The sequence below is a fragment of the Barbus barbus genome (assembly GCF_936440315.1).
Source record: "Barbus barbus genome assembly, chromosome: 34".
NCBI classification, from domain to species: domain Eukaryota; kingdom Metazoa; phylum Chordata; class Actinopteri; order Cypriniformes; family Cyprinidae; genus Barbus; species Barbus barbus.
In genome coordinates, this window is record NC_136762.1 from 25,644,956 (window position 1) to 25,766,227 (window position 121,272).

At 37.8% G+C, this 121,272-nt stretch overlaps 4 protein-coding genes and 1 pseudogene across 7 annotated transcripts; 4 read left to right on the plus strand and 1 right to left on the minus strand.

Moving 5' to 3' along the window:
• The first annotated feature begins 9,542 nt into the window (after positions 1–9,542).
• LOC306853760 (P2Y purinoceptor 14-like) lies at positions 9,543–15,988 on the plus strand. Its single transcript, XM_079391406.1, has 3 exons — positions 9,543–9,722; positions 12,749–13,174; positions 15,224–15,988. Exons 1-3 carry the CDS (start codon positions 9,622–9,624, stop codon positions 15,828–15,830), a joined length of 1,134 nt encoding a protein of 377 aa, XP_079247532.1. The 5' UTR covers positions 9,543–9,621; the 3' UTR covers positions 15,831–15,988.
• Positions 15,989–16,663: 675 nt separating this feature from the next.
• Positions 16,664–20,301, plus strand: LOC306853761 (G-protein coupled receptor 171-like). Its single transcript, XM_079391407.1, has 2 exons — positions 16,664–16,833; positions 18,468–20,301. Exon 2 carries the CDS (start codon positions 18,761–18,763, stop codon positions 19,709–19,711), a length of 951 nt encoding a protein of 316 aa, XP_079247533.1. The 5' UTR covers positions 16,664–16,833; positions 18,468–18,760; the 3' UTR covers positions 19,712–20,301.
• A 1,150-nt stretch (positions 20,302–21,451) lies between these two features.
• LOC306853762 (clarin-1-like) lies at positions 21,452–28,130 on the plus strand. 2 transcript variants are annotated; one of them, XM_079391409.1, is made up of 4 exons: positions 21,535–21,988; positions 24,011–24,190; positions 26,946–27,063; positions 27,149–28,129. In XM_079391409.1, the coding sequence occupies exons 1-4, from the start codon at positions 21,736–21,738 to the stop codon at positions 27,180–27,182; spliced, it is 585 nt and encodes a 194-aa protein (XP_079247535.1). In that variant the 5' UTR covers positions 21,535–21,735; the 3' UTR covers positions 27,183–28,129. The 2 variants fall into 2 exon arrangements, with proteins under 2 accessions (XP_079247534.1, XP_079247535.1); XM_079391408.1 differs by having other exon boundaries at positions 21,452–21,988; positions 26,946–28,130.
• A 4,967-nt stretch (positions 28,131–33,097) lies between these two features.
• Positions 33,098–38,796, plus strand: LOC306854144 (inactive ubiquitin carboxyl-terminal hydrolase MINDY-4B-like; annotated as a pseudogene). The gene is made up of 11 exons: positions 33,098–33,121; positions 33,224–33,393; positions 33,456–33,619; positions 34,018–34,137; positions 35,144–35,238; positions 35,328–35,493; positions 35,577–35,642; positions 36,255–36,413; positions 36,498–36,674; positions 38,368–38,548; positions 38,654–38,796. The product of its transcript is annotated as an inactive ubiquitin carboxyl-terminal hydrolase MINDY-4B-like (transcript).
• Positions 38,797–40,052: 1,256 nt separating this feature from the next.
• LOC306854613 (mastermind-like protein 2) lies at positions 40,053–112,697 on the minus strand. 2 transcript variants are annotated; one of them, XM_079392776.1, is made up of 6 exons: positions 112,449–112,697; positions 110,840–111,268; positions 54,910–56,169; positions 43,308–43,475; positions 42,787–42,895; positions 40,053–41,700 (listed from the first exon to the last, which is right to left on the minus strand). In XM_079392776.1, exons 2-6 carry the CDS (start codon positions 111,239–111,241, stop codon positions 40,874–40,876), a joined length of 2,766 nt encoding a protein of 921 aa, XP_079248902.1. In that variant the 5' UTR covers positions 111,242–111,268; positions 112,449–112,697; the 3' UTR covers positions 40,053–40,873. The 2 variants fall into 2 exon arrangements, with proteins under 2 accessions (XP_079248902.1, XP_079248903.1); XM_079392777.1 differs by having other exon boundaries at positions 112,391–112,662.
• Between the last annotated feature and the right edge of the window lie 8,575 nt (positions 112,698–121,272).

The window sequence follows — 121,272 nt, forward strand, 5'->3', positions numbered from 1 at the left end:
GAAAGTGATTGATTCTAAGGGCCAACGGTTCCGTTGCAGTCTTTTAATAAAAAGGATTTTCCAGACAGTTTGTCCACATAAAAAGTTTTAATCTATGACAAAAATTCGACTCACACAGACATTAAGAATCAGCTTATGAACCTCAACCATGGTGACCATTTAAAAATAGAAATACAATAATAATCATGTTGCAATGCATGCTGGGTACTAGCATAGGACAAAACTCATCAGTGGCTTTTTTTAATGGTCACCATTGTTGAGGTTCATAAGCTGACTCTTGATGTCTGTGTGAGTCCATCGATTAAAACTTTTTTGTGGATAAACTGTTTGGAAAGTTCTCTATATTAATTGAATGTCACAGAATCACTTTCACTATAATCAATACAACATCCATTTAAGCAGAGATTAGACACACAATGAGTCTATGTTCACTCTCAATGAGATCAGTTCACTAACAGATGATTATCATTATAAATATATAACAACCAATAACTGATCATTTTCTCTGGACTTTTAAGTTGCAACAAATATGTTCAAGGAACACATGCTTACAACAGCCAGAGAAAAAGGAAAAAAAAAAACCTTAAGGGTCAAGAGCCCAACTAAAGCAGACACTGATCTCAAACATGGTTACTTCAAATGAAACAATAAATCAACATCTAAACCTTAGTTAAAGCTCAATAAGATCTTCTGTAGATGTCTCAGTCTGGTTATTAATAAGTGGAGCTGGTGATGTGGTTTATGGGGTTGTTTAATCAGATTTTGAGAGATTTAATGTATTTTCTTTCAGTCTATTCAGTTTATTTAGTTCATCTAAGGCCATGGTGTTTCTCTTTTCTTCAGTGATTCTGTTTGTTAACAGCAGGTGTTCATCACTAATGCTCAATCAGCACTTAATTAATCACTTAATTACTTAACTGCAAGTTTTAACACTTACATGGTTTAAACTAAAGGGAATTTGTTCACTCAAACAGTTTGAGTCACCCTAACTTGTTGGGTTTTACAGTGTAGCTTTTCTTGAAAAACTAACTAGCTTTCTTTTTTTCTATTCTACTTGTTTCTTAAAAAAAAAAAAAAAAACTAGGTTTCTTTTTTCTATATTCTTTCTTCTCGTTTCCTTTAAAAAAAAATAATAATAAAAAAAAAAACCTTGCTACGTGTACTGCATTAGGCTAACTGAGAGCACGTGCATGTTGTTGGGCAGTCGTGGCTTAGTGGATAGAGAGTTCTCGTGGGTTCGAGTCTCAGGTCCAGCCAACACTCTCTCCACCCTCAATACCACGACTGAGGTGAGACCCTTGAGCAAGGCACCGAACCCCCAACTGTTGCTCCCTGCGTTCTGCAGCAATGGCTGTGCACTGCTCCGGGTGTATGTTCAATGACTAAATGTAAATTTACATAAATGTAATATAATTAGAAATGTACTACATGTATATTAGCTGTGTACTGGTGGGTTAAATCAAACTAAGGTGCAGCTGGATATATACGGTGTACAGTATAGATACACATGAAGTACACTTAAGTACAATCTTGATACACTTTATTTTAAGTAGCTTATGTCTGTGTACTTACATTTAAAATTATGCTGTATAAAGTCTGCAAGTCTGCAACACATACAGTATGTAAAAATCTTTGGTTACATAAGTATCTGTGTAACAGACTCGGTCTGATACATATATGTAACAGTAGCTGCCTATTACATATAATTAAACTGTAAGTGCAGGCTGTTCCATAACTTAGTTACATGGTAAGTTCATTTTGTTTCATGTAAGTACAACAGCTACTACTAAGTACTTAACTAGGTAATTACTCTGTATTATGGACACCTTAAAATAAAGTGTTACCAGAAATTCATACAGATATTTTGAAGAAAGTTTGTAACCAGGCTGTTTTGGGGCACCATTGACTTCAATAGTAGGAGGAAAAAATACTATGGAAGTAAATGGTGCCCCAGAACTGCTCTGTTTCCCACATGCTTCAGAATATCTTCCTTTGTGTTCAGCAGAACAAAGACATTCATACAGGTTTGGATCTACTTGAAAGTGAGTAAATGATAACAGAATTGTAATTTTTGGGTGAACTATCCCTTTAAGAGAGTTCACAAAAGATGGAGGTCACATTTTTAGGTCACAATTGTCATTTCCTGGATGACAAAACTAAGATATAACTGACTGAGTTTACATCAGAGTAGTCAACGTAAACCTGGCACCAAAAAAAAGAGTTGCCAACTACCAGTGTTGGGGGTAATGCATTACAAGTAACGCAAGTTTTTCAAAAAGTAACTCTAGTTACTTTGTTCCCCATGTATTGACTGACAGCTCTCATGTGCATTGTGGCATTGTGCGTGCTGTGTGAACATGATGCTTACTAGTTCTAGACTGAATATGTATTTACTCATCTCACCTGCAGATAAGTAGATTCAGTATTCCTCAAAATGAATAAAAACAGTAAAATGCTAACTCAGAATATTATACAAACCTGCAATAATTAAAGATGTTAAATAAAACAAATATAATGTAAGGTTATTACATATAATATTAATATTAATATAGTTTAATTTAGCTCAAAGGGAATCATTTATGATTTTATAGGGATTTGAACAGAATCAGTGTTACGGCGATTCACTGAACGAGCCGTATGACAAACTCTGTACTGGATATTAAAATCCAAAATATAGTGAAAACACTATTAAATAGCACAGTAACGAAATCGACAGATTAAGGCATTAACTTGTGAGCAGAAAACACAAGATACTTCTCTTTTCAATATAAATCAGATTTTATTTATATAAACCTAAGACATAAACTAATCTAACACATGAACACAAGCATTCACGGCATTCACACGTTGCAGAAAGAGAGAAAGTGAGGAAAGGATGAGTTTAAGAGAATGGAAATGTGAAATCCCAAGTCCACAGCAATATGTGCTATTGCATAGACCTGAACAACCATCAATCACTTATTTAACCCTCGCTTTGAGTTTCTCAATGAGGCTAAAATTATATTAAATACACCAATTAGAACCTGTTAGAATCTGGAGGTGTGTTGCTTGTTTTGCCTGTGTAACGGGGTTGTGTCCTCGTTGCAGACAGGGGGTTCCCCGAAGTGTCTGATTGGCTGGAAGTTCAGTAGTCTTTGAAGTGATGTCTCTTGGGCGTTGTCTGAGGATGCGGAGTTCTTTCTGGTTGAAGTTTGAAGTTCGGAGCTGGACTTACAAACTTACATTAACACACGAAACTCCACGGAAAGAAAAGAAACTAAAGTAAAATAATACAAATAAAATGATGTAACGAGACTAAGTTGTTTTCCTTCTCATTATGGCACATGAGGCCAGAGCATGCTCAAAGGGCAGCACGCGGTGAGAGGGACGAGAGTCAGAGAGAGCGTAAAAAGTAAGAGAGAAGAGAGGGAGGAGAAAGCGGACAAGAGTTTTAAACTCGCTTCTGGACACATCCCATCTGGAGGTCTTGACCAATCAGAAACCGTCCTTGCTTAGCTAGGGTGTGTTCTTCACATCATAAATCAGCTTGTTATCAGTCACATGGTCCAAACTCTACAGGCCTTGGCAAAGCATACCTTTCTGAACATGATTTCATAATAAGACTATGATGCCTTTGACAAAGAATTGATTGGAAGAAACATTCACAGCATGCATTTTCGAGCTCATACATACTAAATATGCAATATTTATCTTTAAGGCTCGAGCTATTCAATAATGATTAAAAGCAAGACATACACAATGAGTGATTAAAACAAGGATATTAAAATCATATGTGGGGTTCTGCATAAAAATGTCCTTTTAGGATGATTTTATGTGCATATGAAAAATAAAGTCTTTGTATAGTTCTAAGGAGAACGAAGGAATGTTGGTTTGGACTGTCTTCTATGTGGAGACACGCCCGAAAGAGTCTGTAGCTAATGATTTTCTATCACAGGTTTACGTGTGAACATCAGTCTTGATTACTTGCAACAAATTTGACAGTCTCCTTCTTGAATTGGAATTATCAATAAGTGTTTCTTTTTCTTCAGTGTTGCAAGTTGTTTGGTGACAGAGGCTTGCTAGTTGGGATTTGCTTGCTTCCAACTAGATTTATGACGTCCTGTTCCTTAAGGCCTCTCTGCATTCCAGCTCCTCAGGTTTCAGTGTTATGCTGCATCTTAAAATTGTCTGATTCAGTCTCTGATATCCTACAATAATGTATGTATTTAATCCCATTTTATTAACCAATGTCTTTGCAACTGACCTTTGGTGATCCAATTCAAACATGCTAAGCAAAAATGACACATTTGTGTTTCATATTTGTCATTGCTGAATAGTGCTTAACTTTCTTTTCCTGTGCCATATTCTTTATGCAAATTGTTGCATAAAGATTAGAGATGTTGGAGATGGAGATTAGGATGTTGACAAGCTTTAACGTGAGTTTACAGCTTGAATTGCCTGTGTGACTATCTCTGCCCCCAGTGCTTCATAGCAGCTAGAACCTCCATCCCGGGCAACGTCCTCTTAACTCACAGTGGCCAGAAGAGTCCTGCCTTGAAAATGCATCCACATTTTTTTTACTCCTGCCCAATCGATGCTGGGCAGCCCATCGCTGCTCAGTGACCCTGCTTGAGGATTATTGTCCTTAAGGACAACACATTTGTACCCCAACAGTAACTAATTTTCTCAGTCATGAACCACTTGAGCACTAAGAACTCCAACTTCATGGAGATATAGGCCCTGTCCCAAATGGAACACTTAATGTGCACTTGCAGTCTTACAGACGTATAATGGCCGCTGCGTGCGCGTGTCCGTTAAATCCATGGGTGTCTCATTCATAATTTTAACGTTCAGAAGGGTGCTCGCGAGCTTTGTGGCTGTTATGCGCCCTCGATCCACACTTCTGCCGAGCTCCGCAGCAGACTTACATGACGAAAGTGCAGACTCAGAGGAAGACCACACGGTTTTAGGGTGCCATTTGGGACAGGGTCATAGTTGCGCTTAGCAGGCCAAAGACTGCGACTATCAAAAGCAATGGGCTGGGCCTTACTTCCTTGTTCCTGGGAAAAGACTGCTCATCCACCTCCAGGATAAAAGGCAGGGAGAAGATGAGTACCACTGATACAACAGCTGATACAAAGGCAAAACAGTATACATTTATATATTTATGAGTAGAGACCTGCAATGCTGGTTTACAAACAACTGTTCCATTAAATGCTAGAGATAGTCAGTGTTTGACGATATAGATGTTCGCGGCGTGAATTCCTCATCTCGACCACGCTATCCTCCGCGGGAGAGAAGCAGAGTGAATGCATGGCGACCCCATACAGAGAGCCGCAATGGTTGGAGCAGAACAAGTTGTCTTCGCTGTAAGGAAATAGAGTGAAAGACAGAAAAGAAGCAGACGACGGAACGCGGATTAAGAGGGGAGAGGAATCGCAAGAGCTGATGAACAGAGAAACATAAAGAGAGGAGTGAGTAAAACAAAATGGCTGGATTAATCGGTAGTATTGGATCATTTGACGAATCAATTGAACAGTGGAGTGCCTATACTGAACGTTTTGACTACTTCGTGCTGGCAAACGAAATCAAAGATGAAGCTATAGTGCCAACCATTCTGAGTGTCATGGGTGTGAAGACGTTTAATCTGCTTCGGAGTTTAACACAGCCAGACAAACCAGGTGAAAAGTCCTATCAGGAAATAGTGACTTTACTCAAAGAGCACTATTCGCCTAAACCACTGATTATCGCTGAGAGATTCCGATTCCACAAAAGAAATCAGCAAGATGGCAAATCTATTTCTTAATTTGTGGCAGTGTTGAAACGATTATCTGAACATTGTTTCAGTTTTTTTTTCAGTTTGGCCAGCCACTGAGTGACACCATACGTGACAGGCTTGTCTGTGGTCTCCGAAGTGAGGCTATACAAAACGACTGCTGACTGAAAGTAACTTAACATTACAGAAGGCCATGGAGATCCGCACGTCGATGGAAATGGCCACAAAAGAGGCACAACAACTAAGTGCATCTGCCCAAGTGCACAAGATTTATTCAGATGCAAGGAACAAGTCAAACTCAGAAAAGGCATGTTATCGATGCGGAAAAGTGGGTCATCAGCCTGGAGATTGTTGGTGCAAGGACATGAACTGTAGAAATTGCGGCAAGAAAGGCCACATTGAGCGTGCCTGCAAAAACAAAAAGACACAATCAAGTAAAAACACGGAACCTACAAAGAAATATCATCAAAAATTCAAACAAAAGCATGTGAATCAAATGGAAAACACCCAGCAAACGCAGAGTGATTCGGAACCAGAGGACGATAATGCTTTATGTGTTTTATCTGTTTCAGGAGACGGACGAGGTTACTGGGTGACTCCTCTTCTGGACGGAAAACCAGTACGTATGCAGGTGGACACAGGAGCTGCGGTTTCATTCGTGTCAGAGACAACATTAAAAGAAATGCTGCCACATCGCACCCCTCAGCCCTCCTACGTCACACTGAAGACCTACACTGGTGAGATAGTTCCTGTTAAAGGGGTAATTGAGGTGACAGTTGAACTCAATATGCAAAAAAGGAAACTACCACTGTATGTTATTGAGGGCAATCACCCAGCCTTGCTTGGAAGGACTTGGCTGGAAAAGATTAAACTGAATTGGCAAGAGGTCCATCTGGTTAGCGGGAGCGCAAAACACCAAGGTATAATAAACAAGTACTCGGATGTGTTCAGTGATGGACTCAGAAGTATGAAGGACATTGTAGTGAAATTGACGGTGAAGCCAGGTAGTCAACCAAAGTGTTTGAAAGCCAGACCTGTAGCATAAGCACTTAGACCCAAGGTTGAAGCAGAATTGGAGAGACTGGTAAAGGCTGGAGTTCTGCGACCAGTACACAGTCGGGAAGTCGTGGCCTAATGGTTAGAGAGTCGGACTCGTAATCGAAAGGCTGCGGGTTCGAGTCTCTGGCTGGCAGGAATTGTAGGTGGGGGGAGTGAATGTCCAGCGCTCTCTCCACCCTCAATACCACGACTGAGGTGCCCTTGAGCAAGGCACCGAACCCACAACTGCTCCCCGGGCGCCGCAGCATTGGCTGCCCACTGCTCCGGGTGTGTGTTCACGGTGTGTGTGTGTGTGTGGATTTGTTCACTACTCACTGCTGTGTGTGTGCACTTGGATGGGTTAAACGCAGAGCACCAATTTCGAGTATGGGTCACCATACTTGACAATACGTCACGACTTTACTTTACTTTACTTTACATGAGCGACTGGGCTACTCCCATTGTGCCAGTCATAAAGAATGATGGGTCCCTTTGGTTATGCAGAGATTTCAAGGTGACCGTAAATCCGATAATCTGTTCTGATCCCAGAACAGTACCCCCTCCCGCTTATAGAGGATCTCTTTTCTGGTCTTGCTGGAGGCCAACGGTTCAGCAAAATAGATTTGTGCCAGGCATACTTGCAGATGCATGTGGACACAAGCTCTCAAGATCTCCTTACCATCGTGACACATAAAGGAATGTATAAATATCAGAGACTTCCGTTTGGAATTACTTAAGTGCCGGCACTGTTCCAAAGAGCAATGGACCGTATTCTCAGTGGGCTGACTGGGGTGCAGTGTTACCTTGATGATTTTCTGATCACTGGAAAGGATGAGCAATATCATTTGATTAACCTGGAAGCCACCTTGCAGAGACTGCAGATTTTTGGACTGAAAGTCAGAAAAGACAAGTGGGAGTTTTTCTGCCCTGCTGTTGAGTATTTGGGCAACGTGATTGATGGTTCGGGGCTACATAAGGCACCCTCGAAGGTGAAGGCGATCCTGGATGCACCAGTTCCACAAAATGTGAGTCAGCTCCGGTCTTTTTTGGGGCTGTTGACTTATTATGCAAAATTCGTGCCAAATCTAGCTAACAGGCTGAAACCACTGCACAACCTACTGAATAAATCCAAAAAGTGGGAATGGACTAAACAATGTGAGGAATTTTTTATTGAGGTGAAAACAGCCTTAGCCCAGTCTGAAGCCCTCACTCATTTCAATCCCGCTCTGCCAGTGCAGCTGGCATGTGACGCATATCACCCTATGGCGTGGGGGCGGTGGTGTTACACATTATGCCATCGGGGGAGGAAAAACCCATCGCTTTCGCATCACGAACTTTGAGTAAGGCATAATGCTACTTCACTCAAATTGAACGTGAGACACTTGCTATTGTGTTTGGGGTGAAGAAATTTCATAAATTCTTGTTTGGAAGGCGATTTACGCTCCTAACAGATCGCTCACCTCCATCTTTGGCCCACATTCGGGCATTCCTTCACTTGCAGCTGCAAGAATGCAGCGTTGGGCCCTTCTTCTATCTGCGCATCAGTATGATTTCCAGTACAGACGATCAGAACATCATGCTAATGCTGACGGGCTCTCGCGACTGCCATTGCCCACTACCCATCCAGAATCAGCAAAGGTGGAGATTTTCTATTTTAAAGAGGTGGACAATTCCCCTGTAATGGCAATTCAGGTAAAAAAGAAAGCACACACGTACTGACCCAGTGATGTCCAAAGTTTTGGATCGCGTGCTCAGAGGGGAAGTAGGAGAAATGTCACCCTTCCTAAGGCCTTATGTGAGTAGGAGGAATGAGCTAACAGTTGAATCCGGTTGTCTACTGTGGGGCTCAAGGGTCATTATTCCACCACCATTGAGACAACGAGTTCTGGAGGAGCTCCATTCTGGACACTGAGAAGTAGTTTGGATGAAGGAAATCGCCCATAGCTACCTTTGGTGGCCAACTGTGGACTCTGAGATTGAGGAGAAAGCCTAATAGAGTTAGTCTACCCTCATTCCCTAGTTACGTTTAAAAAAAAAACAAAGGGGGGTTGTCGTATTGTTATCTTTTGGAAATGTATGTTTGCATATCCATTTGAGATAAAAGTTTTACTGTTGAAGTAATGTTTATTTTCTCTAGTGCTTAGATTAGGAGAGAGGAAATATGTTGTGTATTTGAGAAATGGAAATTGTCCCTTCTATGTTCCTATACACTTTCCTATCTTACGTTATGACTACGAACATGCCGTAGTTATTGGAGTAGTGTCTTAAATAAACGGCAAGCATTAGTTGAACGCTCACTCTCGTCTCACATGTATTTCTTAGAAAACAGTAATACAGAAAAACAGAAAAAAGTAATACATAACATCTGGGTTCGGACCATATTCCGGGCTCAGAGCCCTCCCCCAGGACAAAATGCCAAAATATGCTTACTATTTGCTATCAAGATTAGATGTAAGGGTGAACTCATGAAATAATATCCTCATAGCTTTAAGGTGAATATAATATTTTAGTCACATCAACATTAGTTAGTGTTAATTATCAAAGTGTAATTGGTCATTTAAATGAATGTTTTTAAAAGGAAAACGTATTGTTATTGGTAAAGGTTATACTGGCCCTGTATTTACTTGTATCGGATCAATACCAAAATTTGCAGTATTGTCCACCCCTATCCAATGGAATCCAATGAATGGCAGTGAAGTCATAGGTAGGTCACGTGATAACAACATGAGGAATGTAGTACATCCAGTTTACATTCATACTACACAGTAATTTAAAAGAAGAACCAACACTGAGAGTATCAGAAGCAGCCTCAGAAAAAGCTTTTATTTATGTCCAGCTGGCTTTTGTTATTTGTCCCGATAGCACCAATGGTCTCAGTGTTTTTTACTAACACCTACTGGCGAGGATTCGCAGCTGGCACTTCAGAGAGGTAATACATAAATCTCTTGGTTTGCAATGAAAGCAGCATAAGCTGGTTTTCATTTTCATTCATTTATGTGTAAAACATTTTTAATTAGCAAAAAAATTGTGGGTGCAAATTTTGGATACGGTTAAGGTGGTAGGTGCTTGTTTTGTTATTGTATGGTTTACTGCTGGCTGTGAAACAAAGTGCCCCATGGGGATAATAAAGTTGACCTTGACCTTGAGGTCGAAGCTACTTAAAATGACCATTTTAAGGGGATACGTTAATCCTAGGTTAATTTTAATGATAGATAGTAGTCACAAGTAACTCCAGCCTGTTGTAATGCAGTTGAAAGAATGTCAATAGAGACACTAGATGGCAGCAAATCTGCAAAACTATATCAGCAGTTATGCAGCTATATGCAGCTTCACTGATACTAATCTCACAAGTGAGTAGTCTCGGGTTGCAAAGAGCTTGGACGTGACAGGAACTTTGCGGGTTCTTACCATTTTACTGAACATTATTCAGTGAAAGATTCTTTGTTAGGCTGAGATATTGACACTAGCTAATTATTCAAGATGGCCCACAGCTACAGCAAGGTATTTGCATGATCAGAACATAGTGTTTCAGAGGCATCAACTAAACTGATGACTCAAAAAGCAAATTTTTATTTCGCTTTGGAAATAAAACTCACAACAGAATAACATAAACCAATGTTTTCTCAAAAAACAATCCCCTCCAACAGTTTTGGTTTTTAAAATATTTTTAAAGTACAACACACAGCCTGAATTTTGCTTCATCTCTGAGAAAGCAAAATGGGAAGTAAACAATTTTGACTTGCAAATGACTAAAAAATTTAAAAATAAAAATATTATTGCAGCTCATAGTGTAGTCCTGCAACTGCAAATTTTCACATTTTGATCTTGTACATTTTTTGGCTTCATCTCTCAAAATATTTGAAGTGTTTTGCTGATTAACAGTCCATGCAGCAGCTGTCATAAACAGGCAAATGGGGTCAGGTTAGGCCTAATCATCCCTGACTGAATAGGGAATATCTTTCTTGAGGTTTGAATGAGGATGTGCGCTGTGACATTCTGTTGCTTTCTGTGAGAATTTTACACATAAATAAACAGTAACGGAAATCACAACATATTAAAGGTGTGATGATTTTGTCAGATTATAAAAAAAGTATTTTAAATGAAAAATTGGTACATTTGTCTGTATTAAAGTGCAATATGTGAGCACAGAAAGTAGGAGAGAAGCAAACAGATGTAAAGAGCGTTTTCAATTGTCAAATTAAACCACTCCATGCTAAGTTTGACTTCCTTGCACAGGATACATTGCATGTTCTGTTTTTAAAATAGTTGGCAGCTGTCTTTAGCTGTTCTGTTGCACAGTGATAAGATAGTATCAAGATAAAAGAAGCCCAGTGCACCTCAAGAATCTGGTGTTCAGTTTAATTCTGTTACGTTCTATTCAGCTCTGAAGAACACATACTGTATGACTAGAGCTTTTTAGTTTTTAGCATATGCTTCCCTTTTGAGAACCATCCTAACATTGTAGGAATTGCTTCCATTTTTGTAACCATAAACTAACATTGTCAGAACGTTACAAGGAGGTTTTTGCACAACGATCTGATAAGAACCTAGACAGAATCGCATACTTCACTTCTACCGTATATAACAGATGAAAAACAGAATGTGAAAAGAGTAGTATGCCCAATTCACAGTATTCATAAAACAGTAGGCGAAAAGTTCACCTACTATCACCTACTACTTTTCTGGGCTGCGTAAAAGCATCGTAAGCCTAAGCTGTTCGTAGCTCCATTGATGACAAACTTTTTAAGGGGTCATCGATGCGACATGCACTTTTACAAGTTGTTTGAACTGAAATGTGTGTTGGCAGTGTGTGTACACAACCACCCTTTAATGATATAGATCCACCCCGGTGTGTGTTTTTTTTTTTTTAATCTCATTAAATCCTTTCCCCTTTCTCATATCAAGCCATTCTCAGATGCCTGTCTGTGTGACGTCACATTGTCGAGTGTCGATTGACACTAGCGTTTTACCTTAGACTCGCCCTGAGTGAGCCGTAGACAGTCTGACATTGTTTCGATACCGGAGCAGATATAGACAAAAATGGCTCCTTAGCGATTGAGATGTTCTGTTGTTGGATGTAATAATGAAAATAGCAGTCGTCAATTACTCCTGACATCTGAGCTGCTGAAGACACAATGGATTACCTTTGTTTTTGAAGGGAAGGCATCCTCCGGTCTACCTAAATGTGTTTATGTTCGCACAAATCATTCGTGATCCAGCTTCATCTACAGAAGAAGTGACTATAAGGTTATTTTATGAATCTTTGCAAAACGACCGTTCCTAATAATGTGCAAGTTAGCAAGTTCCGTGGCTAAAGTAAACAGTCTCATGAGAATGGGTCATCACCCCACGTAAGAGAGGGGCGGGGTCAGCAGAGCTATTAGCATTTAAAGGAACATGCACTAAAACGGGTTGCTGAAAACAGAGCTGATTTTGACAGGGTAAAAAGGGTGTTTTTTTACACTACCATTGAGAAATGTTAACCAAAGTATGTTACAGACTTTTCATTAAGACCCTAAAGAATAATATCAACTTGTGGAAAATGGGCATCCGATGACCCCTTTAAAAGAAGTACCTGCCCAGAGAGTATGTGATTTCAGACACAGACACCGTTCTCTAAGGGTTATTTTTAGGTTTAATTTGTATAGCAAGGTTTAATGAGAAAGTATACAGAACATTGCCTGAATTCAACCATAAACTTAAAAATATTGCACTGAAGTATGATTAATGGTTTAATATGTTTAATGTTTTAGAATCATTAGTCGTCATTAGCAAGATATTCAATAGTAAAACTTTACACACACTTTATAGTCATGATCTTACACATAGTCTATACAGATTCTACCATCTATGAATGGAGTTACACCATATTTGACTTTTTGAGCTTTGAGGATCAAGAAAATCTATAAAACCTATGGTGACTTTAACTACCCTGTCTCTCTTGTGCATTAATAGATGGAGTTCACAGATTCTTCGAACTGCAGCCCCACTAACCAGCTTCACCTCTGCCCTTGATGACATCACAGAAACAAATACGACTGTCACAGAAACAAATGCTTCCTGTGAAAATTCAAAGATCCCCTCTCACCCTGCTTTCATATTTGCATACTCACTAGTGTTTCTTGTCAGTCTGGTGCTTAATTGCATCACGATGCGGGTTTATTTATTTTCCAATCAGCGTGTCCAGTCCAGTGTCACAGTCTACATGAAGAACCTGGCTGCTGCTGACTTCTTCCTTTGCCTTTGCTTGCCTTTGCGCATTGCTAACTACTCCAATAGTTCAGATATCATGCACAACATTTACTGCAGCTTTGGAGCATCAGCATTCTATCTAAACATGTATGCAAGCATTCTCTTTATGGACTTTATTGCTGAAAACAGGTATGCAACTCATTCCAGCACCTACTTAAGTTCACCTGCTTTACAAGCAATGTTTTTTGTTTTTTTCATGGTTGTTACTGCAAAATAAACCTTGACAACTCTATCAGGACCCAAACACAAAGCCGACTTATTACACAGCTACTTGCCATTTAAGAAAATAATTAGACACAAAATTTTGATTTGGGTTTAATTATTGTATTAGGTCATTAAAAACAAAGCTTCCAACAAGAAAAACAAGTTACTTATTACCACTGATCTGTATAATGACTGGATTGCTCTTTGTATTCTAAACTACCACCGGACGTGTTTGAGCGGCCATATTGCTATTCCCTACTGGCAGAGGACATCACTGACTAACAGCCAAACCCTTGACCTAAAATCAGCTAATTTGCAGTGTTTTAGTCACACATGATTAGTTTTTAGGATATATGTATGCAACTAAATGTTACTTCAGATGTTATCTGAAAAGTTATTGGTCTTTTCAGGCAGAATAAGCAATATAGTGAGATCATAAAATTAAATAAAATGCAGGACATATTAAACACGAACATATATCTGGGATTAGTAGCAGAAATGAATCAGAATATACAAATGTTTGCTATTGTGATGAATACGAACATAACTTTTTAATAAGCAGGGGAAATTCACAACTTCAAAGAAATAGCCATTTACATGCTTAGGACTTTTGCATCATAAAAATGTGCAGGGAGACAAAAATGGTTACATATTACATAATGTACGATTTCCACAACAGAATATTAGTTCATTAGAATGTATGGGAATACTAGAGAATAACAATATGGCGGCGTGGTAGCGTCACCTTTTATAACATGGGCAATCCATTATAGATCATTATAGATTACACTTTTTGCCACAAAAATACTAAATTGAAAAGAAACCATTTAAAAATCTGGTTACACTTTATTTCGATAGTCCACTTTAGACATTCTACTAACTATAAGTAACTTTGTAACTACGTGTCAACGACATGTCAACTAATTCTCATTAATTTGCAACTACATGTCTACTAACTCTCAGTAGGGTAGGTTTAGGGTTAGTAGAGTAAGTTGACATATACTTGCAAAGTTTCTTATAGTCAGTATGTTGTATGTTGTGAACCAATCAAAATAAAGTGTTAGCAGATATTAAGCAGACAGTCTACTAATACTCTAATGACTGCTAGTTGACATGTAGTTGCAAAGTTACTTACTGTTAGTAGAATGTCTAAAGTGGACTATCGAAATAAAGTGTTACCAAAAATCTTACCTGGTTATGATTTTATATTCACTTACAGTGTATAAAACAAATATTCTATAAACAAAATGAGTATTTCAACAATATGACCTTGGGTGTGCTGCAGCCGTGACGTTGAAAGACTAAATTGTCATGGGTTCTTTTGAGGTTTTCCTATGGGTTTGTATAATGAGGGTTTTCAACTCATGAGTAATACAAGGTCTGTAATAAATGTAAACTGATGATTTGCTCTACAACATAAATTACACGCACCCATAGGCTACTGAAAAAAGTTGTTTCAGAATATCTGTATGTAATACCTGTAAGAAGCTTCATAAGAACGTTTGGGTTGTGAGTGTGTGCCGTTTATGTTGTACTATAAAATGTTTTGTCAAGTTATGTTTTCCACAGACCTTATAATGAAGTGAAGACAAAATTATACATTATGAAAACCCATAGAAAAATCTCTAGAGAACCCATGGCGAATCAGTCTTCTGGGTTTTGGCCAAGATTGCCGCAGCTTGAAACAAGACAGAGCGAGTCTGTGGTTTTGTATGAGAGACATGAGAGAAGCTCTGACCTAAAATACCCAGATGAGCAGCCATTATACAGCACAGCAGTCATTATTGAGGAATAATCTCAGATTGTCAAGAATGTCAAATCAAAATCAAGCATTTTAGAGAGCTGTGTTAAACCCATTCTCATTTCCAAGGCATGACATTACAGCTTTATTCAGAAATAAACATATCATTTCAAGCATGGAACGTTGTTCTTTTTTATTAAGTAATTTATATTAATCTTTTACTCTTTCCTCAGGTACCTGAAGATTGTCCGGCCATTGGAGACTCATGCTCTGCAGACGGTTTGTACCGCTCGACACATTTCCATAGGAACGTGGCTTTCCCTGTTAGCCATGTCTTCCGTCTACTTGATCCTCTTTCTCCTGACCTCTTGGGGTCACGTTCACAAGCCTGAGAAAAGCGGCTGCGAGGCCTTACACAGTCCCCAGCTCAGTCTGGTCTACAAAATCACTCACAGTGTGTCTATGGTGCTCTTCACGTTTGTGCTGGTGTCTCTGATTGCTTTGTACTGGGGGACTTTGCAAAAGATCAGACAAGCTCAGTTGTCCACACAGACCACACCCAGAAGCCAAAAATTCAGGAAATCGAAGCGTAATATGCTGGTGCTCGTGGTGGTTTTTTGTGTGTGCTTTGTGCCCTACCATTTGGTAAGGCTGCCTTACGCATTCATCAAACCTCAGACGAAACTTTGCACGGCGCAGGCGTTCTACGTCCTGAAGGAGCTGACTGTCCTGCTATCGGTGCTCAATGCTTGTCTGGATCCACTTATATACTTTATCTTCTGCAAGGCCTTCAGATGTACAGTATGTTTTATGTACTTCTTAATATTACTGATCATATGATTGCAAAAAAAATAAATGAATAAAAAAATTATATATATATACACATAGTGATATGAAAGAATGATGATTTTGGACATGTTTTTACCTCTCTGTGAAAAATAATACAGCATTTAAAATTTAAAATGGCCAAATAAAATATTAAAGTTTTCTTTTTAGCTTAAAAATATGTTTTATTGTTGTTTAATTTAATGATTTATTGCTATTTTATTCTGAAAAGGAGTCATGCATTAATTTTGTAAACAATGAAGCATTGCTGGTTATAATTGTGTAAAAACACTTTGTTATTTAAATGTCTTGCCCTTTTAAATGGAAGTATTGAATTTTGAGATATTTTATCTTAAAATGGTACGCCTTATTTAAAATGATTTGATATAACTTATGGTAGAATTATGTTGACAATATATCTGCAGGCCAAAGGGTTTGCCTGGTAATACTGTGCCAAACTGCAGCTGCAAAACATTAATATTACTGGATTCCTTGTTTGGTGGATATGCACTGATTTGTTTTTTAATGATTTTACTGGGTTCCAGAAACTTGATTCGATGATGTGCCTGAAAGCACAGACGCTGTTAACTGACACTAACAGTGCAATTTATGTTTGACACATCGAGTTGAAAGTCAAAACCAACCTGTTGTCTTTCAAACCAGGAACTTAAAGCACAGAGAGCGCATGCAAATGAGAGCCATAGACTAGTGGTTTGTGGTTGTCTATAGACACAGAATCTGGAACGTTCACGTTTCCGCTGCGTCATTTCACTTCATTGTAGGTGTGGTAAATGCTTTCCTTCATTGGCTGATATACTTGAGACCAAGCCCCAAGTAAAACTGAAACTGGATTTGTAATGTAGTTGAGCCAATGAAGAAACTCTCCGAACAAGTATCTCTACTGAGTAGATCTGTATGTATAGATCATTCAACAAGAACAATATACAGCTAGAGAGCAAGATCACATTACTCCAGCGTCTGATCTGATATCTGCTGGAGAAGCCAGTCTGGTCATGTGGTAAGTTATTAAAATCTATTTCTGATACGAGTCACCATGCGTCTGTTTCTTCATGAGATTTTTGCATCTGATAATTAATCTCTTAAGTTTCTAAACTGATTCAGACTGACCTGATGTCCTCGATGTGTATTTACTTCCTGGAGAGAGAGGTGTGGGAAATGACAAACAATTTGCATTATATTAATGAGCGATAAAGGATAGTTGAATGTATTAAAAAGTGGAATAGAACTATTTAAATGAAAAATAAATAGACATTAATATAAATGAGTTTCCTTTTTCAGCACATTAGATGGCCACAATCTGACTCACTTCCCTAAAGCGCATATTCAATGTTTTCCTCATCACCATTTGCAGAATATGCTAACAAATACCTATTTTTGGTCAAAACAGTACATAAAATTGTATGCCCTTCGTAATCCAGTATAAATTCAAGATTAAATGATGAGTATTAAGCAAAAAACCTGGAATCCACTGCTCCGCAAGATCCAAACAGATTGTATTGCATTTGTGGATGACTTTGAGAAAGATACAAAGTTATGCTTTTAATTTACATTTTAAATCGATAAGTGACACTAAGAAGAAGACAAACTAAGCACTTTGACTATCAGCAATGGGCTTTTAGGTATTTGAGGCATACATTATTGGCTCTTGAGGGGTCTCTTTGTTAGTGAATCAGGTGTTGAAAAATGCATAACAAATTCAAATAAACTGTAGCTGATATTTATGCCATATTTATATCAAATTAAAAGCATAAAATTAAGGCTTTATTACCACAAAACCCTGCTAAACTATTAAAAAATATACACTTTAAGAACTCTCACTTACTGTCTGCATTATTAGTGTGAAAGCAGACATGACAAGAGCATAATTTCATTTGCTACTGTTTTATTTGATACTAGAAAAGTTAATGTACCGTAACATACCTGCTTGCAAATTTGAATATTTGTAAGATATCTTTTGTGAAGTCACAGTTGCACTAAACAGCTGTCAGGTGGTCTAAACGTATTGGTAACACTTTACAATAAGGTCTCATTAGTTAATGCATTTACTAACATTAGTTAATAATTTGTAATACATTAGTTAGGCCTACATTCATTAAACTTTACTTATTCATTAAACTTCAGTTAATGAAAATGCACCTATTCATTGTCAGTTCGTGTAAGCTCAAGGCCATTAAATAACTAACATATATAACTTTTGATTTTAATAATGAATTTGTAAATAATAATAATAATGCATTTAATCAAAATTAAGATTTTTAGAATGTTTAGTTCTATGTCATTTGTAATTACTATGTCATTCTATGTAATTACTAATGTTAATAATTATAACCTTACTAGCTGATCTATCATGAAAGAAACTGTCTTTAGAATTAAAGGACAACGTCTCTCCAAGTAAACATTAATAGTACAACGATCCAGAGAAAATATCAAGAAACTGATTTAATGTAATTGAATTGATGCTTTGCTTGCAGTTGCCTCAATGCACATTGTTATCATCATCTAAACCAGCTTCAGCATATGCATACATTCAACAGTATACATAAATATACAGTTCATATATCATTGTGAAACATAACTAAAACAGGAAAAGGAGGTAAAAACACATATTTTTTTCTTTCTGTCTCTTTTCAGGATTGCTACACAACATTTTCTATTTGATGCTGATACGTGACATTATATCCTTATGCGAGCAAACAGGAAAATGTTTTTTTGTGCTTAAACAGGGGATTTACCACTTCCTCTATACCTTTTACTTTCTGGTGAAGTGAAAGACAGAACTGTGTTCAGATCAGCTTCGATTATTCTCGGTGGTCTGACAAGACCTAAAAGGTACAGTCACGTGAAGAAAAGGAGAAGGTAAACCTATTTATTCGATAGCCTTGATTTGACTTATTTATTAGAGTTCACACAGTCCAGATCCAAAAATGGGGAGTTCGAACGCCAGTATCTGTGTGGTCAATGACAACATGGTGCCCTTCGCCACCGTCTACATCCTCATCTTCCTGATTGGAATGGTTACCAGCCTGGTGGCGCTGTGGGCCTTCATAACCAGCCGAAGTGCTAAAAAGTGCATTAATGTTTACCTCATCAATCTTCTGACGTCCGACTTCCTCCTCATGTTGGCATTACCTGTCAAGATTGCCAGAGATCTGGGTAATGATTCTCTGAATTTGACCATCTTTCTCTGCCGAGTGAGTGCGCCGCTCATCTACATCAACATGTACGCGTCTATCATCTTCCTAGCTTTCGTCAGCGTGCAGCGCTACCTCCAGATCACCCACAGGTCCAAACTGCTGCGATTGCAGGAAGTGGGCTTTGCGGTGCTGATGTCTTCGGTGGTCTGGTTCCTCGTGCTCTTCATCAACGTGCCCAACATGGCCATCCCTATCAAAGAAAACGTTGAATACAAAGCTGGCCTAACGTGTTCGGACTTAAAAACTGATATGGCCAAGCAGTGGCACGCATTGTCTGTGTATCTGGGCATGGCCATCTTTTTCAACTCCTCGATAGCGGTGCTGTTGTCCAATGGCCTGGTCCTGAAGCGGCTCTGGCGTCTGCGTGAATCTGATCCTGAGGAACAGGCTAGTGCCCAACATGCCTTCATAAACATTGCATTGGTGACCTTGGCATACGTGGTGTGCTTTGTGCCGTACCATGCTGTGCGTATGCCGTACACGTTTACGCAGATAGAGGTCATCACCAAATGCACATTAAAGAAGAATCTCTTCCTGGCTAAAGAGTCGACTCTGCTTCTCGCCATCCTGCACCTGTGCTTCGATCCAGTGCTGTACTTTGTCATCTGCCGTGCATTCAGGCTTCAGATCAGGAAGGCCTTCTCAAAGCGAGGCAGCGTTCCGACCACAGACACAGAGTGAAAATTCAACCGGAGGAGAGTTATGGACCAAGTATTAATGCAAAATGTAAATGTACTGTAAAGAAAGAGCTTCTAAAGGAACTGTGTATATTAGCAATGTAGAAAAAGCAAAACAAAATCAAAAAAGCAGAAGACCAAAGGCTGTGGAAAAATAATGCACAAAGACATTTGACCTAAACAATGCCTGTGTAAAAAGTTTTGGCAATACTAGTTGATGAGAATTTCGGGGCAAAATATGTAAACATAACTAAATCTACAGAAGATGTACTGTACAATGATGCTCAGAGGTGTTTAACTGTACTTATTTAAAAAAAGGACCAAGAGTACCAGGACCATCATCCCAAGGACAAACACCACACGCATGAAATTTAATGTTTTTAGTTTTATTTATTTTTCATTTTTCATGAATAAATTGTATTTCATGTCTCAAATACATAATACAAATCAATAAATAGACCTTTTTCACATTTCCGGGTTGGGTAAACTTCCAGAGGAGTGAATGGGAGAGTACAACAAATATATATATATTTTGCATACCCATTTGCTCAAAGAACAAAAGAAAAACCCCACGATCGTGTTTTCATGACTTACAAAAAAGGAAAAGAAAAAAAAGAGACTGATAACGGCAGTCAGAAGAGAGAACGATGTCAAATTTGTCATTCCTCCTGTAGATGCTGCATTACCCACACGTTAGTGTTAACTATTTTTTATTATTATTATTACATATGATATATATATATTATTTTTTTTTGATGCAGAGGTGATATAATACAAAGTATAGTGTTGTATATGTACATACATTTAGAAAAAAATCTAAATATAAAAACTGTGGAGGATTTTCAATGGTGATGACCGTTGAAACGCGTGAAAAGGGTCCATTAAGTATATAGCTGTATCTGAAATCGCCCCTTATACCCTCATTCACTATTCCCTACAATATGTCACTAATTCAGTTCACTTGAATCTTGCAAACTGGCAGCTCCAACAGGAGGATTTATCTTGAATTCTGTCATGGAAATGATGTACAAGCCCTAGTTAAACAATTTAATAGTCAATTTACAATGAATTTATACCTGTGTTGTATTATGCTGTGGATGAAAATGAAAATGATTTAGTCAAATGAATAGATGGATGATTCAGCAGCGGGCACCATCATCTGGCGAGGCATGCATTATGGGTATTCTCTAGCCATTGAGCATCAGTTGTACACTCGTTTTTGCGGCCCATTGTGGGATTGAATGAGTGCACTCAAACTTTTCCACTATGGTTTTGGACGCTAACAATGGCTGTCCCCTCAAATAATGTCCTATTTAAGGGTATAGGGGTGATTTTGGATACAGTCATACTTAATAGACCCTTTTCACGTGTTTCTCAAATTATAAGAGTTGATTATGAAATGTTTGTATTTTACTCTTTTAACTATTTTATTTTTAATTAATCATTGTTGTCACGTTTATGTCTTATTTCTCTCCTGAGTCTCTCTCTTTTTGATTAATGACGTTTTGCATTGAAGGTTACATAATGTTTTTCCATAAATGATTGAAAGAAAGATGTGAGTCATGCCTCTGATGACATGCTGTGTGTCAGAAAAGCCTAGTAAATCATTTACTTGGCATAGTATTTCATATTCATATATTTAGCCCGCTATTATACCACACATAATAAACTGTAACCTTATTAAATGCAGCCAGAGATGTTGATCTAATAACCAATCCGTTGTAAGGTCACATCATGCCTGATCACTGGAGCGAGACATTCAACCCGGTTGCTTGGAGACGGAGGAAGGTGAACGCGCTTTGCGTAACTCTATCCAGAGAAGACATTGGGATCCAACTTTACTCGGCCAACATGTGCTATCTAGCATTAGAGATCGTTTCATAGCATTCGTGTTTTTAGACTTAAAGGTGAGATCGACAACGGCACAATGTCCTTTTCCATGTTGGGTTATAGGAAGATCGCTGTTGCGCGTAATCGTGTGGGTATCCATTGATTTCTGTGGCTGCGCTCTTCGCCTTGTCAAACATAATGCCTAGCCGTCAAAAGAAAGTGCTTTTCTCTGTCGCTGGCGTGCTTTGCTTTGGTTGTGTTCTGGTCGTGGCGGCTGCGATGGGGACGCAGTTCTGGGTTCAAGCGACGGTTCTGTGCAAGACGGGCGCGCAGATCGTCAACGCGTCCGGAGCAGAGCTGGAGAAATTCATCGGAAGGACGAACTACGGACTTTTCCACGGCCAGGGCATGAAACAGTGTGGTCTGGGAGACAGACCCTTTTATTTCTCTTGTGAGTAACTTAATCATATTAAGACCCAAATATGTAAACTTTGTCATCCTTCACTCACCCTCATGCTGTTCCAAACCTGTAGGAGTTTTTTTTCTTCTGCTGAACATTTTCCCCTGGAGGCAGTGGCTACCAGCAACTGTTTGCTTACCAACATTCTTCTTTCTGTCTTTTATTTTTTATTTTTATTATTTTTTTTACCCATTAGGGGTACAAAAGGAGTCCCTTTTAGGGACAAAAAGTTGCACCCCTAAAGGTACCATTTCTATACTTTTTTTTTTCTTCTGTCAGTGAAGGAAGAAACCAACGGGTTTGGAATAACCTGAGGGTGAATAAAAAACGATGACAGAATCTTCATTTTTGGGTGAACTATGCCCTTAAGAAAACACAAAAACAAAAAATACAGCATTAGTAAAAAAAAAAAAAAACACACACCAGAAATATAAATAGTTTTATTATGTATACCACAAAATGCAGTATAATAAAATGGTAATACTGTAGTACATGTGCATATACAGCACCTCTAAAAGTATTTGGACACTTGAGCATTTAAATAGTAGGTCTACCCTTGTTGCATTACATTAAATAACAATCATAACAGTTAACAAATGAGTTTTAAATCATAAAACAACAGATAAGCTGTACAAAATTAATAAAGTATTGCGATCTTTGTGGTCGAAAATAGTGGAACCGATTGGTTAATGTAGGCTACTGAGCACGTGTGAACTTGAAGGGAAGTGACTTTAAATCACTTTGACAGCAGTTGGTTAAAAGTCACTAAAAAATTGCTCATAAAAGTGAAGTTAGTGATCAGAAAAGCCCTTGCATCATTCATTTGCAGGTGCCATATGTGCTTTGTGATTTTGTATCTAATGCAGTGACTTCATGGATTTAAAAAAAAATATAGAATAATTATCCTTAATGTGATTATATAGCATAGTGCATGAGTCATATGGACTACTTTCATGATATGTTTATACTGCTTTGCATCCTTTATGAAGCCTTAAAAGATTTTGTAAATGCTTGGAAAGGATCAACCAATATGTTAGTCAAAGTTTCTCCTTTGTGTTTTATGAGAGAAGGAAAGATAGACAGGTTTGGAATGACATGAGGGTGAGTGAATAATGACATCATTTTGAATGAATTCCCTTTAAAGGTCCAAACACGTTTTGAGGCCACTGATGTGTAACAAACCTATTGTATTTCAAATTATAGTATATAAAAAATGACCTTCACAAACACATCTCATTTTTTAGTCATCATCAATCTTTTGCATTAGAAAATAGCTTCATGCATTGCAAGTAAATCCCCTTCTGTCTATAGATTTAACAGAGTCGAAGAGACATCTGATTCATTGTTCAGTTTATCAGATTTTAGTTTTGTGAAGGACTCGTCTCATTGATGGTGTTCTGAGTAGGGCTCAGACTGATCTTGTATGACAGCTTCATGTACAATGATTCATTCTTTCCTAATGAGATCTGGAAAAGCCCCAGATTCGAGAGCCAGACATGTAGCAGAACAAAAGTTTGTTTTTACTCACAGGGAGATACAGTGGTGTGAAAAAGTGTTGCCCCCTTCCTGATTTTTTTGCATGTTTGTCACACTGTAATGTTTCAGATCATCAAACACGTTTTTTATTATAATTTAAATGTTTATATTATAATATCTGAAACATTAAAGTGCGACAAACATGCAAAAAAATAAAAAATCAGGAAGGGGGCCAACACTTTTTCACACCACTGTACATGCAAATTGTGGACATGATCAGAGATTACTTTTAATGATTAAAATAAATTTCCATACATGCTATACTGAAATCGTATCCTCAAAATTATTCAGAGATAATGGCCAGAGTCAAAATGAAACAGTCACAATAGCTTGAAAACATTAATTGATGAAAAATGTAAAAACTGCTTCCCAGTACATTTTCCTCACTTATGAATGATAATACTTCATATCCTCACCAATGCTAAGTTAGGCCTCATTCGATGGAGCTCATGTTAGAAATCTCTTCACTCTGTGTAGTTTTCCCTGACCTGATGGGCGTGGGCCTGGCCAGTCTCCATGTGAGCGTGATCTTCTTCTGCGCGGTGCTCATCGTCTTCTCCTCAGTGTCCTGTGGCTTCTTCTTTTACAATGCTTTCGGAAGCCCATATGAGACACTGCATGGACCCCAGGGCCTTTACCTCTGGAACATGATAAGCTGTGAGTCTTGCTCACATACACACACACACACACACACACACACACACACACACCTGCTGTACCTATAGTACAATGAACAATAAACACTAAACTTATTTTTTTTTTTCACTCAGAAATTTGTAGCACATTTTAGATGTAATAGAAGTAACCTTAAATTGTGTCGGTGTTTTTTTTTTACATTGTGTTCTTTATTACTACTGTGATTAAACTCATCAAATTATCATCAAACCAATTAAAACTAAACGATTCTCACTGCATTCTTTAAACCAACTCCAAGAAGTTCATTTTAGGATACTCTGTAAACAATATTCAAAGAAATGAATGGAAATTCTTTAATAAATAAAAATGCTTACTTAATAAATAAAAAATTTAATAAAAATGAAAATTCTTAATTAAAAAATTCAATATTTTTTAGGTATTACAAGGAAATACTGTTTCAGTCTTTCTACTTCAAAATGTAATGTTGAATTCAATATGATACTTGCTGTTTCTCTGTAATTATTTGTGAAATTTACTAGCAATTTCTGAGTGAAAATTGATTCAATGTACACTTTCCAGTGTTTTCAGTCCAAATCATTCATTAAAAATTAAATAATAATAATAATACTAAAAAATGAGTGAATAAAATAACTTACTAAAAATAATAATCAAATCTACAGAGGTTCATAAGCAAAGCAATATTATAAAACAATACAAATTTCAAGCATTTACACAAATGAAAAGAATCACTGTTAATGCTATGTCAAAGTAAAGATTTTACCAGTTCAATAGCAGCTTGAATTCTTGAATCTTGTGAGAAAATCCAGATCTTGAAGACAGTATGTCAGAAATATTTCATGCATACATCAATTTAGACAGGCTCTTTGCTGAAGCACGGTTAAAACGAGCCTCTGCAATTGTTAATATCTCTCTGTTAGTAGTGAGAAAGTGAACTCAGCTATCCTGAGAAGAGAGAATAAATAAATAAAGTGATGGAAATGAATGCGTTTGGTGATTTCCACTGCATCTCTAGTGCCAGGTGCCTCTGTTGTGTGTGTACTGATGGCACTAGTACACAACTGAACGCCATTAAGTAAAAAATAAAGCAGAATCACTTGCAGATAATGGGACGTAAGAATAGTGTGGGAAACTTTAGAAATGAAATTATAATTATTAACAGCAGCCAGTACTGGAACTACCTATGTTATAAGTGGAAGTACATTTTTTTTTTTTTGTCAAATTGTGTTAAAAAATAAATAAATGCACACATGACAACAACTAACTTTATTTATTTTTACTTTTAAGCAAAAGCATATCTGGGAAACTCTAAATGGTCCTTTCATTTTTACACTGATTAATACAGGGCGGTAAAAAAAATAAAAATAACAGTTTAATTAATTTTATATTTTGTATATGGTTACATTTGCCCTTAAAATACTTCTTTACAATATGCCAATTTCTGATTATTATTATTATGTTGAAAAATATGTTTTTTTTTTCGTGATACCTATTATTTAAGGATCGAAGCGATGAATAGACAGTTCAAAAGAACCGCATTTATTCAAAATACAATTTTTTTGTAACAATAGAAGGTTTTACTGTCACTTTTGATCAATTCTTACTGAATAAAAGTATTCGAGTCTGAAAAAATTAGCCCCAAACTTCTGAATGGTAGTGTATTTTCTTTGTACCTCTTTTAATGGCAGAAAATATATATTTTCCATCAACCAAAATTATGTCAATAATAATGAATTAAAAGGGCATTTTTACTGAAATATTTACTCACCTTGTGTTTTGCAAACCTGATTTGTTTACATCCATGGAGCATAAAAAGAGATGTTTGGTAAAGTGGATGGCAATTTCTTCTTCAAAGCCCCAAAAGGGCAATAATATACCATAAAGGTATATCAAAAGTCTCTTTCAATCCAAGCAGATTTTTGTTGTTTGTCACACTTTAATGTGACAAACATTGAGCCGTTGTGATATCCTGCGTGGGGAAATCCTTCAGCTTCATGCAAATATTTTCCGATCGCATGCATTCCTCTTGAAATAGATGTATATCACTCACACACACACAAAAAAAACATGTGACTACACCTTAATAACAGCCCGTACGTCTTATGAAGTCATAAATGAGCTTTTTGTGAGGAACAGTTTGTCATTTTCATAGTGAAAACCTCTCAGATATTGCGTTCGTGTTTAGTCAAGTCTCTGAAAATGCTTCGGTCTTATGAATGATCATGGTGACACCAAAGGACAAGACTTTCAGTGAGTAATGACTTCTGTACTATTGCTCACTGCCCTTTTTATGGTACTTTTGGAGACATGGCAGAGAGACTTTTATTTAGGGCTGTATTTGAAGGCCCTAAAAAGCTAAATGGATTTAAAGTGTCACTTATACTTCCCAAGATAAAAGGCGATTTTAAATGGCAAGATAATCAGATTTCCTTTATAGAGAAGGGATGTGGTAATCAAGAATACAGCTGAACTCAAACAATGGTTGCTATGAGGTTTTCTTATTTAAAGGGAGTTAATAGGTCAATAGTTCAACCAAATATTCAACCATCACAAACCTGTATGAAGTTCTTCCTTCTGTGAGAAAGTCAATAAGGGCCAAGTGTTGTTTTGGAGACCCTTGACTTTCACTGCATGGTCAAAAACATGAAAATAATGACAGAATTTTCATTTTTGGGTGAACTATACCCTTCAGAACAGATTTTGTTCATTGTCCATTTTCATTAGTTGTGCTTTTATCTGTTACTCTGTTTCCCGTCAGGTTTCTGCGCCTGCATGGTCCTCATCCTGTTCTCCTCGGAGGTGAAGCTGCACCACCTGACCGAAATCATCTTCAACTTTAACGAGGCCAGCTTCGTCTACAAGACGCAAAACGAGAGGTACGACAGATCTTTCTGGCTTGTCTTCCTCACCTTCCTCATGCACGGCCTCAACATCTTGCTCATCCGCCTGGCTGGGATTCAGTTCCCCTTTCAGGAGGCCAAAGAGTCCGATGTGAGCACAGGAGCAGCGGATCTCATGTACTGACCAGCCCTGCTTCATCCCCTGCACATGGCATCCTACCGCAGCGACTGGCACTTCTCAACAGGAGTCTTCCGACTAGCAGCATCCGTTTTGCTTACAGCTGAACACATCTGAGCCTCTTAAGCCATTGAGACCATGTGTGGGATGAACTTGGAGATGCCCACGTGTCTTATCTCACAGCGGGGAGGCATTCATTCTGTCAATCACTCAGACAATTAACGCTCACGATTTCAAACGGCTGATGAAACACCCTGAAGTTTCCAGTCTGGCTGGAGACATGACAGTTTCCTTTGGTTGCGGATCTTTTATAATCACAAAAGGATGCAATTGACAATTTTACAATGACCCCGGAAACTGTTTTGACACTTAAGCCACACGTAAATATGTATGAATGTCTTTGCATTACTTAACAAAATGTCAAACCAAGAAAAAAAAAAAAAAATAGTACAGGCACACTTTTTAAACATTTTAAACTTTTTTAATTCACTAACTCACCAGACAATTAAAAGTATTGTAAAAATAGCTAAAACCATAAAAAAACAGGTTTTCATTACTTAAATCAGATATTTGATATTATTTTGTTTAGTTTGAAACATGCATGCATGGAAATGCATAAAAAATATAATAAAATTATGTTGTATCTAATTTAATAATTCAGGCATATGCATCCAACTATAACCATGGCTTTAGAATACCAGACAGATGTAAAACTGATATAGATTTTTTTCACTTATTTGATGATCAATATGGATTTAATGTTCTCATTAACCTTCCCACGTCTGATATTGTATAATTTTATTGTATTTGCATATTTCGTATATTCTTCTTATTTGTCTCCTGTGTGTTTAGACACTCTCGTTGTGCCAATGTGCATTTATTCATAATATAATGTGATGTTTAATAAATCAGTTTTTGGTATTTAATCACTGAAATGTTCTCAAATGCTATTTTCAAACTGAGATTTAAATTAAAGTGGACTAATTATAATAATTAAAAATGAGTGCAAAAAGGAATAAGAATGAAAGGGCCAAATATATATATACAAAAATACACAATTATGTATTGCATAGATGTGCTGTATTCATTCTGACACTGTTGTTCATGATTGTTATTGGACTGCAGCTTTTCTGGTCACTATTAATTCTGTGCCTTTACTCAGAATAAAATTAAATGAACTATTCTAGTTTCACTTATAATGCATTGCTTTTATGAACAGACAAAATAGTACATTTATAAATGTATTTGGTAGGTTTTATGCATCCAGAAACAATGCTGTGAAAGAAGAGAAAGGCAGCTCTCATCACTCAAGACATCATGAAGAGCACTGCATTGTTAGCACAGAATTCAGAGCAACAGAACAGAAACAAAGTACTCCACCTGCTGCCAGGAAAGTGTCAAATGAAAGGAGGCTCTCGGTCATGTTGTGCAGCCATGTGTCTGTCTGCCTCCTGAATAGAAAGTGTCTGGTATATAAGCAATGTCTTGGTGACCTGGTTCACACTGAGGTTTGAGCTTCTGTCAGAGTTTAAACAATTCTTTCCTGAACCGCAGTCTAATACTCATCTCTGAAGAAGAGATAGGGTATGGCTTTTCTTTTTAAGGTTGTGTGACACACATTTAGGTTGACTCAATTTAAAAGTGATTCAGAGTCTGTAGAAAATAAGCAAACGATAAATCAAATATATTTGGATTAAAGCAATACAGAATTAACAGCTCAACTTTCTATTCAGAGTTATTTTTAAAATTGAATTCAGCTGAATTGGCTGAACAGTTCATTCCATCATTAATTAATTAATTTATTGGTCCCACTTTATATTAGGTGGCCTTAACTACTATGTACTTACATTTAAATTAATCATTTGATACAATGCACTTATGTTTTTACATTCTACTTATATTTTAAAAAAATACCTATATGTAATTACATTTATAATTATACTGTTGACCTATCCCTTACACCTTAACCCAACCTTAAACCTACCCATACCACCAAACCTGTCTCTAACCATACCCATATCCCACCTCAATAGCAGCAAAAGTGTTTTGCAATGCAATATGAACACAATAAGTACATTGTACTTACTTTTTGATGCAAGTACATAGTAGTTAAGGCGACCTAATATAAAGTGTGACCAATTAATTAATTTATTTTACATGGATGTAATCTGTTGCCTTATAAATATTCCAAGTTTTCAGTATCAGCATCACTATAGTCTTTTTTTTTTTTTTTTGCAACCATATTCCGTGAGAAAGCTAAAACATGACCCCTCAATCTTTGCACACATCACCACTTTATTTCCGGTGCACAGAACCAAATAGAGACATACAGTCATATTTTTTCTCAATTGTTGTTTAACCTGAAAGTGTGTTCATCATATGTCAGCATTTGCTACTGAAACCTTGCCAAGCAGAAGCCGCTATAGCATCAGTGTCAAAAATGCATCAATAGATGGAGCTGTAACCAAAGAGCAAGTGGATGATTTTGTAAAGACTAAGATTTGTGAATTTCTACATTTTATACACTTGCTTTATATATACATTTTCGGTAAAGCAGGAGGAAAAAAAAATCTAAAAATCTAAAAATTCTAGTTCAAATGCCAGTAACAATATAGGGAATGCTATTACTTGCACATTACTTTAATTTTAAAGATTACAATTAACAACAGAGCCCAAACTTTTAAATTCAGTTGTACTTGAATAACCTAGATTTCATTATATTTATTTCATTACAGCAAGAAAATCTGAAACAAACATTTCAGGTAAATTATTCAGTAGGCTCTACTCACTGCAACTCAGGCCTACCTGTGTTGTTGTTTTAGAATGGTCCTGTACGGAAAAACAGAATGCCTACTGTTCTGCAAAACCTGTTATCTAAATAGACCTATCACAACTTAAACTAAATCATATTTAAATCTACTACTATATTCCATGAACATACACTCACCTAAAGGATTATTAGGAACACCATACTAATACTGTGTTTGACCCCCTTTCGCCTTCAGAACTGCCTTAATTCTACGTGGCATTGATTCAACAAGGTGCTGAAAGCATTCTTTAGAAATGTTGGCCCATATTGATAGGATAGCATCTTGCAGTTGATGGAGATTTGTGGGATGCACATCCAGGGCACGAAGCTCCCGTTCCACCACATCCCAAAGATGCTCTATTGGGTTGAGATCTGGTGACTGTGGGGGCCATTTTAGTACAGTGAACTCATTGTCATGTTCAAGAAACCAATTTGAAATGAATCGAGCTTTGTGACATGGTGCATTATCCTGCTGGAAGTAGCCATCAGAGGATGGGTACATGGTGGTCATAAAGGGATGGACATGGTCAGAAACAATGCTCAGGTAGGCCGTGGCATTTAAACAATGCCCAATTGGCACTAAGGGGCCTAAAGTGTGCCAAGAAAACATCCCCCACACCATTACACCACCACCACCAGCCTGCACAGTGGTAACAAGGCATGATGGATCCATGTTCTCATTCTGTTTACGCCAAATTCTGACTCTACCATCTGAATGTCTCAACAGAAATCGAGACTCATCAGAACAGGCAACATTTTTCCAGTCTTCAACCGTCCAATTTTGGTGAGCTCGTGCAAATTGTAGCCTCTTTTTCCTATTTGTAGTGGAGATGAGTGGTACCCGGTGGGGTCTTCTGCTGTTGTAGCCCATCCGCCTCAAGGTTGTGCGTGTTGTGGCTTTACAAATGCTTTGCTGCATACCTCGGTAGTAACGAGTGGTTATTTCAGTCAAAGTTGCTCTTCTATCAGCTTGAATCAGTCGGCCCATTCTCCTCTGACCTCTAGCATCAACAAGGCATTTTCGCCCACAGGACTGCCGCATACTGGATGTTTTTCCCTTTTCACACCATTCTTTGTAAACCCTAGAAATGGTTGTGCGTGAAAATCCCAGTAACTGAGCAGATTGTGAAATACTCAGACCGGCCCGTCTGGCACCAACAACCATGCCACGCTCAAAATGGCTTAAATCACCTTTCTTTGCCATTCTGACATTCAGTTTGGAGTTCAGGAGATTGTCTTGACCAGGACCACACCCCTAAATGCATTGAAGCAACTGCCATGTGATTGGATGATTAGATAATTGCATTAATGAGAAATTTAACAGGTGTTCCTAATAATCCTTTAGGTGAGTGTAAATGTAGGCTTGCTGTATTATTCCACTAATGTACACATTAACGCGCTCACAAAGAAACACGCGTGAACGCGTCCTGTCTGCACGCAGCCTGAAAACAAGGCGCTTGTCTCACTTGTATGTTCTTTTGTTTTGTGCTCCTGGGGGAGCCGTGACACTCTTTCACCTGGAAACCTGTGGAACACGAGGCAGGAAAGTAGCTAAACGCTGGTGTGATGTTTGCTGTCACCTGCAGATGGACACTGCTGTGGAGGCGAGCTGTGAAATGTTGCCCAGCGACCCTCCATGTTTACTCACCTGTTTTTACCACAGGGCTATGTTAAAGTAAGTCTTAGTGGTATTCATTTATTTATTTATTTGTGGATTGCTAAATGTTTTCTATTTCTAATTTAGACATATACCCAGGATGGGTTCAAGCGCTGTGTTTTCTAGAGAAAGCAAAACTGGACTAGTTTAGCTCAAAACAACAAAATTGGCATTATTTATTTCCTTTCACATCGTTCCCAACGGGTATGATTCAAAACATGAATCTTTATTTAAGTTCTGTATTTTAGTTTGTTAATGTCTTTTTTAATATGTTGCATTTTTAGGGGTACTCTATGATATTTTATGGTCTCTTGAAAAAGACACTTGCTAGATTATTGCTGAAGTGAAAAAAAAAAAAAAAACCGATGTTAAAATTTAAAAATTAATTAAAAGTATTAATAATGCACAAAACAACAACAACAAAAATAACTATTTTAAAATTTTATATGAAATATATAATTTTTCCAAAACATGGTTTACTCTTAAACTGAGAAAATAGAAAAACAAGTTGTGTTCCAAATTTGAGGTTGATATCTCAAAAATTAGTTTGAGTGCAGTAAACATTTCTACGAAATGAAATTAACTTCCTATTCCTTTCCAATTCAAGTACAAGCTTGACAAGTGTTTTTTTTCTCTTTTTTTTCTCTCTTCGAATCATGTGCATGATTTATTTTTTATTTTTTTCACATAGCAAGTGCCAGAACCCTTATAAAGTTTTGTCCATTCCGATGCAGAAAAAAAAATCTAAAAAAGCAAAATGTAATTTTTTTTCAGTCAAAAATGACTGAACAATTGTAGAAGGTTAATTAATGGTTACTCAAGACTCAAAATTAAAAATCTAAATTAAATGATCATAAATGTAATATACAAACTCTGTGCTATATTCCGATGTGCTGATACTTAAGTCTGTTTTGAGAATGAATTTAAACTACATTGGAATACTGCTTATAGTCAATATTTTGTAAAGTGTACATACAAAGTTGAGCCAACTTAAAAAAAAAAAAAGTTGAGCCAACTTAAAATTAAGGCAACCTTCAGCAGATTTTTGAGTTTTCTCAACTTGTTGTTTTAAGTTCATACAACAAAAAATTGACAATCTCCTACAAAAATAAGTTGAGAGAACTCAAAAATCTGCTGAAATGGCTCAAGTGTGAGTAAATGATCACAGAACTTTAACTTGTGGTGAAATGTTTCTGCTAAATATTTAAAAACACATCTCCTAACTTGTATTCTGATGCAGTGTATTGTGCGTACAGCTGGGTTTTAATGCAATAACGCATCTGTGTGAACACCTCCTAAATCTTGCGAACGGAAATATAATGTCCCATGTGCCTATGCTATTCTTATGTGGTTAAGTCTGATATTTCGATAACTGATACTACAGACCCTGTGCTCTCAGGTGGCTGTGTGCCATTTCTCCCATGACATGCAGTCAGCCAATCAGATGAGAGTATGCGTGTGCCTGCGTGGCTGCAATCCTCTCAACAAACTCAGTATCACAGACTGGAGGAGAGGTGTATGTTTGCTCATTACCTCTAAGGCGGTTTACTAGGCATATCCACACAACGCCGTGTGTGAAACCGAATGTTCATGCAGTAGTAGAGTGCATGTAAAGGCCATCATGACGGATTATCAGGACCTTCTGCAAACCATCAAGAGTTTGCAGCACTCCAGACTGAGCTACATAGGCTTCTTCAAGAGGAGGTGAAGAGAAACCAAAATGTGAGTTATCTACTGATGGCTCAGTAGATAAAATTGAATTTTTAAAATATAAACTTGTATAGAGACCTAGTGAGAAGATCAAATCTGAAGAGGACAGTGATGACTCTTCTAGACCTGCCACCTCGGCCCATCACATCGGAGCACAGATCAACCGGTTCACAGCGCCCTACTCCAACCCTCACAGTGTCTCCGAGTCTGGGTGGGCAACCAGTCACCAGAGCTGGTGGTGGAACATGACCCTGTCACTTGACCCTCTCTCGCTTGCCTCCCATGTGTCTCATAACAGACTTGAGCTGTGTGTGTATATGTGTGCCCCGGAGACAAAAGACAGCATATGGACTCATCATTTATTTATTAGAACTTTAAGCAATAGATCAGGTTAGTCTAATATAGTCATAACTACTGATAATTCCACTAAATGGGTGAAAAAATCCACCAGTTATCATAGAGAAAAAAGTTAAATATAATGATAAAACAAGATTGCAAACCTACATTTCAGTGGTGTTAGCTGGATTTGGGTGTTGATTTTTATTGTAAACAAATAAAAAATACCCTCCCCCATGATTTCCAACATGATTTTGCATGATTATTTTAACATTGTATTTTGCTTTGTCACTCATATAGAGTTTAAGAAATATTTTATTTGGGAACACATTCCATATGTTCAACTATGAGTGGAAGAAATCATTCTTCAAGTTCCGGGAACCTTTTTCTGACATGGCATATGCTCTGGAGACCGAGAGGGTGGTGAGTATAAGAAAACTTCTCATTAACAGCCATCGCTTATTATCATAGTTCAAGTATAAACCCTTGAAAATTGGATTTTGTACAATTTTCATTTAAATTACTCAGACAAGAAAGTTGCACATTTGTCTCTTCACTATGCATAAGTGAAGGGAATGTGTATATCTAAAGAAATGACAAATGCAAAATAAATGCAATACATCATGAAATGAAATTGGAGATCTTATAATGGAAATGGTAAAAATAATGTTTGGTAATAAATTTGCACTAATATACAGAGCTCTGCACGTAATGGGAGGAACAAATTAGTTAAATTCATCCCCGTGACTTAATGTGTTAAAATTAGTTTAAAAATTGTGGCCACATTGTAGTAACTTTTTCCCTCCTCATTTTAATTGAATTAAATCATTGGCAATCGTGACATGTTCAGGGCTCCATACTAATAAATATTATACATACAATTGTAATAATGCATTCATTTTACAAAAAAAAAAACAAATACAAAAATAATCTTTGAAATTAATTTCACAACCGTTATTATGTGCTTAAGCGTCATTGTACAGAAACTATAGTGGCTGTGAGCTACTTGTTGTTTGAACTGCTAACAAAGAACAGGCCAGAAAAGCTGTTTTTCTGAGTTGGTCAATTCTGTACTTAGTACTTTGAAGGTCAGCATCCTTGTCATACGTGTCATCATTATGCTTGTGCATTCTGAAATTGAGGGCATAGCTCACTTAAAAATGAAAATGTTGTTATTGTTCACTCACCCTTGTCATTTCACAACCACGTTATGTCCCATGGAGCATAAAAGGACAAACTAGTTGACATTCTCATCTTGAATTCAAAACTTCTAGTAAAGCACAAACTTGAAGACAGTTGACCTTATGTTTGATCACGTTAATAAAGTTACTTCCCCTTTGGTTAAAGTATATTGTCGTGTAATTTTTGAAAGAAATGCATGACAAATGCGAGCCTAAACAGTGTTTCTCTTTCTGTTCTCTTGCAGGGAGGAGCCTGTGCTATTCAGATGGTGGTTCAGGCTTATATTAGTAAATATTTGCTCTTCAACCGGCCAATGAACTCAGAGTGCACAATGCAAAGGTGATTAATTCATTGCATATATATATATATATATATATATATATATATATATATAGCTCCGACAGACTCTTTCTTTCTCTCGTTCTCAGTGTGATGGCGGTAGGAGAGAAGCAGCAGAGGAAGGCGCTGGCAGCCGCTCTAACTGACATCTTGTGGACAGCTGGTGAGGAGCAGACAGCCACCATCTGCTTGGTCACGTCAGAGCGCTGTTTCACCCCCCACATGGACTAAAAACTGGACAACTTTACAGAGAGGGTAGATGCAGTTTATGAGAACGTATTAACATGCAGCTAAAACATGTTGTAATTGCTTAATGTCTTTCTTTTTTAATTCCACAGTTGCAGCTTTTCACCTTTAAAAAGAAAGATGATGTTAGATCATTTATATGTGAGCACATCCGATGTGTAGGTACATTTAAAAACACAAATGATAGGAAAATCTGTGCCATATATTATATTATATTATATAGGCCTGGTTTCACAGACGGGGCTTAGCTTAAGCCAGGACTAGGCCTTCGTTAAATTAAGACATTTAAGCAGCTATTATAAACATGCCTTAGAACAGGGTTCATCAAACTTGATCCTGGAGGGCCGGTGTCCTGCAGAGTTTAGCTCAACACACCTGCCTGGAAGTTTCAAGTATGCCTAGTAAGAGCTTGATTAGCTGCTTCAGGTGTGTTTGATTAGGGTTGGAGCTAAACTCTGCAGGACACCGGCCCTCAAGGACTGAACTTGGTGACCTCTGCATTAGAAGAAAACATTACAGGTGAGCATCTCGAGACAGAACAATGTGACTGGCATGTTTTAAGATATGTCTGAGCAAGATATTTTTAGTTGAGTCAGCTCAAACATGCATTTTAGTCTAGGACTAGCCTTAAACCTTGTCTGTGAAAACAGGGGGATTATGTATTGTATTGTAAGACCATGATAATTCTATTTGAAATATACTTTCTTTTACTTGCTCTGATGTTTGTAAGAATGAAATACTGGCTGCAACTTTCACCTGAATGTGTGTAGTTTAAGGAAGAAGGAGGCCATGGAATCATACTTTTCCTGTATAGCCTTATCTACAATTATCTATAATTTTAAGTTTAAATTTGTAGGATACGGGCAGACTTCGACTGTACCACCACTCATCTTTTGCATGTGAGCTTGGGGAACTTTGTTTGTCGACAGGTAAGGAAGGTTGTTTGAGAGGTTTTTTTTGTTCATGTGACTTGTTAGTGTTTAATTGTGTCAGATTATCTCTACATTCATTAGGCTTTATTAAACCTGCTGTTGACCGGCCGTGCGACCCCTCATGTCTTCAACGGTACATCACTGAACGATGAGCAAGTTGAAGCACTCGCCCAGCCTCTCCACGGGGTCCTGACTCGCAGTCATGTCGGATATCTGCTCTGGAACAGAGAACAAGTCCACTATGCACAGCTCCCCCTGGTACTGCACCCATCCTGTGTTTTCTGGGGGTTTCAGGGGTTTGTTCTTTCTCTGTGTCACTTTCTCTGAAAATTTTACATTAGGTCAACAAGCAACAAATGAGTAAATACTGTAAAAACAAGATAATTGAGCCACCAATTGTGATTCCTGAGATCGTCATACTGATTTGGAGAATCTGTATAGGCACTTAAAAGAGAGTGAGAGAGAGAGAGTGAGAGAGAGCAGGCATATCTTTCTCTGAGGAACCTAATGTTCAAAATGAAGCCAGTGAATTTGAAGTCACTTTAGTGCACAATAAAGATGTTTCTCAATATGCATTCTTAAGAAATCCTGCGTCCTTGTGTTCTCATGGAACATTCAATTCCATTACTCAAGAACACAGGTACAGAGGATACATGAAAGTGTCTGGATGTGTTCTTGATATAGAGGATGCATTGAATGCAGACTTCAGACAACTGAACCATTAGAATCCAGAAGACACTGCAGGCAGATGTTGCATGGATGCCTATACAATTTAAACTTCTCGTTCTCACTCTTTTAAGTGCTCACAAATACATGATGGTTTGTGAAAGTAAACATTTATGGTTGTTTTGCATAATTTTAATACAGTATTTTTATAGGCACATCAAAAAAAATTCTTAACACCGAAGAATCTTAAGTAAAGCATTTGTGACATTATGCATACACATTTTCAAAAATACATGATGCAAAATATTTACTAACATTATTTTCATATTACTTTATATTTTAATCAGTTATGACCATTTTAATTCTCAGAAAGGTGCATTCTGTGTCCTCGCATCCTTCTGAATTTGTTCTATCAAAGTAGACCGGTCCTCACTCGAATCTGTTTCTGTTCTTTGCGTTCTTGGAATTGATAAAAAGCCAAGGTCACTGGACGCACCCTAAAATGGTTCCCTAGAGATTCTTCAAAGTATTCTGCTAATAGATCAGTGACAACCCTTGTTAAAAAGAAGTACAATTTAGGATATTTTTTGAAGGGCACTTTTGAAAATAACAATGAATATAATGATTTCAGACACTTAACTGAATGTAAATTACAATGAAATGAAAATATATTTTAGTTGAAATTATTAAATGCATTTATATAATTGAGTGCTTTTTGACCCATTTAAGTAGCTTGAAAAAAAAGTGTCAATGATAAAAGGAAACAAACCCAAAAGTATTAAAATTATATATGAAAATTATCAAATTTTTAGAAATATATTTATACCATTAAAATTGAATGACTAAAATGTCACGTCGTGTAACCAGCAAGTAAACTTAACATTTTTCCCTCCTTGAATATATGAGTGTACACATATTAATCATAATTTTCAAAAAATGTTGTAAAATAGTTTTTAAAGGTAAGAGTATTTTTCTTTTTACAAATATTATATGTTATAAAAACATCAAACGGCGTTACTGATCTTGACACACAGTCATGAGGGGTCCTTTCTTTGCTATAATTTCCTTTTTTTTATGTTTTTTTTCCCCTGCATGTTGTTGCTTTATGTGATTTGTTCTAAGCTAATACCCAGAGTGAATTAATGCTTTTCATTTTGTATGTCTTTACTTAAAGTGTGCTGCTGTATCTACTCCAACTTCTTCAGCTTCTTAGTTTCTGTATTACTGCACTGTAGTCTATTATATTTTGAACGCATCCATGTTGAGTTGATCCTTTTTTCCTAAGGTGGGCAGTATGCTGAAAACCCCCAAGCTGCCTATCTGGGTGTGCAATATCAATGGCACCTACAGTGTTTTGTTCAGCCCAAACCGTTCAGTGCTCTCTGACTGGAAGATGGAGCATCTTTTCCAGCTTTACTTCTACAATGGCCAACCAACACAGCTCAACACAACAATGCTCACCATAGGTACAGTCATTTAGCTTCTGCCTACGGCTGTTGCCACCTGCCTGGTATAATCGTGTGAACCAGACATTTCAAATGTATATATTGTATTGCTCTTTTGTATTTCAGATACACACTCCCATCACTGGGAAGCAGAAAATAATGATATTCAAGGAGACCCAGAAAAAAAGTTTCCATCTGTAGAGATGACTATTAGAACCAAGTGGGAGGGTTCTGTTATTGACTGGAATGGGACAGTGCCTTTTTTCTGAAGAGGTTTAAAGCAGGTCACCTGATTTGTAGCATACCTCTCATGGCCTGCAATAAAGAATATGTTATAGACATATATTGGTTTTGATTTGTGCTTAATTTTTTACTTTCGTTTTGGCTTGTGAACCTTAATAACATTACCGTTCACAACCTGCCCATATGACCATTTCAGCATCTGAGCATTTAACAAAAGTCAAAACCTAAAACATGTAACATAACAAAAAAGCCAAAGTCTTTTTCTCGATGGTTCGAAATATAATCAAATCTGGTTTACGCATGTCCCACAGATGTTTAAGTCTAATCTGGTGCTATATCATTTAGCCTCTATACTGCTTTTGTCCTTCTATTTAGATCCGATATGGGTTCAAATTGCTAGTATCAAGTCTCAAGACTTAATCGCTTAAGTCTCAAGTCATGATGGAAAAAGCTGATGTCTCAAGTTACAGGGTTTAATCAATTTAAGTCAAGTTCGTTATTCAAAGCCTTGCAGTCTTTGATTCCTATCTGGTATAAATCATGCATGTAGTATTTTATTTTAATTATTAATTATTATTAGTATTATTAATTAAATTAATGGCAATACGTTACAATAAGGTTCAGTAAGTTAACTTTTTTACAGCATGTATTAGCCTAGATTTGTTAATTAATAAAAGTGCTATTATTCATTCTGAATTTATATCATCGTAATTAACTGACTTTAACTACTGTGAAGCATCACAAACATAAGCATGTAAAATGTAAATTAACAAAGATGAATAAATACTGTAAAATTGTTTATGGTTATTTCATTGTTACTTTGCATTAACTAATGTTAACATAGAACCATGTAAAGTGTTACCTAAATAGCTTTATCTAATAAAAAAATTACTTATTTTTGAATGTTTTGAATAGACTGGTCTCATGACTGTGATATTTGGTTTGTTTGTGAGAATGGGAAAACAAAAGATGGTAAACATATTCTTATAGTTCAGAATTAAAAATCATCTTGTGAATTTAGTGAGTTATGGAATACAGAGTAATTGAATAAAGACTGCTTAGATATTAAGGATCTCAAATATTAAGAACTTTATAAGTATCAGTATTGTATCATTGTTTAGGAATCTAACAGGTGTTCAGTGTAGAAAAGATGGATTACTGCTGATTTTATTAGATTTTCTGAATCTGATAAAAACAACAGAGGACCTAAGACAGAGCCTTGTGGCACTTCACTTCCATTTGACCTGAAATATAAGAAAACAAATTGTCAAAATGTGCTGTAAAGGTTGTTCTTTTATGTAGTTTATTATCAAAGGCTAAATTGACATAATAGGATATACACTTTTACGACAGAATTATAGCGCATTATAGAAAAGAAATAGAAAAAAATATTATTTGATATACTGAGATACAGGTGTATAAATACAATATTACCAATACGAACTTATAAACTTAACATGTCTTTCTAAAGAAGGTCAAACTTATCAGTTAACAATAGCATCTAACATTCTGAACATAGGTGTATTCCCTTTACAGATTTTCTCTTTTGGATGTTTAACAAAATGATACATAAATGGCTCTTTTTCAATACCCGTTGATATGTAATTTCAGAATGGATAGACAAAACAGATCTGTACTTATGTTATGCAACAGCATTTCAATATTATAATATTTAAGATGTATAAACTTGAACTATAAGAGCCAGAACAAACAAAGTATTTAAAAAAAAACTGCTTCTTAAGTGCCAATGTCATGCTCAGTGGCTCTATCATGGCAGTCGAATTACAGTTTCTTTTAAAATAATCTCTGTGCTAAAGAATTAGTAACAAAAGCTCTAACAGAAATCTCACAGCATTTGAATGATAACTGGTATGGATTTGGGGGCAGTGTGTGGTGGAATTAAAACACTGAAGCCATGAACATTAAACTGTACAACATGTTAGTAGATGATATGAAGAATCAACTGAACAATATAATAGAACATATTATACATTTGTTTTCCACACAAATAGAGGGATAATAAAATAATAAAATTAACAGAACTTTCACGTCAGGCTCCTAGTACAGTCAGTTCAAACTAAGTTCTCATGCTTTGAGTCTATTTTACGAATGTCCACCTAGAATTTCCTCCAGGTTGATATCTTTCATCCAGTCATCATTGCCTGAACCTGATTTAAGCAGGGAGTCGATGAAATCTGAGTCTGCATTTATCCCTGGTACCGTGTTATCATCCTCTGGGAAGAAATCAAAGGTCAACCGGCCTGCCCGGTTGTTCTGATAAGTTGCTGGGCTTTGGCTCAGCTCTCCAAATGTGGTTGGACAACCCTGCTGTTCAGGGGACGACTGTGTCAGGCAAGTCACCCCAGGAAGAGGGGGTATCCTAGGCTGACTGGCTCTGGGAGCAGAGCTTCTGATTGCAGGGTTTATGGGTAGCAGACTAGAATGAGGTGCCACCTGGTTAGGTGGACAAATAGACCTCGGAGGAAAATGAATGCCACTTTGGGGCATCACTGTATTGGGGAGCCTTTTGACATCTAGTCCTGTTGGAGCTCCGCTCTGTTTGGCGCTGTTCGCCCAGTTCAAAGCAGTGTCCATCCTGCTGGTATTGGTGATCATGTCACCCAATCTTTGCCCCAGTCGGGAATCTTGACTGATGCTCGTCCTCACATGCTGAGTGCTCGATTGAAAAGTGGCACTCTGGTTGTTTGTCCCATGGAACTGAGGCTTGTTTTGCTGAAGCCCCATTCGGATCAGGCTGCTGGGTTGCTGTCGGAGCTGGTTTGCGCAAGCTTGAGCACCTGTGGGTCCTGAATTACGGTCTTGTCCAAGTGGAAACCTTCTCTCTCCTGAGGTGGGCACCATCTTGGTACCCTGTCCATTAGGCAGGTGGCATGACAAGGGCTGGATGTCACTTTGGTCTGACCCATTGCCTGTTGCATATGCATAAAAATTATCTGTGATGTAAAATACTGATTTACCAAGCAGTAGAGTACTGATAATGAATAATATCTAAGTCAAGATTTGGTGTGGTTGCTTAAAGGAGTCATATGACGCAATTTCATGTTTGCTTTGCCTTTGGATTGTTACAAGCTGTTCGTGAATGAGATCCGTAAAGTCGAAAGATTAAAGTCTCAAACCCAGAGATATTCTTTCTAAAAGTTAAGATTCATCCACACTTTCCTAAAGTGCCTCATTCAAACATGCCCCCACAAATCTACATCACTGTGTGTGAAGATTTGCATACCACCACCCTAATGTATACGCAAAGAAAGAAGACATAACTTTTGTTCTCGGTGTAGTATAGATGCCGCTGCCGCCATGTCGTGGAGATGCTGTGTGTTTCCAAATATGGTAAAGGGCGTAACATTTCCGTCACGCACTTGAGGTATCCGGCCAATCACAACGCACTGGATAACTAGCCAATAAGAGCACACCTCACTTTTCAGAATGATGAGCTTTTTTACAATTGATGCGTTCCAGTCTTAAGTGTAAATTTTTCAAAATATTTGGCCGAGATACAACTATTTAAAAATCTGGAATCTGAGGGTGCAAATAAATCTAAATATTGAGAATCGCCTTTAAAGTTGTCCAAATGAAGTTCTTAGCAATGCATATTACTAATCAAAAATGAAGTTTTTATATATTTATGGTAAGAAATTTACAAAATATCTTAATGGAACATGATCTTTACTTAATATCCTAATGATTTTTGGCATGAAAGAAAAATCGATAATTATGACCCATACAATGTATTTTTGGCTATTGCTTCAAATATACCCCAGAGACTTAAGACTGGTTTTGTGGTCCAGGGCCACATATAATATTTTAAATTTAAATGTTGAGCAAGAAATCTCATTGGCTGCAGAATCAGCAGAGGCCATTCAGCATGTGTAGTAAATGATGTGATTGAACAGATAGCATGTGGAGGGTCCTATTAGTCCGTGCCATCTAGAGTTTCATGACTGAACTAGATATTACATTCCCATATTATAGGACACTGAAAATACATTCCACACCTGAATATAAGCTTGGCTGTTGAGCTCCAACTGCATTGCGTGGTTGTTTGTAGTCTGGTGGAGGTCGTGTTAGATGACGACTGAACTGATCCTGTGTGCTCAGTTTCTCCTGAAACATATACAGCAAAAGCACATTGTTTAGGAGTTTTGGAATAAAAATTCCATAGATTACAACTGGCCAAAATGAGAGTGGTCAATCACAGGGGTGCTGCTATGATATCAATCAATCATTCAATAAAAGCAGGGTCCAGTAGTAACCTACTTTGTATAATCTGACATCTTGTCACGCAATGCTAAATGAACAGTGGAAGAGATTCAATAGAGTTTTGTGGCCATAACTTTAAGGTATGTGCCCTTACAGAAACTGACTTTTTTGAAAAAATAAACTTACCCGAGAAAAATGTGTGACACTTAAGTAGATTAAAGCTAATTCTCTTTCTGTGAGCAATACAATTAATTTACCTCTCAGAAAACATTTATAAAACCACCGTATTTAGGCATGAAGAAACGGCAGCACGCACTGTATCAGGGATGTTGAGCTGCGGTTGACCCAGCGGTCTTTGAAGGTTCTGGTCTTGGCCTGGGTTCTTCTGCTGAGAACTGAGAACCGAAGGCCTCTGCTGTTGGGTCTGGCCTGTTACATCTATAGGGCGCCCATTCGCTGGTAAACAAGGTCCTGGCGAAATTCCCTACAAATGGAAAGTGTGTTGTTATTATAACTCATATTTAAATGGCACATCAATAAATGTCACACCAGCCACTGCATTACATCCTGCTGTGATTGAACGATCAGTCCACTAGAGGGCAAGCTTTGTTTACAGTGAATCTGATGTTACACAGTCCCTAGTCACATGTGACTTCCTGTGCGTGGTGATAGGGATTTTCCATAGCCTTTCCCACACTGTTCTATCACTTAGAGAAAACACATCCATGGCTATATCCATAATGGGGACATAATGGTACCTAAGGGAGAACAAATTAGTCAGAAATTCTCAAAACATCCTGTCATTTTAATATGCCTGCAGTGACACATGCACTGTAAATAAATGCTTGCTCTAATATTATTTAGAAAGCTGACTTGTTTAAACACGCATAGTTTGTATCATGCATTTATTAGAAACCCTAGTCATTGAGGCTCTCAGGATTTTTTTTTTTTTGCTTACAGTAGCGCGGGTTTTACTGTGTGACTGATAGCCGCGCTCAAGCCCTGCTACACTCTTATGAGACGGATCCTATGGGGCGCAACCCAATTGCTGCCAGCAAAGGACAGATTTATTCAGCCACAGGGCAGAGGCACACAATAACAGATAATCTCACAGGCCTATTTATCCCACTTTTTACACTTTTCCTGAAATGCACTCTTATTCAGGCTTTGATATTTCATGCTAGTTGCTCCTTTAAAACACTGATTACATGGCTGTGCGCTGCTATTTTCGCCATAAGGGACTTAACTTGCATGACAGCCAAGCATAATTATCATCAATTATGAAAAGAGACAGTTATCACGTATTAACTATTCACTTTAAATCAAAGTATGGTTACACTTTATTTTAAGGTGTCCTTGTTACAGTGTAAATATACATTTAAGTATTGAGTATTATTAATTAACTACATGTACTTACTATATGGTTAGGGTTAGGATTAATGTTTGTCTTAGGTTACTTGCATGTAATTATGCATAATTTATTGTTATTACAATAATAAGTACATGTAATATGGACAACTTAAAATAAAGCGTTACCCAAAGTTATACTGTTTGCATGTACTATGTAACAGGATCTGAACAGAGTGCAGAATTTTTTGTAGCACAATTTGAAATATTTGCAGAAGTTCAGCAACCACAACGCAGTAATTCAAACTCACATGCACTCCCGTATACCCTGATATGAAAAAAAAAAAAAAAAACACATCAAAAGAGCAATTATACTTGCAACAAATTCATTTGGAGAAAGCACTTTGTGCTCAAAATGAGCCTAAAATGCTAAATAAAGGACCTATTTAGATGTAGTCAAACAGTAGAGCATAGCGCTAGTAATTCCAGGGTCATGGGTTTGATTCTCAGGGAATACATTAAGTGATACAATGTATATATTAAATGCATAGTAAGTTGCTTTGGATGAAAAATGTGTAAATAAATTCCAAACCTGTATGACTGTTCCATGAAAGGCAAACCGAGATGCTTAATTCAAATCCAAAAACATGATAGAAATATAACATCAGACCAAACTAATTGTGCACCATATGCCTCTCAAAGCTCTTTGAGCAAAGCACAGACTGAAAATGTAGTAATTTTTTGCTGAAAACCCACCATAGGTCTCCTTTATGCTCACATATATGCAAATATGTTATGTAATATTGAGCATGAGTAATATGGACTACATTTGCTGGTGATTACATGGAATCATGGTCTATTTTCAATGTATGGACAAAGAGCAGCTGGACATTCTATTTAATATTTCCTTTCATGTTCTATGGAAGAAAGTCATAAGGATTGGAATGAAATGAAGATGAGCAAATGATGACAGAAGTTTTTGTGGTTGAGTCAGATGAGGCCTATGTCAAAGGACATTTCTCTGTTGCTGCATAACATGTGAAAATCATATTTGTTCCAATTTGCTTTGGTAGGAATGCAAGACTATTACACAGTGTGATAAATTATAATGAACGTCTAAGAAAAAGACCGTCACACTGAACCAAAAGTTAAAAGTAATAATTCAGTGTCACATAGCTTCAGTAAAGTGAAGTACATCTAAACAAGCCTGAACCTGAGAAACGTCTCACACGCCTGATCTCACATGAGCGTCAAATCTTGCAAAACAGCAGAGGCTGTAGGCTTCTGTCCTCAGCAAACACTGTTTGAGAACATGTCAGCCTGGATGGCCAAACACACACTGTGTGTATACAGTGTCAATCACAGTGTTGACACGAAACATTTCCCAGGGCAGAAAGGATTTGACTGAAACCCCACTGTGTTACGCGAGGCTATTAATTTGAGAGCAGATGTCTTTAGGAGAGAAACTCCCTCTAAAGCCCCACTCGAGAGGTCCAGAAAGGAAAACACTCAAAGAACTGCTCCGTCATGGGAGGAATTCCACAGTCGAACCACAGAGAAGCAGCCATACGAGAGCATGTAACACAGAAACCGTATCTCCAGAAAGTGTTCTCTTAGTGGAGCTCTAGATGCCTCATTCCCTGATGGATCAGCTCTGGGACGTCTGATAATTAATGAGAGGGCGAGTGAGCTCTGTCTGGACCGCTGATAAGCTCTTTTCACCATGCAAAGATGAATCTCTTCCTGAGACTATTACTATTTAAAAAAAGGAATGTGACAGTAAGAAAACACTTTTGAAGAGGACAGGAAGGTGGTTACAAATGTGGCATGTGTGTTGATATTCAGTTGCTAATGTGCTCTATAGTTTTTTTTTTCAATGTAAATATCGTAAGTCAGACTCCTTATAAAAAATTGCACATTTCTTTTTTGAGAATTGCACCATTTTACAGTCTGAACTAACCTTGCTTTTTCACAACAGGTCAAATAACATGATGTTTTAAGAGACATACTGCACTGTCATTCTCTATATGATATAAATTCCCTTTTTTCCATGTTGGTCCCACCACATGACCTTTGGCAGACAAAAGTTGTTCTAATAAACTGTGAAGAAAGAAATAATGATATGACAAACTGCTTAAGGTTCTCATTACAGTCGTACCACCCTGACATTTTTGACTCTATACCCCCAAAAATGATCAAAATGAATTTTAAACATATGAGTAATAGAAAAGGATCTCAGGTCAATGTGTATATGAATTGCGTATTTACTTTGTTTTTAAATTTATTGATAGGCCAAAAAATAGCATTGCAGCATTGTCCCATAAAGCATGAGTGGTGCTTGCTAAGGCTCATAAAGAAACAATGCCACATATTTGAATAACATATAGCCTCATCACATTCCACACATGCTATCGTGGTTAAAGTTTGGGTCATATTGTTGTAAAATTCTCTGGTGGTGACGAAAGTACGGAAAAAAGAGGTTATTCACTTCTGTTCAGGTCTATTCATTATGTCTGAAGTCGCTCCACTAGGCGATACCGTGAGAAATTCAGACTATTCTCATAAGTTGTGACCACAAAGCCAGATTGTGTTCACATTTGAGTGAAATCGGCTGCCTCAGTCAAACCCTTTGTTATGTGGGGGAGCTAAAGCCTCGTTAGTGTGGCCGTCTCTGTAATCCACTCTTTGTGATCCTGATGTGTCATAAAGCTGTTTTCCATCTCTCTTTCCCTCTTCGTTCTTCACCAGTGCATCGTTAAATGAATACCACATGTGTCCGCCGAGTCCATAAAGGAGAGATGTGATTTAGGCTCCCATTCCACCAGCATTACAAACAGTTGACAGGACTCCAGTCCCGGGCCCCGCTGCTCTCTCACAGCACTTCCTGCCGACTGGAGGCAGGGCGCCCTCCCCAGGGAGCAGCCCGGCATCTGGACTTGGCCCCAGATCGTTTTCCCAGGAAACATGCACTCTTCGCAGCGTGGCTACAACAGCCTGGCACTCTACAGCAACCCCCACAAACCAACTCATTCCCACTCACAGTAATGAAGAGCTTCAGTGAAGCTACGAGCAGCACAGAGCACAAACCTGAGCCTCATACTCTCATTTCCCTTCCTTTATATATATATATATATATATATACACACACACACATACACTCACTGGCCACTTTATTAGGTACAATTTTCTTGGTTGGACCCCCTTTTGCCTTCAGAACTGCCTTAATTCTTCGTGGCATAGATTCAACAAGGTGTTGGAAACATTCCTCAGAGATTTTGGTCCATATTGACATGATAGCATCACACAGTTGCTGCAGATTTGTCGGCTGCACATCCATGATGCGAATCTCCCGTTCCACCACATCCCAAAGGTGCTGTATTGGACTGAGATCTGGTGACTGTGGAGGCCATTTGAGTAAAGTGAACTCATTGTCATGTTCAAGAAACCAGTCTGAGATGATTTGAGCTTTGTGACATGGTGCACTACCCTGCTGGAAGTAGCCATCAGAGGATGAGATCCATGCTTTCATGGTCTTTACGCCAAATTCTGACCCTACCATCTGAATGTTGCAGCAGAAATAGAGACTCATCAGACCAGGCAACGTTTTTCCAATCTTCTATTGTCCAATTTTGGTGAGCCTGTGCGAATTGTACCCTCTGTTTCCTGTTCTTAGCTGACAGGAGCGGCACCCGGTGTGGTCTTCTGCTGCTGTAGCCCATCTGCTTCAGGGTTTGATGTGTTGTGCGTTCAGAGATGGTATTCTGCATACCTTGGTTGTAACGAGTGGTTATTTGAGTTACTGTTGCCTTTCTATCCTCTCTAACCAGTCTGCCCATTCTCCTCTGACCTCTGACATCAACAAGGCATTTTCGTCCACACAACTGCCGCTCACTGGATATTTTCTCTTTTTCGGACCATTCTCTGTAAACCCTAGAGATGGTTGTGCGTGAAAATCCCAGTAGATCAGCAGTTTTTGAAATACTCAGACCAGCCCGTCTGTCACCAACAACCATTCCACGTTCAAAGTCACTTAAATCCACTTTCTTCCTCATTCTGATGCTCGGTTTGAACTTCAGCAAGTCGTCTTCACCACATCTAGATGCTTAAATGCATTGAGTTGCTGCCATGTGATTGGCTGATTAGCAATTTGTGTTACCAAGCAACTGAACAGGTGTACCTAATAAAGTGGCCGGTGAGAGTGTGTGTGTGTGTGTGTGTGTGTGTGTGTATGTGTGTGTATATATAGTGTGTATATATATGTGTGTGTATGTGTGTGTGTGTGTGTGTGTGTGTATATATATATATATATATATATATATATATATATATATACACATACATACACACACACACACACACACACACACACACACAATACATTACTTTTTAAACAGAACTGTTTACTAAACTTAGACAAAAAAAGTTTGAGTATCATTTGATACATCAGGATTTTATGTCTCATATAGTGTGATATAATATAACATTGGGCTCATACACGAGAATTAAAAAAAAAATCTGATTTATAAATATTTTAATGTAAACTGATTAAATCCTTATAACAGTTTAACAGACTATGTACATAAAATGCATACAGCTGTCAGTCTGTATCTCCCAATATGTCTTAGTAAGATTATATTTAAATGCTTATTTTTGTGATCTCTGTAGTTTCAAAACATATAATGCAATGCAATACACAATTGATGGATAATTTGATTCTCACATTTTGATGTATTGATAAATAAAATGTTTATCTTCAAATAAAATTTTCACCTTGAAATACTATTAATAATATAGAAGTTATTCTAACATTTATTTTTATTTGTATTTTTGTAGAAAAAATACAAAGCCTATAAAAGAGGGCAACTTGAATATTTCATACTCACTATTTAGTAATAATATAGCACAAGACATGTTCAAGACATTTTTGTAGGCCAGTAATTTTTGAACAGAAAAACACAAACAAATTTGGGGGATAAAAAAAGTACAAAAAGTATCCATTTTTGTCATACCCTATGTGAGCATAGTCTGTAGGTTTTAGTCCAGTGCTATAACACCAGCATTTTCCAGCAAGGGAAATGTTCCAGCAAGTTCAGAATGACCAGACCACAACACGAGATTCATAATCTTGGCAGTTTTAAAGGAAATTTATACTTTTTGCATACACTGTAATTAAAAAAAAAAAAAAATTGCTGCCTTAAAACTTGATTTGTACAAGTCATTTCAACTGAAATTACACTGAAACCAACTTAAACAAATCAAGCTGAGATTCAGATTATAAAAGAGTTTGTTTAAAGTGTATGCACTGTTCCCTTCGTTTAAATCAGCTGTGAGTACAGACTCTTGTAGGGAGCACTCTTTGTGAGATGCACAGCATTGCTGCCTAAGGAGTGTTTTAATTCAGGCACTTCAGAGCTTCCATTACTGTCTAATGCATTTATAGTTGGTTGCCAATAGGCAGTGAGTATCTAGGCAGTTCGCTAGGTTTTGGAGCACAGCTACAGTCTCACTTCAGAGCCAGAAATACTTGAATCGCTTCTCCAGATACTGACTAGTCAGGGTAACAGCACTTTAATCAGAAAGTATCAGAAGCTGCTTGAAGTTTTTGGGGCACACAGGTCTCTCAATGTGATATATTACACTTGTCTGATTTTTTTTTTTTTTTTTCTCAGGTAGTGCATGCAGTAAATGTTTTTGCTCCTCATGCAATAAAATAGATTTCCACTCAACAGTCTGTGATATCGCAGATACCCGGTTTGCCATACTTAGGCTGACAACTGATCAGCAGGCTGTGAGAATAAGAAACAGACACCACAATCTGGTCTCTTTACATGCATTTTGTGCACTGCACCCAGTGGGAGAAATTTTAGCTTCAACAAAAGTTCTCGAGGGCTCCGGTGGGATCACGGCACCATTTCGGAACCTTTATTTCCATGGCATTACTAATTCAGTTCACTGTGGGAAGACTGTCCATTGCCTATTTTTCTCCCTGCTGGAACAGACATTCTGGCTTCATTTCCACTAGTTCAGCATATTTAACCCCATCAATGCTGAATTATCTCTACAATCCCAAACCGCTCTACCACATGTGAAAACACAAACATGAAATTTATTTGAATATATTAATTATGAAACCAATTTACTGTAGAATGCAGTGGTGGTCAGTACCTGCACAACTCATAGTTGTACAACCTTCCTTTTAGAATTATTTCTTAGTTGCAAAGTGGTGTATATATAGGTAACACTTTAGAATAGGGACCAGATCTCACTATTCACTAGTTGCTTATTAGCATGACTATTATTAACATTTTGGCTGTTTATTAGTACTTATAAAGCACATATTCTGCATGGCCATATTCTATATCCCTGATCCTACCCAATACCAAAACTTAATAACTACCTTTCTATTAATAAGCAGCAAATTAGGAGTTTATTGAGGCAAAGGTTGTAGTTAAGGGTTTGTTAATAGTGGGAATTTGACCTTAAAGCGTGACCTTAAATATTAAGTAGTTTACATGTAGCATGCTAATTCTGCTCTGTAGCTTGTAGTGTAATTAGAAAAAGGAGTCCACTTTAGCATATTATAAAGAGTACTTATTACAGAATTTAAAAAAATAAATGAAACCTGTATGGCACATATTTAAACATATTTGTAACTACACATTTTTAATTAAGAAGTTACAATTACTTCATTATTAGTATATTTAAAATGTATAAAGGGCACCTATTATGCCCCATTTTACAAGATGTAATACTGGTCTTGGGTGTCCCCAGAATGTGTCTGTGAAATTTCAGCTCAAAATACCTGGAAAATGACATTTTTGAGGTGTCTAAAAAGGAGCTGTTTTGGTGTGTATCACTTTAAATGTAAATGAGCTGCAAATTCCTACCCTGTCTTTAGAAGGCGTAGCGTATACAATAATAGCCGAAAGAAGCAACATAAATGAGAGCAAGAGAAACATATGGGAAGCCAAACACACCAAAAATGGGATGAAACAGTGCGGTGTTACAGAGCTTGTGGACCGAGCTGCGTGACCGACTCGACAGCTCAGGGAGGACTTGTTTGCTAGCGCTACTGAACGGACAGTGTGGCGCGAACTAATCTCGCCAGCACAAGACCGATCAATTAAAATACTTTGATAACGAATAATAAATAAAATAAATAAGAAAAATAAATTTTAATAGGAGGATTACACTTTAAAGTAGTCGGCGCCGATAGCCTTGTGGGCAGCGCGCTGATACACACTGCTGTTGCGCTACAGGCATCCTGAGTTCGAATCCTTACTCGAGGACCTTTCCCGAACCTGCTCCCATCTCTCTCCCACTTTGCTTCCTGTCAGCTCTGATCTATCCTATCTAGGGATGTTACAATTCACTCAACTCACGATTTGATTTTGATTTCACGATTCAATTCAATTCACAATTTAAAAAAAAAAAATGTTTAAATGAGATTTAAAACAAATGATAAATTAAATGTGTCCTTTTTATTGTTGCTTGGACAAAATGCTGCATGTTTCTTTGTGAAATTTAAATATAAAAAGCAAAACTTAGGCTATAAACTACTGCAACACGGTTGCTCGCCTTCAACGTCACCACCATCACGCTCCCGACAACGTTTTCAAACTTATTTTTAACATGTTCAGTGAAAAGGAGTTACTCTGTATATGAAGTTTTAATCCATGCTACATGAACCTTTCCATATAAACTGGAATAAATACAAAACTAGAGCCAAACTAAAAATGAAATGAGACATTAGTAATAAATAGTATAGTGAATAAATGAAGTAATCTTGACTAATGGATATTTGAAAGCACGTATTTCTGTACATTTCGAAATAAGGTGCATTAAAAGTCAATACATTTTTTATTTATATGAATATTTTAATTAAAAGCGTGTCTCCACTAGGCTTGCTGCGATAAACGGTGTTGGCGGTGATACTGGTGTTGAGCCGCACCACCGGTTACGTCACTTGCCCACCGCGGCACTGTCCCTCACCGTCATTTTTATTTTTTTAATAGTAATAAAATCATTTAGTTCAGTTAGAGAACAGACACTACAATTAGAACTGAACGCGGCTGCTCAAAGAAGCACACCGAACGAACGACACGCATCACAGATCAGATTGGAGAGTGAAGCAGGATTTATACTCTCGCCTCCGCTGACTGCGCAGGCACCTTCCCAAACGGACGAGGCTTTTATACTTGTTGTGTTCGCCATTGTGCTATTCTTTGAAACGACAGGGGGCGACAAGGAGTAATTGTCCTCTAAAACCATCGGGAATCACCGGTGAGAAGTCGTTATTTGCCGGTACAAGACTTCTCGCGTGATGAATGAGTTGATGAATTAATCATTTCTTTATGAACTGATTAAAATAATCTTAAACTTTTGGGTTTATTTCGCATCAAACACAAGACTACTTTAAGCAAAGTGTATAGTGTGTACATTAATTCATTCTATTTTTATACAATAAAAGTAAAACATACTTGAATTAAAAATCTTGGACAAACTACGCAAAAAACTAAAAAAACAACAACAACAACAACAAAACTAAGCATTGTTTTCCATCAAAAAGCACCTGATGGTGTTTGAACTTCACATTAAACTGCTTCTGTTTCACGCAAATGTTGGCACAGACGTGCATGTTCGGCTAGAGTCACCCTGAACTTGTGCATCTTCGGAAGCGGAGCTGCGCGGAAAGTTACAAAAAATGCCGTGCACACCGTCACACGAAACGATGTCGCACGCACTCAAAGCGAACTTCCGCCAACACCGCGATGATGTCATATTTGGTATACCATCTAAAAAATACCATCTATACTTTTCTAAAGACAGAAAGTTCCCCTCAGACTACTACCCCTAATGGAATTGTGATTTGTTTAGCATCTCAACCGATTTGAATCATCACATATTTGAATCGATTTTCAATCTAACATTTTTTCAACACTTTTTGGATAGCTTCCCCAACAATGTGAAGGTGTCTGGAGTCATAGTTCTGATATGCAACAAATGAGCTGAGAAAGCAGAATATCGAACTAATTGTAAAACAAACATGCAAACAGTTTTAGACTATTGTGTAGGTCTACTGAGACTACCTTAAAGAACCCTAACAACTTTCCCATCAATAGAAAAAGAGCTGTATGTTCATGTGATTAAACTACATCTTTGTGTCAAAATCAAGCATGTCGTTCCATGCTCCCCTCCCTCTTCTGGAGAACCTAAAGACGACGACTCTTGTGTGGTTCTCGTTATCGTTTCTCACAAAGAGAGTCAAGAGATACTGTTTGTATGAAACCCAAAAGGGGGATGTTCTAAAGCTCCCAAATCATAACAAATCAGTGGTTCAACCTCCGGCACTGGGCTAAGCAGATTACTGTCATTTTCCACAACTTGTCCCTTGCAGCTAACAACCTCCAATTAGCAAATCCCGCTGTGCACATCTATGCCCTGACGGCGAGCGACTGTGACAGGCGGAGAAATTTGAAGTTTCGCATGTTAATCCACCATGCTCTAGCAAGTCGGGGCTACCGTCGAACTGCTTTAAGGGGATATACAAATTCAAGGCACCTCGCATCCACCTAGACACAAAAAACTATTGTGAAAAACAAAAGGAAAAACAGGCCTACAGCAAAGAGTTTAAAGTAGTTGGCAGACTGCTAACGGCTAACACCACAGGCTGACAGATGGAAAGAAAGCAGGGTGTATGGTTTTGACACTACGACTCCATTGTGTCAAGAACAACCTGCTCTGCACAGCAGAAATGTGAGAGTGTTATATAGAAAATGTAGCAAAGCTAGTTAGTGGACTCAATACTTGACATATCATGCAGTCTAACACAAAATACAGTTAATGTCACACAGTGGGTCTCTTTCACTCACAACGGCACCAAACTTCACAATGTTTTTTTTTTTTCACAACAGAAACAACCAAATGCTCGACCTGATGACAACCATTTGACACTCTTAGCTAACATATAGTATGATGATAAAGATGTGCTTTTGCCTGAGAGTCCTCTGAGAATATCTGACTTTTTATTTGTGGTTTTATTTGGATGACCAAATTCAGAATACATTTTAAAGCAGATTTATTGGTGAATCAAGAAAATTTGAAAATGTCTATACACATTTTATGCAGAAATTTGTGTATGCACAGTTAGTAGGGGTGTGAATCTTTAGGTTTGATGGGACGAATCAGACGAATAGATTTGATGCACGGTTCACAGGTTTTTAAATCAGGAATGATTTTTGTAAATTTAGAATGATTCAACCTGATTCACAATGACAGTTGATTCAAATATTGATTTGATTTGGTATTTTTAAGTGCATTTTGTAGAATCATGTAAAAGCTTCTCCTGATTCTTGAACGAAACAAATGATTCGCGATTCAAAAACCCATGTTTCAAGAAAAATGCATGCATCAGCAGAATTTGTAAATCAATGCATCGAGGAAACAAGTGAATTATTACACCCCTAATTATTAGGGAATGCGACCTATTGTCTTTCGGCTTTTAACCAAGATCACATCATTCAGTTTGACAAGCAGCAACTGTTAAAAGGACCATAAACACATGGTCTTACCTGTCTCTGCTGTGCCATTTTGAAACTGATTCCAGCACCATGTTGATTGAGCGGAGGCCTTTGACTTAGAGGCTTTGTTTGTAGGCAGGCGGTTGGCTGCATGGGCAGCTGGCAGTTCTGAAAGTGCATGCCCTGGCCTGCTGTAGATGGCTGCTGTTGCGTGGTCGTTTTGTTTGGTGGAGCAGCCATGATGGGCATTTGTTGGCTCATGGTGGAAGGTGGTGCTTTAGGGCTGAAATGCAGCAGGGGCTTAGTGCTGAGAACTTTCGCGTCCCTGTGATGGGATGGGTTGAATTCATTGGGTTTGAGAAAGCAGTTGGACATGCCTTTGGCCTGACCAGTACTCTGAGCGTTGAGTCTCTGCTGAGAAAGGGAAGCATTACCTGGAAGAGTCTCCTGACTGAAAGAGCCAGGAGTTTGGTGGACACCTAAGGCGGTAGACCAGTTCCTAACCCCTCCTGCTTGACTCTGCTGGTGGTTGTGGAGCATAGAGTTGGGCTGTTGTTGATTAGCGGCCATTTGCTTTAGCTGCTCAGCATGTGACATCTCAGGCCATGCTGGAAGACCTCGAGAGGGACCGCCAGTCGGTGCCTGAACATGGTGTCCTGAAGTGATGGGTGAGGTGGATAAACTTGTGTTGGCCATGGAGAAGGAAGGTCCGGCAGAGGCTGGTCTTAGTTGTGGAGAGCTTCCAGTGGCCTGGCTAAAATCTGGTGAGTACTCTGTCTTGATCGGCTTATCCAGGTGAATACAAAGGGGAGCCGCACCAGCTGAACTGGGTCGACCAAGATCCAGGCCGAAGTCAACATCTTGCTTCAGCATCTTCTCCAGCTCTAGATCATTGAGTAATGGCATGGTCTTGGTGAGCTCATCGAACAAATCCTGGAGCTCTGGGTCAATCCGTCCACTTACTTCATCTTTGAAATCAAACGTCAACGTGGCAGGATCTGTGGACGACTGACCACAGGTCTGAACTTCAGTTGGTTCCTTCTTCATATCCCTTAGAGTTATGTTGAATAAATCACTGCTGATTCCGTGAGGCATCATGAAGGTGTCCTTTCTTCGAAGGATGTTACCTTGGGTGGCATCGCCAACCAATCTTTGAGTCTGCCCTGAAGCCAAAGCACAGGAACCAGATCGAAAAGAGCTGGGATCCATGCGGGGGCGCTTAAAGTCGGACCCTGACGCACCACAGGAGAGGCCATTCTGCTTGGATGTATATCCAGGAGACTGTGCTTCAATTTTTCTCCGCAGTCCCTGCTGAAAATGCAAAGAATGTAAAGTCAGTGAGGCATTTTATTGATCTCAACTTGTTTTACAAGTCAGGTGAAAAAAATATCTAAACAGACTGACAATTAAAGGGATATTGCTCGACAGATTTGATCAAAAGAATTCTTCAAAAGCCTTACTCTAGCTTTCTACAGACAAAATGAACTAATGTTCTGCCCAACTGGGAGACAAGGGCACATAATGTAACAAGACCCTCTCTATCTAATTAATGAACTCTTATTAAAATACTCTTTGATGTTTCAAACCAATTAAAACTATGATGGGAGTTCTAAATATTAGTGCATAAAAATGTGTTCTGTGGGTGAATTATCTCTATGAAAATTTATAGAGTCTCTTTAGCCTTGTTCAGATGTCCATTTTTGAATTTCAAAAGAGACTTATTAGATTTAATATAGAAAGTTTATGATTTCCCACATGGCCCTAATAGGGGAATGTCTGCAGATATAGGTTAAACTTACTTACTAAGAATGCAAGTGCTAGACATTTGGTTTCATTTTTCTAATAATTCCATGCATGTTGTGCACAGTGAGTTCTCAGGCATTTTTTGGTCTTTGCCAGATTCACAACAGGTGCTAACATGCATAAATTTGTTGAAATCTAAGTTCATCTTAAATAAATGAGCTCATGCCCACAGTTAGTAATTTGCATAATACATGCACAAACCATCTCCTGTACAGCCATCCACCACAAGTGATTTCCACATTTGTGTTTGTTGGTTAGTTCTCTTCTTAACCTAATTTTACAATCTGAAAACTTACTGATAAAATCAATTTCTGTGTGGAAACTTTCACACACAGGTTTTATGCACACAGCCTATGTGCGCACATACACTGCTACAGTTAATGAGACCCAATTTTAATGATATCACGAATATCCCTCCATCTTCACTAATCCACATGTTTTACTAGCAGCAGGCCTGTGCTACCTAACAATATTTGCTAAAGAAAAAAAAAAATAAATCCAAAAACTCAAAACCTGGTATTAACTGTGTGGATAAATTTAGCCATTAGATTGATGTTGTTAGACAAAAGGCGGCTTTATCTGTGTCCCTCATTTGCATGAATTACATTTCCCACTGTTGGCTTGCTGTAAAGATAGCAACCTTTTTCTTGTGTAAAACTGTTTCCTTTGTTCCTCAAGTCTTAATTTATGTAAATTGGGCTTGAACAATGACTCATAATTAACATTGAAAAAGCTGTATAGAGGCAAATATAGACTAATACTTGTATATAGAATAACTTTTATTTTAAAGATACAATATTAGTGTTAAAAATGTTTTATCAGGTAACTTAAAAATGTACTTCCCTAAAATAATTGACTGTACAGTATGTCGGTGTAGCCTAATGTAACAAGGAATATCCACATATATAAAAATAAACCTGACTACACTGGGTTACACCAACAAAGTAATTTCAGATCAGGTAGAAACTGCTCCAACATCTGCACATATTCAGTTTTACGATGAAGCAGGATGAATGTAATTTAACAGACAGAATAATCATGAAGTAGCTGCAGACCGAAACCACCCTAAACAACATTATTGCCACCCAGCTGCAATATTGCCTGTACATGGATATGCATAGTTATTTAAACACCATCTGACATTATTGCCTACAGAGAGAGAGATGTGTGTTCAACCCGACTTCATTATCAGCGCAGGGACGGGTGACTGTGGTGCAGTTTTCGCTGTAGCGGCAAATTGGAGGCATTTCCATTTACTGGAAATATTACTGGGCTGGGATGTCCACACTCCACCCCCATCTCTGTGTCTCAGTAGCCAGTATGGTATTTAAATTAGCTATGAATGGCATGCTGACATCAGTATCAAATTACTTTTCCACTGTCTGACTCAACCAGGTTACAGATAACATAGCATGCATTTGTGCATGTTCAAAAAAAGTTAACAGGGATGGAGCGAGATTTGAATTAGGCTGGACATCAAGGTGTGTGTGTGTGTATGTCAATGCTTGTGTATTGTTATGTGGTTCCTATTAGGTTTTTAAGCCGTTATGTGCAGCCAAAGACCCCTCAAAAACAGTTAAGGTTAACATGGTCTCACCTCCCATCGAAGGGGAACTATGTTTAGTTTAGTTTAGGTCTCCATCCTGAGATGCGTGTGTGTCAGTGGGATTTGTTTTAGTGATAGGGCATATTTTGGCCAAGCATATGATCTGGCCAGTATTTCACTTTTTCTTTTATTTGGCCATGAATTCTGTGGGCATATTGTGTGAAATAAATGCTCATTAAATTTTGTGTGTGAATGTTTCACTTGCTATTCTTAAAATTCATGATACAAGTGCATATATAAAAAAAACTTACTGCAAAATAATACAATGTTGTCTCTTGCACAATTCACGTCACTTTCAAATTGAGTGGCGCTAAAAGCATATTCAATTTTCCCCAAAACAGATGAATGTGAATTTGAATGGTTTAATAACATTGGTGGTTGTATGTATTGTGGCAGTTCGGAAATTAAATGTCTGGCGAATGGCGTCAAAAAAGATTAATGCTCTATTGCATTTGAAAATAATGTACCACCTGCACTAAACCCTACCCTAAACCTAACCGACAGCAAAAGCAAACGTGAGGTAAAAAATGCAATTGTTCTTTTACTGTATGTTGTGACTTGCATCTCCCAGGAGTACCAAAGCACTCTTTATCGCAAGTGCATTTCTGCACCAGGTGAGCTACATAGCAAGTTTACAATGTCAATATGTCTTATTTATCGAGCTGGTTATGTGATGCACTATAGTACAATTGTTTTGAGGTCATTACATAGTATTGTTCAAGAAACCATGTGAAAATACTGTCAGTCTTCATTAATGAATAATGTCTCCTTGTAATCATAATTTGTGTAAAAAGGAATCAAAGTTGCTGGTGTTTTACTGCCACTATTATTAATTCAGCTAGAAACTGCAGTGAATTGGAGTTTTGCAAAAATGTAGGTAAAGGCAGGCTTTTATAGTAACGCAAAATTGGGTTGTCAGCCATTGAATAACCAATACTGGTGGACCACTAGATTTTTTCCACTTGTTTTATTTGCTGGCAAGTGCTTAGCAAAGTAATAGCACACTTCTCTGCACAGTCTGAGCTATCATTCACACACAGTGCAGGATAGATTACATGCAAATGTAATACTCAACCATAAGTAGGAGCAATACCAATGCTTGCTAAAATGATACAACACAGAACAGCACTTCACAATCAGCCAGGATTTTATGCAACATCAGCGAATCTTTCTATGCTTTTACAAAATCTTTGCCACCACCTTCAACGTTTTAGTGGATGAAACAGCATTGCAACACTCCATATTCTTACTTAATGTCCCTTTCTTTATATAAACAGGCGATTATTTCCCAAGCTGAAATTTCAGAAAGAGTGTTGTACAATTATAAATAAAACACAACTGAACAAAATTCTCTGTGCATCTCTCAATACCCCAAACACAAAGCCAAACATTAGCCAGTGAAGAACTGTGTCCCGTTTTAAGAGAAGACCCCAGTAACAGCCATGTGTATCACTACCTTTTACAGTCCCTCGCTAGATTAAATAAGACATTTTTATAAAATATTCACATGGTGACACTGATAACTGCCACCAACCAGATGCAGCATATTAAGGCAGAGAGGAACCTGATGTTTCTTGTCAGTATGCCAACCACATTTGAGACGGTCTGATAATACTAGCGTGTTCATTTTGGCGAGGGGCTGCAAAGAAACAGTGCCCTCTATTCATTGGAAATCCTCCTGACAGAGCTACAAGTGACCTGAAAATAGATTTTCTGATTAAGCTTTAATGAGCTCAGAAGCTCTGGATCACTTTGAAAGTGACTCCTGGAGGAAGGAGAAGAAACGGCTCTCAGCACAAACCGTGCAAAGGCTTAAAAGGTATCACACGTGTGACATTGCTCTTGCTGACAAACGAACACAACGGCAGATTAATATCGTAAAGTAACATCGCTCCATTGGGGTGCACTAGGAAGTGTGCTGTTGGCCATGCTCATATTAGACAAGAATCTTCTAGATTAAGAACAATGGAAATTAGTGACTATAAACCATTTCACAGTAGGCCACTAAAAATCAGGAGCTGTTGGATTAAAGTGCTAAAGCTTTTCAATATTTTTCTCTTTTCCATTTGAGTAAACAATTGCGATTTTATATCTCCCAAATGCAAAATAATAATCTGTTGATAAACAGATTAATAGAGCAATTGGACAGAAAAGTGAGACTGAGAAATCCGACTGAGCTAGATCAAATTTTAATTTCAATCCAATTGAAAGGGGTGGCATAGATCAGAAATAAGCCATCAAATAAGTAAATATTGCCAATGGAAACAGACTACTTTCTCATATTCAAAAATATTAAACGTGTAGTGCTGTGGTGCTTGTTTATTTATGTCTTAAGCCAGAAGAACACTTCAGTTTTGACATGAATGCTTAGTGTATGCATACAACCAAACACATATCTTTTGAAGAACCCCAAAAAAGTTTTAAAATCCCAAAAAAGCATTTTTGAACTTCCATCGTCCTGAAGCCAGTGGGTTTTTTGAATTGGTTAAAAACCTGAAATAAGCTCTGTGGTTAACACAAGCTCAGAATATTTACATGTTTTATTCAATAAAAATAAAATACATCAGTAATACGTCACAATTTTATTATTTAAAGCTTTTACGTGTCTTTAATCGCTCACTAGTCGCTTTCACAGACTTCGTTTACATTCATGATTTTGCTAACTATTCTAACTCAAACTTTCCAACTTGTAGATTTTAAATAAAACTGAAAGAGCTGTCGGATGCTTAAAGATGGTGACATTGATCTCATGTTTGGCATAGTTCGTTTATAGCCTAATTTTATCAAAGAGCAGCAATTGGCTGGCTTCATGATGGTAACATTTGCATAGGCAAGACCCACTGTCATTTTCTTTGAAAATGTAAAAATCTAGTTATTTTATTTAATTTAATGCCACTAACAGCACAAAAATCTACATAGGCACATTAAAAACACGATTTTAATCTTAATATAAATTTTTGTCACAGTGATGAATACAAATGTATTATAATGAATCCTCTTCAGTAATAGCAACCAGATTCTGCGGTAAAGATGTGGGCTTTCAAACATCATCACAGTGTACAGTATATGGCTGCAAACTGGAATCTAAAAACCTTTCATGCAGTGAGCACCATGTGCATGTCTGCTGATAAAGCATTAGTAATCCAGCGCGACCATTAATTGAAACGTTTTATGACAGCTCTTCAGAGGTTTTACGCTGCTGCCACCATCCTCACTGAATTATAGTATGCCGCAGAGGTTCTGGTTCACTTCAGGATTAAGATTTACAATAAGCATCTATGCTGAACCAAACATACCAAAATTGTTTACATTAAATGTAATTAAAAATGTGAAACATTAATTTTTTTTTAAAAGGACAGTTCACCCAAAAATGAAAATTCAACCATCAAGTTGTGTGTGTGTGTGTGTGATTAAATGGTTAGCTGTATTTTATTAACAGCATTTAGCATTGTTTTCCCCTTTGTCTGTCACGACCCACCACTTGAGAAGCACTGGTGTAAAGCACATCTGTTATTATCTGCCTCAGAGTGCGGCTGGTCACTGCTGCTGCTGACCAAATACAGGAATCTAGTCCTGTGAGGTGACAGTCTCTGTGTGTGTGGATGTTTATGTGGTTTATGAGGACCCAAATTTGTATAATGACATGGCTATGACAGAGGTATTACAATATGAAGGTGGTTTATGAGGACACTGCCTATGTCCCCGTAATTCAAAAGGCTTAAAAAAACATACTAAATGGTGTTTTTTTGAAAATCTAAAAATGCACAAAGTCTCCTGTGAGGGAGTGTAGGGTTGTAGGGTTGGTGTAGGGCAATAGCACACACAGTTTGTTCAGTATAAAAACCATTACGCCTATGGAGAGTCCCCATAAACCACAAAAACCAACATGTGTGTGTATGTGTGTGTGGTTTCAGCCACATGTGCTGCTAGCAAGAGGAGCAGCACACTGATTCTGAGCACGATTGATAGAGAGTCAGGGTGATCAAAACGAGAGGATGTGACAGTCCTGGTCCTGGAAGCAGCTGTCAGAACTGTGACACATCCTACAGGCCCAGCTCTGTGTGTATTTGTCTTTGTGTCTGCCTGCATGTGTACACATCAAAGAACACATATGAAAGAGTGACTGAATGTACTGCATTACACTGAGGCTCAGCATGTTCTGACCTCTTGCAAAACAACTATCACATCACTTTCATTAGTTCATACATTTTCATTAGTTATTTTTGTAAGATTTTCTCACTAACAAACTAAATTAAAAAAATAATTTCTCCACTCAATTTCCATAAACAAAAGGCAAAGCAACCGCGTACAGTATTAATGTGCTTAAAACAATACAAACCACTAAGCTATGACCCAGTATTGGACATTTGGACATTTCAGTAAACTCTAAAACACAACACAATTCAAAACACAGGTAAAACACCCCTTAGCAATACATTAAAAATCTTTCAGAGCCCTAAACCTAACCCAACCACACATCAAGACTTTAGGAACCACCCAAAACACCACGGAAGCACACAGCAATGTGCTTCAAACCACCCAGAACCTCCAAACAACCACTAAGCAAACTATAATATATTTTCATTTAATTATAAATAAAATGTATTGCATGTAGTTCAAACGTAAGTGCATTCTTTTCAATTGTATTATTTCCATAAGTTTCTAATAATACTCTTTTTTTTTTAAAGAATGCTAAAGTTTACTTATTTTTCAAAGGGATATCGCAAATTTACTCACTAGTGACCTAGAAAAAAATGCAGAATGTGAAACATTTCTTTATCATTTTACATCTGTAAGTGTTCACTGCTACTAGACCATCGACTGCATTTAAAGAGACGGCTGCGGCCCGTTTGACAAACAGACTCAATATCTTTTTGTGTAGGAGTGTCTACACTCTTCTGCTCTTTAATCTATTCTACAGACCCTTCAGGCATATTGTAATCCACTCCTGTGAGAATATGAAACCCTCTCAAATCCAACACGGCAAAAAACATGCCCAAAATAAAAAAAATAAAAAAATAAACACCACTATTGTGTTCCTAGGGAGACATAATATTTATACGGTTACACGGGATGCAGAGCGCCGAGGTGGAATTTCAATCGCAGAAAAACGAGAAATTGGAGCCCCGAAACACGTGTTTCATAGACCCAACTCCCCGCTACCTGTGCATGAGAACTAATCACATTCAGCCTCTGAGTGGAGAGAGGAAATAAAAAAAGACAGGAGAGGCAGAGAGCACTTATCACAGAGAGATAAACACGATAAAACCTATTAGACCAGCAGCTTTTGTCCCTGTGTGTGCTGATCGCTCCCTCAGTTAGTGAGCCTACACACAATGATTCAAGCACGGTGACATTCAAATGCCAGATGATTATGGCTCATAACTGTTGATTATTTCTGTTGATATTAAGATTATTAGTGTTGGATATCAAAAATATTAGTGAGGATTAGTGAGATTATAAATTTTTATTTCTCTTAAAATTCTTCATTCGTTTATTTTTTTTTATTTTTTAGAGGTCACTTACAGAATAGACAGTATTCACTGTAAAAACCTCTCTGAAAATTTGCATCTCTAAAACCATCCATTTTAAAGCAACTGTATGTAGTTTTGTGTATTTTTTACTTCATAAGACCTCAATATATCGTCAGGAGCCACAGGTATTAAATTTGTGTTCCTTGATATGCTTTTTTCTTATTTAAAAAAAATGGCATTTATGAATCACTGGGGAGCACAGTTTCAGCTAAACATGTTCTGCTTCACGTCGGGAGGTTCTTTGCGTCCACGTGGTGCTTTAAAATCCTTTAATGCACGGCTAGCCGTTGATTATCCCGCTTATTCCATGGTCAATTGGTCATTTGCCAAGTTATATACAAGTTAAAACTTGTATTGCTTTTTGCAGCGTAAAAATGAGAGTTCGGCTATTTTGTCAGCTACGGCTAGTTAGTGCTAGCATTCTGCCAGTTTCAAATCAGATACAGAGATGAAATAGTGCGGTAAGACCACATTAATTTGAATGAATTATATCATGTATTTCAATTAATTATCAATCGAGAGAGAGATGACATTTGTGTGTACCTGCTTGCTGCGTCTGCACGTCTCTCTCTACAAACAATAAACGTTACTTCAAAATCAGCGATTTTATCACCTCGTTGCTAGGGAATATTATGTAGCAATCTAGTGTCTATCTTTTATTTTAGTAATGAAAATCGGACAAACTTAGATTACAAGAGAAATTGTTAATATTTAATTTTTTTCCCACCTGCAATGAACACGTCATTTCCACCACATCTCAATATACAGCTGTTATTTAAAAATAGAATAACTTATGCCACTCAAGAATTTTCTAAGATCATTTTTATAACTAGTTTTACCAGTTTTTCCACAATGTATACATTTGTCAATGAGATAAATTAACCGCCCTAAGGACCAAATGCTGAACTGTACACCTGTCATACCCTGAAATGTAATATTGGTTTGGGTAAGAGCTTATTAGAAAATAAATAACTTAACTTGAATTTTTATATTAAGTAGAGCATGATCTCATACATTGTGGATACATGTTTAATGTGTGATGAGAACTTTTTAGATATTTTTTTAAAAATGTGTGTGGTGATGGAAATGACAGGGTGTTGTGGAAATTACAATGAATTAACATAAATGTAGAGAAACAGTAGACATATTTATTAGAAAAAGTCTTAAACTCATCACACTCATTAAAGTCAATTCACAAAGTCATTAAACATATCAATTGTACTTTGTAACCATAAATGTAATTTCCACCACAGAGGCAGTGTGGTGGAAATGACTGTGGTGGAAATTTCTGTAGTTTTTTGTGAAAAGTAATTTTGTGTAAAGTAATTTTCATAACACAAGGCATGCATGCAGATTCATAAAACTACAGACAGATATTGTATAAAAATGTTAGTTCCGCTCACAATTCCTACCAGTGTCATTGATGCCACACTAAATTAATTTAGACAGAAAGAATCAGGCATGTCCACAAATGGACAGACAAATAGTTCTCATGAAATCCATAAAAATGTAAGTAATCAGATCAGCGGGGTTTAAGCCTGCATTCTCACCACTTAACTAAGACACAATCTTATTATTTTATTACTATTATCAATTTATAGCAATATTTTCAGTATTTCTCAGAGGCCGGGTTTCAAGTATAATTCGTTTGAAGTAATGGTGCTTCATATAACGTTATCCAAAGAAACAAATGTTAATGATAAATCCCCTGTGATGTTTGTACAGGCTACTGCATACAGGCCACCAGGGCACCATACAGACTTTATTAAAGAATTTGCTGATTTTCTATCTGAGGTAGTGCTGGCTGCAGATAAAGTCCTAATTACTGGTGATTTTAATATCCATGTTGATAATGAAAGAAAATAATGAAAAATCTGCATTTATAGACATTATAAACTCCATTGGTGTTAAACAACATGTTTCAGGACTTACTCATTGTCGAGATCATACTCTAGATTTAATACTGTCATATGGAATTGATGTCAGTGGCGTTGAAATATTGCAGTAGAGCGATGATATCTCAGATCATTATCTAGTTTCGTGTATATTCCATATAGCTAAAGCTGTAAAGCCAACTCCTTGTTACAAATATGGTAGAACCATCACTTCTACCACAAAAGACTACTTTATAAATAATCTTCCTGACTTATCTCAATTCCTCAGTATATCCAGTAGCTCAGAACAACTTGATGATGTAACAGAAACTATGGACTCTCTCTTTTCTAGCACTTTAGATACGGTTGCTCCTTTACACTTAAGGAAGATTAAGGAAAAGAGTCCAACACCGTGGTATAATGAGCACACTCGCGCCCTAAAGAGAGCAGCCCGGAAAATGGAGCGCAGCTGGAGAAAAACAAATTTAGAGGTATTTCGTATTGCTTGGCGGGAAAGTACCCTATCCTACAGAAAAGCATTAAAAACTGCTAGATCTGCTTAATCTTTTAGAAGAAAACACAACCCCAAGTATTTATTTAATACAGTGGCTAAATTAACAAAAAATAACATCCGCAGGTGCAGACGTTACCCAGCAGCACAGTAGTAATGACTTTATGAACTACTTTACTTCCAAGATCGAAACTATTAGAGATAAAATTGTAACCATGCAGCTGTCAGCCACAGTATCACATCAGATAGTGCACTATAGATCCCCTGAGGAACAATTCCACTCATTCTCTTCTATTGGAAATTAAGAATTGTATAAACTTGTTAAATCATCTAAACCAACAACCTGTATTTTAGACCATGTTCCATCTAAGCTTCTAAAAGAGGTGCTTCCAGAAGTAATAGATCCTCTTCTGAGTATTATTAACTCATCATTGTCATTAGGATATGTCCCAAAAACCTTCAAACTGTTATTAAGCCTCTCATTAAAAAAACACAACTTGACCCCAAATAATTAATTAATTACAGACCAATCTCGAATCTCCCTTTTCTGTCAAAGATATTAGAAAAGGTAGTATCATCACAACTATGTTCCTTCTTAGAGAAAAATTATATATTTGAGGATTTCCAGTCAGGTTTTAGACCATATAATAGTACTGAGACTGCTCTCATTAGAGTTACAAATGACCTGCTTTTATCATCTGATCGTGGTTGTATCTCTCTATTAGTGCTACTGGATCTTAGCACCACGTTTGACACTATCGACCACAACATTCTTTTAAATAGACTAGAAAAATTATGTTGACATTAGAGGAAGTGCACTGGCATGGTTCAAATCGTACTTATCTGACTGCCATCAATTTGTGGCAGTAAATGAAGAGGTATTATACCAATCACAAGTGCAGTATGGAGTACCTCAAGGCTCAGTACTTGGCCCCTTACTTTTCACGCTTTACATGTTACCCCTGGGAGATATCATTAGGAAACATAAGTGAGTGAAGTGAGTGAAGTGACATTCAGCCAAGTATGGTGACCCATACTCAGAATTCGTGCTCCGCATTTAACCCATCCATAGTGCACACACACAGCAGTGAACACACACACACCGTGAACATACACCCGGAGCAGTGGGCAGCCATTTTATGCTGCAGCGCCCGGGGAGCAGTTGGGGGTTCGGTGCCTTGCTCAAGGGCACCTCAGTCGTGGTATTGAGGGTGGAGAGAGCGCTGGACATTCACTCCCCCCACCTACAATTCCTGCCGGCCGGAGACTCGAACCCGCAACCTTTGGATTACAAGTCCAGCTCTCTAACCATTAGGCCAAACTTCCCACATGGTGTTACTAATTACCTATAAAACACTGAATGGTTTGGCACCTCAGTATTTGAGTGAGCTCTTATCATTATAGACCTTCACGTCCGCTGAGATCTCAAAACTCTGGCCATTTGATAATACCTAGAATATCAAAATCAACTGTGGACGGGAGATCGTTTTCCTATTTAGCGCCCAAACTCTGGAACAATCTACCTAACACTGTTCGGGAAGCAGACACACTCTGTCAGTTTAAATCTAGATTAAAGACACATCTCTTTAACCTGGCTTGCACATAATACACTATCGCATTTCTATAATTCAGATCCGTTAAAGGATTGTTAGGCTGCATTAATTAGGTCAACTGGAACCGGGGACACCTCCCAAAACACCTGATGTACTTGTTACATTGTTAGAAGAATGGCACCTACACTAATATTAGTCTGTTTCTTTATTATCCCAGCTTTATATCAAGCCGATGTAAAGCTCCTTTGACACAATTTGCATTGTTAAAAGCGCTATACAAATACTATTGACTTGACAATCCACTGGACTAGAATGAAGCAGTTTATAACCAGCATCAAATGTAAATTCCTCAAAATGTTTTTGATGAATAACTCAACAGATGTCTGTTTTACATCCTGTATAATATGTGTTTAAATGACCTTACTTAAACACATCATTCCCTTTATGATATACAGATGACTGACCTTTAATTACAAAACAAGTAAGAACCAGTCATGTTTGGCATTAAACGCAAGTGTTAAAATGTGCATTGATGAAATATTTAATGGCAAAATTGAGTTTCAGTGAAAAACAACTTATATCTCTGATCTGTTCCTTGTAAAACGCTTTTGGTATGGAAGAAGATTTGGAATCTAGTGCACAAATCGTACAGGTATGTCTTTTTAGCATCACTTTCATTGTTTTTTTTTCAGCCTCTACAGTCTCAACAACCCATTTTAAGAGAGAGAGATGTTTGATAACTGGCTCATTGAAATAAAATAAAAAGTTTTCATTCCACTGGATATGAGGATGGAAGGAGGAGAACAGAGAACATTTATTCACAGTATTTGTTGTTATTAAAGTCTGTATGCTGCTTGAGTTGCCATGATGGAAATTACTAGTGGAGCTCACTGTTCTTGCCATAATTTTATGGCTCTGACAGATTCTCTTGAACCAAACATGGAAACCAAACATGTCCTCCAAACTATGTTGAAACATCATCAATCATTACTATCCTACTTGTAACCTGTAGAAAAGAAATATCACAAATGAGAATTCTTTAATATCTCAAATGTTCTCAGTCAGCAACGTAGAAACTACAGAGCAAATTCAGATATCTGATGAAGTCCAGTTTCTCTGGTTTTTCTCTTGAGAAAAAGTAGTGTGTCGTCTTTAGAATTTCTGGAGAGATGTGCTCAGATTTGCCAAGATACTAAAGTCAAAGAGTTCAATATGAACTCCCAATCATCTGGGATTGTACGTCCACTGTTGATTTTAATGCTACACACTCTTAAAAATAAGATTCAAAAAAAAAAAAAAAAAAAAAAAGAACATTCGAAAAATCCGAAGAAGTTTTATCCACTACAAAGAACATTTTGTGTGATGGAAAGGTTCCATGGATGTTTTTCCATAGAACCATAGATGCCAAAACAGAATCTTTATTTATTAATCATTCACACCATATTTGTGAACCACTTGACAAATGGGACATTGCTTCTTCTCACATGAACTTAGAAAAGCTAGAATGGTTGTCAAGTAATTAGCATTTTGCTCCGTTCCTCATAAAAATAATCAAATACGGGATACAGCACATAAATGAAGAAAAAAGATGACAGAGTAAAAGATAACAGAATTTTCTTTTTTTGAGCGAAATATTCCTTTAACAGACCGTTGGATACAAGTGCGGATGATACAGATCTAGCACTGCTTTGCTTTGTGGGTGTCGGTGTATGTGTGTACGTGATTTCACGTCTACGATAAAACGATTTGATGTATGTACGTGTGCATATTAAATAAGAGAGATGCCTGCAGAGGCACACGGAAAGAGCAGAACGTTCTCTCTCGGAGATTGAGGCAGTTCCCTGGAGAGAAAAAGGGAGGAAAAGAATAGAAAGATCAGCAGCATATGAAAAAGGAAGAGGAGGAGAGAGAAGAGAGGCACGCAGCTCCATCCCGGAAGCCTCAGAGGACAACCGGAGAGCAAGTGAGACAGAAGAAGAGGGACGATCATACGGCTCTTTGAAGAAGTCAAGCATCCATTATGTTTACTATGGGCCGTGTGTTATTAAACAGTAACTCACAGCATCTCATTTCCCCTGTCTGTCGACGGCTGTGCTGAATCTCACAAACGCATGGCGGCCCACTTCACCAGACCCTCTGCGGCAAGAACCCAGAGATCAAGAGCTGAGCTGACTGCATTTACAAGCCAACAAAGCAATACGTGTGTCCTCAGCACTTATTTTTTCTGCACCTGACAGACACGTAGTATGGAAAAAAATAAATTGTTAAATAATGTGTGCAGGGCTCATTGGGGTTCCCAGCGCTGGCCTGCTCTGGGAATACGGCAATGATTTTCAAAAAGTGTACAATTTTTGCTTTGTCATCTTTTCTTCAATGTCTATATTTTGTTTTCATTTTTGTGCAAACTGAATGGTACGGAGCCCCTAAGAGCTCATGGTGGTGGAAAGATTTCGGGGTGGGTGAAAAAAATTCGGGGTGGGAGGAAAAAATATTTTTCAAATCTTTTGTGTTCTCTCGCGAAACTTTTGCGTTCCCTCGCAAAGATGACAAAATATAATTAAAACTGTGATTTAAAATGCTTTTTAATGTAAAACTTTTAATTTGACATTATTACATAGCGTATTTTGAAAGTATATTTGTGTGTTATAGTGCGTTTAGAAACATTAATGAAATTGCGCTCTTTTTAAATACACTTAAGTGGCCTTTTGTTTAATTAACATATCTGCAAGTATAGTTTTTTTTATACTATATACTTTTAAGATTTGAAGTACACCACAAGTCCACATTCAATACTGAAATTTTGGTGTATCTGTACTGTTGTAATAGTTTTGTTTTTTTTGCATTAAACTGTCTAGCTCCACCCACAGTGTAATCATATAACTGTATCCTCCACATAATTGTATATTAACCATCAAATGTGTTCTGAATGATTTTGATGCCGCACAAAGTATTTCACAAAATTATGAAAAATGATGGATTATGGTCCATCACGGCCACTTTCTTATATCTTCAATTTGTGGCTTAACTCCACAACTGCAACTTAAACTGGGTCTTGATTGCGAAACATGAAACATAAAACAAAAAAATTACCTTTGTAAATATAAGAAATGAAACGGTTCTGAGAAATACAGTCGCAATTACAATAATCAATACTAAAAGTATAATACTGAAAATGTGCATTCCCATAAATCCATCCTTAACAATATATTTTTTTTTATTTACTTGTATGAAACATATCTATGCATGCATTATAATACTAGTTCATCCACAAACACAGCAGGCTGAGATCTGAGCTTAATCTATACCAATTACTGAAAGTACATTTATTAGTGCTGTCAATAAAAAAAAACTGAAATTAATTGCTATTAATCCCACCAGACATTAAACTTTTTAAATATACTTTTATATTGCAATAATTTCCCTTTAATATTCAAATTAATGTAGAAACAACAAAGACAGTATATTTTTAATATTTGATTAATGGCATATTTTTTTATGACTGAAGGCCAGTATCTCTGATACCAATACTACTAATGTCTCTATAAAATTGTTTTTTTTTTCTTAATATTTAACCTGACTATAGCCATTCAACATTACATTATAATTGAGAACTTTCAATTGAACATTTATTAGACTTTAATAAAATTACTTCAAATTTAAGTGAACTTTAAACAATCTTCACATAAACCCATTTTAATAAATGTCATATTTACCAGTGTCCTTCAGCAAGTAGGAAATATACAGAAATTGAATAAAGTTATCCAATACTAAATTATATATAGATGAATCCTTAAAGCTATAAAAGTTATTGATTTCATCTTTTTTATTTTGTTCTTTGATAAACAGACATCACAGGAGCTGGATTATTAGGTTATTTTTGGCTGCTATTTCTTTAAGAGCTGCCGCTGCTGAACATGACTCAGATCTGACACTTTTCTCTCAAATCTCTTTACCTTTTCTGACACACTTCAGATCTTAAAGTCTCTACTAATGAGCAAACGAGCTGAATCGAGTGTGTTAGATGAGGGAGACAGAGCTAGGATTCTCCAGGACAGTTTTGAAAACCATTTCAGAGACATGTTCTTAAATGTGATTCATATATAACATATTATATGCATGCGCAGTTTTAAGGCAGCTTTAATCACCTTTTTGGTAACTTCATGACTTAATTTACCACGACATCGGTACGACATTGAGACATGCACGTCGTTTCTTTTGCGTGCTTGATATGAAATGATAGATGCTGCACCTGCACAATTGTGCGTGCAACTGAAGAGCGCACAGTACCGTTATTCGCGCTCGTTTGACTCGTGCCTGACGCTGAGGCAAAATGAAGCGGGCATCTGAAACGTCTTCCATTTGATGTGGTTGTAAAGACGTTCTGTGACTAAGTAATGCACTTCTTATCAAGAAAAATGAGACCGAGGCAGCAGTTGTGAGTGGGTGGCCAACACTAGCCCCGCCCCTGCGTTAATGGCATTAAATATTTTTAAAGCGTTAAACTGAAAAAATGTATTGCCTGCGTTAACGTGCTAATTTTGAAAGCACTAAAATTTATCATATAAAATCGTGCTACACAAAGGCAGTGTGTGACCTGAGGTGCTCTCTGAGAGCCACCACGAGAAGCACACAAGCATTAACATGCCGAGACCCCACAGCAAGACAATGTCATGGCACCAGCCTCCCAAAAACCACACACACACACACAATAGTCACTAAGGAGTCCATTAAACTCGGCATGACAGGCCGTCACATTCAATGACCATATCTGTACTGCTTTTGTATTATTTTATTTATTTATTTTTTAGCATGCCCTGGATATGACACTGTTGTTACCCTCAATCTTTACGTCACATTCAACTTAAGGACAGTCAATGAAAAATCCCTCCAGCACTGAACCACATATCCAAGCATCAGTTCACCATTGTGACTTGATGAAACATGTACAAAACAACAGTCACTTCACTATTTCTGAAAAAAAAAAATACAATAAATAAAAAACAAATATTGTGTGTGTGTGTTGGCTGTGGAGTCATGACATTTACAAATATGATTAAAAGATGAATATGAGACAAAACTGCAGAATGTCACATTATATTATTAGCCGTTTCAACACATGTTTTACCAAATAAAAAGAACAGCACTTTTAGAGTTCATCCCACTCATTGATGTGAGCATAAGTATTGGGACAGTTGAACATAAGGCAGATATAAAAGATTAAAAGCTATTATTTAGTTGCAGATCCCTTGCACACAATCACAGCAGTGAGTCTGTGACCCATAGACATCACCAGACTCTTGCTCTCATCCTTTGAAATGCTTTTCCCAGCCTTTAATGCAGCCAATTCCAATTGTTGCTTGTTTTGGGGAGTTTCTGTCTTTACTCTCCTCTCCAGCTGGTGAAATTCATGTTCAATCAGATTTAAATCTGGAGATTGACTTGGGCAATATAAGGCTTTCCATTTCTTTGCTCTTATAAACTCCTTGACTGAACTGGCAGGGTGTTTTGGGTCATTGTCCTGATGCAATATGAAGCACTTCCCAATGAATCTGGTGGCATTTTCTTGAATATTGGTAGGCAAGATGGTTTTGTACCCTTCCAAATTCATTCTGCTACTGTCATCATACATTAAGTCATCAGTAAAGTTGAGAGGGCCTGTTCCAGAGACAGCCATGCATGCCCATGCCATGACACCACCTCCACCATGCTTTACAGATGAGGCTGTATGCTTGGGATCATTGCAGTTCTCTTTTTTCTCCACATTTTTGCTTTCCCATCACTTAGATAAAGGTTCATCTTTGTCTCATCGGTCCATAAACACAGTTCCAAACCTCTTCTGGCTCACCTTTGTGCTTTCTTGCAAACTCTAATCTTGCCTTTCTATTTTTGGTGCTGGTCAGAGGTTTGCATCTTGCTGTGTAGCATCTGTAATTCTGTGTCAAAGTCTCCTGAGGACAGTAGATTGTCAGAGCATCACCCCAGCTTTCTGGAAGTTGTTGGTGATTTTACAGACACGTCTTTTAGGATTCATTTTCACAGCTTTTATGATTTGTCTGTCATCGTCTACTGTTCGTCTCAGCCGATCAGGTAGTTGTTGGTTGCTGGTGTCGCTGGTGGTTTCCAAACTCTTGATTTCTCCGTGCTCTTTGTTTTTGCTAGAGCTCTAACTGACTTCCTCTTTTCTTTTAGCATCCAAATTGCAGCTCCCTCATCTTCATCCTGGTTTGTGTGTCATCATCGAATGCAAGATTCAGAATACAGAAGTAATGGATATAACTGATACGACACATTCCCTGCTTTTAATATCTGAAGAATTAATGCAACAGCACACAGCTGATCACTTAGAAAGACCTGAGAGGCAACTGCTCCAATACTTCTGCTCACATCAGATAGAGGGATGAACTCTAAAAGTGCTGAACTTCTTAGCTGGTAAAACATCTACGTAAAATGTGACATTCTGTAGTTTTGTCTCATATTCATCTTTTAATCATATGTGTGAATGTCTTGACTCCACAGCCAACAGAGCAATTTTGTCTTTACTGTTCCAATACTTATGGAGGGCACTGTATATATATACAGTATACCCAAACTTTTGAGCGGCAGTGTGTTTATATATAAACACACTGCCTCTCAAAAGTTTGGGATCAGTAAAATTATTCATGTTTTTTAAGGGAGTCTCTTCTGCTCATCAAGGCTGTATTTATTCGATCAAAAATACAGGGGAAAAAAAAAAACTGTTATTTTGTGAAATATTATTGCCATTTAAAATAACAGTTTTCTATTTGTGTTTTCTGTGACACAGAGCTGAATTTTCAGCATCATTACTGGAGTCTTCAGTGTCACATGATCCTTCAGAAATCATTCTAATATACTGATTTATAATCAATGAAACCGTTGTGCTGCTTCATATTATTTTCTGGGACCTGTGATATTTTTTTTAGGATTCTCTGATTAATTAAAAGTTAAAAAGAAAAGCATTTATAAAAAAAATAAAAATAAAAAGATTTTGCTACAATAAACAATACTATTCAAAAGTTTGGGGTCATTAATTTTTTTTTTCTTTTTTAAAAGAAATTAATACTTTTATTCAGGAGGGATGTGTTAAATGAATAAAAAGTCATAGCAAAGACTTATATTGTTAGAAAATATTTCAATTTTGAACAAATGTTGCTCTTTTTAACTTTACTTTATCAGATGTTCCAAAAAATAATACTAAGCAGCACAACAGTTTCAACACTGATAATAAATCAGTATATTAGAATGATTTCTGAAGGATCATGGGACACTGAAGACTGGAGTAATGATGCTGAAAATACAGTGCTGCGTTAACATTCAACATAAACAATTAAAAGAATAAATAAATTAAAATTAATATTCATTGAATATTAAGTTTGTTTTTTTTATGTTTCTTGCGTTAGTGAAATATATGCTAGACAAATATTTAAAAAAGTTTGTATACTCTGTTTTACTTTTGGTCGCTTAAATTGTTAAGAAGAAATATTAAAATGAATAATAATACATGAAATATCAAGAAAAACAATGTGGTGTAACCAATAAGTAAACTGTTCAAAAAACATTCCCTTATACCTTGAATACATGTGACATTACACATCTTTATTTTCAAATTTTAAATATATAATACTAAATATAATACAAAATCACATGTATTATTTGTTGTTTTTGTTTTTTGACATTACATATTGAGCTAACCTTTCATTGTCATAAAAATACTTATGATATAAGACTTGTTGACCTTGACCCACAGTCATGAGGGTGTGCAGAGGTCCTTTATGATATCATTTCCTGTTAAGGCTTTTTTTTTTTTACTGCATCACATGACTTTAATTTAGTGGGCAGTTGCTGAATATAGTTACTGAATATAATTTGAACCAGATATAAACAACTGTCACTTTTTTTTCTCAAGAATTTTGTTTTTTCTTCATTATGATCGTTTAAGCATTAAGAGAGCGAGAGAGATTTGGGAATATCTAAAAATGCTGGAATACAATAACTACTACAGCTTTGAAATTGAGTATCATCATTATTTCAGCCAGGTTGCCCAAATCAAGCAAGTGTAAAAGCAATAAACGCTTGAATCTCCTAATGATGGATTTGTGTCTTTGATAAAAGACGCACTAATGTGAAATATAGGCGATGTGCTGCTCCACTGGCTGGAAAAAAGCTGCCGGGAGGTGGGGGTGGTACAGGCTGCTTGACTGAGCTGTGCTGAACAAAAGCCCTATGGTATCTCCTTCACAATGGCTGCTACAAAAGACCTCTGTTCTCCAGGTTCAGTGGGCATTTCCTGCCCTTGTGTGCTAGTTGGGTGTTTAATTTCATTGTTTCTATAACACACAACAGCCTCCATTTTCCTAGACCTAACCTGGCCATTCTTTCTCACTCGCTTTGCGAACCGGATTAGGAAAGAGTGGTCGAGAGAGAGACCTCCCACTAGCTCTCGGCGCTCCTCTCGACTGATGCTCTCGCAGCGATCTGTCAGGCAAGCATGGGATCCTTCCATTCGGGCTGAAAAGGTTTAATTTAGTGGCAGCTCCAACACTGATGCTCATTTGCCTGAATGCACCTCAGCAGGCTTGAGAACAGAGTTTATTCTCTTCTGCAGTCTTGTTTTGCTCTCATTATCCAGAGCAGAGATGGTTCTGACAGACGTGTGAAACCCACATCAAACGTGGGCCTACCTACTAGGCAGTGCAGATACCGTACTACTACTGTTGCATTTAGTCACGATTTGCCCATCTAAAATTTCCTGAAATGATACTAAGGTCACTAGGGTATTGATGTTAAGTTGCTAAGGTGTTCTGGGTGGTTGCTAGGGTGATTATTTACTGGCACAAGTCAAAAGAGTCCTATTGTAAGTCTGTGGTTAGTCAAACAATAGCCTATGAGTTTTTCAATGACTGATGGCAACACATATCCAGAGATCAATGCAGATGAAACTAAATTATGTTTATTATACACCACATTACATCTGTTTTAACTAATTTGCATTGGTTGTCCAAAAAGTACAATATTTTAAGATTTTAGTTTTTGATGGTCTGATTGACTTAACCCAGGGGTCTCCAACCTTTTTTACACCATGGACCAGTTATGTTTTGGAAATATTATCGCGGAACGGGGTGGGGGTTGGAATATGGATATATATACACACACTCACTGGCCACTTTATTAGGTACACCTTGCTAGTACCGGGTTGGACCCCTTTTGCCTTCAGAACTGCCTTATTTCTTCGTGGTATAGATTCAACAAGGTGTTGGAAACATTCCTCAGAGATTTTGGTCCATATTGACATAATAGCATCACGCAGTTGCTGCAGATTTGTCGGCTGCACATCCATGATGCGAATCTCTCGTTCCACCACATCCCAAAGGTGCTCTATGGATTGAGATCTGGTGAATGTGGAGGCCATTTGAGTAAAGTGAACTCATTGTCATGTTCAAGAAACCAGTCTGAGATGATTTGAGCTTTGTGACATGGTGCACTATCCTGCTGGAAGTAGCCATCAGAAGATGGCTACACTGTAGTCATAAAGGGATGGACATGGTCAGCAACAATACTCAGGTAGGTCAATACTCAGCAGCCTGAACCGTTGAGACAAGGCAGGATGGATCCATGCTTTCATGTTCTTTACGCCAAATTCTGACCCTACCATCTGAATGTCGCAGCAGAAATAGAGACTCATCAGACCAGGCAACGTTTTTCCAATCTTCTATTGTCCAATTTTGGTGAGCCTGTGTGAATTGTAGCCTCCGTTTCCTGTTCTTAGCTGACAGGAGCGGCACCCGGTGTGGTCTTCTGCTGCTGTAGCTCATCTGCTTCAGGGTTCGACGTGTTGTGTGTTCAGAGATGGTATTCTGCATACCTTGGTTGTAACGAGTGGTTATTTGAGTAACTGTTGCCTTTCTATCATCTCTAACCAGTCTGCCCATTCTCCTTTGACATCAACAAGGCATTTTCGTCCACACAACTGCCGCTCACTGGATATTTTCTCTTTTTCGGACCATTCTTTGTAAACCCTAGAGATGGTTGTGCGTGAAAATCCCAGTAGATCAGCAGTTTTTGAAATACTCAGACCAGCCCGTCTGGCACCAACAACCATTCCACGTTCAAAGTCACTTAAATCCCCTTTCTTCCCCATTCTGATGCTCGGTTTGAACTTCAAGTCGTCTAGATGCCTTAATGCGTTGAGTTGCTGCCATGTGATTGGCTGATTAGCAATTTGTGTTACCAAGCAATTGTGAAGGTTTTTTGACAATTCTATGTGTAGCCTATGTATCTTAAATGCAGGGAGACGGGAAAGAGGAATCAACTCGGTATTTCCGCGCTGTATTGTGTGAGAACAGAGCATCATTAACGAATTGAGTTCTCTTTCGTTTCTTCTTCTTGTGCTTTAAAATTGCTTGAACGTGTAAATTGGCAAATTAATCTCGAAATAGCATGCGTGCCGAACAGTGGGGTCTGGTCTGTACGAATCAACGCTCCTTTTAACCCCTAATATAGACTATGAGAGTTCAGAGCAATCTATCATATACTAATTTAACATGAAATCGTGAAATTGCTACTCCATATCAAATCGCATACAACGAAAATACAGAATAATTAGAACAATCATTAACGTGCAATAAATAACCATAAGTGTTATACGATCATATCTATAGGCTACACATTTTCCAGAACGTTCTTGAGACCCGGTAGCAATTCTTCCACGGCCCGGTAGTGGGTCGCAACCCGGTGGTTGGGGACCTCTGACTTAACCTTAAACTACAACATGGAGCATTTTGACAAAAAGCCCCCAGTGTGTTTTATGTTCTCTAATACTTTTTTTTTTTGAGGGGGGGCGGGGGTGGCTATTGTAAACCTTATTAGACCATGGCTGCATTTCCCAAAAGCATCGTAAGCCTAGGGGTGTGCGATATGACGATTGTTGATCGTGGACGATAAAAATCTCTCCACGATCTGCTTTTGAAGAAATATCGTAGTATCGTGCTACAGCGCACATTATATCAAACACAGTTCTGGCGCCTCCGTCTCTATATACTGTACAACATGACATACAGCAGTAGAGTTATTCTGACAGGACACTGCACTTATTCGCGATCGCAAAAGTGCATTATTTGCACACAAGCCTTGCTGGTTAATTATTTAATTTGCGCGCTGGTCTGACGTGCGCTGGTCTGACGTGCGCCTTTTCTGAGCGCATACACCTGAAGCACGCGCACTAAAAAGCCTGTCTAACAGGGCCTGATTACTCAACTAACTTATCTTTTGCGCTAATACGGTCAAAACACAAGGTTTACATACAGACTCAGTTGGTTATCTCCAAAATGAAAGTAAATAGTTAAGAGAGAAACAGATGTGTGTCTGTATATTAGATGCGTCCCGGTCTTAAAGGGACATGACACTAAATATGCTGTTGACTGTAATTAAAGGGATAGTTCACTCTAAAATTTAATTTCTGTCATTATTTACTCACTCACATATTGTCCCAAACCTCTATTAATTTCTTGTGCTGAACCCAAAAGAAGATATTTTGAAGAATGAGGGTAACCAAACAGTTGCTGGTCCACATTGACTTTGATAGCAGGAAAGAAAAATCTTATGGAAGTCACTGAGGACCAGCAACTGATTGGTTTTCCACCTTCTTCAAAATAGCATTTATGTTCAGCAGAAGAAAGAAACTCATTCAGGTTTAAAACAACTTTTGAGTAAATGATGGTATAAAAATAAAACATTATGACAGAATTGACAGACAGATGACAGAATATTTATTTTTGGGGGAACTATTCATTTAACGTTAACAAAACAACAAAACACAGAAAAATCACCCACTATTCTTGACTGACAATCTTTAATACAGTTGCTTTAGGAATCAGTCTATGTAGTGTTTTATTTTTATATTTGTTCATTCAATTTCTTGAATGCTCCTGCTAAATACACCTATTGTAACTGAAAATAAAGCCCTGTTTGTTTTATTTGTATATTATGTGTATTTGCTATGTGTATCTTTGTTCTTATTTTTTAATAAGAAAGATAAAATAATGACAAAGATTTTTATCTTCGCCCACTTTGGCCTAAATATCTGCCATGTCTTTTTGTTTGTTTTTTGTTACCTTGAAAGGCTTTGTCTTTCTAGTTTGGCTGTAATGCTCAGACAACTTGTAAAACCAAAATAGTAAAACTAACATGACAAAGAATCATGATAAAATCATGAACCGTGATATTTCAAAAAAAAAAATCGTGATATGATATTTTTTCCATATCGCCCACCCCAACATAACAACATGGCGGCGCACAGACGCAGCGGATTCTGTCTCTCCCGACAGAACGGTGTTTTTTGTCTTGTAAGTCCCAATGTTTTTGTACATCTTCGTCACGTCTACCTGTCTTTAAGCGCGCATACAGTCGTGAGTTTCTGCTCGATGTCGGCAGAATCACATTTTTAGAGTTAAACTCCGCGCACGCCGAAGAGCTGCGGGACCTCGGTCTGCTCCGAAAGCCCACTCCATCACCGACCCCCACTACTGCATCTCACCCACAGCGGAGGCGCTACAAGCGGCGTGAGAGGAAGCAGAAGAGGGGTAAGCGCGGAGGTATCCGAGCTAGGCTAGCAGCCAACCCACACAAGCCAGCTATTCCCACCATCGTACTGGCGAACGTACGCTCTTTGGACAATAAACTGGACTACATCCGACTACTTCGCTCTACTCAGAGGACTGTAAGAGACTGTTGTGTTTTTGTGTTTACGGAAACATGGCTTAACAACAGCGTACCGGACTGCGCCATACAGCTTGAGCTGACAGAGCTCTCGTCAAGGGAGGTAAGATCTGCGGTAGCGGGCTTTGTGTTTACATCAATGATTCATGGTGCCGCAACGCTGTTGTGGTCTGCAAACACTGCTCACCCTTGGTGGAGTTTATGATTATTAAGTGCCGGCCGTTCTATCTACCGAGGGAATATACAGCTATACTGCTGTATACATCCCTCCCAGCTCCAACAACAACAACATGAGTGAGGCACTAAATGATCTGTACCAGCACACCAGTGAGCAGCAGACAGCCCACCCAGATGCTTTTCTCATCTTGGCTGGGGATTTCAACCACGCAGACTTAAAGAGTGTGCTCCCAAAAATACATCAACACATAGACTTTCCAACAAGGGGAAAAAATACTCTGGACTTTGTTTACACCACCCAGAGAGGAGCTTACAAGGCTCTCCCACACCTTGGAGCCTCAGACCACATCACTGTCATGCTAATGCCTGAATACAGACCGCTCGTTAAATTCATCAAACCAATACACAAACAGATACAAGTGTGGCCAGAAGGGTCGTCAGAGGCACTTCAAGACTGTTTTGACACCACTGACTGGAATATATTTAAACAGGCTGCCACATACAACAACACTACAGACCTCCAAGAGTACTCAGAGACTGTCACTGCCTACATCACCAAGTGCATTGATGATGTAACGGTCACAAAGTCCATCACTGTCAGGGCCAACCAGAAGCCGTGGATGACAGGGGAGGTCTACAGACTTCTGAAGGCTCGGAACGCTGCCTTTAGAGCTGGAGATGAGGAGGGCCTGAAGACAGCTAGGGCCAACCTTTCCCGCGGCATCAGAGAGGCCAAGAGACAGTACTCCAGGAGGATAGCCCATCGTTTCAGCGACAGCAGAGACACTCGGAGCCTGTGGCAGGGGATACAGACCATTACGGACTACAAGCCCCCACCACAGACTTGTGACAGCACCATCCACCTGCTGAACGAGCTGAATGCCTTCTTTGCTCACCTTGAGGCACAAAACAGCACCACTACACAGAAGACTACACCTCCTCCCGGCGACCAGGTGATGACGCTGAGAGACAGTGTGAGGAGATCCCTCAGCAGGATCAATGCACGCAAAGCTCCGGGTCCTGACAACATTCCTGGGCGTGTACTGAGAGACTGTGCAGTGGAACTCACTGAGGTCTTCACAGACATTTTCAACATCTCGTTAAATCAGGCCGTTGTCCCCACATGCTTCAAAGCTACCACCATCATTCCAGTCCCGAAGAAGTCATCTCCATCCTGCTTCAATGAATGCCGTCCAATAGCACTCACTCCTATTCTCATGAAGTGCTTTGAACGACTAGTCATGCACCACATCAAATCCTGGGTGTGCACATCACAGAGGACCTCTCCTGGACTAACAACACTGTAGAACTGGCCAAGAAAGCACAGCAATTTCTCTACTACCTCCGCAAATTTAGAAGAGCCAGAGCCCCAGCCCCCATCATGTGCACTTTCTACAGAGGCACCATCAAGAGCATCCTGACTAGCTGCATCACTGTCCACACATCACTGTCCACTGTCCAACGCATCCTGCCGCAAGTCACTTCAACGCATAGTGAGAGCAGCTGAGAAGATCGTTGGTGTCTCTCCCCTCCCTCCAGGACATCTACAGCACCCGTCTCACCCGCAAAGCCCTCCGCATTGCAGGTGGTCCCACCCACCCGACACACAGCTTCTTCAGTCTGCTGCCATCAGGGAGGAGACTGCGGAGTCTCCAGGCGAGGACCAGCAGACTGAAGGACAGCTTCATACATCAGGCTGTCAGGAAGCTGAACTCCCTCCCGTCCACGCTGCAAAAGGCACTGGCGTTGTCAGACCTTGGTCTTTTGCTTGTTGAAGAGGAAAAGAAGACGCGGCCGCGGAAAAATACGGAGAAAGCGCACTAAATGGGTGAAACCATGGATACTCCAGAGACAGGCTCAAGGGGCTTTCCCGAACCTGTGTCGAGAGCTCGAGTTAGGTAAAACCTCTGATTTAAAAAATTTCGCTTGCGGAAACGCAACCCAGGTTGAGCTACTTATGTTAAAATGTATATAGTTATTCTATTGAATTACTAATTGTTATTATTTCCTGCTTAATATTTTGCCGTTATTTTTATTATTATTATGATCATCAATTTGAGCTGTAAAGGGGGTCATATAAATGCAATGTATTATATAATGAGCATTATTATCGGCATTTAAGGACAGTAAATGAGGCACACAAAATCTGCTGAATTTAATACTTTTCTTCTACAAAATTCACTAAAAAAATTCTGAAAACAGAAAATATGCATTATAAGCATTGATTTATACCGACAATTTCAGAGCGGCCAAATATCAGACGATTAACTGTACAGTATAAACGATAAATTGGCCCATCACTTTTTATGGACCCTAAATCTTTAATGTAAGTTTATAGGATTTCTTTACCTGCTATATCATCCAATATACAAAAATCAAATAATACCACACTTTTTCTAAATAAATTTAAGCTGTTGATTTAAGGTATCAATCATGTAGGAAGCACAATGACTAATATTAACACTATCAAAAACAGGGGTGGTACACTTTAAGTTCAAATATATACATTTAATATATTAAAATGCACCCTTTAAAGGTAAATAAGGTACAAAGGTATACCTTTTGAAAGGGCACAATCCCAATGACAGCTTTTGTCCCTATTTTTCTCAGAGTGAAGGGTCTGCCTGAATCCCCAACCCTAAATATGAGCGATATTAGTGGTGATGCTTGGCTTAGGAAAGTCTTCTGGTAACTGAACCGTGTGCAGAAGAGCAGAGATGGGAGACAGGAGGAGAAAGAATCTGCTAGATGAGACAGTCTGAGCGTGTAGGAGGGGAAATGAAAATCATATTTTAAGCTGCACCCTGATAGGAAGTATAACAGATTATGCTACTAAAGCTCCAACCGTCGGCTCATGCCATGCCAGCAGAGGTCAGTCTGTTAAGCTGCAGGAACAGCTGTGTTCAGTCTTTCAATAGTGAGAACTTGATGATAAACCAAATCTACTGCTGACCAGGCTCTAAATTGCACCACAGAACTGTAGATTACAAGCAATAGAGGTGCTATTATTTATCCCAGATCTCTTGCCCTGAAACACAGTGGTCTTAAAAAGTGGAAACTTTAACACAATGCTACTAAACTAACACAATGTCAAATTAAATGTCATCTGCAAACAAATGATGCAAGAACAACAACGAAAAAATGATGTATAAATACAGCAGCCCCGTTTGTCTTCAGTTTAAACACTATTTCTGTTGTTGCTGAATTCTTCCACCCCTTTCTTATATTCTGTTTCTTAATGTTTTGTTGTGCTCATGCATCTTCTTTTAATTGTTTGATGTGGTATTTTTCTATCAAGTGCAATGACATTTCAAGGGTGGCATAGGCATTAACATACTTTACAGGAGCCACGTCACTGTCAATAAATGATTAAAAACAAAAACAACAAAAAAAATGGTGCAGAAACAATTCCCAAAACGTCACTTTTGATGCCCCCCACCCCCCCTTATTAGTTATGCACTTTCGGGTTTTATCATATTATTCTAGTGTCATCTATTTTACCATGATGGTGTTTAGTATTTGTGTTTCTGACACAGTACATCTTCCATATATTGATATTTAACTCAGTATTTAAGTATCAACATTACTTAAGTTAATGAAATGAATATTTACTGTAAATTTAAGTTTAATCTGTAAAATTTTAAATGATGCTGCCGTATTGCTAACAGTTAAGTTCTAACAACCATATTTATTTATTTTTACAATGATTTATTAAAACTGCAATGTCTGTGTAAAGACAAACAGCAACTTGTTGATAAAAAAAGAAAGAAAAGTGATATTGGGGCAAAAGCTGCCAAGTGGCCAGTCCAGCTTCCTCTTCTATCCATAAATGGTCATTTCCAGTTATGCACCTTCTCAGTAAAATGTCAAAGCCCACAGTCCCCCCCAAGTCCCTTGCCACAGGAAACAGCCCATAAGCAGGGAACAAGTTGCCTTCCTGTTTTCAAAGACGACTCCTGTGGCATGCCGAGCTGTTTCCTGCTCTCTCTCTCGGTCTCAACATCTGGCTCTCCCTCAACAGCGCAGCTGCCTCATATGGCTCAGATAAGCCATGCTATTGACCACTAAATGATTTCAGGCATATAGCTTGGCCCAGCAGGATTGTGTGGGGAAAATCCTGATTGAGGTTTTTTTTTTTTTTCCCTGTTGTGCTGATCCAGGACCAGCTTCCCCCATGTGAATGCAGTCAGAAACAACTAGAAAAAAAAAGACCCTGCATTGCTGATCTCAAACGAGCCACAAAAAGCTGTAAAAAGTGCACTATAAAAGATGCAAACCTGATTTTTAAATATGCACAATAAACATGGGGTATAGCTTCAGACTGGGGTAAAGGCTGCTGAAAATCCAGCTTTGCCATTACAGAAAAAGATAAAAACAAATAAAATTGAAAATATTTCAAAATATTACTGTTTTTGACTATTTTTTATCAAATAATGCAGCCTTGGTGAACAAATCAATAAATTAATTAATTATTAATTAACAATTCATTAAAATTAATTAATTATACGTACCCTGAACTGAATGCTGGTAAATCCAAATCAAATGGCAAACTATGAACATGTTCCAGTAATGTCCAACAAACACAAGCTGCAACACAACAAAATTAGTCCTAAGTGTTGAGGAGATTTTGTTGTGTTGTGCATTACTGGGCCACAGTACATACTTATGTAATTGTGTTGTTTTTGTTATTTAACTGTTATACATTTCAACTTCATAAAGTAGGATTTTTTAGACGGCAGCAAAATGATCACCCTCAAATAAAAAAAAAAATATATAAAAAATTATCATTAAAAAAAATCCTAATAGTTCCAATTTCAAATATTTCCAAAAGCTTGTAATCAATGTGTGGGACAATATTTGCACTTTGGATTTGTTGTATTATGATTCTGCTCAAAGTGCCTTAAGTTCCCATAATGCATCCCTGAACGCTTCATTCAAATCAGTATGCAGTTAATCTCCCGTGGGAACATGGGACACAGGGGTTAATTCTGGGCTCAGACACTATTGTTTATGTCTCTAAATCGAACAAGATCACTTGTTCAACAAAACATCTTTTCATAACCAACAGGAGAACGATAGACAAGTTTGTGCGCTCAATGCAAAAAGCCTGAAAATTGAGAAACAGTACAAGCTATTTTTGGAACGCACTCCTCTCCTGAGTCACCTCCGTGCAGATCTCAGCCGTAAAATCCTCTCCTGTGCTTTTCTTGCCTTCACAACTAAAAATGCTTACTGTCGCGATGCTGAAGTTTACAGTGGACTCAGCTCACTGTACGGTGTGGCTTCGCTCCCAACCATTTTAAACAACATTCAAGCAGTTGACTGACTTTATGACCGCACAACAATTCTTTCAATGCACCACATATGGGCTAAGAACCCCAACAAATGAGCACATTATGAGATGATTTCACAATGCGAGAAAGAGGGAACGCAGTAGGAACTGAACTCCCACACACTTCTGACATTCCGACTAAGGCCTGTAGACCAATATTGGCAGCCGTATGCACAAATCCAGGCTGAGGTCCCACAGCCAAGAACATGGGAAAATAGAGGCATGCATACAAAACAACTTCTAACCTCACCATCTATCAACAAGCGGCCATTTACTGAGCTGCGCTCGGAGTGATAGTGTGTTTGGAGTGATTCAGCGGTTGTGACCCGCCATTGTTGTGGCTAGCAAATTGTTGGGTTTCTGGTGCTGTCACGCAGCCAAAACCTCTCTCTTTTGACAGCAAGTGTGAGAATTTAGCAGAGGACGGATTGGATGACACCAAAAAATATAAGGAGTCCTAAACTCTATGCAATTCATTTCTGCGACACCCCTTGAAATTAAGCATTTTTCACAGAGAAAGAAAATGAGGATGGGAGCCGTTGATTATCCCTTACTTAAAATGTACCAAGATATGCTACTGAATGTACAAGCATCTATGGTAAATTGTTATATACTTAAATGTCCTTTCTACTGAAACTTGCATGTCATGTACATGTGCATCTCAAAAAATTTGAATATCGTAAAAAAAATATATTTTGTAAAATTTCAAAAAGTGAAACTTTCATATATTCTAGATTCATTACATGTAAAGTAAAACATTTCAAACATTTTTTGTTTGTTTGGTTTTACTATTGATGATTAGAGCTTACAGCTCATGAAAGTCAAAAATCAGTATCTCAAAATATTAGAGTATTTATATTTGAGTATCATTAAATGACTACATCCCTACAGTATAAATTCCGGGTATATCTCGTTCTTTGAAACCACAATAATGGAGAAGACTGCTGACTTGGCAATGGTCCAGAAGACAATCATTGACACCCTCCTCAAAGAACAACACAAAAGATAAGTCACAGAGGGTCATTACTGAAAGCTGTGGCTGTTTACAGAGTGCTGTATAAAAAAAAAAAGTCGTGACGTATTGTCAAGTATGGTGACCCATACTCGAAATTGGTGCTCTGCGTTTAACCCATCCAAGTGCACACACACAGCAGTGAGTAGTGAACAAATGCACACACACACACACACACACACCGTGAACACACACCCGGAGCAGTGGGCAGCCATGCTGCAGCGCCCGGGGAGCAATTGGGGGTTCGGTGCCTTGCTCAAGGGCACCTCAGTCGTGGTATTGAGGGTGGAGAGAGCGCTGGACATTCCCTCCCCCCACCTACAATTCCTGCCGGCCGGGGGCTCGAACTCGCAACCTTTCGATTACGAGTCCGACTCTCTAACCATTAGGCCACGACTTCCACGACTTCTTTGTATCAAAGCATATTAAATGCAAAGTTGACTGGAAGGAAGAAAATGTGTAGGAAAAGGTGCACAAGCAACAGGGATGACCGCAAGCTTGAGAATACTGTCAAGCAAAGCTGATTCAAACACTTGTGATAGCTTCACAAGGAGTGGACTGAAGCTGGAGTCAGTGCATCAAGAGTCTCCACGCTCAGACGTCTTCAGGAAAAGGGCTACCAAGCCACTTCTGAACCAGAGACAACGTCAGAAGCATCTTACCTGGGCTGTGGAGAAAAGAACTGGACTGTTGCTCAGTGCTCCAATGTCCTCTTTTCAGATGAAAGTAAATTTTGCATTTCATTTGGAAATCAAGGTCCCAGAGTCTGGAGGAAGAGTGGAGAGTCACAGAATCCAAGTTGCTTGAAGTCCAGTGTGAAGTTTCCACAGTCAGTGATGATTTGGGCTACCATGAAGTCTGCTGGTGTCGGTCCATTGTGTTTTATCAAGTCCAGAGTCAATGCAGCCGTCTACCAGGAGATTTTGGAGCACTTTATGCTTCCATCTGCTGACAAGCTTTATGGAGATGCTGATTTCCTTTTCCAGCAGGACTTTAGCACCTGCCCACACTGCCAAAAACACTTACAAGTGGTTTCAGGGTTCCCACTCTAAGTCAAATGTCAAATTCCCTGACTTTTCCCTGACTTTCACTGACTAAAAAGCTGAATTTCCATGACCTATAATGAATGGAAAAACAGGCCGCTGTTGTGCTGAGCCTTTTTTTTTGTTGTTGTTGTTGCTTTTTTACCATTAAATGCTCTTTGATATTTTTTACACTTTTTTTTTTAAACTCAGTCTTTGAAGAGGTAATTTTGTAGCCAAAGCTACAGTGGCCGAGAGAGCTCAACGCGCTGCAACTTCAGAAAACACATGCAAATAGAAAAAGCACCAGCAAGTCAAGAAAAGATCTTCACAATGCTCACAATGCAACCAAATAAATTTGATGATGCTACGTGAAACAGAAACAGCAGACGGGCTGAATGAGACTCTTTAACAGCAGGTGGCGCTTATGGAACAGTGATAAAGCGTTTCCTTGGTTACCACTATAAACACAGCAGTGCTGCGCGTATTAACACTCATTTAAATGCATTATACAGAGGCAAGATGAAAAGAAAACGCCGTGTAAACTTTTCTGAAAACAACCAGTTCCCCTCAGAAACACATTCAAATAAAATTCAATGTTTAGGATTCCTATATTTCGCACATTTTGAATCTTGTTCTGCCTGATATGGTATTTTCTCCTCTTTGCGTCCGTCTTCAGCATCTCTGGCCTCTGTTAATGGCCGTTTACAGACTAATAAAATATAGATCAATCATTGCTAAAGCTACAAAGTTACTTGCCAAGACGGGCATTTTTATACTTTTGTATATATTTGTCCATTCAGGCGCAAGAAAGATGCTGTGAGAAACTCAATTCAGGGCTCGCGCGTGTCCGAGACGCTGTTTACACAGGTCACAGCGCACAAGTACTGAATGGAGTTGACCAACAAAAATCCCTGATATTCCATGACTTGGACAAAAAAATATATAAAATTCCCTGACTTTCAATGTCTGGAATAGACCTTTTAAAATTCCATGATATTCCAGAAATTCCATGACCCGTGGGAACCCTGTGGTTTGCTGACCATGATATTACTGTGCTTGATTGGCCAGCCAACATGCCTGACCTGAACCCCATATGGAATTTAGGGGATATTTTCAAAAGAAAGATGAGAAACAGTCAATCCAACAATCCAGACGAGCTGAAGACTCAATAGTGCCTCAGCAGAGCCACAGGCTGATCGCTTCCATGCCACACTTCACTGATGCTGGAGTTTGTGCTAAACGAGCCCTGGGCAACTATTGAGTGCATAAATGAACATACTTTAAACAACTTGAACTTTTCTGTTTTGTAAATCCTTTTTTTATCTTAGGACATATTCTTATATTTTGAGATAAAGGATTTTTGATTTTCATGAGCTGTAAGCTCTAATCATCAAAATTAAAATAATAAATAAATAAAGCTTTTGAAATGTTTTACTTTACATGTAATGAATCTAGAATATATGACGGTTTCACTTTTTTAAATAGGTTACATAAAAATATTTTTTTTCACAATATTCAAATTTTTTGAGATGCACCTGTATTTAAACATTTGTAATACTGAAGCTGCAGTGTAGTACATTTAATTCTATACATTTACTAAGAATAATATGAAAATGCTAGAGTCAAAATTATAATCAAGTACTTTGCATGTGCTTTAGTATGTTAGTGAACACATTAAAACTACGTTACTTCTTTAAAGCATAACAAAAGATTACTAAAACAGAATGATTTAAAACGTAATTTAAGGGAAATGTTTTTGTTTTTTCATTTGACATCATTACAAATCGCAATTTTGTAAAAGTGTAGTTAAGCATGTTATGAAAGTTCACTTTTTTTTTTAAGTAGCCTTTTCATTAATATTACAATTTATTATCTGCAAGTACAGTTTTTTTTTTTTTTTTTTTTTTTTAAATATGCATTTCAGATTTGAAATACTCTACAAGTGCACATTCAGTACAATTAAGTACACTTAATTTCACAGCTTTAGTTTCTAAGTAACTTCCCCAGCGCTGTTAGCATGCATACTGAGGGTTATCGCTGCACAGCTGCCGTCTCTTTACTGATAGCCGCACGGCGAGTTCAAGGTTGCAGCAAGTCTCCATATCAGCGCATGTTTGTACATGCGAGGCTGGTTGCGTGTGAGCTGTGTGTGAAGCAGCTTTCCAAAGTAGCTTTACACTGTAAAGCTGAAAGAAAGGCAGAGAGAGAGAGTAAAAGCAAGGAAAACAAGAGACAGGGAGTGGGGAAGAAGTCATGTGATCCTGCTGAAATCAATCCCCACTGTAACAGTCACTGGCCATTTTGTAAAGCAGCTTTCCCCTTCATTTTGTCCATATAGCCATTCATAAAAATTAAATAAGCTCAAAAGGCATGAACATATCAGCCAGAGGTTTGATCATTGGAGAAAATGCACAGGCTTTTTTTCTTCTGGAACCTGCATAATTACTGGTTATCCTAAAATCAGTCATTCCTATGTCGTATGTTTTTATGCCACCACCATATGGTTTAATATATAATAAAAAAGTGTTACAATAAATATTTTCAGTGACTTTTAAAATGATAAAATGAAGACTAAAATGAGACTAAGATTAAATATTTCAGATGTTTCTTGTATTGTTGTTTTCTTTCTTTTTTTAAACTTTCTAACAGATTTTTAAATAGTAATAATTTTCTTAGTTTCCCGAGTCACGTTCTAGCCTGTGAATCTTCTGTAATGTTCAAAATAAAGTTCCTTAATTAAATCACTCAAAACAAAAACATAAGTGTCAGTTGTGTTAATAAGTAACATTCAAGATAATTAGATTCAGTTATTTGTATCAGTTATGTAGCACATCATACAACAAACTTGTAGCAGCCATTCAACTTCGGATCCTCAGCATTGTTTAAGTTTTATGGATAATTCATATTCAGTTTGTTGAATTATTTATAAAACCGTGTAATGCAGAATTGCAAACATTTAAAGAACTATATGCCATAAATTCATATTAGTATTATGTTCTAATTAGTAAGTAACTAGGTAGTTCTAACGAACTATTACCATCTCCTATCTGTAGTTTCTCTGTTTCAGCATATTGAATATGATGTGGAATAATTTCAGGATGAGAGACACCAAAGTGAGGGCAGCACAGTTACAATGAGTAAAAAGACAGGGATTTATAATCTATATCATACAGTAATTGCAACATTAAATATTTACAAATTCTGCTGACAAATTCCACTTCAATAGCAGAAAATTAAATATTGATAAAGTCTACATGACTTTTGCCTAACCTTAGTGTTGTTAATAGCTGTGAACACTTAAATGCTCTGAAATCATGAAGACCTGGTAATGATCCTCCACATTTACAGGCAATCTATTATTAGAAAACACAATTTCCTTTACTAATCTTCTTTACCAGGCTGATTTCATTTGTATTTTCATACAAATATAGATATGTATGCACACAGTATGCACATATATTTTGTGCATTTGTTTGTGAATCCTCTGAAGACAGAACTGGATTTGGAACCAAAGCACCAACGGAGGTGACCGAGTTTCACACGCAAACCCACATCTCTCATTTATTAATAAATGGAGACTTTGTCCAAGAACCACTTTTTCATAGAAAACAAAAAAAAATTGTATTTAGAAATTAAATCCACATGGGACTAATAAAAAAATTAAGTCATTTGCACTCTCTGTATAGCTGAACTTAATCAGCATGAAATATAGGAAGGAAATATAAGTGAAACACCATGGAAACCAAAACAAAATTTGCTAAACGAGTCATATAAATATGCTGGTGTTAAACATATTTAAGTAATCGCATTTATTAAAAAATAATCAAACCAATCCATGAATTTACAAGGATTCAAAAACATTTGTAATATCTCTAAAGTTGGACATACATGCGCATGTAAAAAAAAAAATTATATACAGTAATGGTTAACAATAATGGTTTTGACAGAAGTTTCTTCTGCTCACCAAGGCTGCATTTATGTGCTCGAAAATACAGTAAAAACAGTAATATTGTGAAATATTTGTACAATTTGAAACAAAAAAAAAAATCTATTTGTATATATTTTAAAATGTAATTTATTCCCGTGATCAAAGTTGGATTTTTAGCATCATTACTCCAGTTGACATGTGTGCTCAGTTCTTAATAATGGTTCTTATTATCAATGTTAAAACAGTTTTTGCTGCAAACATTGCTTCAGGATTCGTTGATGAATAAAAAGATTAAAAAAAAAAAAAATAGAAACTTTTGTTACATTATAAATGTTTTACAGTCACTTTTCATCAGTTTAATGCATATTTGCTGAATAAAAGCATCCATTTCTATTAAACACACACACACACACACACATCTGAATTGTAGTTTATAGTTTCTGCATAAATATGAAGCGGTTTTCAACATTGATAATAATCAGATATGTTTCTTGGGCAGTAAATCAGTATATTAGAATGATTTCTGAGGAAGACTGGAGTAATGATGCTGAAAATTCAGCTTTGATCACAGCAAAAGATTACATTTTAAATTGTAATAATATTTCAATTTTAGTGGCTTTACTGTATTTTTGATCAAATAACAGCATCTTGGTGAGCAGAAGAGACTAAAAAAAAAAAAAAAAAAAAAAAAGAAAACATTTAAAAGTGTTGAGTAAATGCCTCATTTTTTATACCAAAAAGATTTTACTATAAAAAATATAATTTTATAATACATTTTAAAATAATTTTCCCTCCCAAGCTTCTGTAAGCAGAAATGATCCAATCACACGCAGAGAGCGAGAGAGAGAGAGAGAGACCTACAGACAGACTAAAGAAACCTTCAGCAATTTTATGAAAATATTTGATCGTGCCCTCGAATGCTTGCCATGCGTGAACATGCTGTTGGTATATGGCACAAACTTCTCTTTGTTGCCGGATGTGGGAAAAACATCCAATATATGCTAAAATAAGAACAGGAAGGAAGCAGGGGGGGTGGAGTGGCAGCGGGGGAGGACGAGAGCGATAGAGTGGGAGTGAGAGAGGAATGTTCCCTTTTCACTCCATTCTCTCTCTCTCTCACACACACACACACACACACAAGTCTGTACAATCACTATGAGTGGAATGTAGCATTGCAGTTATTTACCGTACGAGCAGCGGATACAGGAGTTTGACACTTTAACAAGCTTTATGATTCATTTAGCCGCCGCTGAGCCTCACAGACAGACTCCCAGACTCTTCACAAAGCGTCCTCCTCAGACATTTAAGAGGCCTGACAGATACTAGATAGAACAAGTTCTTCTTTTTGATGAGTCAACAAGTCAAACTGACACGGCGCTTCAGCCGAAGAGGCCCAGGGCAGAACACACTCGTTTATCACTGTGTACACACACTTCTGCTGCTGATCTCAGAACAGCACCAACACAGACTTGAACACAGTGTACCTGGACAGGTTATAAATACAGAGTCATTAGTGCTGGATGGGAAAGTGTGGAACACTTTACACTGTTGGTACCGTGGTAAGTGATATCACATGCTAATACCAAGGTATTTACATGGTACACCAAGGTTCCTCAAAGAATTATCATCTTACATATTCAAACACTATGGTATTACCATGGTAGTTTTCAGTTTTTATATAAAATAGGCTCATTCCAAATAATATGCCATAGGATACTGTTACTGTTGGTACTTTTTAATATGTACCATGTGCTACCACTGCTGTACCATGGTACCATCGTAGTACTTTCAGGGGTAATAGCATAGTATACTTTGAAGATCCTACTGCCATTTAAAAACATTATATATGAATATGGTAATCAGCAGCACTATGGTAGCCTGTACATTTATATTATCACTCAACTACAGTACTGCCATAATTTCTTCTGTAAAGAAAACATACAGCTTAGATGTGAATAACGGGAGGTTGTGACATACAGACAGAGATGTTGGTTTGGTCTGAAGAGGTGGAGAAGAGCACTGAAACAGCAGTCAGGTGTTTTCTTTGGCTGACCTGCAGTAAAACAGTGGTGGACTGTGTCTGTGTGAGGGAGACTGAGGGCACCAGGAGCCAGGGATCAGATCTGACAGGAGCCAAAGCTGTCACCTCGCAACACAAACACCAGAGTCTACACACACTCCACATTTCCTGAGTCTACACACACTCCACATTTCTTTTTCTCCCTACCTGTTTTTGTTTTTTGCTTGTTTAGTTTTTTTATATTATTTTTATTAGAATTAAACACATTTTCAAAATCTCATTTCAATATTTTATTTTATAAAAAACTATATTTTATTCACAATAGAACAGAGAACATAAATGTTTAAACTGAGAAATTGTACACTTTTATCCACTGAATGAGCTCATTTAAAATTTGGTGCCTGCTACAGGTCTCAAAACAGTTGGCACGGGGGCAACAAAGGGCTGTAAAAGCAAGATATTTTGAAAAGATTCAGCGAAAAGAACATCTAGCAACTAATTAAGTTAACTGATATCAGGTCTGTAACATGATTAGCTATAAAAGGGATGTCTTCGAGAGTCTCTCAGAAGTAAAGATGGGCAGAGGTGAAAGAGTGCGTAAAAAGATTGTGGAATACTTTAAAAACAACATTCCTCAATGTCAAATCGCAAAAGCTTTGCAAATCTCATCATCTACAGTGCATAACATCATCAAAAGATTAAGAGACACTGGATAAATCTCTGTGCATAAGGGACAAGGCCGAAGACCTTTGTTGGATGCCCATGGTCTTCGGGCCCTCAGACGACACTGCATCACTCATCGGCATGATTCTGTCATTGACATTACTAAATGGGCCCAGGAATACTTCCAGAAACCACTGTCGGTAAACACAATCCACCATGCCATCTGCAGATGCCAACTAAAGCTCTATCATGCAAAAAGGAAGCCATATGTGAACATGGTCCAGAAGCGCCATCGTGTCCTGTGGGCCAAGGCTCATTTAAAATGGACTGTTTCAAAAAAAGTGTTATATGGTCAGACGAGTCCAAATTTGACATTCTTGGAAATCACGGACTCTGTGTCCTCCGGGCTAAAGAGGAGGGAGACCTTCCAGCGTGTCATCAGCGTTCAGTTCAAAAGCCAGCATCTCTGATGGTATGGGGGTGCATAAATGCATACGGTATGGGCAGCTTGCATGTTTTGGAAGGCACTATGAATGCTGAAAGGTATATAAAGGTTTTAGAGCAACATATGCTCCCCTCCAGATGACGTGTATTTCAGCAGCACAATGCAAAATCACATACTGCGGCATGGCTTCGTGGTAGAAGAGTCCGGGTGCTGAATTGGCCTGCCTGCAAATATTTGGCGCATCATTAAATGAAAAATACATCAAAGTCAACCACAGTCTATTCAGCAGCTGGAAACCTATATCAGGCAAGAATGGAACCAAATTCCAACACCAAATCTCCAGAAACCCATAACCTTGATGCCCAGACATCTTCAAACTTTTTTGAAAAGAAGAGGAGATGCTACACACCATGGTAAACATGCTCCTGTCCCAACTATTTTGAGACCTGTAGCAGGCATCAAATTGAAAATTAGCTCATTTTGTGCATTAAATTGTAAAGTTTCTCAGTTCCATTTTATTCAAATTTAAAAAGCGCCCCAACATTTTCGTATTTCGTAGGGTGAAATGTGAAGATATTCACCACCATTGTTTCATTTCTAACAAACGTGCCTGAATTTACATATTTAATATAAATCCTAATTTCAAAATATGAGGATATTTTTACTGGCTATGTGGCAAGCGGTGGTTAAATGAATGTGGTTTGAACATCCTGTCAAAAGACAGGAAATAGGTTGTGCAACTCCAATGACTTTTACATTATCTAGTCATCTGATCCTTTATTTGAATGCAGTTAAAATATCAAACTTTATACATGGCCAGTGAATCATGCACATTTTAATATGTAAAAATATGTTGAATTTAGCAGTAACACAAGATATATCATGTAAAAGTTTGACAATTTTGTCCTGAATTTAAGCAAATGTGAGTGCTGCTTGTCTATTTAAAGAATAAAAAATCTAAAGTGTTTGGGTGTTTGCCAGGATGTTGCTGTTATAGATGTTCTGAGTGATTTATAATGCAGTGCTATGCAATTGGGGTTTTCTGGTTCACATTTCTTAGAAAAGTGACCTCACATATCTCCTGAACAAGATGCACAATTTGAGGCTTCATTCATGTTCGTACCCCAAACAGAACAGGGTGGGTGTTAAAACGTAAGAAAATTAGTTTGGGGTTAGTAGTTTTCTCAAATCACAAACCCTAATCATGAGCAGTAGCAGTAAAGATGCCTGGCTTAGTAAACACCACTAACGATACCCTACAGATCTCACAAACATGAAATGTATGTCATGTTAGAGCAAAGCTGTATACTTTGTAAAGATGCAAAGTTACATGGTTCACAGCAGATTTTTCTAAACATGGCAAGTTTGGGAAGTTGCACAATGGTTTGTCTCCACGTGATCACAATTTTTTTTTTTTAATGACTTTGAAATGAATTCTCTCATTTATTCCCACAAAGTATCAAGAGGATATCAGTAGAGATGAGTGCCAAAGCAGTGTCAGAAATGATAGAGCGAGCATTCTTTAGTCAGCATCTCATTCTCAAGAGACAGAGAAAATGCTGTCAGTGTCACATTTCATATTTTAAGACTTCTGTGACTATGAGACACGATGTGGAGATGCAACAATGTTTTGCACTGCACACTTCTGGCAAGCAAAAACCTGAGTTAGATAGGTGCAACAAAGTGAAATATTTGTAAAAAAGCTAACTAGATGCAACCAACAGATCAAATAAACAAATCTTGTGAAATCCCAAATATATTTGGCAGCAACAGAGAAGAACGTTATGCAAAACCAACGTTGCATCTTTGTCAAAAGGTTATTCTAAGGTCACCGTGCATAAAATTCAAACATGACCTTAAATTTACCTTTTTGAGCAATCTCAGGTCTGTACATCATGCAATTACATCATGACCTTTCGCGATAATTTTATGTTTTATACCAACAGTTATCTAACAATAACTAACTAATCAATCCTTTGACAATTGACTCAACATTTCCTACTCATAATAATGGCCAATTATTGATGTTTAACTATGTATTCGCAATTAATAAAAAATTAAACAAACATTGTGAATACTGCAATGTCTGCTTAACATTAGACTAATAAGACTTTTGTGTTTCATATATGTTTGGAACAACAAGAGGGTGAGGAAATTACTATTTTGGGGTAAACGGTGCGGAAAAATGACTATTATTGATTTATTTTTATTCATTTACGTAAGATTTTTATTCTTTTACTGGTTGAAAACCTCAAATATTGTGAAAAAAAAAAAAAAAAAAAAAAAAAAAAACTATGGTTTTTAACTATATGACCTAGTTCTGCTCCCAACATTCTTCCTCTTCTGATTTTGTCCATACTCAAAATAAGGAATAAGGTTTTTTCACCTCCCACTCTCTGCTGAAGCTGTACTTTGACTTGACCCTGGAGGCAGTTAAGGGGAGAGAGAGAGAGAGAAGCAGGAGGGAGGGACAAGAGCACGAAGGGAAAGGAGACATAAAGAGGGCTTGTGCTCCTTTTCAGGGCTGTGAGCGAGGAGCCTGGGAACGTGGAGCAGTTTGGCCAGCCTAATAGAAATATCCTGAGTTGAAATGTAAACAGGCCTGATCTCTGATCTACCCGGAGAGCCCAAGATCTGACCCGGCATTCCACCCAGGGGTTCAACACTGACATCAGTAGCCCACTTTCTCATTTCCTGGGCCAGACGCTGACCACTCGGGAAAGTGGACTGTGTTTGAAGTTTTTCAAATCAAATCATGCTCCTATGCCCAAGACACCCCTACTGTCACTTATAATTTGGGAAATTTCAGATGAGCTGTGTAAACGGTCTCTCTGTAAGTATTTTATTTGTTTATTCCAGAACATAATGTTAATCATATTTTAGTTTATTTATGACTGTCCTGTCCTCCTTGACCTTGGGATTAAAAACCTCGTTTTTTGCTACTGTGCCTTTAAAGGGGATGACACTGGATAAAATTTTCACTTTTTTTCATTTAGTTTTCTGTCATGTATGAAAAGAAAACAGCCAGTTTGTTATGGGCTGTCAGAGTTTGAACCTGTGTCATCCAGTGAGCTATTTCAATTAGCAGCCGGTTTCAAAGTAGATACCTAGCTATTTGAATAAGCCCACCTCCGAGCCGTATACAGATCCTCCTTATATGTCTATAGAGCGCCCCCTTCCCACCTGTTTGTACACAGCTAGCAAAGCTAGCTAACGAAGGTACATTTCATTTCATTTTACACGCATCAACAATGAAGTGATCCTGGCATGCAAGCTGTCCTCTACTGAAGTTATTCATTCAAGAGCAGAGAGTGATTTTCTGTTTTTAGTTTATTATATTACGCTGCTTCCACTTAATACACAGATGTAACTAATATACTAATACTTTACTAATATAAACATGCAATTTCTTTCCAAGCCGATTACCTTCACAGACATACTTTTTTTTTTTTTTTTTGACATATCCTTGTGTGTATTTGACAGTTTAAGCGCAATAAGACATGAAAGAAAACTTAGTTTAGTACTCACATGCCGTGTGACAGCCGCTGTCTGTACGCATGCGTCGGATGTGTGTGCTCAGAAAACCATGTATCAGAAGTTTAAACTGATACAGTTTTAAAATGCATGCAAATAATAAGCTTTCATGAATCTGAACAAATGCCATGTCACATGAGCACATAGACGTGACAATCAAAACCAAACAGATGGAATCAGAGCATCAGAGGAGCAAGCTGTAAAGGAACGGTCCTATTCTGGAAAAGGGGGCGGGAGCAGCAGCGTAGTTGCATTTAAAGATATGGAAAATGGGCATTTTCAAAATGGTAAATGTATTTTGAGCTGAAACTTCACAGGCACATTCTGGGGACATCTGAGGTTTATATTACATCTTGTAAAAAGGGCTTAATAAGTGCCTTTTAAGAAATGCCTCTTCACCCACCAGCTGAGGGTCCAGTGTAGTATTTAACTGCTCCATTCTTCAACAAAAGCCTCATTGCAAAACCATTACAAAACAATTTTGCACTGAAATGTGCCACACGAACTGACTGAAATGATCAGGTATATGCAGGACATGCAGAGCAGCAGGGGGTATTCCAGAAAGCAGGTTATGTGACATACCCAGGTATGTTTAATGGTAAGGAAGCGGATAACCTCAGCTTTAGGTTCCAAAAACAGAGGTAACTTTCAGGTTATGCAAGTAGCCATAGCAACTTATTCTCTGAACATAACCTGCACCGGAGTAGGTTATGTTTCAGGGTTAGCTTACTTCAGAGCTATCAATGCATATTATATGACAATGTAATGTTTGTTTTATTTATTATACGTTTATAATGTTTTAATATCATTTACATTTTCTCTAATATATTTTAATTTAATAAAAATACGGTAACACTTTAGAATAGGTAACACTTGTTAACTATTAACTACGACTTTTCCCTCAATACATTCTTAATTTGCATTGGCAGTAGCAAGGTCCATTACTTTCTTGCAGTAGCAGCAATAATCTACAATTAGAGCAATAACCAACAGAATAGCAGATCCGTTCTGCCAAAACCAAACACATTATCACTGTCATATCCATTACCATGCTAAAATCTTCCAAGAGTTGTCATGATAAAATTACATATCATTTTTATATTTGTCAGTTATCATTTCACCACGTGAAATAATTATCAGCTTATCGGTACTGGTCAATGCATCCCTAATGATACATTTAACACTGTTAACACCATGTTGTTAATTAAACTTTGTATCTCACAAATTGGAGATGGAGGTAACAGAACGTTATTTGCTTTGTAATTTTAACAGAGGTTGTGTGTGAAAACCAATTAAAAATCACTAACTATATCTGTGAAGCACAAATGTATCTAACCCTCTCAGGGAGAACAAGCCTTTTTACCAGTTTGTCAGTGTTTCATCAAAGGCAGATGCTAATGGTTAGAACATGGCAAAACCCTGATATTGTGGCTAATCTAATGTTGTTTACAGTGAAAATATGTAATAATAGAAAGTGAAAAGGTTAACTGATAACACAAGGGAGTGTGGATATTTGAGTCATATCGCTCATTTATGCAACTCCCACATACTGCATGTGAAGCTGAACATTCACAAAAGGCATATATTGTGGGTTGGGGGTTTTATGGGTTGTTGTTTTTGCGGGAAAGAGTCACAGATTTTTATCATCCACTTAGGGCCCTTGCATACACACCTGAGGATGCAGTTTCCCGCAAGGGTTGGATTTCAGGGGAGTTCAACAGAGCACAAGACTTGTCGAAAGATATAGTGAACCACCCCCTCTAATGCTTCATCTCCTTATTCTGCTCTCTTCTATTTAGTTGGGCAGGAAAAACCTGACAGACATCCGAGTGCACTGTGTGCTTTCTCTGTGCTAGGGAAATCACACTAAGCCTGAATATGTCTCACAGTTCACAACCACTGGCTGGTGCAAAGAAAAAGTCAACACAACTCTTCCCCACCCTGCATTCCTGCAGGAATAGAAGTATGTAGCAACTCCAATAAATAATAATAATAATAATTATTATTATTAATAACAGATAGTATTTTGTAAAAAAGATCATGTGAAAATTTAGGACACCCTCTTGAATACCATGGCTTTCTGTATCAGGACATAAAATAAAATTACAAAATCTGGTTTTGTTTGCTGGTCTGTAGCCGTCAGGAGTTTGTTAACACAATACCAAGGAGGTAAGACATTAGCAATTACCTTAAAGAAGCAATTGTTGCTGCCATCAATCTGGGAAGAGTGGCACGGCCATATCCAAACAATTTGAAGTCCATCATTCTACAGTGAGGTTATTCACAAACAGAAGATGTTCAAAACAGACACCAATCCTCCCAGAAGTGGATGTCTCAGCAAATTCACCCCATGATCAGACCATGTAACGCTCAAAGAAACAGACAATCACAGGCCTCAGTTAACATGTGAAACAATATGTTTCATGGCACTACAATTAGAAAATATGGGACAAGTATGGCATGTTTTGGAGGCTTGCCAGAAAAAGGCCTCTTCTATCTAAAAAAGTATGGCAGCACAGTTTAGGTTTGCAAAGTTGCATCTAAACACTTATACATAAGACTTCTAGAACAATGTCCTTTGAACAGATGAGACCAAGGTGGAGAAGTTTGGCCATAATGCACAACGCCACGTTTGGTGAAAACCTAAAGAGCATATCTACACAAACATCTCATCCCAAAAGTCACACATGTTGCTGGAGGGCTGATGATTTTGGGCTTGGGCACCTCACAGTCAATGAGCCGACCATGAACTCCTCTGTATCCCAAAGTATTCTAGAGTCTAAAGCTAAAGCTTGGCCAAGATTGGGTAATGCAACAGCACAATGATCCCAAGAAAACCAGAAAATCTACAACAGAATGGCTGAAAAAAAAAAAAAAAAAAAAAAGAAGAAGAATGGGGTTACAATAGCCAGTCAAAGTCCAGAGCTCTTCCTGACTGAAATGCTGTGGTGAGAGCAGTGCATAAACAAATACCCACAAGCATCAATAAACTGGAGCAACACTGTAAAGAAGAGTGGGACGAAATTCCTCCAGAACTGTGAGAGACCGATTAAGTCATACAGAAAATTATTATAGTAAACGTACCTATTAAGCTCACCAAAATCTACATTTAGACATTTTTAGTGCACAAGATATTGGTTTCAGTACAAAAAGTTAGGTTAAAATAAAATATTAATCTCTCACACAAAAATATATATATTTTTTATTTTAAATGACAAAAGCATTTCAATTAAGATATACATCATTAAATTCAAAAAGTCTGGCTGTGCTTAATGGGTTCATTTTTGTACCCTTTAAGCACACCCCTGTTCTGTTCCCATTAAGCTCACATCATGTTTTATTAAAAATTCTTGTTTATTGTAAGGAATTTTTTTAAAGAATTGTAAAAATATATTTTTGAAGGTACAAAGTCAATCACAAAAAAAAAAAACAGAACACTAAAATCAAGCAACAAGGCATTCAAGTCGATCAGTTATATATATTCATAGTGAAGTGTCATCTAAGCACATTGAACATCTAGACTAGTCCACGTTCAGATAGGTAACATTAAAAAATCAAATAAAGCATCGTCTTCATGGGGATGAACACAGAAACTAGCCTCATTATAAACCCTCAAATGGATGTCAACTTATATATAGTCTCTTAAGGCTGGAATACACACTACATGATTTTTGCCCTGATTTTCCACAGATTTACAGTCTGGAAAAGTTGATGCTAGTTGGCAAAGATCATAGCCAGTCTGCAGATTTGAGTTGACAGAATCCATAGAAAATCGATTAACTTAACTTTACTGACGACCATCAGTTAGTATTTAAAGTCTGTTTATGAAGTATTAACAGATGTTCGATGTGAAAGAGCTTAAAGAGAGCACACTGAGCTTAATGGGCAACAATTTTTAATACATTTCCTGTAATATTTATTAAAATGACAGGATTTTTGCTTAATAGTCTACGTCATGTATTCAGTTCATACATATTTTAATATGAACAACTATTATTAACAACATCTATAAAATTATACTTTCTCTTATTGATGTCACACTGAAGCTGTGTGATTCTCATAGTAGCTCACCTTAACCTTAAAATAATATGAAACCTTTAAAAATGACAGCACTGTAAAACCACAGACCAGCAATAAACTGTCAATTTATAATATTATGGATGTAAAAGTACAAGCCAGTAATGCCTGTGAAGTAATATGCTAGCGTAGCACACAATCGTCAGCTAACTGTGTTCTGTAGCATCTGCGCCGTGTTGCTAAAACTATCTTTTGGATCTAATGTAATTATTTCCCACATCCAAGTTCCAGGTTATATATGCAAAGGTCTGAACGTTAATCTCTTAATTTTACAATAAGCTGTGAAATTTACCCAAAATAAAGGCTTAAACGTCTAAAAAATGCACATTTAAGGGGCTCCTCTTTTGGTGAAAGTTTTCAGCAGTGGTGTGAAGTAACGAATTACAAATACTCACGTTACAGTAAGTAGTTTTTATCAGTAATTGTACTTTTTTGAGTAGTTTAAAAATTGTGGACTTTTACTTGAGTACATTTTAAGTGATGTATCGGTACTTTTACTCCGCTATTTTCATCCGTTTGTGGTCATTACATGCTTATTTTAATTTTATTTTCATCCATTAATATGATTGGATAGGGAGATGTCTGGTGTCTGGTGACTTTCGTCAAATCAAATTGTGCATAGAAAACTTTAACCGCCAACTGCGGTCTATCATGGCTGCTGGACGTGCATTCCTCAAGCATCAATGCCAGTTCAACGACAAGAAATAAACAAGAAATTGAAAAAGTTTGAGACAACCATCAAGCACATTTTCCAGATCAATAACTGCTATACCACACTATAAATACAGCAAAACTTTCCTTGAGCATTGTGACACAGGTGTGCATTTCAGAGCACATTTTAAACTTGTACAGAATGGCCTAGAAAGTGCTTTCAGTTTCATCATTTCCCTTGGTTAACTATAATAAAATACAACTCAGAATTTGGGTAACAGAGGCTGATACTAGACGCTGAGGGGGCGATTTCTGCCTGCAGCCATTATGTTGTGCAAAAGGAGGTAGGGATGTATATGCCGAATGGTTTTAGCACTCTTCAAAGCCCCAGTCATGTCTCAGACTTTGAATAAAACATGAGGTATACACAAGGCACACCTCACAAAGAAACCGCTAGGAGAGCCAGCGCAGATGAGGAGGGAATGCTTTTGATTTAAGCAGCATGAGCAATCCTACTTGAGTTTCCTAAAGTTCTCTTCTATTTATGCCTCAACCTTCCACTTGTACATTTTGTTCTTGTTTTATAGGTCATATTTAATGCGTATAATGCATTTGTTGCTGCACATAACTCAGTGATCAACAAGCCCTCTATCCTGCAAAATCCTCAGACGGCGCACCAACAGATCAGCCGCAATCGGTCTGCTGGCTGTCGGATGCACCGTGCACACAAAAAATAGCAATCTGACGATCCAATCACAACTTCCATAATACAGAATGCACCAGTCCGTCTGGAAACAATGTCATCTTTATGAAGTATCAGGTTGATAAAATGAATTCTGTTGAGAATTGTCCCATCTGTCCTTGACTTTCTAACCAATTGCCAAATTGTGAGTGTGCTCATGTAGGACTAATTCATTTTCATGTCAACATGAACATCAACCATGGAACAAACTGTCCAGGGACCCATTCATATTCCCCAAGTAAGGCACAGACAGATTTGCTGGGCATAAAGAGGTCTCCAAGGAGCCGGACTGATTGTTCCACATTCAGGTGGAGTGAGTCGAAGCCTGGGCCACCTTCAGCTTCCACTTCTAAAGCACTATAGCCAAGAAACACTAGGAAACACTTCGACATTTCCTTCTTCCACCTATTATTTGTAATGCCTGCCTGTCATGCTTAATTATGTCCAATTATGTTGCTACATCCTTAAACACTGGTTTGGGGGGGGGGGGGGGGATACAATGCTGTTTCATGCATTCAGAGTTGTTTACAATGTTAAAGGTGCCATAGAATGCATTTGATACAGTATTTTAAATTGTTCTCTGATATCTACACAGAAGGTATGTGGCTTAGGTAAGGGCAAAAAATCTCCAGAAACGATTTTACATGTCCATTTACAACCCTAGGATTTCTGCCTAGAATGAAACGGTCTGTTATTGGCTTATTTGGCAGGGTCATGAATAATAATGAGCTCTGCTCTGATTGGCTGTTTCACAGTACGGCTCATCAGCAAGAAGGAAGCACAGGGAGGAAAATATATATTTAAATACTTTCTCTCGCAGTTATATCGTCGGGTAATTATACTGTATATAAAACGCGGGCATCAGGGAGCCATTATTAATATGCGAGGCATTGAAACTGCTTTTGAACGATCCATCGATCGCGTTATAGTTCACTTTCAAGAGACGCGATCACACAAACTATGTTTACATTATGGAGCAACAGTACTTACCACACATTTCACAAGATCAGATGCTTGTCAGTGGTGCTCAGGATCTGTAAGTCATTCGCCATCATCCTCATCTCTCCTTACTGAGAGTGAAATCTTATGTACTGTCACAGGCTACCGCTAGCAAGGAGCTAACCATGTCCCTTTAGTGGCTCGCGTTATTTGCTTTCTGTGCCTTTCTGAATACAGACACCAACCCATCCCTGCACTTCACACCCCCTGCACGGCCTGGAACATAACATTTATTGTGTTATTTTCGCTGTTGTCCGCGCTTGTTTATTTACAATACCTGCAGAGCTTCTGATGGTTCGGCCGGCTTAGAACAAGTGCGGGTTTATGCAAATGTTGGGGGCGTAGTGATCCCGACTGCTGCGTCACAGTCGGTGTTATGTTCTGATTCGCCTGTTTTTCAGTGGTCTTTTTTAATCACGAGATTTACATATGAAGGAGAAAACTATGGTGTTTGAGGCTCACTGTATGTCATTTCCATGTACAGAACTGTTATTATTTAAATATGCCAGGGTAAAGACAGTTTTTCATTCTATGGCACCTTTAAAGAGTTGGATTCTCATGCTAAGCATGGACAAAGTTTAAAAAAACTATTAGGACATATAACAAAGTATTTCTGTGCCATACTTCCAGGTTCCTACAAGTTTCGGAGAGTTTTTTTCGATCGTGGCTCTTGCTGACGTAAACGAGGGTGGAACTCCTTATATGGGCATTTCTCCCGGAAGAACGCGCCCGTGCACGCATCGACCAGCGCGAGAGCAAGAGCGCGCCCATCAACACGCTTCATCCGGCAGCGCTGCACGGGACTCGCTCGGGAAGAATGTCTCTAAAGAAGTGTGTTTTTGGTTGTGAGGGAAAGATAACCTTGTTCAGCTTCCCAAAAGAACCCACCGTTACGTGAACAGTGGATATAGTTTGTTTTTCGGGGCAGCAATGGAGTTTCTGAAGTGTTTGTTGACGAGCGTTTTATAAACAAGACCCAGTTCGATGCTGGATTTGCACATCGTTTGATACCGAAACATGGAGCAGTTCCAGCTATAAAAGATCCCGGTCATGATTCAGAACTGCAAATGGTAAGTGAAACGGCATCAAATGTCTGTGTTTTGTTGGCGATTGGCGCTCAAGTGCTCGTCACTCTTTAGCTCCGCCCACGGCACACCTCCAGGAGCTCTGCTTTTCTCAGAGAATCGTAAAGCTATATCTTTCTTTTATAAATGTGATAAAACTAAAGACTTTTTGGAAATATGAAGGATGCAATATTACTCTATAGGTACTCAAGATTAACATGAGATTGGGTGAAACTGTGTGTTATGCCCCCTTTAATCTTTAAGGGACAGTTCACTAAAAAAAAAAAAAAATCTTTCTGCAATCACCATACACTCTTAAAAATAAAGGTGCTTCACGATGTCATAGAAGAACCTTTTTGTCTAAATGGTTCAATCAAGTATCTTTAACATCTGAAGAACCTTTCCGTTACACAAAAGGTTCTTCGTGGCAAAAGAAGGTTCTTCAGATTATAAAAAGGTAAGAAAGAGATGGTTCTTCTTGGTAGGGCTGCACGATTAATCGAAAATAATCACGATCTCGATTCATACATAAATGCGATCTCATTTCTAAATGACGGCGTTTCACTTCCGTGTATTTCCCTGCATTCAGATCATGCTGCATTCACACGTTATTGGTGACACTCACACAACAACAAAACACTATTAATTCACCAATCAATCATAAATCTCCATCACTTTTCTCCTCTTCCTCATTGGCCACGGTCCGGTGTCACTCACATGACGTGTAACAAGGCGGCAGACCTAAACGGATTCAATAGGCGCGTTCCCAGAATGATCACCATATGACATCAAAGTACCACGAGAGCGATAAGAAAGCAGTCGTGCGGTACTTTGATGTCATACGGTGATCATTCAGCATCAACGCTTGACGGAGGGCGTGTCTGAAGCTTGTTGCTGACCAGAGCCGCTGAGAAACAGAGTTGCGACACGCTTTGATCTCGCCGCCGCGCGGTCACGTGCTTCATGGAGCTCTCAATAGTTCCAAACAACTCCGCGCTGTCCATCGGGTCAGACAACAACAGCGGGTATACTTCCAGCATTTTCTGGCAAATGTTAACACAAAACGTCCATTGATTAATTCGTTTAATACACTGATAGTAGCATTTTGTCTGTGGCGTTTAATGGAAATAATATTAATGGGTTTTTCTTGTTTAACTATGGAGTAAAAACATAGTACAATGCAACACACAGGATAAGGCGGTTACATTTCTTTGTATGCAAAGTATAAATAGTGTAAACTGCTTAATAAAGATTGGAGACTTGAGGCTTTGTGTGTTTTTGTGTTACACTTATTCCTGTGGATGTGCAGACCAATGATTAAATAAATTATGCATATTTAAAGAGTATAAGAAATCGAATTGGTATGTAAAATGTGTTCTTGTATTAATATATATTTCTTCATCTCTGGTCATCTATTATTCACATTTTAATACAATATTATGTTAAAATATAAGATACAATATGCATACACAAGTGAATATCAATGATTGCTAGAAAAATGCTAGAAATTGTTTTAGCCATTTAAAAAAAAAAAAAAAAAACATAAAACATATTTTTCGCCACCATCTGACTAATTAATACCAGCACTTACCTATTCTATTCTATTTATTTATTTATATTTATTTAAAAAAAAATCATGCTATGTGAACTGTGCTAGACTAACTGAGACTTGTATTTTGTTGCTCTTTCGTTGGTCTGTTTGCTTCTACATTGTAAGTCGCTTTGGATAAAAGCGTCTGCTAAATGACTAAATGTAAATGAAAAAAATGTAAATTTAAGTTTTGCAAATACTTCAAAATAAAAAAGGCAACCAACTGTATTCATCAAAATATTTTATTATATAATATATCCACGTTATCTAACTGCAAATATAGCATATACTGCCTATTATCTAAAAATAAACATTAACTATAACGTTTCATAAAATAAAACTACTGGTCAGATTTCCGAGAGGTAAACTAATGCGTTAAAATGGCAAAAAATGCTGTAATTTCCTCAACTTTCTGGCGACTGTGTTTGAGAAGCACTGAAATGAATGGGCTTCAATGCTGAAACTATGGGTTGTTTGGAACTATTGGCTGCTCCATGACACGCTTTACTTCCGCATTCCTAAGTTCCTATGGAAGCCTATGGGAGTGCAACTCTGTTTCTCAACGGCTCTGGTGCTGACGCGCCGTCATAGTGATAACAGCCAATCACATACTTTTCTGGTGCTGCATGAACGGGATTGGCTAGCGTCTACGCTAGGGTATTTGCATAAGGCGATCTGATTGGCTGACGCCTGCGTTGGCGCTTGAAAAGTTGAAAAGGTTTCAACTTCTGCCGCGTGCAACGCCAGTGAAGCGATGCGAGGGACCACAATTCAGTTCGGCAACGCTTGACGTCACTCCATTCAAAGTAAACGAGAGGCGTTTTTATTAAACTGAATGTCCTGTTTTTTTTTTGTTGTTTTTTTGTACTTGAGTGCAATACATTTTGGTTGAAAAAATGAGAATCGTGTAAGAGAATCGTGATCTCAATTTTAGCAAGAATCGTGCAGCCCTACTTTAAAGAACCTTTGACTGAATGGTTCATAACACTTAATTACTGGGAAGTCCACTGACAATCGTGTTTTCAAGGCCTGTTTGAGTAAATAAAACCAGGACATGTATTGAATAGCTCTAAACATTTATACGCAGACTGCACACTTCAAATGGCTTTATGGGAAAGCCATCATTCAAGAAGGTGCTTTGAGAGCAATTTATCAAACCTTTGATAATAGAGCAAGACAATGCATGATATGGAACAAAACACAAGGCCATTCACGCGGTGTTTGCGAGATTTCATCATCCAGCAATTTCTGCTTGCGCCTTTGTTTTGTTGGATCGGTATTGGTGTACCCTTTCAAAATTGGCAAAGCTGAAAGGAAAACCTGATGCCTTACCTTATGATTCTGCATTTTGCAAGAATATCTCTATGATAAACTAGACATAAACTAGGTTTATTTTGCTTCTTTGCTTTTATTCTGTCTAACATGATTTTTACCAAAATGCCTACAAAATGTGTTATTTTAAAAGAGGGTTTCAGAATTACAGTATTACAGTAAAGCACTAATCGGTGTCTTTGAACAGAGATACTAAATAGATGCATGAACCTCAAGTGGTGTCAAAGAGAGAAGTCCCAGGAGGCAAATATAAGGGTGGAGAACAAAAAAGCACAACTGACCTGTTGACCGCAAGTGTTTCCCTCTGTTACAAAAGCTGAGGCTACAGTACAAAACATATGGTTTTTATTTCTATACTAAGAAATCTCTTCAATAATTATGAAAATATGCATTCACTTGCATAAAATGGTGCCACAAAATATTTGGAAACTCAAGCAACAATTAAAGGAATAGTTCACCCAAAAGTGAAAATTTGCTGAAAATGTACTCACGCTCAGGCCATCCAAGAAGTAGAGGAGTTTGTTTCTTCATCAGATTTGGAGAAATGTTGCATTGCATCACTTCCTCATCAATGGATCCTCTGCAGTGAATGGGTGCCGTCAGAATGAGAGTCCCAACAGCTGACAAAAACATCACAGTAACCCACAAGTAATATACACCACTCCAGTCCATCAATTAATGTCTTGAGAAGCCAAAAGCTGCGTGTTTGTAAGAAACAAATCCATCATTAAGGCATTTTAACTTAAAACTGTCGCCTCGAGTCCATAATCCATAAAACACTTCCTCCATCCCCTGTTCCACCCACATATTTGTTTAGAACTGTCTTGTACTATTATTGCTTGTAATCAGTGCTTGATCTGTGATCCTGATTAATCGGATTTCTCTTCTGATGTAAGTGAAAAGACTTTTTCACTGGATAAAGCAATATTATGGATAAAGGACATCAATTTTAACCGTCGGATTGAAGTTAAAATTGTCAGATTGTTGTATTTGTTTATTAAAAACATGCATCTTTTGTCTTCACAAGATGTTAATTGCTTGATAATTAATTTAATAAATCGACTGGAGTTGTGTGGATTATTGTGATGTTTTTATCAGCTCTCATTCTGACGGCACCCATTCACTGAAGACGATCCATTTGGTGAGCAAATGTTGTAACGCTACATTTCTCCAAACCTGTTCCAATGAAGAAACAAACTCATTCCAAAATTTTAAACAAAATGTCATTTATGGGTGAATTATTCCTTTAAAAATAAATATCAATATCAATAGATAGCAAAATATCACACTAAGTGGCATATGCAACTAATTCACGTTCAAAGCCATGCAAACTTGTTTTCGTGAAATGTTTTGCTTGAAACGTGTGTATTCTATCTTTCTTTAAAATGAATTCCATGTGGTTTGATATTTTATCCAATGCAGTGGCATTCTATAATTTCCCAATGTGACTTATGAGTGAAAATGGAGAGGCTGTACTGTATAATGGACATCTGCACTGTTAAAAAAAAAAAAAAATGTCACTATCACCACCTTTTTAAGTTATATTTTGTTTTGTTATATTTTTAAAAGACCTTTAAAGAATCATGTGCCTGCCTGCAGGGCCCTTTTTAATTAAACAGACGCCCCATCTCTCCCTCACACACCCACAGTAATCACATCATATCAGTGTGTTGATGTCATTCTCTGGGGAATTGGTCTGACATGTGTCCCCATGTGCATTAGACAGATTATAAGATTTATTATGTGGGTGTAGTTAATACAACCCATAAAACTTACTGCTATTTGCGAAGAAAGTTTGGATTCCGCCTCCGATGAACTGTGGGCTTTATGTTCCCCATTAACTCTGCTGTATTCAGGAGGCTGCTGAGAGGCCGATCTATTGCCCTTGGTCTTCCTGCTCCCGGGGCCCTGATGGACAATGTTTAAGAGATGGAGTGTGCTCTCGTGCTCCCGGTCTGAACTTTCCACCTGTCCGCGCACATAGCGGTCCTCGCAGGTGGAGTGATGGCGCCGGCAAAGCTCTATTCTGGCACGCAAGCGTTCCACTATGGCACTGTGGAGCTGAGGAACGGCTGATCCTCTTGAAGTGGCAACTGGTGTGACTGATCCTCCCATCCCGACACCCAACATGGGTGCAAAACCACTTGGGGTGGCCTGGGTCGGCGCCGCCTCTCCCATGACCTTCAGTTCCCCTCTTCGTTAACCCTTTAATGGTCACACCCAGAAAAACAAGGGAAAATTATTAATTCATTCAATTTATTTGGGGCAATAAAAACATAAACAAAACTAACTTTTTCATTTATTTTAATGCAAAATAAATCAAATTTGCTCAAATTTACCATGGAAACTGCAGATTCTGCAATAATACTATAGACACTATGTTATCATCAATAATGCTGTGATAGCTTGATAAATGCCTCGTCTGCCATAATAAGATGTTTTTAAATGGATATAAAATGTTGTGTAAATAAAATAAATTTCTGTGCAAATCAATGATATTAATGCAGAACTGAAAGCACCATCAATGGACATTTCAAGCATTTGGTTGAGCATGCTTTCTAAAAAATGATGATCCTTTCACTAAATTTTTGTAAGCAGTTGATCTGTTATATTCAGCAACATGCTTGCCTTGACAAAATCTTGAAAAAGGATATAGATCCCAGATGAGTATATCCAAAAACGTTAGCAAGGCGCAATGTTATGACCACGTGGTTTTAAAATAACACCATATAACGTCCCTGTGTAATGCTTGGGTTTGATTAAAGCTGGCACAAGAGAAAGCGTCCCTAGTGCGTCGATCCTGGTAAACGTCAAAAAGAAACGATTTTAAAAAGTAGTTACAAATTAAGTTTAGTGAAGCAAAAAAACTCTTTCAGTGTTTAATAGTTAGTGCATATTGATTAAACGATGTTTACATTACATGCTGACGTTCCTATAGTAAAATATAATGTTTGGGAAGCGTTTTAAAACATACACTTGTTAGCTGGGTACACAAACTCAATGGAAGAACGCGACATTACGAATGTTTCGATTCCTTATACAGCCCGAACTCAAAACATATGTTCAATAGCATCTTATGATATTAAAATGTGCTTTTCGGATCCACTACAACTTAATTTTTAAGTCGCAACATTATTACAACGCTATGCATTATTGCTTTCCAGTGCACGGGGGTGTCTTGCAGCTTGCCAGGTTTGCCAAAATCGCAGCGTGCGCTCCACGCAAGGTGTAACAAATCCACAGTGTGCTATAAAAAGGCTGAACACAGTGCTGCAGAAAGGAATACACGCAATCTCGCTAATGCATGCGGTTATTAGTCGGTCATACCCTGAACCAAGTGTTCCCGTCAGCTGACAAATAATACACGCAATTATAATCCATTTACTTGAAGGCAGAAATCCGCAAACTTCCAGGGAGTTCAGGCTGTGTACGAGCACTTCCCATCCTTGTCATTTAAGAGGCTGTTTACGGTTCCTTGTGGTGATTCCCAAACAAAGTAGATACAAGTGTCGTTGCAGCGCGCCTGGACGGTGGATTGTCAGCAGTCGGAGCGCGTACGGGGTTAGTCCGGAGAGGCTGGCTTACCGCAGGCTGACTACAGACTCTCATTGTATGAGCTGTTCCCTCATGCTGGAAAACGGTCCTGGGATTGATGAGCTGTCGTTTTGCAGGCTCTAGTGGTGCCAGAGGTGAACTACATGAGAGCAGCTCGACTTGACAACACAGGGGTTTGAACTCGAGAAACAGCCTAAACCAGTATGTTCATTTGGTAACTTGTGTTCAATGTTACATGAGATAACAGTCGTCACTGTTTGATTCCAGTTATAATTATATGATATGGCCAAACTATTATAGATACTCTATAGACTACTAAATCAGATTACATAATCCCCACCACAGTAAAAAAAAGTATGATTTTAATCACATCATACGGCATATATATGCTTCAAAAGTTTTCATTCACTCCAAAAATTGAACCTGCTCTTGTGCAGCAGACAGTTTAGGCCTCCATTCAAGAACAAAAGATGATGCACTTACATTATACAGCTCTCTTACATATCTATAGTGTATCACACTCCCATGAGTTAATATGTTGTGGCCAGGACAAAACTACCTTAAGTGAACCGAACATATCCCCTCCCGGTCGCAGTAAATGCTTCGTTCCACTTTTCGGAGATCATCTACTCTTCCCTGTGGATGACCTCTGACCTACTTTCTGTAAGATCTCAATTTCTGAATTTTAAATATTGAATTTGATGTTCCGAATTTCTTCTTCATCTTGAAAACTTGAAGCTGTATTTTTTTTAAAAAACTGGATATTTGCAGTCAAAGAATTCAGAACAAAAAATCCGCTGTCTGAAAATACGTCTATTAAAAAACTGCCATTAAAAAAAATCAATTGTGTTAAATTTCAAATGTTCAATATTCAAGTTATAAAAAAATCTAATTCAGAACTATGTTAAATGCCACATAATATTCAGTTTTGTTGAATGACACTTGTCAATAATTCAAATTTACATAATTTTGTCATATTATAAGCTCCATATTTTTTCTTCTTCTGTCCTTCATTCAATAAACTACAAAGCTGGTTAACAGACTCTGTGCCCCAAACCTGTAAAAGTATTAATGCAGTGAGAGACAACAGTTTCAGATTTATTCAGAATAGCATAGGCTATTTTGTCTAATAGTCATCCAGGACACAAATGTACTCATTTCCATTGTTGGTCCTGGTGACTTGCCCCACTACATGCATACCCAGCAGTTCCAGAGGCTCGTCAACCTATTAAAATAGCAACATTAATACATTTACATTTTGTGACCTCATGACTTCCCTATCTCAAAACCCATGCATATCTGTGGACAACAAGCTTACATACACATAATGGGATGTACTTGGGCTCCTGCTTGATGGACAGTCTGCTACACTGGCACTGGATACACTGCAAAACCTCATGCTCAGAAATAAGCATGAGAAATGCATTCCATAACATAATCATTTTAAATGTCTCACAGCAATGTCGAAAAGGAAAAAAAAATAGTAGCCTATTTACTTTTTGGTTCCACAATGTTCTAATTCTGAAATAAAAATTGGCTGGGCTCTTTTTGTCCAGCAACCACTTTTCTTCTTAACTTTAAATGTTGTTTTGAGGAGATGCGATAAAGTTTGCCATCTATTGAAATAGCTTTATTGTTCAAATCTAAACAAAATAACCTTCAATGAGGTTCTAAAAGCCCAATTGAAGGAATAGGCCCATTTAAACTGGAATTAGAAAATAGGTTATTGTCAGTGTGCTATTGGCTTCAAGTCACTTAGTTCCTTGACAAGCCTTGCCTTTTTGTTGGTATCAAGTCTTGGTGTATCACTATACCTCATTTCACAATAAGAAAACGTGTCAGTGTAGAGGAGTTATCACTTAAAGTAGTTTGCTTACCATCAACTTGGAAAATGGAGGAACATCTGCAAAATAAATATTTCTGCTCTTTTTTTATGACAAATGGATATACACCTTGAGTTTTGTAATATAGAATTTCCTTCATAGGTTTGGATCCATTGCTTTCATATCCCACACAGCAAAAGGACTCCGCGGCGGATCGGCGTCCACTTGCGCGCAGTGACGGATCCGCAACGGATTCATAACAATCCTGGCTCATCTGGCCCAGATCCGTTTTGGACCCGTTTATCTAATTTTCAAAATCCCTTTTGTTCTTGCTTTAGGATAAAATAGGATAAAACTAAAACCATCAATAGTCCTAGGCTACTACAGCAATATAGGCCTAAGCTTAAATCTGCATTGCCTTGTATTTTTAACCTAACAGAAAAGGTTCAAGTCGAGACATCAATTTACTGTACGAAAGTAATCACTACTCAATGGAAATATAAAATTGATATTTAAATTTATGGACGGTTATAGGTTATAGCCTATTCTGTTTTTGTTAAGTAGCCTACGTTGGCGAGGCTACTCTACATTCATTTTGTGGTCAAAACCTAATTTAGTGCTTTATAGGCCTAGGTCGGTGCAAACTTAAAATATTTGATCTATTAGGCTACAACTTCAATGAAATGCTGCACTATGCACAGCTAAAATATCAGAAAATGAATAACTGGTGAACGAGAAGAAGTTCAATAAAAAGGTTTTTTTTTCACCAATTACTCCGTTTGTGTGGATGGAGGCGGGACACGTCTCCTCGTTTCCCGATCCGTCGCCAGGTTGAACCACCTGATTGCGTGCTTGGTGACCTCCGCGTCCGTGGCTGACTGTGTCACCGCGTTTTTCCTCACAGCACCTGTAATCAAACAGACAGATATGTTTATGATTATGGTATGTAGCATCCAAAGCCAAGTATGCTTGCACAATACAATATATGAGATCAGCATTAAGGAGATTATGAAACATGACTTACAAAGATATAAACAGGATTGTGGTGGTTAAAATAAGAGGTGGGTAAACTATGAATTCGTGATCAGGGTAAGGTGTGCTGCGCCTTTCGCTATCGGATGTTTAAAAAAGACATCCAAAATGTTCAAATAATATCAGTGGTATTAAATAGTTCCTTGATCAGTGCACATATTGTATGTGGATAAATCAGTGTGGTTTTGTAATGTTTTCAGTTTGTTAGGGTCCTACATACATTCTATTTGGAGGTAAACTCTTAACATTACATTACATAAACTCTTAACAGGTGGATAAACTCTATTTCTGACATTTGAGCGGTGGGTAAACTCCATTTACTTGGGTTTAGTCTCCACTACAGCCCTGGTTAACATTACATTAAGTCATTTAGCAGATGCTTTTATCCAAAGCGACTTAACATTCAAGCTACATGTTGCAGCAGAGACCTTAGTGTTAGGTTAACCATTCCAAAAGCAACACTAAATTAAAATACAACTCACATGGTAATTTACAACCCACACAAAACTGCATTCCATCAGTGTGTATTATTATTATTATTTATTTATTAAGACAAATGTACACGTGCGAAGCTATCGCAACCACCAGGCAGCCAATACGTGCGTTTACTTTGATAACATGATGGGCCTGTTACCCACACTTGGGGTGCGTTTCTCTTGACATGACAATCCACTGTGATTCCAATCCCCAAACTTCGACCATAGTTGCGCTCTTACGCACAAGTGCAGGTACGCCACTGTCTCACCTAAGATTGTGCCGGAAGTTGGCATCTCCACTTTCTCGAAGCGCACCCATGGTCAACGCCGTTTACAGTGCCAGCAACAAACTGAAGGAATCAAAAGGAGAGAGTCTTACAGCAGAGGGGATCACAGCAATTTCGAAAGGTAGGCTTTTTATTATTATCATTATTGCACTGCCTGATAGTGAACAGGAATATTTTTAGTAGCCTATTTTCCCTACTAAATAAGTGACCTTGTCAGGTTTTCACTGACGCGCTAACTATTGCATTGTGTTAAACATAACATCAGGCATATAAGGCCTACCTGATTGAAAATGTGTGTATGCAAAGTAGCCATCAGCTGCTCAGGGAGTCATGGTCATACTATGTTTGATTTTGAGTAAAAAAAAAAAAAGACATCAAACGTCAAAAAAGTCTATGGTATAGTAGCCAGTCTAAAAAAGGCTACACGGTCATATTGGTATGGTGGTTACTACGATTTTTAAGGCTGCCCCAACATTTACAAACTATTGACTTTGAACGTATTTAATATTACTTTGGATTATATACTTACTGAAAAGCAAGGTCTTTGTTGCCATCCTACTGAAGGGCTTTTTGTTATTAACACCCTTCCAGTTTATCTGATGAGACACCTCATCTGTGAAGAGCCTGCCCAGGATGTTCCAGGTCACCCTCTTCACATCCTGGCCTCCAATGGTGGCTAAAGAAGAAATCTAAAAGGCAAAGACATCTTTTTTAAATAGACAGCAAGGTAAACATTTCTAAGCTTAAGTTGCATTTAAAGGTGAATTCAAAATGTTTTTGTTCCAGTTGAAAGCGTCCAGAAATGTAGAAAAAGATAGAAAACTTCTATGTTTCTTCTTTTTCTGTAAAGAAAAAAAAATCCTGTTTTCTTGGATTTTTTTTTTTTTTTCTAAACATGTAGTTGGCTCACACCCTCATGGACCTGTGCCACCTTTACACACACAATGTCAAACCAGGGAGATTGTTGCTCACTGACAGAATCTTTCCACTGGGAAAAGGCATTTCAGGACAGGCCTGCTTCAATGGAATATTTGCAATAATCATGGACAATCCATAATCTAATGGCACCATTCATATTAAGTAAGAAAACTCACCACTCTCCGTCGAGCTGGGCCATTTGAAGGTTCCTTTAAAAACATTTCAAATGCCTCCACTGCCTCCAATTGTTCCAGGGGAAAATGGATATTGTCGGGCATCTCAACATCTGGCCCCGGGGGGCTGTTCAGCCTGCTGCTGAGGTAGTTCACTCTTGCCACAAGCTGGTCTTGTTGCTGTTTAATGGTTTCCAGGAGGCTAATGATGTGGACCTCAGCCGCTGTTGACAAACATGAAATATATCTTAAATGTAGTGTATAAAATATATCACGTTACAGTGTTTATCCTTATTACTCATAATACTGACATTAATAATTTGATGAAGCCTTTTTTGAACGTCTACATGTGTCCTTCGTCTTAAGGTTGATAAGGAGACAGGCCCAGTCTTTCTATTCATCTTTGTTCTAAGAGACATTTGAGGAAGACAGGTTGAAATCAGATGAATAAAATGTATCATTGTTTCTAATGTTGTATTTAAATAAATACATTATCTTGCGGAGTGTTTGTAAGCATTATTGGTGAATACTACTTGTGCTTACGTTTCCACGGTGAACCACGGTTGGTGAAAACCAAGTTTTCTGTTCTTTATTTGTCTATGTGGTGTTTTTAATATGCTTTTAGACAAATATGTGCCAGTCCATTAATCAACACCATTGCTGAGTGTTGCTTGAAACAGCCCTCGGGTTGCTACGTCACAAACCAATAACCAATCACGTCAAGGGATCGATTCCTATCACTAGCATGCAAAATATACCAATACCAGCACAAAACCAAACATAAATTAGAGCAAAAAACCCATGAAGCCGTGGTTTAAAGAGGTCATATGATGCCATTTCAAGTTCTCCTTTCTCTTTGGAGTGTTACAAGCTGTTCATGCATAGATATGATCCCTGAAGTTGCAGAGACTAAAGCCTCAAAATCAAAGAGATATTCTTTATCAAAGTTAAGACTCTGCCACGTCCTCCTAAAACAGCTCATTCATACACGCCCCCACATGTCTACGTCACCATGTGGAAATATTTGCATAAGAAGTGGTTTCAGTAACTGCAGTAGTGTTGATGCAGCTGTGTCAGGGAGACTCTGTGTGTTTCTATGAGAAAGCAAAAGCACTTTACTTGGACTTCTGAAAGTAGATGCAACAGAACAGCAACACCTTTTATGGACGACCGTTTCGTGAACCTAGGAGAGGAGGTAATTCTGACTGTGCTATGACAATATGGCGCTTCTGAATCAGCGTCTGTATGTTTTGTTATTAGTTTAAGTATTTGCTATTGACTGTTCAAATCCGGAGTTTTGCGCGTCCTGTGTGTGTGTGTGTGTGTGTGTGTGTGTGAGAGAGAGAGAGATGGTCACATCACAGCGGAGTGTAGGCCTACAGCCCGTCAGAAATCATCTTAATCACGGCTTGTGTTCAAACACATACGAGCATCATCACTGTGTCGTCACGCGACTCTGTTCCCCTCTCGGGCTTGAACTGATGGTAAAACTAAGGACAATATTAACTGTTTTTACTTTTATTTTGAAAGCTGAAGCTTGCGATTATGGAAAGGGGCGTTACATTTCCGACGTGGCTTGAGGTTTTTGGCCAGTCACAATGCACTGTGCCAGTTGGCCAATCAGAGCAGACTGCGCTTGTTGGAAGGAGGGGCTTTGTAGAAAATGAAGCGCTTGAGAGAGGCGGGGCATACAGGACATACAATAATGTACAGTATTTGAAATATTATGTGTTTTTTGAACATTAAAGCATGTCAACATATTCTGTTACACCAAATACACAAAATAATGATCTTTAAAAAAGCATCATATGACCCCTCTAATGTGAATTTAGCACCGCTAACTTGCATTATAATCCGGCAACAGTGTAAAAGTAACGCGGAGTCAGACCCACCAGCACTTTACACGCAAATTATAATCACAAACGGCTGCATTCAATCTTAAAGGCATTTTGAGGACACAACATCGTCAAGTAAGTAGCTTATTTTTTACTGAGTCTTGTCACTCTGAAGCAATAAATATAGGCTAGATATTTAATCAATTACGTTATATGCAGTCTTCCTATAGGACACACAGGCATTTAGAGTGATTATATGAACGGTTTGGTTAGCATGGTCTGTGGCAGACTTTGTGTCAGCAATTTAATAAACAAGAAGTTATTATTAAGTGGCATAAATTGTAAAGAAAATATAGTATTTTCTTTTTCACTAGAGAAAAAAGATATGTTGTGCATCTCAGAGTCAAAACACAGCAGTGTTTCCATACTGAATGAATTTGCATTTTGAACTGATCCATTCATAAAAATAGCTTCTTTCTTTGTTCCTGAATGAATCCATCATTTTGAAAGAATTGATTGAATAAATGACTCAGCGGCTCACTTAAGACAGTGGCTTGCGCCACCTAGTGGCAATTGTAGTTTCATATTTAAAAGTATCATTCTATTTTCATTTCATATTTCTATATTCCGATGTTTTTATATTTAAAACATTAATTTAAGCAAATTGTAAGTTATAAACAACCAAAATATTACCTGTTACAAATAAACAAAGATGAAATAAGATTTAAGTTATTTTTATTATCAAATGAGCATCAATCACTCACCCTTTGACATTACAGACACTGAATTATCCTAAATAAAATGAATAGAGGAGGGAAATATTCTGGGGTGCATAAAAAGACAAATGGGGAAAAACAATGCATTAAAATGAGTACAGAGTCACATTTCCTAGAAAATTTTGAATTCAAAATAGGTCATTTGTGTGGATCATGAGTTTTTGAAAACAGTGCTAAACTATGTCAAAAAGTGTCTCTATGTCTAAATACAAATCCTAAAGCAAACTGTGAAAATAACTGTATTGGAAACGGCAAATGTACCTATGAGTGATTCTGCAGATATCTACTGGTCATAGTGGAAATATCAAGGCATTTTCATTTTGCTAAGTGTTTGTTTTCAGCCAGGTGGCAGAAGTCTTCCACTTGCATGGCACATTTTCCATGAATTATCTACATAAAAAAGTGAATTTTAGAATGTTCCCTTTGTGTGTAAATATATAAAGATATAATTTGAAGACCAAAAAAAAAAAAAAAAAATGCTTAAAATGGGAGCAATATGGCCATGAGGAGTTAACGGGGGTGTTATAAAATGCTTGTTTTTTGTGGTATGGAATATTGGGAGAGGATGGTCACATCTGTGTCACTTTTCTCATGCCTGATTGACTTGCATAAAGTTTTCTGTGAGGGTCAGTGCTATAGGGAATAGAATACAGAGGGCGACAACACTGTGATCTTGCATACCCCTCAGCAATATATAATTCAGATCCAGCAAGGGAGCATTTTAATAATAATAATAAAAACATATACACCCATACATACACACACACACATACATATATTTTCGTGTACATATTATGCATACACTTACCCACACATCTATATATTTACATATAAAGTATCCATTTATAATCCATGATATAATTCATGCTGTATATGACTATGAGATATATATAAATATCTGTCTATACATATAAATATAGATAAATGCATGTATGCATAATTATAAAATTAAATAGAATAGGAATATGCCAAGATATATATCGATGCAGTGTATTTATAGTAATATAACACTTCTTATTATTTTATAATATAGGGCATCAATTCACTATTAGAAAATTAATATATAGTATGCAATATATAATAACAATGTGAGATACAATATAAAAAAAGATGGAAGATACCTAAATGTCTAGAAGAGGAGAGGTGTGAATTATAGTGTAAATATGTCCAGTTGGTTTTTAGCTATTGTGGTTTGTCTTTCATTAGTTATGTGTTCTTTTAATAATTGAGACCATTGTGTGACAGAAATTCGTTTTTTATTTTTCCAGTATATGATAATTGTTTTCTTGGCGATAGCTAGAGACAAGAGTAGTGGAGCGGTGTATTCTGTTGTA

What these genes read in the sequence shown, in the direction of transcription:
- LOC306853760 (XM_079391406.1), top strand. Translation starts at nt 9,622, where the DNA reads ATGTCCAGCTGGCTTTTGTTATTTGTCCCGATAGCACCAATGGTCTCA. An exon ending in GCAGCTGGCACTTCAGAGAG is followed by an intron (nt 9,723 to 12,748) that starts GTAATACATAAA and finishes GTGCATTAATAG; the next exon opens with ATGGAGTTCACAGATTCTTC. An exon ending in GACTTTATTGCTGAAAACAG is followed by an intron (nt 13,175 to 15,223) that starts GTATGCAACTCA and finishes CTCTTTCCTCAG; the next exon opens with GTACCTGAAGATTGTCCGGC.
- LOC306853761 (XM_079391407.1), top strand. Translation starts at nt 18,761, where the DNA reads ATGGGGAGTTCGAACGCCAGTATCTGTGTGGTCAATGACAACATGGTG.
- LOC306853762 (XM_079391408.1), top strand. Translation starts at nt 21,736, where the DNA reads ATGCCTAGCCGTCAAAAGAAAGTGCTTTTCTCTGTCGCTGGCGTGCTT. An exon ending in CAGACCCTTTTATTTCTCTT is followed by an intron (nt 21,989 to 24,010) that starts GTGAGTAACTTA and finishes CACTCTGTGTAG; the next exon opens with TTTTCCCTGACCTGATGGGC. An exon ending in CCTCTGGAACATGATAAGCT is followed by an intron (nt 24,191 to 26,945) that starts GTGAGTCTTGCT and finishes GTTTCCCGTCAG; the next exon opens with GTTTCTGCGCCTGCATGGTC.
- LOC306854613 (XM_079392776.1), bottom strand. Translation starts at nt 111,241, where the DNA reads ATGGGAGAGGCGGCGCCGACCCAGGCCACCCCAAGTGGTTTTGCACCC. An exon ending in AGCTCAACATCCCTGATACA is followed by an intron (nt 42,896 to 43,307) that starts GTGCGTGCTGCC and finishes TATATGTTTCAG; the next exon opens with GAGAAACTGAGCACACAGGA. An exon ending in ACAGCCAAGCTTATATTCAG is followed by an intron (nt 41,701 to 42,786) that starts GTGTGGAATGTA and finishes CATATGCAACAG; the next exon opens with GCAATGGGTCAGACCAAAGT.